The sequence below is a fragment of the Bactrocera oleae genome, chromosome 5 (genome assembly GCF_042242935.1).
Source record: "Bactrocera oleae isolate idBacOlea1 chromosome 5, idBacOlea1, whole genome shotgun sequence".
NCBI lineage: Eukaryota > Metazoa > Arthropoda > Insecta > Diptera > Tephritidae > Bactrocera > Bactrocera oleae.
Window position 1 is genome coordinate 49,381,386 of NC_091539.1, and position 144,179 is coordinate 49,525,564.

Genomic DNA, 144,179 nt, shown 5'->3' on the forward strand with positions numbered 1-144,179 from the left:
GACAGCCTGGCCTGGCGCGATTTTGTTGAGCGCTGGACAACCATCAGTTTTCCTAAATGTGGAGGTTCTAACTGCTCATTGCTTTATTGGTGTCTACGAAGTAAGGTTACAAATCTTACCAGATGCCAGTTGCAGAAGCTGCTTGGATGAAGGCGAGGTAGAAATATCTTCCAGCTGAGTTGGCGCGTATAAGGTGCTTAAAATTTAATTACTTTACTTTTTCTGACTTCACAAAAGACTAATAATAATAAGTCCAAGTGCGATCCACTCAACGGATCGGCCATATAACCTATTCTTTAGAAACACTCGTGTTCCAAGCTTTTCGCAATGTCGGCGAGAACAAAACTTGTAAAGTCAGTAGAGGAGGCTCTGGGAACAACACATAGTTTACAGAAATTTACTCTCTATAATCTTATTTTTGACTAATTCGTTTGTTCCATGTAGATAATTTCGAAAAAAATACTAAAATTCTTATTCCGTATTGTTTTACAGTGTAAACGCTCATATGCAGAAAAAAAAAACTACTTAAATAATAAAAAGGATTGTTTTTTGTTAGGACATTAATTTCTCAGTAACGGAATTGATTGTTATTAAATATCGTATAAGCACACCACTATGCGAAGACTATGCTAAGAAGTCTACTTCTAACCGTCATCGTGCTTACGGGTGCCTTCCTCTTCGCTTTCTTATTCCGGGTTGGGTGTGTGTCCTCATTCAAAAAGGCACAAAAAGCACAGAAGTGCTTCGAAATTTATTGGCATTTGATTGAATGGGGGTCCAATGAAAAAAAATATATAAATAAAAACAGCCAAGTTGGCACAAAATCCATTAAACGATATGTTGGTGGTGAAATGAATAATAATAATAACGGTAAAAGGATGCGGAAAGGATAATAAAAGTGTCATTTGATTATCGAAGCTCATTGTTTGCGTAGATAATAAATTATCTGGTTTTGTTGCAAAGCCGCCTATGTAAATCACAAAGGAGAAGAATACTCATCCACACGCAGACACAATGAAAACTGGAAAATTGCCAATGTCAAGAAAGAGCGGAGTTTTATGACGTAAACTTTTACTTTTGCCAACGCTGTGAATCTCATCAACAACGCTTCCGGTTGAAAAGTGAAAAGTGTAGGGTTATGAACTGCGATATCAAATATATTAAATCTCAACGACTTTACAGCGCAAGTTGTAAGCCCAAAAGGTTAAGAGCCGCATCAACTTGACAAAGCTTTGACGCATAAAGAATACTGCAGAAATAGGTGAAATAATTGTGCGCGGCGAAAACGACCCACCAAGCCAAGCCAGCAAAGATGTAAACAAAGCCAACCCTAAGGCAGTTTCAAGGTGATGAGAGTTCGCGTGCGCATTCATGATTTCAATGCCACACGAAATACCAACAAAAATATTATGCGCGTATGACTCTGTTTGTCGAGCGAAATGGCTAAAGCACTGGCAGCTTATAAAAATTTCCTCACATGATTTCATTTTATTGTTTTACGAGCCAAACGCGTACACACAACGCACGCACACACACTTATGCACTTAGCGAACCACACTGCCGGAGGGAAATATTGTATATACGCGTGCAACAACAAAAACAACGAAAGTAAGTATAATAGCATTGGCGAACAGCTGCTGCGTAACTGTCGACATGTTGTGGCAGCTACTTACTTGGCTTAAGTTTTGTAGTTTTTCAACGGGGCGCCAAATATACACATATTCCTACTCGTATAGGAGTTTTAATCCTTGTGCGCGTATATTGGTATGTCCAAGTGTGCGTTGCGTCGGAGTGCGCGCAAGTTATGAATATTTTAAAGCCACTCACTCGCACATAAAATATCACACACAAGCTGTTACGCGATTTCACTGACATTTTCAATTGCCAATTTTACAACTAATTTAACCGGTTTATTGGGTGGCAGTGGTGTTTTCTATATTCTGTATGGTGTTATACATTGTGACCAGAAAGTTTCCGGTAATTGTAGATAAAACGAAAAACTTTAAATCTTCATTAATATTTATTTTGTTGCCTTCAAAATATGCTTCTTCTGAAGCATACACATATGCCACCACTTTTTCCAATCACCGAAACATGTCCGGGATCGCCATCAGGTCCCTCTGCAAATTTTCTTTTACGGCCTCAATCGAGTCGAAACGGGTTACACGAAGTGGCAACTTGAGTTTTAAAAATAAAACATAGTCGCTTGGAGCCGAATTCGATGAATACGCGGGTAGATCGTTGGTATTGAACGAGTTTTTGGACTTAAAATCGTTCACAATTACAGCTCGGTGCGGTCTTTATGCAAAAGATTCAGCTCTTTTGAAACAAGCTAAGCATTGACGCGTCTCATGTCCAAATTATCGGTCAAAATCAAACTAGCTGATTCATGGTAGATGTTTAGCTTACGTGCTATCATTCTAACCCTCACATGATGATTTTCGAGCACGATTTCCTTCATTTTTTTGATGTTATCGTCAGTGGTAGACGTCGAAGGACGACCGGAACGAGGCATGCCTTTGCCGGTTTCTCGATCATCCTTAAAGGCTTTGTACCAGTCGTAGACTTCGGTTTTCGATTCACCATAAGCCTTTTCTAACATTCGCGGTGATTCCGCACACGAAATTTGGTTTGAAACACAAAATTTGAGCCGATTTCTCTGTTTGATAATTTTTTCATTGTAAAAATCGCAAAACACTACTGCGGTCGACTGATTTCAACAGCTGCAGCAAACAAACTGGTTGACAGATCGCGCTCATTTTTGACATAGTAGTTAAGGACAGTGCTACCAACTGAAAACAAAAAAAAAGCTGAAAAATATTCAGTTATTTTCTGGAAACTTTCTGTTCACAATGTATGTACGAGAAGGGATAAAGTTTTAAATCGAATTTCGATAATTTCCTACTTTTACGATTCTCGAATTAATTGCTATAGTAATAACTTATTTAGCAGACCAATTAATCTTTTACTGCTTTGAGTTTGTTTTTGAAATAAGAGAATTTCTACGAAGATTCTTTATGCGTTTTGATCTTCTGAAGAGGCACACCTCGTTTGGCGGCCTAAGAAATTGTCATTTGTGGGATTTTTTTTATAAAAAAATGTATAAATTAAATTACAAAAATATTTTACACAATAAGTGAATATGCATAGAGAATAAAAAGAAAATAAATAAACAAACAAATTTTAGCTAGTTATTCGCTATTTCCTCCACTTGTGCAGTGATTGCGCCCTTCACCGTGGCTCGAAGCAAAAAAAATACAAATGATTATTAATCAGTAAGATAAGAAAACCGTTAAAGCTAATTGAGCAGATTAAACTGAGCGGCTACACCTAAAAAGTTTGTAAGTCCAAAAAAATTTGAAATATAGTTTCAAATTTGAGTATGTAATTCTTATGAGTGTAAATTATCAAAACATGCAAGAAATAATAATAATAAAGTGTTTTAAATTTCATACTAGGTGTGCTCCTTAACTTTTGATTGTTTTGAGTTTGTCAATAAAGTAGGAGTGTTTCCACACATACTTTTAAGTATTTGAAACCTTTTAAGCCTCTTTCGTTTGAAAAGTTCTGCCTAAAGTTTTGAAGAGACGTGTCCTTTTGCTCCAAAAATTGATGTCATCAGCTGTGCAAAGTTTTTTTTTGAACCGTTAGTAAACAAACTCTAAATTCGTAAGTCTACTGCGCAGAGCTCTTTTATTACTTGAAACAGTTGCATGTTGCATAAAAGATTATTCTAGTTCCACTCAAAGTGTATCAGACATATTGGATAACAAGATATGCTCATTAAACGAATAGGTTCTATTATCTTTCCATAGTTATTAACCCGCACAAAAAGTGTGTGCACCATTTAGTCGGGGGAAAATATGCACTTGGCTATGATACTCCTCTATGCATTCAATGGACTTTAAAAATGTAGTGATGTATATCTTTCATTTTTTCAACACTCGGATGTTTCTCAAAACGTAATTTCAGTTCGTTTACTGATCTTGGCATAGGGACGTTAAACCTAAGATATTTCGACTAAATATTTCCATTTATGGAGTAGCAGTATCCACTTAGTTCACTAATTAATGCAATCAATAAAAAGAAATGTATTTCTTCTAAAATATTTCTTATCTGTATCTCGCGTTGTATAAATGCAAACCGGTTACGCTATATGCCAAAGAGATAAGATTTCGTATTAAAAAACCTTATCAGAAAGTTTCGTGATTCATTGACTCGGTGTTGTCTGATATGCGTCAAATATGGACACCCGCAAAGGGTATATTTTACAGTTTTTCTTCGATAAAGGAAACTAGCACATCTACTATAAGTCCCTTACTAAGGGCCAAATTATTAATAAAGACTTGTGTTGTCAACAAATGTCAGATTTGGCCAATAGGAGTGTAATTGTGTTCCATTAGGACAACATCGTTAGTGACTCACCAGAAGCTACGGGAGCTTGGTTGGGTGGTACTTATGTCTGAACCTTTTAGTCCGGATCTGGCACCAAGTGACTACTACCTGTTTCTGTCCATAGCTAATAATTTCTCTAAAATTTGTCTCAAGAGAGGCTTGTGAAAATCGACTGTCCTAGTTTATTTGCCAATAGGGGGATTGTTTCTATTAGAGTGATACTGTGAGGTTGCTATTAAAATGACAGCAAGTTTTCGAACAAAGTGGTGCATATTTGACCTAAAACTGACCATTCCAACTTTGCTAAATAAAACCTGCAATTTGATACAATAGAAAAATAATGGAATTATTTTGTTTTAAGATCTCACCTTACCGTAACCTTTCATCCCTAATCCTTTAGTGATTTTCGTCTCTTGATTTTAACCTTTATTGATCGATCTTAATAAAATAATTTCATAATGTCTACCTTCTGGTTATGTTCTCCTAGTTATCACATGAAGGTTGACTACAAAGTGCGTATGTGCTCAGAAGCTAAGTAAGAATAAGATATTTAGGACAAAAATTAATTTACTTGATATACCCTATTTCATCAAACCTATTGAGTCTTGCAATCAATATCCCAATAACTTGTTCTGTAAAGAATATATCTTGAAGCTTATTTCACTAGGATGAAAATTAAATATAGTATTCGTATTCCAGCGAAAATGTTAAATTTTTACCAAAGTTAGACACGCTTCTCTGGCATTCTCCGACAAACCACACAACGGCGTCCTTGCGATCCGTTGCGGCGATGCGAATGTCACAATTTAAAAGTTTTACGCCACACGGCGGCACCGGCGTCTATGTAGCGCAAGAGGAAACCAACATCAGCGCGGGGGCGCTATGGGCAGGAAATACCGAAAGCCCGAGAAAAAACTACAAACTTAAATAAAAAAAATAATGAATATGAATATGACACTTTTATGGCACTTTTATGTGCAAGAAGGCAAGCAGTAAGCGTAAAGCGCAGCCACTTAACTGCGTACGTATCTGAGCTTATACACTCTCACACACAATTATTGGTGGCAACACACGGGGCGTATGAGTAACTTTCACTATTGTTTGCCCTGCTCGTTATGGATAAGCTGTAAGGCAGCTGTTGAGGCAGAAAAGTGTTATGCCATTATTTTTTTCGCTTTATTTTGTTATTTTTTTTCCTTTACTTTGTTATTTTCATGTTGACACATTGCTGCGAAAAAACTATATAAACAGCTCGGAAGGATATGACGAGTCATATTTCATTATGATAATGCTTGGCAATGTAAATCCGTCATTTTGCCGAGCTCAGAAGCGTGGCGTGAATTTTCAAATATGAATATTGTAGTTCTTTTTGTGTAATTTTTAATATATTCATATCTTTTTTTTGTATACACTGCACTGGTTATATGAAGTTTGTAATGCGTAGAAAGAAACATCGGATACCTTATAATATACGCGAACTAGTCCCTCAGTTTTTGAGATATAGTTTTGAAATTTGGCATACATCCTTTTCCCCCTAAGAAGCTGCTTATTTGTCGGAACCTGCGGTATCGGACCATTATAACATATAGCTGACATACAAACTGAGCTATCAAAGTCAAGTTCTTGTATGAAAGCTTGTATATTTGTGAAGGGTATTATAGCTTCGGTAGTAGCGAAGTTACATTTTTTTCTTTTTTATTTGTCGTTGAAAATTCTATTTTATTTAGAAAATATGGCAGCATTTTAAGTTACAGATTATTAGTTCTCTTCTTTCTTTTGCGGAAGAACTTGGATTTAAGCTTGTGATTTGTTGTTTCTATGACAATCTGAATGCCTCTTCGTGACTTCCTCAACAGTGTCTCGAAATAAAGTAAAATCCTTCATAAGCTGTATTGCAATTGCAGCGTTAATCCGTGCTTTATACTTGTATTATATAATATAATATTTACATACACACACACAGCTACAATATAGTTTCCTATCAAATTTGCTGATTCTATGAAATTAACACAACACAACGGCGACCACAAACGAGTTGCAACTACAGAGTTGTCATGCAACAGACAGTGCTCACCACAAATCTTGGCCTTAATGCGGTTGCGGAAATGCATTGCTGAAGTCGTGAGCAAAGAAGAGGGGTTTCGCTAAGACAACTGCATGTCATAGTTGCGCATAACGACTGCCATAAACTCAAACAAAGCCAACACATACTAACTAATAGCTGTACTACATATGTATACTTGTGCTTAGTTTTGCTTTTGCTTACAACTGAATTAGTGTCGTATTTGTTATGTGGCAATAGCTGGCAATAAGTGAGGTTATGTGTGCAGGTGAGCTGTGCAGGCGGTTACATAGCACGCACGCTAACACATATTTACATATATTGTATAATTGCTCAGGTATTACAAGCTCAGCAATTTATTAGTGCAAAATTGATTTGCATTTCAACAATTAACATATTATTGCTATCATTATCTATATTATGGCGGTTAAGTGAGCGAGAACACACATACATTTATATATATTAACCTTTATATCTATATATTGCCATGTGCAGTCGGTTTAGTCGTATGCACTAATGCAAATCAGCAAACCTGCTGAACCCATAAACCTGCAAAGTTTGCATTTCCTTAGTCATTGGTATGCTGAATATTGCATTTCCGGTTTCCGCTGTCGTCATGCTTCGTGCAGCATAACAATTCACCCACACACAGGCACATGTTTTGTGATTGCACTGACAAGTGTCAAAATTACTAAAGTGTATATTGTGAGCGCTGTAAATAAGTCACTTAAGCGTTTACTTATACTCTAAAGGTCGCAGATTCGAATCCTTCAAATTTTTTAAATTAAAAATTTGTTTTAAATTTTTGAGCGCATTATGAAGGTTAAAAGATTTAATTGAAAATATATGAGGTAATTAAAATTTATCAAGTTCTTACTTAGCATTACATTTATTTTGGTATAGCAAAAAGGTCGAAAATTCGGCCAAAATCAGGCAGATGACTGAATCCAACTTTTATTATTTTAATGTGTGAATAAATATAGTACACTAGTGTATAGTTGATAATAAAGAATATATATTACAGTTCAACGTACTTCATCCACAACTTAGATCTGTGATCTGAAACTTCATTTGATCAATAACTATGTATGTGGTGCCGATAAGTTCTTAAAGTAAAAAAATTTATAATGTTAACTTCGGCTGCACCGAAGCTATAATAACTTTCACAGGTGCATTTAAAAAAAATATCTTTACTTGATTTTGATGTTTGAATGGTAGCTACATATATGCTACATTTGGTAGCGTGAAGATATCTTGGATAAAAAAGGTTTCCACACAAGGACTTCCGTTTGATCGGTCAGTTTATATAGTAGCTACATGCTATCCAATTGCGGCGGTTCCGAGAAATGAGCAGTTTCTTGGGGAGAAAAGGGCAGGTGCAAAATTTCAGAACGATATCATAAAAATTGAGAGACTAGTTTCCGTATATATAAACGGATAGATTGACGGATATGTCTAAATCGATTCAGCTCGTCACGCTGATAATTTATATGTGTATATACTTTAGAGACTCCGGCGTTTCTTCTTGCGTGTTTAAAATTTCGTAGATAATTTAACTTATTATAGGCAACCATGAAATTATCCTGAAATTCGATTTCTGTTTCTTGCAACATATTGCTACAGAGTATAATAGTTTTGCTCATCTAAAAATAATCGAGTTAGATATAGGGTTATTTATATATAAATAATCAAAATGATGAGAAAAATTGAAATCCGGGTCAGTCTGTCTGAATTAAAATAGAGAACTGTAATTTGGCACTGGGGATCGCAGTAGCAAGCGACACCTGTTGGCTCAACATTTTGAAAAAATGGGCGAGGCTACGCCCTCTAAAAGGTTTAATATACATATCTCCCAAACCATTCAAGCTAAAATAATCAAATTAGCTCAGGACAAATCCCTTAAGCACTTCTACCAACATAGATGATAGCGACTCCCCATATAACAGTGCCGTCAAAAACTACTTAAAGCGCGATAATTCAATAACTAAATACGCAGAGACATTAAATTTTACCACCAAGATGGTATGAGAGGACTTTATAAGAGCCGTTGTCAAAATTGGATGATGGGCGTGGCACCGCCCACTTTTAGGTGATATCACATATCTCAGGACCTGCTCGACCGATTTTAACTTAATTCAGTATATAACATTCAAGCTCCCCATATACCGAATATGTAGACCCCAGTTCTTATTGCGAACTTTTTATTGAAAATATCGGTCAATCTGTGAGATATACTTGTATTTTTGAAATCCGAATGGAATCCTTTGTTTGTCTGTATGTCGAAAATGTGCGGAATCGAGTCATTACTTCCCTTAGCCTCTATATATCTAATAAAAATATTTTCGAATTTCCGGTTGACTTTATACCGCTTAAGTCGAACAAAAATTTCAATGAAATTGGGAGAATTAATATCGCATACATGGGATATATGTAATTTGAAGGTGTTTTTAATATAATTTTTGCTGACACGAACTAAATTACAGCAACAAAATTAAGTCTTAATTAATGATATACAATATAAGTCAAGCCACCAAATGTTTATTTTAATTTTCGTGCGATTTGTGCGAATATGAATGCTTAATCCTTTCGCAACGTTTTTAATATAAAGTTTTACCAGCACCTGAAAACATTTGATTGTTGCAAGTTGCAAAAGTATAAAATGTTCGGTTACAGCCGCACTTAGTTCTTCCTTACTTGTTTAGTATGCAGTTTTGCTAATACCTGAAAATATTTTCCTGACTTTGATCTGTGAAAATTGTAAGAGTATAAAATGTTCCTTCCTTGTTATTTATGGATTTGAGATCTGATGAGTGGGGAAACAATTATCGCATTTGGTTGATCAGGGGCTGGATGCGATAAATTCGAGTGCTAACTCTGCTTAGAAACTTAACAAAAATTCATTCGGACTGCGATCGATCAAACATTATTCATATTCGTCACTTAGTGTTAGTTTATCAAATACTGTCTGTATTCAATACTTTCAAGCCAAAAAAACTGAGCTTTAAGCAACGTCGTACTAAAATAATAAAAAATAGAAGTAAATTTTATGTATTTCGGATTAAAATGGAAATTTTCATTAACCTCAAAAATTTAATTTCGATTTGCCGGCAGATTTTGCTTTGTAATTGCCAGCAAATGTAAATTGCCTAAATGAAAGTAAATATCTATAACTCAATAAAACACAATAAATTTTCAATTTTTTCAATCTCTGAGAAACAACAAATCTTTTACACATGCATACAGCTTTGCCTCAGACACACACACAGCATAAGCACTTTGTACTACTTGTATTGTGTACCTGCCGAAAATAGATGGGTAGACCAGCAAATTTAAAATCATTATGACTCGAGTACATTTGTACGTGCTTGGTAGGCATAAAATGCAGACAAATTGCCACATTTTTCACTATTAGGGGCAAGACAAATAAAAAGGAAATGAGTAAAAATAAATGAAGAGGAATGAAAGGGTGGGTGTGCAGGTGTATAGACAAATAAACAACAGTAACAAGCAAATAAAGAATCAGAAATGATTGTCTGAATAAATACAAATGAACATATACATATATTTTTTTGTATGCACGCACCCGCACACACACACACACACGCACACACATTACGTATTCATATCGGTCGTATATTCTAAACATGTGGCAAGCACGAGACGCAATAAAGCATAATATATATGTAAATATAGATTGCGAAATGTGGCTTAACGCACAGACAAAAGGTGTGTATGTGTGTGTAGGTAGGCTCATAAACAGACAAATCGTATTTGCTTTTATTTGCATTGCATATATTATATATACATACATATATTATAGCCACACTCACCGCTACATTTTTATAAGTGTGTCGATTTGTGCACAAAAGGCAGCAATTTCTCTATTGAGGTTATCGTTTGAATGTGTGTGTTTATTCCTTTTATTATTTTATTTATTTCATACAGACAGACGCTTGTTATCCTGCATGATTATGCTGATTATTGACATACACCTTTTGCAGAGATTTTTTTTCTATTTGTACACCGCATTATGTGTAATCACATTTATTTGCATTGGAAAATAGGCAATTCTTTAAGAATTAAAATTCAAATATGAAATTTGCAATTTCATTGAAATTTTAAGAATTTCCAAAGTGGAAAATGGAAAAATTAAATGGAAGTAGAATAAAGGTATATTATTAAAGAAACCACTAACATCATAAATGTAGCAAATATTTAAATTTTTTATGAACATTTTGTGATAATAGTTTGCAATAAAACAATATAAAAAATTTATAAATTTGAAATTATGATTATTTTTAGGTCGAAATAAATTCAGGGCACCCAATACATAGAAAATATAAATAATAAACAATTAGTAATGAATTAAATTAAATAAGTCAAGTAGGTCGAAACTTCGATATATGTGGTGAAAATCCAGTTATGGCACAATATTCGATATTATTATATACTAAAAATAAATATACAGCTTTAGTAATATGCATACCGCGTTGTATAGCTACGATCGAGTTACGCTATATAGCGTTAGAGAGATAAGATTCCGTACTTAAAAAAAATTTATATCATATAGTTTTGTGATTGCTTGACTAAGTATTGTTTAGCATGCTCAATGCTTAAACATGTCTACTAGGAAAATTAAATGCGCCATATTTTAGAGTTTTTCTTCCATAAAGGTGAAAATACAAGGTAGGCGGTTGAAAATTTGAATAATCAATGTTGCGCAATTTTAGTTTAGTCGATTCCGTTTCAGCTAAATCTCTTGTCAACGTTGCTTCACTGGCTCTGGAAGGCCAATTGTCAAAAAAATCTAAAAAATAATAGAAATTGTGTAGTCCAATCACTTTTTAGATTTCCCTAGAGTTAAGCATTGCACAAAAATCGTTTCGAACCATTTCAATAAGACTGAATACAAACAAATGTATAGGAACCACATGTGTGAACACAACAAAAAAAAAAAAAAAACTCATGGACCGAATTTTCTCTGCTAAATCGCAAGAAAATCTCTCTATTTCTTAAAATAATGGTTACTGGTGATGACAAGTGGGCCACTTGCGACAAGGTCAAATACAAACGGGCCTGGTTGACTCGTGGTGAACCGGTGGATACGGTGGATAAGCCAAGATAAGGATTGATCTGTTTGCTAAATATTAAATTTTATATACGTATTTGGATGTTGGATGTCAAAGCAACTCTATGTCATTAAAGAGCCCTTTTATAACGCTTTAAATTCAATTTTTATATTTATCTGCATGACCTTAGGCCATTGTCAAATCTTTTTCACTATAAGTTTACTTTTTGTTAAGAAATTAGATATAGTTACTATTTTTTAGATACAAATTTATTAAATTTTTATAAATTTTGTTTTGCAATAAATGTTTTAATGGCCTATTGCATATTTATAGAAGCTAAAGCTTAAGCTTGATTGGCTAGGCTTACTCAGTCCTTCTTTGCTGTTTGCAATAAAATGCAAATATGCGCTTCTTTCGAAGACAAAAGCATCTCAATGTATGCAAATTGTAGACTGCTATGATCGTAGTTAAAGACACAAACTAAGCAAACAAAGAAGCTAAAGCTGCAACAAGCATAGGGAGATGGCAAGGATATCGTGAATTAAAAGATGAAAGCATAGCCATTTACATTGGCCGGCGCATTAGCGCAAGCTTTAAGTTGATAAGGCGTTAATGAAGTGCTAATTCCGTTGGCTGGAGCAAAAAGGCGGCAAGCAAATTAAGAAAATAAACAGCAAATTTATAGTCGAGAAACTGAAATTGTGGCAGTTTGTTATTTTAAGCGTTTTCGCTTTTAAGACAGGCTTTTAGCATCTTAGAAGCTCTAATATTTTTTGAAAAATAAATTTGTTGAATATTCGTACAATTGGTTTTTTTTTATATTAAATATTTGTATAATAGTTTACTATCTTCTAAACTTTGAAGTTCAAGAAGCGAAATAGTTCCTTTTCGATACTTTTTTTTTAAATTCATTGAATCTTATATTTTCTATATCCGCTAATTCTACTCACTGCATATAAGGGATCGCCTCACGTAGTGTAGCCCTCAACCAGCTAATTAATTATCAGATTCTACTTGAGGTTAATATCCACTTGTGAATTTAAAAAAACCGATTATTATTTGCTTATATGTCGAATGTGGAAATAATTGAAAAAAATATCCGAAAATTTAAATTTGAACCGTTCCGTAGTTATATGTGTATTGTTACGAAATCTTTAGCTTAGTATATTCGGCTTCCAAAACTATAAATGCATTTTTCTCGAAACGATGTTTTTAGAGTCGGTGAGCAAAATTTCTCTGAAACGGTTGGACCGAACGAAATTTTAATAATTTCGAATCTTTAAGCCATGCTGAAGTGTAAATGTTGTCACAAAAAACGAATTTTTTTAGCCGCCATTTCGTTCAAATCTTGATTTATGCTTCTATCATTCCTATATTTTAAAGCAATAATACATTTTTTTGGTTTTTGAATTTGAGATAATTTTAAGCAGAAAAGTCTTCCTGGCAATGAAAATAAAAAATAAAATGCCACTTCAAAAAATAATAAAGTGCAAAAAAGCGCGTTTTTTCTGATTTGCAAGTGGATAATATACACATTATTTAAAAGAGTTTCACAATAATAAATATAGACTCCCAAATAATAAAAATAACATTCTTGTTTTCATTTCTTGCTAAAGCGATTTGTTACGTCAATTGTATTGCCAATAATTGAAAAAGTATTCAAATACATTCAAATCTCCCGTATACCTTAGAAATATTATAATTTTTTTTACCTTACGAATTTACTTGTATATTTAACATGGCGCTTGAGCGGTGTCTTCAATTTGAAAAATACACGTCTGTAAATATTTTGCGGCAAGAACGGCTATATTATTTCTTAAGTTGTTATACATTATCATCCTATATGTAGGCAACAGTTTAATCGCAATATCAGTGAGAGTAGTATGTTGCCTACAATTAGGCGTAATCTTTAATATAACACATTTTCTAGCGAAAAGAGAAACAAAATTAGGAACTTCATTGAAAAACTTTACAGATAAATTTAAAAATTTTGTATACGAAAAATTGCAAAGTTAAAACCACAACAAAAAATACCCCGTATAAGAGTGCAAGCGCATCCACATGTACATAAATGATAAAATCGCCGACATTATTCGATGTAATTATATTTATGAGTTGCTTGCCTGACTGACTGGAATGAAGCCGCACTTAAAAAGTAGCCTTTTTGCTTTTTAATAATAATTATTTTTAATGTTCATCAGCACCCGCACTTTCACACAATATGAAAGATGATTGTAAAATAAATACCATATTGTATTTACATACAATACATGCAAATATACACATACATATGTGTGTATGAGTATGTGCGTATTCGTGCGCTGCGCTTACACATTTTGCTCTTGGCTTCTTACAGTCTGCTTTGCGTGCTGCCTTCACACTTTTCTCTGCCAGTCGAAGGGATAATTTTTCACAAATTTAACCAACTGTAAACACTACAATAACAATTTTAAATCACAGTGACGGCGTGAAAATAACAACAGTTTGCGTGCAAATCATCATACATCTGTATGAGCTTACGCATATGCTCACAGCAAGCTAAATGTGTACATATACATATGTATCATATGTATGTATAAATTTTAACGAGCCGTAGAATAGCAGTAGCCGCTTGTCTGCTATTTGGTCGTGTATGGATATATATGTATATTAGGGTGCCCGTCATTTTCCAAGTTGGTTTTTTTTTTGTTAGCAGGCGCGCCCTGATGTTTCAGTTTTAGTCCTAAAGAAATTCTGCAACGTAAAAAAGCTCTTTATTTTCAATTTTAATCGTGCCATAAGGGGAACATCCTCTAGTTTAGACACATGAATTAAAGTGTTGTAAAAAAAGGCAATTCATATATTTGCTATCCATTTTTCTATTAGTTATTTATTAATTTAATGACTAGAATACAAAAAAAAAAAATAAAAATCAAAAAAGGCATCTTCGAGAAAAACGCGTATGTAGCTTCAGTTCCGGGTGAACCAGTTTGGATGCCGGGTCAGTAAAATACCGCTATCATTGAAAGTAATTTGAATTTTGGAAAAAACCTCTTGTAGACATATTCTTGAATAGTAAAACTTTGAAAATATAAACAAAAATTTTTGTTGTTTCTTTTTTAATCTCTAAACTTATACACCTCCTTAATCATTTTCCTTTTCCCATGTTTTTAACATGGTATTTTTTAGTCTTTTGTATTAAATTTTTTATGTCCAAAAAAAAATAAATCTTTCAAAACAGAATATTCTAATACAAAACTTAGCTCTTTACAAAAAAACAAAAAAGTTATTCGCAATTAAAGTAATCATTAATACAAGTGAATTATAAATGCTGTGTCGCTCATACGACGTGGTGTACTGTATGACACCAGTATATTTGAAGCTTAACTTTAGCTGCGTATAACTTTTAAAGGAATGGTTTTATAAACAAAAAAAAACATTTTTGTACTGGAATATAATTTTTTCAAAGTTGTACGATAACTTTATTTTTGCAAAATATCGAAAAAAAAAATTTTTTATTTCAAGGCAATTATTTTTTGTCTATGAATTTTATAACCCAAACTCAAAATTCAATCATAGGAGACCTTTTTTGTAGAGCATTCAGTTTTCAACAAAATTTACGAAACGAGTTTTTTTTTTCAAGTACTTGGAAGCAAGATTTAAATTTTTCTTTCTGATAATAAAAAAAAGTTGAAAACTGTAAGAAGGAGGACCTTCCCGTTACAACTAAGAGCACATACTTGGAGAGACTATCTTAGAGGTGTCTAAGAAAATATTTTTCAGAGTACCAAGCAAAAAAAAAGGCACATACTTGGAGAGACTATCTTAGAGGTGTCTAAGAAAATATTTTTCAGAGTACCAAGCAAAAAAAAAGGTGTTTTTGGACTCACCTTAATATATGCAAAATGATCTTTCTTACATATACACAAAGAAGCATACATATATAATTCCACTAATGAATGATTTCGTGGTCAGCTGACCGTGTTGACGTTGTCCTTCCTGTTGTTGACTTTCCGCCGTCTACTCTTTTTCCTCCCTCCAGCAGTTCCTTCGTTTCTTTTATGACTGCTAAAAATTTATTACGCTTTATTGTTATTAAAATTAACATGGCGTAAGCCGTTATATATATCCATTGTTTTATTTCCTTTTGTTTCAATTTCATTAAACCTTTTTTCACCGATATTTTTCCGCGAAACTTAATTCATTGCCTTATTTGAACGTGGGTGATTGTGATGTGAGGGTATGAAGACGTTATGTCCTGTATTCCTCACTCTTTGCTCTGCATTTTTGTAATACATTTATAAGTTATTCTTTTATAACGTGTCATTTTGTTTGGTGTTGGGCAGCTGTTATTCAAAGAGACCACTTCTCAAGCGTTTCGTTTAAGAGGCACGTGTCTTTGGCTAAATGCACGGTGGTAAGTAGAAGATATCCATCGTATATGTAGGTATATATATTTCTAAAACTCTTTTAATGTCTGCTACAGAGAAATATTTGTTAAATCGCGAATAAAAGTTAAATTTTTTATTTCGTAGATTTTATTTAGAGATTTCCCTCATATGCGCGAAAAGAATACAGGTATAGAATATTCTTGAACTTTAGCTCAAGTTGTAAATGTATATTTAAAATTTTTATATATCAAGCGAAGAATGACTATATATTACTGATAACAATGTACGACAATCGACTGTGTTTTTTTTCGAGATATTCAGTAAAAAGCAAAAAGTAATTCCTCCGTTTTTCAAAGTTAACATCCAATGTCGAAATATTTGACTTCGAATTTCGAAATTGACCATATTGAAATCATAATTATTAAATATGGTATGTAAGTTAGCAAAAAAGGGAAAAATATCGGCATTATCCATGTGTACCTTTTATTTCAATGGCGTATAACATATTTCGGCCAAGCTTATATGACAGATGTTACAAGGTTTCAAATTCGGGACAGTCTTTTCCAAATATAAAATTTTAATTTTTTTTTCGAAGACTCGTCTTGTCTTCTTTTCTGGAAAAAACTACTGATTCTTATTAGAGTTTTTGCTATAACCAGTAGAAAATGCATTCAAAAGCTTTATGATTTTATAACTTCGTTCATCATAAAATAAAAGTTTGCTGTATCCGGTATGTCGATAATGAGTAAATTTCTCAAAATCTTTCTCAAACAAGAAAAAACGTTAACTTCGGTTGCTCCGAAGCTATAATACCCTTCACAAATACACAAGGTTTCTTAAAAAACTTTATTTTGATCGGGCATTTTATATATAGTGATCCGATCTGAAATTTTTTTTGGAAGATTGTACTGTTGCCGTAATAATTTCTGCCAAATTTCGTCAATATATCTCGTTAAATAAAAAAAAGTTCTATACAAGGAAATTAATATGTAAGGTGTGTAGTAGTGGTCCGATATCGGCGGTTCCGACAAATGAGCAGCTTCTTGGGGAGAAAAAGAAGTGCGCAAAATTTCAGATCGATATATCGTAAACTGAGGGACTAGTTCGTATACAGACATACGGATGGACAGACAGATGGACATGGCTAAATCGACTCAGCTCGTAATGCTGAACATTTATATATATTTTTTATATTCCAACGTGTTCTTCTAGGTATTACAAACTTTTTTTTTGTTTTTGTTGCAAACTATTTGTTGCAAACTTAATAATATACCATGTTCAGTGTATAAAAACGTCCAGGATCCGTTCTATCTACACGTTGTTTGGGAAAAGTGACAAGGAAGTCTATATGACCTTAGAATATATTTATTTCGATACAAAAGTTCTTGTGCTGCATTAAAAGTTGTTTGTACGGAGTTTTACTTTGAAACTTGAACTATTTTCTCCAAATTTCTGGGAAAGAAATCTTGGGCTACAGGGTGTTTGTTCGCTCAATACATGTTAAGGCACCTGATCGCGAGAAATCACTTAAGCATTCAGTTAGTTGACTGTGTTGATCAGTAGATTCGCGTTAAGCACCAGTAACATATCGATGGATCTCGTCACAGTTCTGATTTTTTACCTTGGAACTTGGGTACTTTACACCTATATCATATTCCGCATATATCAAGTGACTACTCGAAGAGACCATTCTCTAATCTTTCTTCACTCGCATGCTATGATTTCTGAAAACTTCGCTTTGTTTTGCCATTAGCGGTGGACCTCAGTGGTATGACTTCTACAGTTATTCCTTCAAAAATAACGTTGAAATGCATTTTATTTTAATACCAGGGAAATTTTTTTTTTTTAATTTGTGTCTTCTAAGCATTTTTGTAAAAGCATTGAATCAGTTGCATATACTTGTATATATTATATATATATAAACGTTTATACGTGACTTTTTCAGTGTCGTAAGTTCTTCAAGTATTTTCGGGCGAATTTATTTTCACCTCAGTCAGCCGGTGTTCAATTCACCGTATTTTATAGCTTTCTTTAATGTAGAAATTTTGTTGTGAGTCAACACCAATGGAAGTATCTATTGCTGGCAGACTTGTGGATGAAGTATTCATGCCAACAACTAACAGTCAAAAGTGTTAAAAGAAGTTGAAAATTTCATTTTTATTCAAAAAGTTCGCCTGCGTCGTTGGGCGTTGCGTCAACCAAAAAATAAAATGCCTAGAAAACCATTCAATTGAAATGGCTGGCAAACAGGCTGAGACTCATTGCCAGCCAACAACATACTCTGCTATGAACTCAAAGCATTCGTGGCACAGGACAAACTAGAAAGGCATGCACAGTGGGCTTACAACAAAAACTGTATGTTTTTGTTGGCGCGAATACAAAATTTCAATAAAATGCTAAAACTCCACAAACTGGAAAAAAGTTGCATACGCAGAGCGCGACGCAGATACATACTTTCAGACATGTACTTATATGTATGTATGGATATATGTCCATACATATGCCCATACTCTTTTGCTGGCCGCATTTTTGCCCCTTTGAGCCTCAGTCAACTCTTTGCCGACAAAGTTAAGCTGACGTCCCAAGTTTTGTATCGCTGTCATGCGCTGCTGTTGGCTTGCTGTCGCTCGTTTTCAGCTCGTTGGTAAACAAATATATTTCACTCGCTTTTCTTATGACTGACTGTGTGTGTGTGACTTTGTTGGTGTGAATTTTGTTGCAAAGAAATCACATGCAAGAAATTCCTTGAAAACTATGCTGCCGCCACATTTCAGCTGCAATTGTTGCTCAAGACTTATATAAATGTGTACATGTATATTTGTATATGTGCTGATTTAATCATTGCAATTTTATGTTTATTTTGCAATTAAAGCATTTTCCATTAAGTTTTAGCTCAAAAATTCTTCCGGAGTTAATTTAGTCCTTGGTAGAGTTTGCAGGACCAACGAAAATGTGGGTAAGGTCCTAATTTTGACTAGCACGTTGAATTTATTTAAAGTTAAGATAATGTTAGGATATCAATACAATAGTGAGAGTAGTTGTAACATTAAATCAGTCTCTCATCAAGTACTCTCAACTCCAGCTTCTACAGAATATATTTAATAGAGCTCTTAGTTATTCAAGGCGGGGATTTCTTCCACACTATTCTGAAGTAAGCTTTGATAATTGTTCTACAAAATTTGGAGATATTTTGAGCTATATTGACTACTAATTACATAGTTGTGCAAGGTGGTATCAGTATGGGCTTCTTAAAGACCTAGGTCGTCGTTAGACAGCCACTCCACCTACCTACCTACCTAGTTTTGCAAGTTAGTAGTATTTCAGAATATAAAAAGATTAAGGGCATGACAAGACTATAACGTCCTTCAATAAAACTTAACGGCAATAATATTACTTTTCACCAAAAAAGTTTTCCCGGTGGGAAACCACCAGGCTTAAACTTCCCTCACGCAAATATGTCCTCTCTGAACCACCCTGTGTTCCTGATGAACTTCATTAGTTCAAAAAGTTTTATGTGTGCAACTTCCAAGACATCGCCAAGAAACCTTCGATCGATAGTTGCAATTATTTTTCCATACAAAGCTTTGCTCCATACAAAGCTTGGCAGCTTCTACAATAATTGTTGTATAATATCCCCAGTCTGCTGGCTCGTTTGTCTGTTAGCACTCCTACTACATATATTCGATATATTCCGTTCATGCCACATTTGTCGGCTTGTTGAGCAAGTCAACAATTGTCTCCACTGAGTATCAGCTATATCTATAATTTTTGCTGGTTAAATATCTAAAAGTATCCAGACGCATATACTTATCGGAGTCTAATTGTAGGGTGGTGTCAGTTTTGGCTAGTTATCTGCTTCACAGTTGTTGTTCTGGTGCTCATTGCAGGTTTATCTTGAAATAGGATTGATGCTCTTACCTTCCTGGAGCTAGGCTTTGATGCCGCTCCAATGCTAGTGCCAGCTATGTACCTAGATCCAGGTTAGCTCATGTCTTTGTGCTGGCTGACTTAGAGCTTGCTGAAAACGCTGCCTTCACAGAACCACTAGTTTTTTCCGGCTTTTTTTCAGGAGAGCCGGACTCCATTGGTATTTTATTAGTATTGGTTTGATTCATATTTTAGGCCCACGAGTGAAAGGTAGGTCCGTTTGAGGTAGGTCCGCATAGCCCCAGCTACGCTAGTAAAGCTATCTAATTAAGGGAGGGCGCTAGGTATCCGTAACCTCCGTGCGGGACTGGGCAATTTCAGGACATTAGCCTGGCTGATCCTCCCCACGGGTCCCATGACACCTTCATCCAGCCCTTTTTTTGTACTCTTTATCATGGTAAGACTTCGTACATGAATGCTGTGCTATTGAAGAGCAACGGACCCTCAACTATAAGTCGGACCTTAGCTATGTAGATACCTCCCAACACCAACAGTGCAAACTGTTTTCAGTCTGTTTCTGTCAAAGTTGTGATATTGTGGTATCGATTAGCAGTCGGCATACTCGGAGAGGGTTTATGGGGTTGATTTTGCCTACCTTTTCAAAACCTAAATTTTGAAATAAATTGTTATTGTTTATTGAAAATACAAGCTTTGGGCACTACACGAAATTAAGGATTACTAATATGTTATAATCTTTCAACCAAAAAGAGTAACGCAGCACTATTGCGCATATCGAAAATCTTCTGCACTCGAAACCATGCACTTCTACATATTTGATACAATTATGAAAATATTCAAATCAATATATTTATTAATCGGACGTGCACAATGACATTCATAATCATCATTATCATCATTCGTCTGTAATGACTTTTAGACAATCGAATGACTGCATGCTTGAATGATGGTGAAATCGTTAACACATGCAAGATTGGTTATGTGCTCGAGAAATGCAGAGAAGCCCAAACGCGCTGGGTAATAGGCTAACAGTCAGCCATAGGTTAGACAGAGTGTTGCACGTCAGCACAAATGCCACTCAATCAGCCTAAATTACTGCAATGGGCACTTGCAATCGATATTGAACGCATTGTGGTTAGAGTTGTAGTTGTAGTGCACATATTGCAACACTAAGCTAAGTGACCAGTCATGGTTCTGCCATACACCCGTTCATTCATCCGTGTCAATCAATGCTAAATGTTGGTGATCTGTAGTGTGGCGTTTGGTCATGCCGGCCTTGTTAATGTGTCTGCATTAAATGTGTCAATAAACGAGTGTGTTGCAACATGCACTTCGGTAAAAATAACTAAATGTAAGCAATAAATGTGAAATATGAATGAGCAGCGTAAACTGACACGTCTCATTAGTTAGTTGGTCACACATGAACGCATCGATAACGTTTTCCAACTAGGCGATCGGGTGTAACGGGGGAAACAAGAAATGTGCAGTGTTTTTGGTTGTAATTTATGTCAATTTCGTTGACTGTTATGTAACCGTAACGTTTTATTATTTGATTGTATTGATAAACAACGGTTTTAAACGGGCATCATTTTGTTACAGAGTAAAATAATATTGTTCATTTAACGATTAGTTGTAAAACAGTTAAAGCTAGTCGATACAGCTATAAAGTGTTATATATATATAAATGATCAGGGTAATGAAACTATGGAAATACTCCACCAATTTCAACCAAATACGGCACAGAACATAATAAAACTGTGCACAACCAACCCTCAAGGTATGACATCTCACGTCTAAAAATTGTCGAAATCGGATCATAACTTTTAAAGTCATTATATGATATATCTTAATCAAACTCAGATAGCATTATTTTCAGGTACTAATATCTCTTGATGCCTGAAATGAATAAAATCGGGTGAATAGTGTACCCTGTAGTCCCCATATACAATACCTAATACAAGAATTTCAAACTTTAAACCATATATATTGGTCAATGTATAAGATATCTTAGCAAAATTGAGTGAATGTATAATACTGGATATACTAGAGTTTAGTGCCTAAAATCTGTGAAATCGATCCACGAATTACCCCAGCTTCGATATTATACTACATATAAATTAATAACTATTGTTATTTTAGTAGACTTTATACCGATCATCATCTATACTGAATATGTGTGAGTTACTTCCTTAAATTGAAAGGAAATGTATTCTCGAGTAGACTTGAGTAAAGTCAAGACTTGAGAAAGTTAATGTCAGTTCCGACTTTCTCCTAGCTATAAAATGTTTAGAAATATTTCTGAACTCCGCTCTTCCTTACTTGTTTTGATTTGTTTTTACAAATTTTATAAAAGCAAAGCCTGGCAATATCGTTAGCACTACTATGTCGAATATTGACTCCAAAGGTCTTTATGTCCTGAGATGAACTATAAAAAATACGTGATCCTAAATGGAAAAGGGGCATAGGCAAGCATTCACCTAGAGTTTATACTAGTAGTGAATAAAGAGACTTTACAATTTTTTTAGTTTAGTTATGTAGATCTACTTCTGACTAAATCATTGTTAATGTCAGGAGTAGTATATCAAGCTCTAAGTAGCAATAAACACTGTATTTGCGGTCATAATTGCGTGTATCTGTTTCGATATTCGAAGCCTGTAATTGTTAAGACCTCTCTAGAGAGGCCGTCACCGTATTTGTTTAATAGAGATGATGTCAAATATCCTGTTATTCCATTTCATCTGGTGTCCGATATAAAGCTCTTTTACTACTTCTGGTGCCTGCTGATGACAGGAGGTTTTTTTTCTTGTCTCTGTTCACAATCATTTGAATCGATATTAAGTCCCTGGATTGTTTGCACGATGTCAACAATTCGGTTATGCTATTTTCAATCGAGATAACCGTGGTGGTGGAAACCGTTCGGCATATTTTGCTATGTATACTAGAGTTAATCGCCTAACGTTGCCAAAAATTCTTGACCGTCTTCGCTTCAAAAAACTCCGAAAATAATGTTAATATCCTGATGAAAACAGATTTCATGTTATAATATCTTAATTTGACGACATAAAGCTTAAAATCATACCATCCATCTGACTGCTTTTTTTTATGTAATGCGATCATCTGTTTTTACCTGGGTCAATCAGCCGATTATATGCAATCTACTCATTAAGGGATTTTATCATCATCAAGTCCAAGTCTAGTGCTCAACCTTCCATTGGAAGGACTATGTCTTTCGTCTGTTGGTTTGCTCCAAAAATGCCGACGTAAATCTTGTTAAAACTTGTTTATTTTGATAATTTAGACGAATAAATATTATAAACAGAAAATCCTATAGCTAATTAAATTTATGTTGTTTTTAAAAATTCGTTATTTTATAAATCTTCAATCTCTTAAGTTTTTGTTTTAAAATTTTGAGACTTACATGGAACCATTTAGAATAAAATTATTAAAATTACTTTAACCTTAATTTCACTCTCTGTACATTATAGTAATCAAAGATTTGTATCCTATTTAACCCTTGCTCGAAAATAATGTCTTCAGAAGATTAAAACGAAGAAGCAAAACCGAGTTCCGAAAGTGCATTTATTTTATTTGTATCTGTGTGTGTGTGTGTGTGAACCTACCAAATGCTATTATCGAAAAATAATAACATATCAGAATATTAAAATAAAATTCAATTCAAAAGCATGTTCCAGCACATTTGTTGTTGTTATTATGCATAAAATTTATTGCAGAGTGCATACTCTTTGTGAGCCAATTTCTTCGCCGTCACTGGTGTTATTGCCAAGTCGGCTATCGTTTTTGTTGTTGCATATGCAAACAAATTGATTATAAATATATACGAGAATGAGAATCAAATTTCATGCAGCACACTTTTGCAAACAGTTGCCTTGCAAGCGGCAGTAACTTAAGAGCGTGCTGATAGCGGAAGAAATTTTGAATGCGAGCAGGAGTATAAGTATGTTCTTTTGCTCATATGTACACATCTACTACATATATGTATAAATATGTTGATATGTTCGGTTTATCTGCTTCTTACAGCTGAAAAGTGATATGCTCGCTTGGAAGAATATAAGCGGGTAAACCGAAAAGGCAGCGGAGGCGGTACCAAAAAAAAAAAGTCTACAGAAAAGCTATCGAGTTGGATTTCTTTGCATTGGATAAGCAAATTTCTATGTGTACCTTTGTGTTAGGGTTTTCCAAATTTTTGATAAGCTGTCATTTAAAATGATTTTTCTTCGTATGAAAAATATTACAAAAACAATTAATAAAAAGTGGAAATGGTACCTATATTGTTGCTCAAATTCTCCTAAGGCGGAATTTCTAAAATATATACCATAAGTATTCAAAAATAATGCAATAAGTGCTCTGGAGCCTAACGATAACAAAATGTCTCTAATTTTGACTCGTTTCTACAATATCCTAAACAAACCTGGGTATTTACGCAAACAATAAGACGAACACCTGCAACCAGCATGCTGGATAATTCGATCCAGATTCTACCAAATATATGGTATATATATATATATAATAGGAAACTGTTTATTATCAAAATATCGAAGTGAAATGTTTTGTGGCATCACTTTGTTGTCTGGACTATAAAATCGTGGACTCTCTCAACAACCAGAAGTTAAGAGTTCCGCTTCATATTCTTTGGTTTCTACTTCCACATACAGTGTTACAAATTTTAAAGCCTTTACGAGGCTGATAGGTTTTATGAAAATTTTTCCATAGCAAACGCTATTAAAATTTTGTATGTTTTTATACCCTGATCCGTATATACGCAAACTAGTGCTTCAGATTTTAAGATATCGAGATGTGAAATTTCTCATATGTCCTTTTCTCTCCAAGAAGCTGCTCATTTTTCAGAACCGACGATAGCATATAGCTGTCACACAAACTAATCGATCAAAATCAATTCCTTGTATGGAAAACTCTTTTAATTGATGAGATATCTTCACTACATTTGGCATGGATGACTGTTCAAGGCAGCAAAACGATCTTCGAACAAACTGTTCATAGCGGACTACTATAGCATGCAGCTGCCATACAAACTGATTGATCCAAATCAAGCCCTTGTATTGAAAACTCTTTTATTTGCTGATATATCTTCATGAAATTACGCATAGATTTTTATCTAAGGCAACGGTACATTCTACGAACAAATTTTTTCGATCGAAGCACTATAGCATATAGCTGCCGATACTGCATCATAGTTTTATAAAAAAAAAAAAAATTAATAATTTATATAATAATCATCCGTCGTTGAAAATCTTCCTGACTAACGGTTGAAACCTTGTAGGAAACGGACAAAGAAAAACATTGGATCGAAATACTTTGTATTTTCACATATCACTGAGTGAAAAATTGCTTGCCTTGTGTTGGCTGTCAAACTACAACTTCGCAATTTTTAAATGACATTAAATCAAAAATATGTTTTTCTGGGTTCAAGCGGTCCTAATATTCGTGTTTCTGTATGAAACAAGAGACAAATGGTTAAGAACAAAGTCAGAGGCGTTCCTATGCTGAACGTAACACCTATAAAATATGGTAAATAAATACATATTCTAAGCCTATCGCATCCATTTGTGTTCTGGATCCTTTAAGCTCAATTCAACTGTAAAAAATTGAAACAATTTTTTTTTCGAACGCATATCCAATTGTGTTTAAAAAATACGAAATAATCAAATAGACTTCTGCAAAAGATTGGGTGCGATAAAGTTTCTGAAATCAACTGCCACGACAAAGGCATCATTTTTAATGCAATTGCAAAAGAGTTTTTCTTTGCCTCGTACGCTTTTTTAATATTGTTTTGTACGTTTGCGTTTTCTATTATGCCTTAACGCGATCGGCTAAAGAGTGCACCGATGTGTGCAGTGTGTTTAAGAAAATCCAGCTAACTCGATAGCTTATACGGTGATTACATCGATATGAACGTGTTTGCAGCACAGCCATTTTGCGTTGTTCCTTTTGCCTTCCTTGCGGCTTCTTTCGCACTTAGCCTTTTTGCCATTTTGAGCAACAAAAATCGCAAACTCGTTTTACTACGTGCCGCCTGTGCATGCTGATAGTTGAGCAGGAAGCCAGCATGCTGAGAGTTATTTCAATGCGCTTGCATACAAATCGCTCGCACACACACACATGAATATGCAAGAGTGTGTGTTTTGTGCTGCTGTTGCATATTTCATTTTATTGCCTTTTTACAGTGTAAAGACATTACCAAAATAGTTACTCATACGCCACCACATCCGCTGCTGCTTTGTCTGCGCATATATGGTAGATACACATATACACAAATGCATGTGTGTGTGTGGGTTACGCTTTTTGTTTTCTTTAAGCCAACCGCTGCTCAATCAATTTTTGCAAAATATGCAGCAAACACGTACTGCACGACACAGACTGCAGCAGACTATCAACATTCAAGTACGAATTGTATTAAAAATATAAACTGACATACATACATATGTGTGTATATGCAAGTTTGAGCATGCAACACCATTACCACACACACACACACATGCATAGCCATCTTCTTTCATCTTTTTCTGTAATTTTTGTTCATTTTATAGTTTTGTTTGCTCACAGCTGCTACAAGTCAGCGCTAGCGCGCACTCGCTTGTGCGACAAGCTGTTGTTGCAAGTGGCAGACAGCAAGCGGGTTAAGTTGAGTTAAATGAAATGACTGTGATTCAAGTGCAGCTCAATATGTGCACTTACTGGCATCACACTTTTATGTACATGCTCCCTATTTGCCTTTCATTGCACGCTGAATACTTGTGAAAATTTGATTAGCTGTGATTTATTAGGTATTTGATGAGCTTTGAGCTGTTTAATAAGCATTTATCGCTCATATGTAAGCTTTGTGTTGTGAAAGTGTGTATTGCAAATGCATGAAGATTTTTATGAATATATAGAGAATACTTCAGATAAGAAGTTAAAAAAATAATATGGTCCCCGAAAAGCTATTCGTTTATTTTCAGTATTGAGTTGCATAAATAAACACTCTCCACCAGATGAGCGATCAGTAATAATCAATAATAAATAGAATTTACAAAACACTATTATTTTTTGTCTTGTATTCGAATGTCATTAAGGTGGCTAGAGTCCATCCACTTTTGGTTATTAATAAGTATATATGCCTATCTCTTGTGACCTCTATTCTACATTTACCTAAATACTCAGACATGCATGGACCTAAAAAAACTAATATATAATATATTGAATATGTCAATCGCCTGAAAGCCTTTGGTATCACCCTAATAATAACTGAATGGCTTTCGAACACAATTTCTTTAAATTATGGAGAAGAATTGGCGACAATTTCTTTCAATACAATTTCTTTGGTTCTTATAGTCTTCACTTAATTTTTTTTGTTTTGACGACATTTTCAAAGTGTCCATAGCGCAAATTCAAACTAATTTCTCTAAACTCTTTCACATTTTACTTTTGTTTAAAATTGATTAACTATAAGTAGATAATAACACACACTTGCCTTGTTCAAGACCGACTTGTTCAATAGTTCTTTCTATTCACAAGTTGTTGTTTCATTGAGAAAGAAGAAAACATTTTGCGGCTGCCATATCATCGGCGAAGCAAAAGACATAGCCGAAACTGACATTAGCCGTCTCAAATAATTTATGATAGATTCAAAGAGCTTTGTCGATTTGTGAGGGTCTTATGATCAATTAGTTAATTAATTGTTAGGATCGACCTCTTAACCTAACCCAACTTAACCTGTATGTGGGTAATATGATTTAAATAAATAATTAGTATGATTATAGAATTATTAAAACTATCTTGCCCTCATATAGAATAATACTTTTGGCGATAAATACAAAAAACAAAATTTTATATTAAATAGTCCAAGACCTTGTTCATATATTGAATCTTTCGTAATAGCAGTCAAAGTCAAGGCGTTAGATTTATCTGAATGAAGAGTTACTGATGAGTTTCGTTTTTCAGATAGGAAAGTTAAAAGGTTAAATAATTTGTCACTGATTATTCAATTGAAATCTGTGCGTAACTCCTTTCTGACCTACTGACTTCTTTTAATAAATTGCTAGAAGAATTCTACAAGGATTTATAAAATTATTTAAAAAAAAATAATTTAAGAAAAGTAATTTCTAAATAAGAATATTGCATTAAATTATGTGTTGGCACATGTTCTATAAAACTTGCCGGCCGTGATTGCTCAACCAGTTTCCGCCGGCGCCAATAAGATCTCCCTTTTGGTTACACCAAACGAGACATGCGCTTGTACACAAATATTTACTTGAAGATACCCGAAAAATTGTCTGCAGACGCGGCGTGTGCTCTTCGCATACACTTAACAAATTTGCAGTAAATTTAAAAGGCAAATATTTTACTTGCAGCAAAATTGGATTTTCCCTTCTCGCTACAAATACTCAAATACAAAGTGTCTACGATACACGCTGCAACATGTGTCTGCTGGTAGTTGGCGCTCGTATTGTTTTACGTTACTCTTCACTGTTGTTGTTGCCTCTACGTGCCACAACTTTACAAACGAAATTCGACCGCAATGCAAACAGAAAATACGCGTACTCCACTCCTACAAAGTATTGTATATAAATATGTATGTATGTATATATGTATGTCATTTAAAGCACGCTCACTGAAAATTTTCTTGTACTTCCTCAACTTTGTTTCGTCCTCTTCTTCTTCGGCGTCATCTTTCGCACGGCTTATCGTGCTGTTGCTATTTTGTTTTTTTCATTACGCTTCGCTGTCATTGTTCGCTACATTTTCAGCTACCGAGAAAAACAAAAACAGCGCCACTATTGCCCCTTTATTCCCTCTTTTTAGTATTTTTGCCTTCCACTTTAGTATTTGATTTAATTTATGTTATATGTGGGGGCACTTGCCTAATTCGCCACCTAGTGGTTATTGTCTTGTTGGTTGATTTTCTTTTTACGTCTTCAAGCTTTCACTGTCCTATTCTACGGCTGACTATGTAACCGCTTACCTCTGACGGTGGCAGTGTCGTGGCCCTCATAAGCGCCAGTCAACCGGTGGTTCACTGCAATTTCTTTTCTTTATTGCCTCCATTAGCTCCTTCTTATTTGTTTGTGTTTGCCCTCTTTCCTGTTTCGTTTTTGTGCTATTTGTCAGTCTGCGGGCCTGGTGTTTGCTGAGCGTCCATTTGTGTTTCACACCTCGTTTTATAGTATTAAAAATTTAATTTTTGTCTTGTTGTTCACACCAACGATGCTTTCAAATACTTGGTTTGTTTCAGTAAGTGGCTATGGTTTCTCTTTTGTATCGTTATATCTTTAATTTTCGTTTTCATTTTCAATTGCCGCAATTTACTTTTACTTTTTTTAAGTTAGTTTTTTGTATAATTCCGATTTGGGTAGTGTTGTCTCAGGTCAGTACTTGAACCGAGTACCAGTTACAGTAATCCAAATTACTTAGTTTTTACCGGAAGTCATACATCTGTATATGTTAACATATGGCTTTGATGTTATTGAATTAATGACTAAACTGTACTCGGGCCAAGAGAGATCTGTGACTGTGAAAAGAAGTGAAAGAGTAAATTCGCCAAATTAACCTTAGATCGAGAAAAGAGATCAATACAACTCTAACTTGAACTTAGAACAGTTATATTTCTATTATTGCATTACTAACATCAAACTATTTCCGACGACTTTTTTGACTGCGGAACTATCGTTTAGCGGATTATAGGTTCATCTACTATCCAAATAAAATTTAAAGTAATCTATTAAAAATTGTTAACCAAAGTGCATTCGTCATTGCAATCGTGTTGGTTATCATCACTACCAAACATAACATTACCTTTAAAATTACTTTGAGATTTTAGAGTAAATTCTCAATATTCAATTACTATTGGCATTTCAATTTCTTAATTATAAATATATAACTTTCTACTGACGTCATTATCATTCTTACCATAATTATCATAATTACAATAAAATTATTATTTTCCACTTTTACTGATTACCATAATCAGTACTTGCTGCATTGCATTTTTCTTATTTGCATTACTAAACCCATGTCTACTTTGATTTTTACTCTTACTTGGGCTTCCATTTCGATCAGTATTACAATTTTTATTTTAATTACCACCATCATTGGTATTACCATTACCACCATATTTATTTTAATAGCACCGTTATTATTGTGACCATCAGTACCATTACCTATAGCATTACTATATGATTTTTATATATTAGACGATTAGAACTACTCTTTCCGTTTTTTTTGTTTACATATAGCTTTGCGAATACTGTTCCCGCTATCACTTCTGATTACCATTAGTTTTCCCACTCTTGCAACTTCTTTCTATAGCACTATTACTATTGCCGCTATCATTACCATTACCATTATTTTAAACATAAGCATATTATTTTTGTTATATGATTTTTATAACTGTGATTACCATTACCATTATCAGTACTATTACCATTACCATTATCAGTACCATTACCATTGCCATTACTTATAACATCACTACAAGGTTTTTATAATTGTCGCGATTGTCCTGGAAATTTTTATAGATAGCAGTACTAACGTTGTAATCTGCATTATTATGAGCTGTTACCTAGAACATAACGATTTCCATTCTCATTACAATTGCAAAGCCAGCAGATATTATTCATAAAGTCTATGTTTAGTTTAATATTTAATTTTAATTACATGCTATTCTAACGGTTTTTTGGAAAGTAAGCAAATCGCTTTGCCAGTCCACAGTTCTTTGCGATGAAGAATATTTTGGAAAGATGTTAAATTCCAAATTTACACTTTCGCTACTTTCGTAAGAAAACAGCGCAAATACTCTTCTAATGGGTATTCGGTTCCCTTATATCACAGTTTTTACTACTAATTTTCTTCCGACAGCGAAATTCAGTAGTCCACTTACAAGTTGAAATTGCTTTAATCTCGTAACTGTGTTTTACAATCCTGCTGCGCAAGCTGTTTATAATAAGACAGGTGTAATAATTGAGTTAAGGTAACACCATTACCTGCCGGTGGCAGCAAAAAGAGCAACAAAAATAACAACAGCTACAAACATTTCGCATAGAACCACAAAAGCAAAGAAAACAAAACAACAATATACCTCATATTCCGTTATTACCCCTAGAGTACAACAATGAAATGTTGCGCTTACAAATGAAAGCATACGCACAGGCGCTGAATATATTTTTTTCTCCCATACCTATGCTTATGCATACATATGTACATGTACATTAACGCACTTAAAACTGTTTTAATATGCGCGCTTATTATGCTTATTTACCATGTTTGCGTGTGTATATATATGTGTGTGTGTGTTTATGCGCTGAACGGGCGAGAAGTTCAAAGTTAAAAATAATCTCATCAAATTGCGCTTTCGCACATAACAAAAAGTTAGTTTCCAGGTCAAAGTGCGGATGTGGAGGCATAAAAAAGTATATGGTAACACTGTTGTGCCTGAGTGTGCGTCTTTATGTGCAAATAAGTGTGGCAATGCGAGCATATTTGAGCATGAAGTTATAAAGTGACAGGTTCGTCTTTGAAGTAGACTTTGAAGTATTATTATTTCCATCATGGCACATTGCTATTGCTGTTATTTTTTTAACGAAAATAAAAAAGTTTTAAATTACATAACATATTAAATTTGCAACTTAATTTAGCATTATGGTTTGTTAAGTACGAATTAGATATTTGAGGTTTTTTGATTTGCTTTTTCAAAAATTTGAAAACAACTTGAAACCCAATATGTTAAGTCAATTAAAGTAATGGGGGTATCAGAAGAATAAATGGCAATAATAAAAATTGTTTTAATGGTAAAATGTATTAAAAAAATTTTATATGTTATGTTTTAAAGCTTTGTTTGTAAGCAATAACCATTAGAAACATTTTTTCTTTATTAAAAAAAGCAATACGGATATAATAGAGATCCCTAAAATTATGGGGTTTTGTTGAGAATTTTTTGTTTTTGATAATACGTGCCATACATCTAGCTGCTCCTTCGTCTTCTTTCTATAATATCTTTTGAAAGTTTGGGTTGTCTAGATTTGTTTAAAACTAGGAATATTTACCGCAGTTTTTAAAACTAGTTCAACGCCTTATTGTCTATAACTGCGAACCAGCTGTGTAATAGGAGACCGCAAGAAGGTACAAAGAAACTTATACCTTTTCCAGTCGGTTCTAATGAGACTACGGGCTCTTCACCAAATACCAATATACGTCTTGTCGAGCTAACTGTAATTGAGAGTAGAGTTAAGCACATACCACTAACTAGTTCCCCCATTTGTAAGAGATAATACTTATCGCCTTGAAGATGCCGTTTCTCCCAAGTGGTAGGTCTATATCCTCCTGAATAGCAGCCCGCTCTGCTTGAAAAACTCTACAGTGTTCTAAAAAGAAGAAGCTCCCTGCTCGCCTTCTAAAGCAGCTTCGCTCAATCCGCATATCCCTCACCGATATAAGGACGGAGAAGAGAAAAGTGATTGGAATAATCAAAGTAGGGCTACTTACCATTGCAATGACCTGCAACATAGTACAGATTGTGCCCCGTAAATTCCCTTGCTAAGCTGCCTTATCCTGATCGGAATCAGGTGTGATATCTTTTCCAACGTTTTTTAAACACAAAAAAGAACTTGTTGTTGTTGAAAGTTCATAACTAAACGAAAGTAACCATACGGACCATAAAAATAGAATGAAGAGACTCTTCATTGTAGTAGTACATTATAATTAATTATATACATAAAGTCAATATCAATGCTGAAAAAAGCAAATATTTAATTGCATTCTACTAAACATAACCACAAATAAAATTCGACAAAAAAATAAAGAAATATTGCTTTAAAAAATAGGTGAAATAATCACTTAGCTATAGGCTTAAATATTAATTACGCTTGTTTGCAACTGCTAAAGCTAATACTCCACAATTAGCCACAATGTCCTTCAACACCCGCTAATTGACCCATATAAGGGTTAAAATGCCTATTTAATTATTTTTATTAAGCGTTTACTGTTGTTTTGTTTTGCATTTTTTGTTTTTGTTTTTGACATTTACTTTCAAATTTACACGCGAATTAGTAATAATTGCTAATAAATATTTAATTGCAAATGAAATATAAATAAGGCGTAATAGAAGGTAAATAGTTAAATGCCCTCAACAATGCTGTGCTGTGGTTCATGCCGAGTCGCTTGATAATTTGGTGGATTACAATATGTATGTGCGCGGATTAAAAACATACTTAGTTCTTGTTAAACAAAAAAAAAAATATTAATACAAAAATATTTAATGCCTATCTATATTTTCGCTCTCTTTAAATTATTTTTTAGTAAAAGTGGGAATGCGTCGCTGTTTTTTTAAATTAAAATTTGTAGTTTTTCAGGTTTTTTTGCATAATGTTTTTATTTAAATATATAAATATATGAGGGCAGGAGGAGGCCCTACGAACCAATGAGGGAAAGGAAATTATAACGGTGATGTAATTTTGTTTATTAATTTTTGTTTCCACATTTATATATTGTTATATTTATACAATCAAAGTGTGAAATTTTGAAAAAATAATTTTTTTTATTTTTTATTTTTGCATATATCGATAGCTTATGCCTTCAAGTATAATGATTACAGCCTTTCAAAGCGTAGCCGCTTCGTTCAGTCAGCCCCATCAGTTTATCTTTAAATGCGTTTTTTTCAAAACTACATTTTTCGAATTTGCTGAAGTGATTACTTGGAGATAAATAATCCGATCACTATTAAATTTTTCGGCATGTTCTGTATTTTGGCATGCTAAGTCCTAACAAAATTTTGGGTAAAATTCAATTTTTTTTAAACCGCCGCCATGTTGTCAATAATTGAGTTTCTTTCGAGCATAGACAATATCTTCTAGAGAAAAGTTTGTTTTATGTTTTATCCACGGGGATGGCCGGAATCATAGAAGAAGGATTCTTAGCGCCGACGTAGATTTTTTTTAACTCGAAAAATATTAAATTTAATCTTCAAAAATTTTACTGAGTATTCCTAAAATATGTATAAAATTATTTTATTCTTTTTTTAATCTCAAAAAACGCCGTTGTTAAGGCGGTCGCACTAGAAAGTCGCCATAAGGATTTGTATTATTGAGTTAGGTTATGATAGATGGCTGATCCCTCAGCATTACGGGAGACCACACTTAAATTGTTATGTACAATCCTTTTTGAAGCCAGATGAAGAACTCCTGTATTTGGATATCAGTTATCGACAAAGCGCCCTGAACCTATCACAAATCTGTTTAGGTGTTTTATTTCTATTTCTGCTATTTCACCTGGAAAAGTATGAGATCCGAGGTGTTTTAGCCTTGATCTGGCAAAGATGGCACATTCGTAAAGGACGTGTCGAGATTATTCTATATCTTCTAAAAAGCGGATGCAACTGCATGAATCTCGATCGGGACAATGTGCACTTAGAATGCTTACAACCATTGAAAGGTGGACTTTTCTTCACTAGACCTCTTACGATTTACAGTGGGCCAGAAGGACCTGCACAGGCGACTGCACAGCTGCTAGTGGTTCCTGCAATGCCAAGTACCCAAACCAGTCTAATCAAAATTCAATGTTTTCATTTATAAAAATATAATAAATATAACAAAAAAGTTAAAAAAAAGAAAGCATATTAACTTCGATTCATCGGAGAATACTTTTCACAAATAAAAAAGTTCCCATACAAAAACTTGATTTTGATCGTACAGTTTGTATGGCAGCTATATGCTATAGTGGTCCGATATCGGCGGTTCGGACAAATGAGATTAGATTTTTGCACACGTGGTGGTTCTGCCGACCACTATAAAATATCTGTACCTGCTATATTGATTAATCAAAATCAAGTTCTTGTATAGAAGCTTTTTTATTTGATAAAATACTCCTATCTTCATAGAATTTCGCATAGATTATTATTCAAGACAGAGCTACAATCTCCGAAATTTTTCAACTCGGACCACTATAACATATGGCTGCCGTGAAAACTGACTGATCAAAATCAAGATGAAAATCTTCATAAAAAAACTCTTTTCCTTATTAAGTAACACTAATTCGACTTGAATGTTTATTACAAGTATATCAAACAAGGTGTCTAGAATAAACTAGCCAAATGTAATCCGTTGGATGCAAAACTTTAGCCGGTTACGCTTTCAAAAATTAACCTCTTTATTTATGTTCGATACAAAAATGTACTTTAAACGCGACGAAATCTACTTTCTGTGTAATATATATTACTCGAAAGTTACGAATGTCGCTGTATATATGTAGATCCTTTTAAGGTGGAAGTGTAAAGTGTATGTGGTGTGTTGTGAATGTGTGATGTAATGTGAGGAGTTATGAGTATAATTGCGAGGTAATACCTCTTTAGACATCTACTAATGTATGGCGACTAACTTGAGGTTTCACAAAAAATGCTTACGGGAATAAAACTAGCATAAGTAGCTTATGTTAAATTGTTAAATATATATATATCTTTTAAAAATATTAAATTAGTCACGCTTTAAGAAAAATAACAGTTTTCGTTTTCTTTATAAAATATTCAAAATATTAATTTAGTATATTAACATCAATAAATTGATAAATACTAAGGACGATATATAGAGGCGTATTACTAAAAATTTCAAATGAATAAAGATTTGCATTTCTAAGTGCTTCAGTAATTATCTACACGCTTCCATTCATTAAATGTTACGTATACGCACTGTATGCCCTGGTGAAAAAATAAAAGCGTTGTGATTTAGTTAGAATTTCAGCAAGTTTACTTCATCAACAACAAAGCAGTGCTTTTTTGTCGGTTTCACTTATACCTTATACTTATACTTATACCTGTGTGAGTGTGGCCTTTTAAACTATTTTCTTGTTCTGGGCATGGCGTGTGCGAGTCCACTTGTAACTACTTAAGGGAATTTAACTTGCTCCTTTAGCAAGTACAAAGTGAAAACGGAAATGCCAAATGTTGTATCATTGTACCTGCCGCAAGTCATTTAAGGCTACAACTAGCGCCAAGTGCAATATGCGATGAAGGCCTGTACTTGCTTACAAGCGGAAGTCGAAAGAGTTAGTAATTCGTGCACATTACTCAAAGGCGTCGGGTAGCACCGAAAAGTGCAACACTACAGCCCATATACCTAAACAGCTTTTGCTGAGCAAAAAATTGCGGAAGCACCTTGCAATGCGCCAAACATCATTGAACTACAGACGGTGTGCTCGCCAGCCAACACTTCGCAAATATTTTGAGGTTTTCTTCTATTTTTCATACACAATAATAATACTTACTTTTTGTTGTTGTTGGCATTTCATTGCACACTACCGTGTGTTTGCATTTGTAGCTAGTTTCTGTTTTTTTCGCTTGCTATGGGTATGTGCATATGTGCTGGCAAATTGGCATGCAAGCACATTAAGATTAATAGCTGCACTCACAGATACGTTATTGGTGTACTCCTCGGATAAGTGCATTTGTATGTATGTAAGTTGATGTGTAGATGAAGCATGAAATTTAAGTAGGCAGCGGTAGGTGGCTTAAATGGCGCACGTTGTGTCGGCTGACGGCGGTGAGCACGTAAAAAGCGCATCAGTGGTTAAATGCAAAAAAATGGACAACAACAAAAACATGTACCTTTTTTTAAGAGATAGCAGAATGCAAAGCTGCTTAAATATAAATTCATACTAAGCGGTAGTCGAAGCAGACGACTTGATAGTAATGTAAGCATTTATTTATTGCTGATTTATTATAATGAACTCGAAGGCTTACTACTTAGACTTTAATATTACTAGATACTACTATGGTACATAAAGTAGTTTGTCTTGAATAAAGTGAGGGTCAGAATAATCGCTGGGCGCATGAAGAATAAATATACGCTAAACTTTACCATGTAAATGGAATTAAATAGTACTGTAGTTATACTTTGAGATTAACCAGCATTTTAATTAATTTTTTTGCATAATTAAAAATATTTTGCTAAGGCTTTCTATAGGAAAACTTCTTTAGAAAAACCTCTTGAGAAAAAATTCAGTTATCGGTATGTCATGATAATCAGCAAAGCGATCAAAATTCAATATTTCAAAGAAAATCTAGACTTTATGCAAACTTTTCATTGTACTAAGTTTAAAGCCTCTTAAAATTCAATCATCTAGTTCGTTCTAGACAATATGCCTTAATAATACTTTTCAAACTACGGTATCAATTACTTGACATTTTTAAGGTATATTTATAAATAATAATAAAGAATACACGGTTTAATTTTTGAATAAAACGATGCAATATTTTGCGAATAACACGCGATCTAACACGATCTTCGCTGCTGAAGTGATTCCGGCCTAAATGAAAATTAAAATTTTTTAACTAGTATTTGAATTTTACTTTGTGTCGATTTTAGCCTGCGGGAAATTTGATAGTGATCGAAACATTTGTCTCCGAGCTTAAAAAATATTTAAAGTTTTCATTCAACATTTTAGCATACGATTTTTTTATATTTTACACTAGGTGTGCCCTTAATACGTATACCTTCGTCCATTTAGAAAAGTGTATGCAGTATTTAAATACATATGCAATATTACAATTGTTTCCCCATTTTCTCTTATATATTTAAGAAATCCAATTTAGGCAAGCCGAGTATTCACTCATTGTGACCTTGGAAATAAGAGAAACTTGGACGGGATACGTGTCAGAGTGACAAGTCTTATACCCAATTACTTACCTGCAGTATCACCTTTTTTAAATGGTCACAAGATCGGTTAGAATATCATTTAGACGACCGTCTGCAGCCCTAACGCTCTTCTGCTGCTGTAAATTTTCTACAACGGTCGCTTTACGGGATTACTTTTGACTTTGTCTTTTCTTGCCTTAACTGATTTTACTGATCTTGAGCCAAAGCTTTTTGATTTTCTACTCCTTGAGGACAGCTAAGCAAATTTCGGCGTTATGGGATATATGACAATTTCTATGCTAAAGGTTAATTACGGCTACTAATAAATAATTTCAGATTTTTAAACAAATTTTTTAACCTTCTACTTGTTTTTTCAATAGTACAAATTAGAAATTCTCGTTTTGGTGGGTTCGTAAGATGGAGAGATATTTAAAAAACATTCATGCCTCAGTGTGAGTTCGTCCAACCTAATGAGAATTTGAGATATCATGACAATGTCATTGAAAAAAGTTGTTTCGAGAAAAACGCCTTTAAATTTGCCACATTACTAAAACGGCTATAACTGTGAAAATAAATACGGTATTGTTTTTGAATATCTACTCTATCGATATGTAATTTTTTCAAATTTATTTCCCGCTTAAGCTAATTAATGTATGGCCAATTATTCTTCAAGGGAGTCAAAGAGGAGTTAGAGTTTACATATAACATATATTTTGCTGACAAGTGGCCTTACGTTTCACTAGTCTGAAATCCATAAACAATCGACAAACACAGTGAATTGACTAAGACGAGTCAAACCACAAATGTTGTTCGTACACTGAAGCTAATGTTTCTTCTAATACTTGATTTTGGCTAATTTCAAAACGTATGGAACCATTTGTTTACCGCCTGCTACTTTAGAAACTTCGTTAAAACAGTAGACAAGCCAAAAGAATCCTTATTCTACAATAATATCGGAGCTTCCAGCCAGCGGTACTGGCAAAAGCGGCTATACCTTACTTTCCGATACGATATTTTCAAAAGTATGTTTCGGTTTTTTTTCATCACTTATTCTGAAGAATGTTTTTTGGAAACTGGTCGTCTATATTAATGTTGTCGTCTTTAAAATAGTCCCCATTCCAAATTATGCACTTATGCTAGCGCCTCTTCCAATCGTCAAAGCATTTCTCAAACTCGATTTTTATCTATTCTTTTAAAACGACCGCTTTTTAAGATTATTTTTATTTTTGGAAATAAAGTCACACTGAGCCATGTGTGACGAATATGTAGTCTGGGGCATCGTTAGAGTATTGTTTTTGGCCAAGAATTCACGAATAAATTCTTTGGTTTTATATTTTAAATTTTTTATCTTTTAACTAATGAAAATCGCCAAGCTTATAAAAACAAGTCTGACCTTATCGGTTGGTATAGACAAAGTAAGCAGTAAATATAGCTGAAAATTTTACTATGCGTAGGGGGTGGTATGTGTACCGACATAATAAATAAAAATTGATTCTCCAAACGAGCGAAATTTTAAATTTTGAAATTTCCGTTATTTGAACCCAAACAAATCAAATAAAGAAAATTTAGAAAAATTTGAATTTTTGGTTACTTATAATTTTATAAAAATTATGCGAAAATATGAAATGAAAGTCAAAGCTTATCGAATAAAATTAGACATTTTTAGCATTGTAAAGCCTAAAACGTGCTCGTATACATGGCATAAATGCCTCATAGTATAAATAAAAATAAAAAAACACATGCTAAATTATTTTCAATTAAGAAAATTACGGTAAAGATATTTAGACTTTCACAAAAAATGCCAGACAAATTTTATTTTGATTGAGATGACACAAATTAATGAAAGCAGTTTGCTTTACCTACACTATTAATGAACATTCGTATAGATTCGACAACGTTGCACAATACATGTACACATTTACCTTAATATGCATATATAGATACACATATATAGTCGTCTATAGAAATTTATGCATATTATTTGCTCTTGCTTAGACAGACATCCGACTAGAGCTGTTACAGTTAAGCGATACTGTCGAATGTTGCCACGTTATTTTTACATCTCTCTGTCATTTGTGGCCAAACGCAGATACTCATATACATACTGCTTAAGGTATATAATACCACACTTCCATGTATACATAGTATATATGAGTATAATGAAAAGTGGCGGAAGGCGAGGTTGAGCAGTTGCTTAAATCATTAACAGTGCATAAAGCGTGACGCGTTCGTTCTGCTTGCTTTGTCAGCACAATAAACACAAAACAAACGGCATGCAGGACATTTAAGTAGCTTCCTGTTGGCTTCGAGTTAACAGACTGGCAACTAACTTCTTCTGCTCATCCGAATGTTTTGTCATTTCGCTGTGTTTGTGTTTTTCTTTCTATTACATATCTGTTGGCGTATTGGGTGTAGTGGGTGTGTGTGCAGGCCTGTCAATGCAAACTTTAAACTATACTCTTTGTAATTTGATGTGAGTTTGTAGTTGAGATACGCTGTCTGCCTCTCTTTCTATAAATTTGCATAGTTTTTATTACATTTTGAAAGCAGACACAGTTTTTGTTAAGACTGCAGTAAAGAGCGGGCTTACTTTTATATATAATATTTATGTATATTTGTATGTATATAGATGTGTATATTATATCCATCTCTAAACTAACCATCTGCGCTTTCTCTGTATTGTTTTGTCAATGCAATCAACTGCCATCTGCTGTAGTCTTGTCGTTGGTTGCAGCAATGCATTGAAATGCCTTGTTGACTGCGCTTGTTTTTGTTTTTGCATTACTTGTCGCAATCACATAAAAAGTTGCTACTTAACTACATCCTCAAGTCCACTGTTATTTGTACGCTTGCATGTTCTTGTATTGTTTATCATTGTTCTTTTCTGTTGTTTTGGGCTCTAATCTCAAAGCAGTTATTTGTCTGCCGATTGTCTCTACTTTTAATGTTAAAGTTATCTCCTTTTTACAATCTCTCAAAAACAGTTTTTATGCAGAGTTCTAAGAATATAATATTCAGATCTATTTAATCTCCATATTTCCGAATACCCTGTCAATAATTACATATTTTTCGATGCTACGTCCTACTAACTAGTTTTAGTTTCTGTAAAAGTATATTTCAACTGAACCATTTACTTTTTCACTCATTAAAATTTTGTTAAAGCTAATAATAATCACAATCAATAATAATCAATAATAATCATAATAAAAACAATCAGGGCACAATAGACCATAGGTCGCGGTGCATACCTCAAAACTAATCTAATAATAATCACTGCGTGCCAAGTGCACGTGATTCCAAGGATCAATCTTCCACTGAAGTCTGAATTGATTATAGCAATGCTTGTGTCAAATATGTGCTTATCATTCTTGTTACTTCTAAAGCTTGGTTTTTTTGTGAGTAAAGGACGTGCGCAAAATTTCAGTTCGATATCTCGAAAACTGAGGAAGTATTTCGCGTATATGCAGACGGATAAACGGCAGACATACACTCCGTTGGTATTCAACAAGTAGAGACAATGTAATTGAGAAAATATATTTTGAAAGGACGAAACCTCTGCAAAATTCCGATTCTAAAGGCTGGAAGTAGCAATATCGAATAAGATACCAAAGGGATCTGGAAGGTAATTCTCTTCTTCAACTAGATTTCTTAATGAAAATAGTTGGAAAAATTGGAAAGAATGCCCGTAAGTGATATTCGATTTCGGTTTCGTATGAACTGGTGCTTATTTTCCGATATTAAAAAATGCGCAGGCTTAACCTGTTGAATGTGATCTTAAGGAATATTTAGTCCGAATTTCGAGAATTTTTTTGGAATCCATAAAAAATAAATCGATATATTTAGTATACATTTTTTATAATATTTTTATTCATATTTCAAGGGTATATAAAATAATTTCAGAAAAAAAATTATTTTCATATAGCTAGCTTAATTGCGCACTTGAAGAAATTTTCAGTTCTTATTGATTTATACAATATAGAGAAATATTTAGAGTCTATTTGTGCCAAAGTTTAAGTAAATCGATTGATTAGAACTTGATATATTGACGTAAAGTAGTTTGATACAGAAAAAGGCTTTTAAATATTCGTCGTGCACTCAAACTAGTTGCCACGACACTAAAACGCTCATAACATTTAAAATAATTTGAATTTTGAAAAATCCTTCCAGAGAGATATTTTAAATATCTAAACTATCGAAATATGAAAACAAAAAATTTTCGATTTTTTTTTCAAAATTCTTGTCGGGAGTACTCACCATAAGTTTTGCACCTCAGCGTATTCACTTTGTGTCTGTATTACTCTATACATTTTTTTCCTGTTTTTTAATACTTTCTAATTTTTTATTTTATCGCACTTGAATCAACTTTTTTAAGTTGTCTTACATATGCTTATTACATTCCAATTCCTTGTATTGCACGTACAGTTTCGGCGAAGGAGGTCTTTAGTATATATACTGCAGTCTATTTTGAAGATTCCCTTTTCCAGCATTATTACCTCTCAGTTCTAGAAAATATACCTTGAGAATCCTTATTCGTTATGGGTTATATGCATTTCATTTGTAAGAATATATTTTCCTGCCAACAGGCGTTCCATAATTTCTATTATTTGTATAGCAAAGCTTTTTCGAGTTTTCAATTTCCTTCTAAATTTAAATATATTTTCCCATCCGATTAGAATGATTTCAGTTCAAATTTAGAAAATTTTCTGCTAAAATTTCACTACGAAACTACTCTTCGCTATGAAGTTTGAAATAGAAACTTTTGAAAATACATTTTAATTTAACTTGTTATTTTTGAATAATATTTCCCATATAACTTCTACTCACCACTCTCACAGTTAGACCGCTGAAAGCAAATGCAATTTTTCATAATTTTTTATTTATTTTTATTTCATTTCAATTTTGCATATTTTTAGTTACTTTTTATATTTTGTTGTTTTATAAATTTTTTTCCACCGCATTTTTTCGCATTAATCTTTATATTGATAATACTTTGTCATACTTTACAAATACAAACATTATTTACAACAACTAAAACTAGGCATAAGTTATGACTATAACTATTTGATTTCAACATAAATACATACATATATAATATATGGTATATATATATATATATCTGATGCGCTTTTGAATATATGTGTGTATTTGGTTTGTGTTGCTCGTTTGGCATTTGCAATGACAGCGAGCCAAATGAACAGTTAACACAAATACTCATGTATGCATACTTATATAAGTATTTGTAGATGTTTGTGAGTTATTTACAGATAAATGCTTTCGTTTTGCTTTTTTTTATTGTTTGAACGATATAGCTTAGGCGTCCTTGGTATTTTTGTATTTCTCATTTAACTATGTCATAATCCCTGCAGTAAAAAATGTTGTGCTCTCGAAGTTGTGAGTGGTTCAATTCAAAAAGTGATGAAAGATTATTACAATTGCTGTACAGTTAGAGTGTTAGATATGTGTCAAACTTAACCTTATAATTAGTTGGCTTTAGTTAGACTGCAACTAGTTCACAACTAGTACCGATTAATTGCATTGCGTAGTAATCACTTAAATCCACAATATTATGTATGAAAAGTGAGTCTCTGGATACATTTGCACCGAATGAGCCTTAAGTCAACAATTTTTACTGCAAGGTTGCCATATATTGAATATTTGTATATTGTTTTATGCACTGCATGACTGGTTTTTAATGCCAAATTTTAAATTTTACTTTTTGTTTTTGTTTCTGCATCAGGGAAATGGAATACATTTCACTTTCGATGAGTTTCAGTCAACAACAAAATTTTCATAAATATTTTACGCAAATATTTTTTTATATTTATTTTATAAATTTTTTTCCTGCTTTTGCAAATTTTAAATGTAATAATACTTATCAGCCCTAAAAGCATTTAGCGCTGTTTGTTTTGCTTATTTGTCATATATATATTTATATATATTTTTTTTAGCATAGACACTTACTAATGTGGCTTTAATAATTTAGCGATTTTTTTCGCGTTAATTACATATGCTGTTTGCCGTGACCAATATTACAAGTTATTATTTTATTATCCATATTTTTTTTAGGTATTTCAATTTCATAATATTCAATAATTGATTTGTCTAACAAACATTTTAATTAAATATATTTTCCGCATTATTTCACACAAATCGTTTATGTGTGATTTCGAGCCGGCATATCCTTTTCCGTACACGTACGCTTCCGTGTGTGTGTCCTTGCATATATATGTATAATTTTGTATGTATGTATAATTTTTACTAAATTCCAATCTAATTTTAATTTTTTTGTTGAAATTTTGCATTCAGATTTGTATATTTGCTTGATTTCGAAAATAAAACTATATTTAATAAAAGTTTTTTAGTTTTGATATTATTGGCTAAATTGAATATTTTTGGACTCACGTATTATTAGTGTGATATGTTTAGGAATTTTAATGACCCAAAATGAATTAGAATATATTTAATGAAAATATAATATTTCAATGCAACTTTATCGAAATGTAATATTTTAAAATGTTTTAGTATAAGAGGACATGCCAACGTTTAATAAAGGATTTACTGTTTCAACTAATTATTGTGTGACTTTGAACTAACAAAGCAGACATCCGAAAAATGAATTTGTTGGAGCGCTCCTCCAATATTTCGATACCGGTTCGATGGCATAAAGCTTCGAAGCCTTTAAAATAGGCTTTATTTTCGCAAAAATAGCAGAGCTGGTGTCACTTTTAGATGAATAACATAACTTAAGAACGGTTGGATGAAATGTCATGAAACTTAGAGAGTATTCTACCTTTGTACTTTAAATATAGATGAGAAAGTTATTTTTGTAGCTTTTTCTTGGTCAGGCTAAGGACTTCAAAAACTTGATTGAGTTTTTTTTTCGGTTTGAAAGATATGACCTTAATAGTAGGCAATGGAAACTTTTACACTGAGTCCATGTGCTAGTTTGCAGCTAAGTGACAAAAATATACCGTTTCTATTATACCATATAAAGTCGTATTTGACGCTAGGTTTGTTAGAAATATTGTAAGTTGGACTGGTAAGGTAGCGTGAATGTATGGAGCCTAATATGACTGGTTCGGTATGTTTAGCTGTAAGTTTGACTCTATATTCCGCATTCTGCTTCACTTTATTTGCCAGTATTTTATTTTCGGCTAGTTTGTATATCCATTTAGATGTTAAAAATAGTAAAGTATGGAACTAATGCACCATTTGGCCGATTGCAGATCAGCATTTCTACATACTGCCAGTGGTTTGAAATAAAAACTTTCACATACATATGTATATTTTTTTTCGTAAAAAATTTTACTGCAAGAATGCTGCAAATAAAATTAAAATACATATATGTACGACTTTAGAATTTCTTGTTTATTTAACTGTTTATATGTATGTATGTATATATGATAATCCCATGGCCACATAACACACAGAAACACTAACGCTGGTCGAGAGTATTTGAGTTATCTCCTATAAGCTTTAACTTATTTTACTTATTTCGATTTGGCACATTTTGTAGCATTTTCGTTCTTTTTTATTATTATCTATAATTATTTACTTACTTATTGAATATTTACTATATGGATTTACAAATGTAGTTATTTGTTCCTAAATACTCTTAATACATTTACATATACATGTATGTATGCATATATGCGTCGTTGCGAAAGATTTTGGTTATGCTGCTGGCTTTTGCTTTAGCATTTAATATTTATAAATAAATGCATATTTATATAAATTTCTTAGATATACCATACAAGTTATGTAATGATTTTTATCCAACTGGAAATTTTGTGACTTGAGCTAAATTATTTTTTCATTTCTTAGAAAAAAATAAGTGTACTGAAATCAAAACAAGAATGGATTTGAAAATAAGTACTTTATTGTTCTAATTTATGATCTAAATTTCCTATATCTAGTATGCGCTTACGCATGAAAAGTGATTCAAGAGGAAAATATTCGAATCGCATAGGATGGTCCTCATAAAACAAGCGCTTGTAGATCTCTAGTATCTTTAGGCGTTCTACCTTGTGAACGTTTTCGGTAGAAAATTACATAGAAGTACTTATCGTAGAAGTAAAATTATTATTCAGAACATTATTCTTTTATCCAGCTTTATATAAAATTCATCTTAGATATCTAGGAGCCTCGCAGTTAAAGGGACTAGATGAATTATCAAAATTAGTTATCAAGTCTCTTTTAAAATTTTCAAAAAGCGCTGTCGTCCTGTATGATATTTTTGCACAAAATTAATGTATGGAATGACAACCGGCCAGTATAACTGAACCCAATAATCAGCGATTCCTTTTTAAATCTCTTGGATTCCTTGACCCTTAGCCGTTCGCTGGAGAAGCTTTTAAAAAAGGTTTCTGACGTTACGCAAGATTTTTCTGCTTAGCATCATCTCAAATCCAAAAACCAAAAAAAAAAAAAATATTCCTCCGATCATTACCAGACAAATATACAAAGTCATGAGAAAATTGCAGGGTGATAGGTCCAACCGTTTCGTTGAAATTTTTCTCACCGACTCTAAAAACACCGTTTCGAGACAGATGCGTTTAAAGTTTTGGGAGCCGATTATTCCCAATTATTATATTAGTTAAAAAAATTATTAATTATTTTAGTTAAAAAGATTCTTACATACACGCTCATTGCTCCGAAACTACTTGCCGGATCAATTTCAATAGAATATTTCATATACATATACCATATGAATATTCGCCATACATATAAACATGTCTATATGCAAAAGAGATAAAAATAAAATTTGATTCATAAGTGGATATAACCCAAAAAAGCGATTTTTTTTGGCTTTTTCAAGTCGATCCGAATAATAGTTTCGGAGATACAGCCTTTAGAAGGTGTGTGTTTCAAGTCAGGTATAGAAGGGTCAGCGTCTTTAAACGCGTTCTTCTCGGAACCGTATTTTCATAGTTTCATAGCACCTTTTTTCCAGGGGTCACCAGAAATGACGTTAAAATAACGGAGTTTTAATTTTTTGTTTTTTGATAATCTAGAAATTATGCTTTAAATGTGTATCTTTAACACAGAAAAAAGTTTGAATTAAATAAATAACTTTTTATATAGAAAAACAATTATTGAAAATAGATATTTTTTTAACCGACGAAACCCATGTAACCCCTTAACTAAGAATGTTCTTTGCCTAATGAAATTGTTGTTGCTTTCAAATCTTACGTTTTTGAGATACCTCAATTGGATTTTTCAACCATAAATAATACAATTTTTTTAATATTTTTGCTCATTGCAATAATTAGGGTATGGGCTGCAGGTGGGATAGTGATATTAATGACTGATCTTTAACTTAATTTCTCAGAGGATGTTCATATAATTTTTCCCTAACAAATCCTAAAATATTCTTATGAAGCAAGATAATTCCCAGCTGGATAAGCATCAACTATGTCTAATTTTTTGAAGTAAATATAGATTTTTTTCCTAATTTTCATTACTTAACCATTCAAAGAAACTTCGCAGTAGAAATTAAATTAACTTGCTTATTATACTCAATATGAACCTTCTTTGGATAACAGTGCAAACATATATACAGTGTATCTTGCCTAGACTTAAAGTATTTACAATATCAGAAGAGGCGTGTTGACTACTTTATAAGCATTTGTTCTTTACACCTAAATCATACATAAGTACATTATATATCTTATAGTTTTTTTTTTATTAACAAAACGCTCTTTAATACTGCTTTTGGCTGACGGTTATTTCATATTTAGCATTCATATATTTCTATATAATTGTTTTTAAATTTTCCACTGCAAAATTTATCTACACATTTATATATATATATGTATGTAAACTAATCCAATTATTTATGCAAAGCATTTATTTACTTTTCTTTTTTTTTCTATCCCGTAGCCTAAACTACAATATATTTCGCTTTAAAGTTTGCTGGGTTGTTTAACTTCAAAGGCCGCCAAGCAACTCTTCGCTAAATACATATGTATGTATGTACGTCAGCTGCTAAAAAATACAGTCAACAGTCATTGTCATAGAAACACATTTCGCTAGAGAGGTAACATTTAACTCAGTTATTTTTTGGTTTGCTTCACGCTAATACCGCTATAATTCAATTTTTCTTCTGCATATTTCATTAATTTAATTTTATTTAATTATTACATTTATTTATTGAGTCGTTATTTTAACTATATTTATGCTTGTTGTTCTGCTTATTCGTGTACTTTATATTACCTTGCTATGCATTGGTTTTTGGTTTCTTTCGTACGTATGTATGTATGTGTTTTGTTGTTCTTACTTTAAATTTTTGAGCTATAAATTACTTAGACTTCGTCTGCTTACCATTGTAACTGCTGTAGTGGTTATTGTTGCTGTCGTTGCACTCGTTGCAAGTGACACGAAGAGCGTTAGCACCAGCAAATACATTGTACTCCATCGCCGACTCAGCGTTTGACCGCCACTTTGCAGCTCCGCATCGCTGCCGCGCTCCTTGTAGAGGCGCCCATTTTGATTACGCGAACCATCCTCGTGACGATTATCTCTCAGTGTTGCGTCATTTTTCTGTGAATAAAATACATGATAAATAGTAAATATATGTATGTATGTCTCGAAACCCGACTGATATCTGTGAAAGGCGGACATTAGCACCTTTAATTTTCTTGTCAGTATAATATTTATAGTATAGTAAGGTATATCCTCTAAGTCTCCAGGTTTCCAGATTACTAAAACATTACCGTCTAGCGACGGAATCAATCTACTTCCTAGAGAAATAATGTTTTTTGCATTCTGTGGTCGAAGATACTTATTTGTGGTGAATCCTTCGTGTGTTTGGGATTTGTAAAGCATTTTGTGGTAAACCTTTACGTTTAATATGAAAAATTAGAGCAAATCCTCTATTTTGTTTTCTGAATGGCCCCTAAGAGAGGTCTGTGTGAAGTCAAAACGTTCCACATAATTTTTTTTTGGAAATTTAGCCATGGTCTTGCAATTAAATATAGCTCTATATAGAGGTACTAAGAGCTACTAGTAAGATCGCATACGACATAATTACTCTGTATTGTAAATGATCTCTTGATATTCTTATATTAGTTCTAATATTTATTTGAAGAACTGTTTAAATCCCATATAAGTTTTTCCTCTTTAAAAGACTTCAAGCAAGAGTACGATAAGATTTCTAAAATGATTTTTTACTTCCCAGATACCCATAAAGTTACATTGCTTAGTTCTAAAACTATGAATATATCTAAGAATTGTACTTACCGTGACCTCGTTATCATCTTCTCTTTGATTTTTCTTGCCTGGTCTTTCCATTTCTATTAAAATAAATACAGTTATATATATTATATTAGGGATTGCAGATCGATTACAGTATGTCCATTATAAATCTTAATTTTCAGATAGTTAAAATTGGTTTAGAAACCTTACAGGTATTGAAACCAGATGAAAGACAATATTTAGTTCATATTACTTTCTCGTAACAAGCACGTCGTTAGCTAAAAGGTGCGATATTAAATGAGCAAAATGGCGTTAGTTAAGCAGGGAGTAAGAATTAATCAAAAATCAGCAATAATCACTTTGATTATCCGAAGATTCCGACACAATTCCCAACGTCTACTACAATTTACTCTCATTTAAAAAAAAAAAACTAAAGGGACTAATAATTCGAATTCGAATACTTGATGAGCAGAATCTACCATATAAGTACAATCTAGGGATACAACTACCATTAAAAATTAAAGGTTGAAGAGCGACTATAAAGTTCAGGAAGCAATTGACTGATATTAGTTTGCAACTCTTTCTGACTCCTATAAAAATTCTGAGAGAGTAGAGAATCGTATAGTCATATTTAGGTTTTCATTTGTTCCTCATTCTTCACCCCACTTAGTGCATGAATATCCAAAGACAATTGCGGTTCAAAACCTTAAAATAAAGTATTTAAAGCCGGTCGAGGTTTTCAAAACCAGAGAAGATGTTAAAAATGTTCGAGTTGGTAGTTTTTTATAATTACAAAAACAAATACTTATTATTAAGCTCCTTTCCCGAAAGTGGACTTTGTCTACTTAGAATATTACTGGAGAAAAGCATACAAAGAGCTAGCTTTGGGTATTTTTTATTGGACAGCAATAAAAACGCAAACTATTCCTTCAGTTTTTGAAGACCGTTTTAAAATTTTACACAAGTCATTTTAAGGAGTTGCTCTTTTGTCGCAATCGCCGATATCAGACATCTTAAGGATATAGCTATCATACAATCTGATCAATCAGAATTCAATTCTTGCATGTACAACTTTTTTACTGAACAAATTATCTTCAAGAAATTTTTCATAGATTTTGGTCCAAAGCAACGCTACAATCTCCGAAGAAATTGTACGGCTCGAAGTACTATAGCGTGCAGCGCCTGTTAATGTAAATTTCCATTCCATACTAACCATATAATCGTATCGTTCCTTCCGTGTCGCCAATACTATTCTTCGAGATGCATTTGTAGCCGCCGAAATCACTGGTTTGCAAGCGTCTTATATGCAAAATCATCTCAATTGAGTACATATTATTTTCCTTCTCAGTGAGCACATACCGATCGCCGGCGATAATCATTTCACCTAAAACAAAAGAAGTGAAAAAACACAGAAAAAATATGTTGAATTCAGGAAAGTCTAATGCATGACAAATCAGCGAAAAAATGTTGACTCCATCAAAAGTCAAGTCAAGCGGTATAAAAAGAGTTTAAAGGCACATTCATTAGAGCAGTGAACGTAAAATGAAAAAAAAACAGATGAAAAAAACGCGGCACAACAATGTTGCACTTTCTCGGTAGATGGTTTTAGGTTTCGGTTTCGGTTTTTTGTGTGCGCAGCTTGTTTTAGGGTGACAATGAACTGTCACGTAGAAAATAACATGACATTCGCCAGCAGGGATCGCCCGGTCACTGTGGCAAGTTCATGAAAGCAGTTACTCATTCGTCGGAATTTTGTTGTTGTCGTAGTGCGAAACTAGCACGTTGCAACTTCATTTATTCAATGGCACGAAGTCAATAAGCTGCAAATTGTTTCTAGCGTCAAGTTGCTTGCAATCCAGCAACTTGCAATTTTTTCGCAATTCTCAAATTTATTTGGTGATTTTGATTTACGGTTTATCTTTTTTTACTGCTTGCTCATTTGGAGTTTTTGGTTGTAGAAAGTTTAAGCTTCACTGTTTTTTTTGCCATTTCTGATTTATTGTCGTTGTTGTTGCAGTTGCTATTCTTACCGTATTTTTGCTTACCGTTTTCTCTTTGCCAATAGTTGATTGCTTTCGGTGATGCTTCCACATTACAGACCAATGTGACATCGGTTAAAACGGGCGCACCGACCAGTTGATTGGGAACTTGTACCAATGGGTGAACTGGAAATAAAATATTTATTGTATAGTTAATACTTAGCATAAATTAAATAAACAAATATGTGAATCAATTAATTTCGAAAATATTCAAACCATAAGGAAAGACTCAATTCGGTATACTGTCGCATAACAAGAGAAGAACTCTTCGTATTCATGTTCTGACTCTGAAATACTTTAAACTTAAGGAAAATTGCCTCATGACATTCGATTTTAATAAATGCTACTAGTATGAATCGGGTCACCGCGAAGTTTGTGCCAAAATTGTTTAATTTCGACATCAACATCTTTTAGGGATTGACTCAACACATTTTGGTTAATGTTTTGGGTATGAAGCTCGGCAATGCTAGACTCGTACCAAAAAATCTGAACCTTTTGTAAAAACGACGTCGAGTAGAGGTCGCAAAAAAGATACTTCACAACGTAGCTGAGGACTGTACATTAATCAAATCCAGTAATGATGGTCAGTTTATGAATATGACGTCGAAACTGTACATTAATCTAACGTCAAAATTGGTTAAAAATCAATGGGATATATACCGTTTTCTTTGATTACCACTGTGTGATTTTCCATAAATTCGTTGCACAGAGTTTAACGGTCTAGAGCTATTACGACTTTGCCGTTGTGAGTCGTCCACGTAAACAACCGTATTGGTTGCAGAAAATTAATTGACGCGCCGTCATGTTCTAGCATAATTGTACCCGGCTTCTTGGCACGAAACGGTCAGTCTATGTATTCGCCAGATTAAGCACCATGTGACTTATTTGTTTTCGAAACTGAAAAATCCGCTTCGGGGATCGCTCCATAAGTCCACTGAAGCCTTTCGCTGAAGGCACTGAAGGATATCCCAGCCGAGGCTTATAACAAGTGTATGGCATAACGTTGACATGATTGTATTCGCTCAGGAGCCTATTTTGAAGGTGGTATTCAAAAGTTTTATTAAAATGGTTTTTTTTCTGTTCGTGTCAAATTTGATAAGATTTATATATTTTAAGAAAAATTTAAATTTCAGAAGGTGCACTTTGGTCTTGACCAATAGAGTAGGTGTGTTTATGTTTTGATTTTACACATTTTCTATGGGCTAATGTGTGGCTGCAAGTTTGGTTAGTAAAGCTTCTGTAACTTATGAACTATGTACATGAACCATGAGTTGCGTAACTGAATGCTTTTTCGAATAACGGCATTTTATTTATGAATATACGAGTGCATATAATTATTAAAATTTTATTAAATAAGTCAGGTTTTCTCTGCAAAATCATAAAAAAAAATTATTTGCATCAGCCCATCAAAAAATTATTATTTTAAATTTTGAAACAGGAGTCAACTAACTGCAAATTTTGATTTTAAATTCATACCACAAGTACATATGTATATACATCACGGTTGGTTACAGAGTCTTCACCGCTTTTGTGGCTGAACATAAATAAATCAAATATAATCGAAAAGGAAATAATAAAAATCCATAGACAATACAACACTAATTTTTGTTGTTAGCAGCACAACCATTAGTTGCCTATATTTCTATTAGCTTTTTCAACTTTTTCTACTTTATTCCGACAGAAAGTTTTGCGCCAACAGCCAACGCAAACCGAGTAATTCAGGCAACAGGCAACATATGGCCAATCAGGCTGATCAAGTGTTCAAGTGTGTTTACACGAAGCCTTACATAAATACATACATACATACAGCAAATAAGTAGTGTGTTTGCCTGCAAACTTCAAGCGCATACATACATAACTACATCAGGAGGTGTGGGTGTTCCATATGAGCTTGTTGCTGCCACTGCTGTGGTCTTCGGTCAACCGTAGCACTGATCATTGTTGTCTCTAACTGTTGTTGCCTTAACCACTTTTGTTGCTATTGTTAGCAATTTGACTTATTGACTTTTCGTTCAGTTGCCTGTCCGGATGATAGTGCATTCTTTATACATACCTACATACATACATACTTATTTTCTATATATGTGTGTGTGGCTGTGTGTGTTGCAGTTGCTTATACTTCTCTTTCTGCTGTTGTCCTGCCATTGTTTGTATTGTTGTATGAAAATGTTAGCACAGATTATAGCCGAAGAGCAGCAGTTGCTCGTAGATAATGCATGTGTATGTGTGTGTGAGTATCGATGTGCTTAGATGAATACACATGCGGGATATATACACACATGGATCAATGTGTTTGTTAACAAACAAGTTTTTATGTATTTTTAATGATTATACATAGTGCTACTGGTGTGGCTTTGTTTGTTGCTTCTGTTCAGGTTTGTTTACCGATGATTTTCGGCAGATAAAATAGCAACATCTGTTCGCTACGAGTATTTATTATTGACAATATTTTTATACATATACATATGTAGTAGTGCCCATGGACTCTTGACAGCAATCATTCGTGTTAGAAATAAAAAAATAATAGGCTTAGCTTCTTGCCAAGAATTTATTTCACTTATTCATTGTTAAATTTATTATGCTAGCAATTATGTTTTTAAAGGGGTTATTCAATACGAGTATTTTGCGCGTTTTTTGGTAATTAATAAAACAAAAAATATAAGCATCATTCATTTGTTAACAAGAAAAAACGTTGCACTGAAGCTATAATACCCTTTAGAAATACAAAAGATACCTTGCCAGGACTTTGGTCGTCCATTTTGTGTGGCAGCTATACGCTATAGTGAACCGATCTGAACAATTTCTTGCGTTGTTGCTTCAAACGATAACCCATGTCAAATTTCGTGAAGATATGTATCTTGTCAAATGAAAAAGTTGTCCATACAAGCACTTGATTCCGATCGTTCGGCTTGTATGGCTATGTGCTATAGTGATCCGATCTACACAATTTCTTTGGATATTGCATTGTTGCCTTAAAGATCCATGCTAAATTTCGTGCATACACCTCGTTTCCATGTTTTCCATGCAAGCACTTGATTCCGATTGTTCAGTTTGTATCACAACTGTATGCTGTAGTGATCCGATATCAGCCTCTCCTAGCGATATATACTATTTGAATATCAAAACTTTCAATATGGAAACAAAAAATTGCCGATTTTTTAAATTTATCTACTACGAGAGCCCTTTAAACCTAACGTGTAGCGATCAGAACGAATTTTGCTCCATACGTAGTGTGTTAAAAACATAACGGGAATTTTCGATTTTTGTAAAAAAAAATTTCCCTACAACTCCTCATTAATCATCCAGACTTCTCTCTTTTATTTGGCGTTCTACCAAAGCCTTCAGTTTTCCACAAAAGTATTTAATATTTCGCCAAATTTTTGTCATTAACTAAATACGATCAAAGGGCGAAAAGAGCTTGTGTTGAAGAAGAGCAAATTACAAACAAACAATAATATATATTTCACCAATGAGCAGTGTTGCCAAATATTGTAAACAGTATACTTTAAATGTGTTATCTGCGTTTTCAGGTATACCGGTGTCAGGAGCCTTCGGCAAATCAAACTCTTGTTATAGTATTCAGCGCAAGCATACCGGCAACTCTAAATCAGTAGCCTTTCGCAATAGTTGTGTAAGAAAAAAATAATAATAAATATTCCTTTTTGTTCACTTACAATGCACTTGCAGCTTCATGCGTTTGCTAACCGACGGCGGCACACCATTCGAGGCGATGCACATGTAGGCGCCCATTTCGCTGCGTGTGACTTTGGTTAGCGCCAGCATTTCACCCTCAACGGCCAAGGCTATAAAGATATTCAAAATCAAAATAAACAAAAGTATTTATAGTCTAATCATTGCTACATAAATGGAAATAACTCAAAATAAGTACAGTACTAAATTCTATATATGTATGTTTCTCTGATTACCTTTGGTCTTTTGATGTGCACCGTTACGTGCTATGATCTCTCGTCCATCTTCTCGCCGCCAAGTGATTTTAGGCTTCGGGTGACCACGCGCCCGACACACCAACTTCGCTGAACCACCTTCGGGCACCATCATGTCACCGGACGTCTCTTCATTGACAATATCTGGTGGTATCACCACTTCCAGTGTAGCTGTCTGTTAAAATCGATGTCGGATTTCATATAAAGATGTATATATTTTGAAAATTTTCAGACTTTTGTGCAAAACTCGGCTTGGGTTCTTTTAAATAATAAATCCATCAATCAATTGTCAAAACATAATGGACACATGTCGAGGAAATCATTTATTCTATATCCTCTGTAAACTGAGCGCCTTAGATAAGCTTAGTTCAGCGAAGCGCTCTCTTATCTCGTCTTTCAATTAATGTAGTAATGTATATAATTATATTGTGCTAAGCCTAATCGAGTGGTGAATCGAACAAACAACTGGTAAACCGGTGTCTTCGAATATAGACGAAAAAGAAGTGGTTATTCTACATGAGTGAGATAACCACATACTCAATTGTATTTAATACAGCTGGATAACTTTGTTACAGTCATTTGCCATCAGCTGTTATTGGATTTTGTTTTTCTTCGTCTATTAATTTCTCTTTCTTTTTTCTCTCTCTCGCTTTCCTTTTCCAGCTCCCTTATAACATTCTCTCTATCTTCTTTCTTTCCCTGTCTCTCTTCCTATATTTATATATAAATATCGTATATATTATATTGTATATATATATATATATTGTATATATTATATTGTATATATATATATATATATATATATATATATATAATACCCTTTATAAAATTAATATTACTTCTCTCGTATTGAATATGGTTTTTGCCAACCAATTTAAGCAGCTCATAAACTAACCTAAAAATCAATGCTCCAATGCTAATTATTTCCAAAGATCAAAATTTAACCACACTCTACAATTGAAATCACTCATGCGTATATCGAATGCGACAGCTGCGAATGTTAACCGTTGGAATGCATACAGCGAACAACTGACGCTGACCCTGCCTCTGAGTTGTCACTCATCGTGCTGATGACTGTTTTGTCAACACTCTTGTTGCCAGCAAATCGCTTTGTGCGGTTGCCAACAGCAGTCAATGCTTCTGGGTAAGAACGAGACCGGCTATGGTGCATAACGGTGCGGGACATACTGATATTTGTGTGTGTCTGCCTGGTGCACCACGCAAATAACGCATAAAAAATTGAAGTGTGCTCATATGTCGCCACAATTCAGCCTTAAACGCAGTGAGTCTAGTGTGATAAGTTCGCCACTGACCTCCTTCCACAGGCCCGCAGCGCCCTCGAAGCCACTCGCCACTTGTCATGACGTTACTTAAACTCTTTTCCCTTAACTGTTTCATAGCGCACTGTGCACTCTCTGTCATTGTTGGCTTAACACTTGAGGCAGTGCGCTGACAGCGCCGGTCCTGTGCCATCCATTGTACGCAATTCAGACCATATTTGCCAATACTTGTGTATATATAAACAAATATGTGTTTATTGTCGCATTTTATTTATTTTTTATGATTATTGTTTACTTTTATTATTTAAGCTTTTATTGTCATTGTCCTTGACGGCTCCTTTTCTGAGCACACCGTGGACTTGCATGTATAATATATTTGTAGACATGAATGTACGAATCTATAAATACCATATATATACGAATGGACGTCTGTTGATAAGTCTTGTCAGACTTTAGTACCTTCATATGTATGTCGTATTTATTTCTTTTTATGCACGTCATTCCGCTAGACCTTTGTGCTTTAAGTGTCTTTGTTTTCGAGTGTTTGCAGATTCAATTCAATTGTTTGAATATTCAAAAATACACTTGGGATGTGAAAGATATTTTTGTGCTTGTTTTTTGTTCGTGAGATCAGTTGTCATCCAAAGGTAAAGGCTTTATTTGCTGCCAACTGAGAGTTGATGACTTTAGCAATCTAAATCTCTCGTTGTATAAGTGTGGTCGGGTTACGAAATATGGCTTTCAAAACATAAAATTTCGTACTAAAAAAATTCCCAGACAGTTTTGTGATTGGTTGAACCAGTATTGTTTGAGCACGCGTCTCAGATGGTCACCAGCAAAGAGAAAATCAGTCACTTTTAACAGTAACAGTTCTAGAGTAGGAACCACTCAAATAAGGCTGGGTACAAAAATAAGCCCAATATATGAGTACCACACGAGTTAACGGAATTTCTATCTGCGAACTCTGAAGGAGGTAGTTATTGGTGATGGAAAGTAAGTCACTTACGACAACGTCAAGCGGATACGGACAAAGTTGAATGATGGAGACCCTGCGCAAACGTTGGCCAAGCCAGAACTGATGGTCTGGAAAGTTTTGTTCTACGTCTTGTAGGTTTGGCAAGGAATCATCTACTATGAGCTTTTCCCTTACTGCCAAACTTTTTAATAGGGACCTGTACTATAAACGATTGGACCGTCTGAAAAAAGCAATCGCCCAAAAGCACCGGAAGCTTGGTCGGGAGGATTTTATGCATTCATCTTGTAGTTCAGATCTGGCACCAAGTATTTACTACCTCATCCTGTCTATGGCCTTTATCAAATGTAATAAAACATAATGTATATACAAATTCTACGGCAGGTGACCCATGACGACTAACTGTTGAAGGTATATGCACCTTATATTTCTTATAAATTTTATACAAACTATGGAATTGGCTCAATTATATAACATTTATATGATTGGTGCTCCGACATAGACTTAAATTTGTCCATGTAAAAAAGGAAAAACACATATTTTTTTTACGTATAAAGGGGATTCTAATAAGAGTGATATGATTAAAAAAACACACACTAATTATTGAGGGCATTCAAATGTTTTTATTTGATGTGCAGTGCAATCGATAAAATTAAGTTCTAATTATAAAATCATTCGAATGGCCTCCAAGACTGCTTTTGCAGGAACGAATTCGATGGACCCAATTTTCAAGCACTTTTTCCACGAAATCAAGTCGTATGTCAAGCATAGCACGTACAATATTGACTTTTAAAGTTTGAAGAGAGTCTAGTTTATTGCTTAAGTTCAATGACTTCGAATAACCTCACAAGACATAGTCTAATGGTGTTAAATCACAACTTCTTGGGCACCGCTCAATGTTACAATTTCTTGAAATTATCGAATCTCCAAACTTTTTTCGCTATAATTCGGTCGTTGCACGTGCTGTGTGGCACGTAGCCCTGTTGTGTTGGAACTAGACTTTTATTCGAAAGTGCTGTTTTTAGTGGTATTTTATTGCCTAGAATTAATAAATTCCTTGTAAAAAGGTAAGCTTAAATTCTTTATATATATATATTTTCTTAATTTCGAGCGGGTATTTTCTTTTTATATTTATAAGTATGTTTATAAATGGTAATTCTGTTTCCTACGCAAATTGAGGTCGTATTGAAGTAACTTCATGGAATACTGCATTAATCGTAATTTCAATGGAAAAAAGAATTAGCTTCGTCAGCTTAACCTTGAGTTCATTTAATGCAGATTATAAGTGTCAACACCAACGCATTTACACACATACATATGTAATTTTATATACTTATATATTTAAACCTGAACAATATTTACTTATCCGTCATTGTCTTTATTTGCAAATGTCACGTATACGCCATGCGTGCCCAAGTGCTTTTAAGGCGAACAAATCGGCTTAGTATCTGCTTGTCGCAGTCGATGAGACTTGCAATGCTATTTTTGCTGAAATTATTACTTTTTTTTGGCACAAGGTGAGACACTCAATTAAGATTGTACAATGAGATAAGCGTTTTTTAATTTGTGCGACAGCACAATACACATACACGCATAGGTAAAAATACTCACACCTAATAGATATACACCTTGTCTGCCTAAAGGCTTTTTGTGCTCAAATTGTGGGACCGGAGCGGGTAATAACAAGTCACAAATCTCGTACAAGACAAGTGTTTTTCTACAAAATACCCACACACATGTGCCCATACAAATCGAAGTTCGTGTGGGAGTGTTGGAAGGTGTAGAAGGTTTGAAGAGCTTTTCATTGCTTTCGCCATTTGGCAATCGGCGCTCATAAGCAATTAATCATGACACAGCCGTTTGGCTCAAAACGTCTACACGATGCATAAAAATGGTAAATGCGCCGACACACTCGTCCAAATAAGTGGAAGGATAACAATGTGGACTCGCTCTCTGATTGAATATATTTGTAGGTGTGGATGTGTACTTTTGACAGTTGTTTTTTCATTGCTTCGTTAGACGGCACTTACTTGCATTTTCATGGGATCCGTATTCACTTGACACATGTACTTGCCGGAATCCTCCATTTTCACATTCCTTATGACCAGCGTCCACGTATTGAAGTCATTATGTGTGACTGACAATCGATCATTGTTCGTTATCACGTGCTCGTGTATGGCCAGAATCGCCTTCGCATCGGCCTTAATCCAAGCGACCTGTGTTGCGGTGCAGTGTGGTGTGTTGCGGCGTTGTTTATTCAAATTGCAATCGGAGACAGAAGGCGCAGACAATAGAAGGGGGCAGGCAGCGCAATAGCCATTGAGATGGGCGTTGAAGCGCAGATCGTTTATTGATATGCATAGTCATATGTGTGTGTGCCAGCGTGAGTGTATGCCGTTCGGTCGGTCGTGTTATGGTTGTAGTGGTGATTCGTAGTTTATTTGGTTGTACGATGGCAGTGGTGAGTGTGGTATGTGTGGTTATGTTTTGGGGTTAAGTAATGTGTTGGTTTTATTTTCACAAGCGTGCATGTGTGTATGAGTGTTTGTGTGGCCACAGCAGCGCACAGCCGTTGCGTTCAAATTGCAATTTGATGTGTGTGCGAGTTTTTTTATTTTTGAGTTTTTTTTTTGTTTTAGTTATTTGCGCGCATGTGTGTATTTATTTTTTTATTTCCATTTTATTTTTGCATATCCGTTTCCAATTGGTTTAGTAGTATTTGTAGTGGTTAGTTGTATTTTTTGCAATTTTTTTGTTTTTGTTGTTTGGTTATCAAAACCGGTCGTTATGCCGATGTTTCATTAGTTTCGTATAGACAGTCGTTATTGTTAGCGATATGTGAAAAAAACCAAGCAACAACAACGAAAACAGCATTGAGGCGCGCACAGTAAGCGGGATTAGCGTTCACGGGCGGAAGAAATCAGTGACCAAAAGGCAACAGCACAGCCATCACAGCAACAGCCATGTGGTCATAGTTGTTGTTGTTTTCCATATTGGTTGTTTTTGTTTTCGCACAATGGTTGTTGTTTTTATTCACAGTTGTTGTTGTTGTTTTTTATTAAGGTTAGTGTTATTGTTGTTTTTCGTAATGGGGTTTGTTGTTGTTTTTTTCATCGTGGTTGTTGTTGTTTTTTTATCGTAATGGTCGCAGTTTTTGTAGCGCGCCATTATCATTGTCATCCGCATCAGCGTTTATTCAACAATTTCCGGCATTTTCGCATTACGTTTTATTTTGTGTGCGTTGATTTGATTTTTATTTTCACAATTGTACATTAACGGATTTAACGTTTATACGATGGTTTTGTGATTTTTGTATCGTTTATGTTGTGAATGCATTTTGTGTGTTAGAAATTTAGATATGCATAGATTTTAATTATATTTGGAATGACAAAAATTGTAAAACAATTTAAATAATTTTTTTTTTAATTTTAAATAAAAAATTTATTTTTTAAAATTTTTTAAAAATTAATTTTGAATTTTTTTAAAATAAATTTTGATATTTTTTAAATTTAATTTTCATTTTTTTTTAAATTTTTATGTTGTTTTTATTATTAATTTATTTATATTATTTTTGTATAAGTAATATTTTGTAATTTTAAATAATTTTTTATAATTAGGAATAAAATAAATATTTTTTTGTATACAATTTGCATTTCATTGTTATTGTAAGTTTTTAATAATTTTTAATTTGTGAAATTCAGTTGATTTATATTTAATTGTTTTTAAATATGTTGGTTTCAATTTTATTTATTTTTTTTTGAAATGTACATTTTATATTTTATATTCAAGTATATAATTAAAAATTTTTTAATTTAATTTATTTTATTTAGAAATAAATAATAAAATTTTTTTAATTTTTATTTATATTTTCAAATAGAATTTATTGTTTTGGTTTCCCACAAGACCCATTTACACGCAAAATTTGTTATTCAAAAAAAAAAAAATCGATTTGTATGCAGAAGAACGCGTAGATGTCGGGGTCATTTACATACAAACCACCCATGCAATTGTCGTACCAGGCAGTCAGGCCGGCAGAGAGTTAGTCAACGCGGAATTTCGTAACCACAGTCCACCATTACGAATCGTTAGATTTTTTGTTGTTGTTATTTTTTTCGTTCGTTTGAAGGTAAAAGTACCGTTAGCCATCAACATTTCGATCATTTGTTATGTGGTTTGTTGTGAATGTTGTTGTAGTTGTTTTCGTTTCGGTAAGTCATCATTGTCGGCAGCGGTGACACGTTGGCGTTGGTACAATGTTCAATACATTGTTGCCAGATGTCAGCGCAATTTGACGCCGTTTTCAATTTAGAAGTTGCATTTTTTTATGTTTTCAAAGTCCAGTAGTTTTTTATTTATATTTTCAATATCCGTTTTGTTTTTTTGGTGTTTGGTTTGATTTGCATTTGGTTGCGATGGAGATCATTGTTGCAGTTGTTTTTTGTGCGGCATGGAAAAGGATATTTCAAGTGCAATTAGTGGATATTGGATTATTGTTAGCAGAGCATTTTCGTTTTTTGTTTTGATTTTGTAGTGTTGTATTTAGAGCCCACGGACATTGTCAGTAGATTAAGTTTTAGTGGTTTTTATTTTGTATTTATGTTAGAAGAGAATGGATTTTGATTTTGAATTAGTTTGGTTTTAAAGTTATTTTAATTGGTAAGAGTATATGTGATATTTTTGTTATATTGTCAAATATTTTGGTTGCGTATAATTTGTAATTTTGTTGTTTGTTTGTGTTGATTTTCAAAATTGCATTTATAGTGTTTTGATATGTAAAATATTCGGATGAGTTACATTAATTTGCAAAATTTTCCATCGACGCAAATGGAGTTTAGAAGAAAAATAAAAATTTTTCAGATTTAGCTTAGATCGTTAGAAAATTTTCAATTTATTTATACACCAAAAATTACATTATCGAAAATGGAATAAAAAAATTAGATAACAAAAACTCATATGGTGCAGTTGGTGCATGGTTAGAGTTATAATAATATGTTTCTTTTTTAAACATTCAGATTAAACATAAATATATTTGATTTGGTTTGGTGGTAACTTTATTTATAATGTTGGGTAATATTAGTCTATTGCATACATGTAGGTTTATATAGTTACATAAAGAATGTCAGCAAAAACGATAGTGATAGAGGTATGAAACCGTATATAAGTATTAGATATATTATACTATATACATAGAGTCAAACTGCTAAAAAAAAGTAATTATCTGAACATGCAAATACATATATTGTGTAATTGTAGACTATTTTGTCATTTGTAAAAGAGTCTTTAACTGAAACAATAGGTCGTTGGGCAGATCTTCTCTAACGCAATACTCTCTACAAAACAACAGTTTTCTTTTCAAAAGCATCGATTGTGATTTATATTGATTATGAGTACTGCTAAGTCTTGGAGACTGCTGCTAAATTTAACTAACTTTGCCTTAAAAGTTTACGAGAAATCTCACAAGGCAAGAAATAAGATTGTTCCTACTAAACACATTACACTCGCACTATGCCACTAGCATACAATTGTGTGTTTCAAGTGGATTCGCATGAAGTACTAATAAAGCATATAACGAAAAAACCCTAAATAACTGCATTCTTGTATAGAGAAATGACAGTACTTGAAGCTTTAATTCATGCTTAAAGCTTTTTTGACTTATCAATAATTCAACAAGTGCAAACGAAAATATCTGCCTATTTTATCGTATAAATTCTAAACCTTTGTATAGCTATAGAGCTCTTACATATATCGTAAGAAAAACAGCAAAATAATAGTAAGCTGCAAAATATGTTTTCTGATTCTTTAAGCATCTCTCCATTTCGGGAGATCCTAATTTCTCTTTGTGGCGTAACATTGACTAACTTGTAATGCTATAGTCTGTTGTGGTATTACTATATACACTCTTTAAAACAGAATTGCGTAATCTTCAGAGCAGCGCAAATGATTTTCAATTTCGGATAGGATATTTATATCGTGAAAAAGTTGCCCCAATTTCGTGTGTTTTGCAGGATTATTACATAGGTCAAGGTTCGGTTGTGTGCTAAGCCGTGCTTCAAACCTTTCTTGTATTCGTTGGGTTGTATGTTCAGAATCGCTTTAACTGATGACATATGTGCCTTTTGGTATAAAATTTATCAGAAATATAGTATATTTAGGTTATAGAAGTTTTTCTAATTTTATTAAGATATCTCACATGTCCGGTATACCATATTTATATGGTATAAAATCAACCGAAATATTTTATTTGTTCGATACATATAATTGAGCGACATATAGTAACCTTTTTCGACCGTTTAAGTATAAATTCACCCTACGTTAAGAAAAAGGATCTAATCTTATTTCATTCAAATATCTTAGGCTTTGAACATCACGTACAGGATAAGATGCATATAACATATGGATATCCTAATAATAGGAATTTGGGGCTAGGACCAATTTTCAGTTTCTTCTATCAAGGGCTTATATCCACTTGCAAATATTTACAAAATTTAGCGTATTTTCACAATCGGCGATTCATATTTAAAAACCTTGAATTCCCTTGATCACTTAGCCAATTTCCAGGAGGACCTCCGACAAAAGCTGCCTGGCAGTGAGAAAGATCTTTTTTGCTTAAAAGTAGCTCAAATCTTAAATACAAAAAAAAATTTTGTTACTGTAGATAAACATATGTAACGATGAAGAGCTAGTCAAAATTTTAATTTTTGACAAAGTGACAGTTTCCAAAAAAAATTCGTTTTTGGAAGTATTTACACATTATTAGAAAGGCTTAAGGGGATATTCCAGTGTAGAGGCATCCATTTCAGAAAATTTTTGAAGTATTGTAATAAAACTCAGTTTAAGTTTACTATCCATCTTTTTATTGTTATTTATTAATATTACAAGAACACTAGAAAAACGTCAAAAACAAAAAAGTTAAAATTAACAGCTGATGAATTGTTAAAAATATATATTTGGGGATATAGATAGTTCCAGACAAAGATAAACCTATAAATAAAACTCTTAAACTTTCAGGTAAATCGGTGCAGTAAAACCTAAGAAATCGTTTATCGTTTTCAAAAAGACAATTTCAAGAAAAACGCGTTCACCTGGTTAGCAAAATACTTACATCTCCGAAAATAATTTGAATTTTAAAAAACTTGTAAGCATATTCTTGGATAGTTAAACTTTGAAAATATATTTTATTTCTATACTGAAATACCCTCTTAAAAATCGAAAATATGTGTAAGATCGTGTGAAAATTTCAGGTTTATCAGTCTAGTCTTTTTGAAAAAATTCGTCACCGATTCTGAAACCAGCGTTTCGGGAATATCTCCGTAATTATTTGTTCGTTCAACTCTAAATTTTCGTAGAATATTCTCAAATATATTTTGAAATTCAAATTACCCTTAAGATATATTACATATTGACCGATATAAAAGATTTGCTGAAAATCAGAAAATCAAAATTCACATGATATGATTTTGCGCATTTTTTGTTGGACAACTGTCCTGAGTTTTGCTTCTATTTTGTTTCTAATTTCCCAAACCTGGATTTGATTCTCTTTCCGAAATTGTACTCAGAAATGTTGGCTTTAACACTTAAATTGCGTTGATTAAAATCTCAGCTATGACTAACACAATTTTTATTTTTTTTTTTCAATTCAATTCAATATGTTTTATGACTTTGTAAGAAGACATAATGATTTCTTAGAACTAAGAAAATTGAATAGCTAAAGTAAGTATCAAGCGGTAATAGAACTTTTATTCAGAAAAGTTCTCTTTTAATTATATATGAAGAGTGTATTATATTAAAAATATATTAATTTGTGATATGAGAAGAAAATACTATATTCGGAAAGCACATAGTTATAGATATTTAGATTGATGAATAACAACATAATAAAAGTGAAAATAGTAGAAGTTAAATAAATTTGTGTAAAGACATATTTTTAGGAGGTCAAGCATGCTAGAACACATAAAACATTGACATACATGATAATAAATTTACTTAAAAAATACAGTAGTGCCTATAAACACATACACATAATAATTAAAAAATACTCATAAGTTTCAAATATACCATTATACATACATACATATACCAAATGTATACACAAATAGATAAACACAAATAATTAATTGCAACAATTAAGTTGAATATTAAATGGTGCAAAGTTTGTTTCGGTTTTAAATTGGTGCGCTTAAAATTCGATATTAAGTTGTGAAAAACATAACAAATAGTCAAGTGAAAATAAACAGTAAATAAAAACAGTAAATGTCATGAATTGCCGGAATATATGCGGGCGCATATGTAAACTATGGCTGCCTGCTGAGTGATATTAAATAAAGTAAATGGTGGATAACGGTGTAAACGCTGTTAAAAATTTTAATAACAAAAAAGTAAATGTTAAACAACTAAAAGTATACATTTTGGTGTGGAGAAAAGTGAATGACAGATGAAAATATAAATATTAATTTTTCAACGCAGTTTTTCTTCAGCAATTTTAATGGCAGTGAGAGTGATTTATATGCATGTACTCGCATATTTTTGCATACATGTTTAACGGTATTCATATATGCACTGACACGATGAGCGTCGAAAGCTAAAAACTCGACGGCATAAAGTATTAAATTGAAAAGTTTAAATATTCCTCCCCATAAATGCATATTTTTATGTACAGAAGAATATATGAGTGAAGGAAGCTGTGTTTGGCGCATTAAATTGCTAAAGCAGAGCAATTAACGAAATGGGAGTTCAACATTTGATTAAATAGCTATTAAGCTTGTATGGACTAATTACTAAATTACACAATTTCTTTTTCAACCAAGCAAATATAAAAAAGTGCGTGGATGTTGATTGCAGCTACTCAGATTTGACATAAAAACACTAACGGCTTGATTAACGGTATCAGTGGGTATTAACTGCATGACTATTTCCGGTTAGTTTTCTTTTAACTACAAAACATACTTTGTACAAATGTGAAACGTATTTCACGTTAGAATCCTTATGAGATGGTAATTGATTTCAGTTCTTGGAACCTTGGATAAAAATGATGAAAAAACGGGCTATATATCTGTAAGCGCTATAAATACCGATAAACTAGAAAATAGTGAAGGTAGACTTCAAATTACATTTTTTTATGTTTTATTCTGTCACAGAGAAATAACCGAAAGTTGAAATCCTCTCTGTACGGCCACGTATAACCCCGACTTTTAACGATTAAGTAATTGTTCTTACGAAATGTAAAACAAAAGCAATTGTTTTTAGATCGTAAAACTCGAAACTCTTTCAGTGTTGGTAAGAAAAATTCTGCAGCTCTAAATATACCGCTTGAACTAGAAAGTAATTGGCTTCAGAAAAAATATTATCAAAATGTATACGATTTTTTTCTAATGTTTTCTTCATCATGATAAAAAACAAGAAAAAAAGGTTGCACTCAAGCTATGATACTCTTCGCAAAGAAAAAAGCTTGCATACACGAACTTGGCCTTGATCGATCAGTTTGTCTGACAGCTATATCTATAGTGGTCCGATCAGAACAATTTGTTCGGAGAATGTACCGTTTCTTTGGACAATAATCCATGCAAAATTTCGTAAAGATATATTGTCAAGTAATAAGGTTTCAATACACTAACTTGACTTTGATCGGTCAGTTTGTATGATAGCTATATGCTATAGTGGTGCGATCTGAATAATTTTTATATACTTGTACATTTTATAGGGTCTCTGATATTTCCTACTGGGTGTTATAAAAACTGAAATATGGACTTATACATTATTTCCAGAAAACATAAAAAATTAGCCACCTAAATTAAAAAAAAATTTTCAACAATTGAAACGCACTGTGTATGCCAAGATGCACTGATGTTAGCTCTACTGATTTTAACAACAAAGGCTTACAAAGAGAAAGAAACATTACTTTTAATGAATAAAAGAAACGTTGCCTACAATTGGGCGCATTGATGTCTTTACTGTATAATCTGATTTAATTGAAAGGGAAAGGAGTATTACTAGAAACCTTTACACGACTTTATTCATTATGTAACACAAAAAAAGATTACACAAAAAACCTGTTCCCTGCTAAGTATGTATACACCAGTTCTATATATTGCTGTAGTCCATCAACGTTTTGCTGTTGCTAGAATTTCGGTTGACAAGCACGCATTCGCCGTTTGTCTGCCTATTTAATAGTCCTAGATACATACACATACATACGGATTTTGTGGCATGCAGTCACGTACAACACATTTGTTGCACTTTTCATTTTTAGGCGTTGCATAGTTATAGGCGCCAAATGCAGGGACATCACAAAACTTGCTATGACAAACGTGTTTTTACTGTTAATTTTCGCACACAATCCAAAACGTCATTGAACTTTGATGTCAGCAGTAATCTAGCGCACTGGACTGTTTTGGGCTGCAGTTTCAAAATAAGGTCTTGTTTGCTTTTTTTACAAAGTGTTTCTGGAAATACAGTCACTGTTTACGTAACCTCGTGCAACGGTTGTGGGTCAAATACTCATTACTATACTGTATACTCGTATGTGTCTGCTATATGAGTTCATAAAAATATTTAGTGAAGCGGAATGACCTGGTTTTTGGAAAAATATAAATTTCATGAAGTGTTATTTTTAGTAGTTTAGTAGAATGCGTTCTTGCTGAAAAAATTTATGTTATTACAAGTACTATCGGGTGAAAAATTTTTTTTTGCTTTCATACATACCCTAGACAAGCCAATAATGAGAGGTATTATTCAACGTTGCCAGACAGGCGAAATTTATGTCTGTTTGCTATGAGTTGTTTAGTAGAGAAAGAATTTTTGCAGTCCAGTACAATTTACACAAGTTTCTAACAAGTGCGGTCGGATCATAACTTAGCATCGGTAACCGGTAGCGCCACTGTTGCTGAATCATATAGTCATTTCGTTTTGATCGCATGTAGAAAAGGTCGTGGCCGCGGATTTGAGAAAAGTACATAAAGAGTAATACGGGGTCGATGATTTGATCCTTGTTTTAGAAAGCAAATCCCGCAATGAACTCAAAAAATGCTTGGCTACCGTCAGAAATTGGTTTATCAAGCTCAGTTATTGACGAGTGATAACCAGGTGCCTCTAAAATGGCTAACATGCAGGATAACATGACATGTCTCCGTAATCTCTTTTTAACAGCTGCCGACTGAAGCTACGCAAGATATGTAAGGCTGTAGGCATCTTAAAAAAGCGCATGAAATATTCTTCATAAGAAAGTTTCAAATATTAAATGCAGTCATGGAACCACTTCACAGCAGTGTTTGACGCTCTTTTAGCGCAATGCAAAAGAGTACCCGCCTCATTTTGTGATCGTCGACGAAACATGTAACTTCTGGTATAGTTATCAGAGGCCAAGAAATAATCGAAACACTGGACTCTACTGCCAAACCAACGAAAGCGAAATTGTCCTATCAGCGCGAATGTTGATGGCCACCGTATTCCGGTATTCACAAGGTATAATCTACATCAATTATCAAGAAAAAGGGAAGAAACCGAACATCAGAGTTCTACTATGCTGAATTATTAGGCTGATTTGACGCCAAGTTGAAAAGAAGACCGACACATTTGGCATAAGAAAAAGTGCTTTTGATGGACCTTTTGATGGATCACACTTTCTGATAATACACCTCATATGGAAATTACAAAGTTTGGCAATGATTCGTCGTCATGTACGTGTCCGGGAATATTAGATATACATGCAGAGCTAAAGTTCACTGTCCTTTGGATTTTTGAGTCAGCGTTAAAGTAACTTGAATTTTTTCGACATATTCCATTTTAATAATCTCTGAACTTATTCTTATTTGGTATTTGAGGTATATTACCACGCAGTAGGGATGGTTGCATTTGCACAAATCCTTCAGATGGTATTTTGATACAAGTCAGCGTTGGGAACATTTAGTTAGAATTGGTTTGATTCCACTTTATCGTCAAACATGGCGTTTACTTTTCATACGACGAAGCGATATTACCGTACTAAATTTAAGTTACCATACAACTTGAAATACGCACCAGCAGGGTGTAAAAATTCTTACGTAACGTAAACTTAAAAATAAAACTTAAAATATTCCGTGTCGCTTGGAAACTTTTTTTTATAAATATGCTTGAGTGTTAGAGCGCGTCGCCTAAAGAAGAAACTTCGAACTAAACTAATATCGTGACCAAACTTTTTCTTATTATATTAGCATACAACCCTATATATTCCTTCAAGTGCAGAGAATTTCAGTTTCAACGCTCATCTGCCTTAAGAATAGTGGAATAGTTGATATAAAAAAAATTTAAAATTATAAATATTTCTTTATATGAAAATGAAAAAATATAACTAAATTTAAGTCGAAGCGAAATCGGCTTTTCTTAAAAGAAAAGATGCTCACTTTTGGAAAATAAATATATATAGTTATATTTTTAAAAATATTTTTATTTTACTAAATACATGTGTATTTTATATTGTAGTAGTTGTGGTTATTATCGTGAACTTGTGAAATTGAATCCAAAAGTAAATGTTAATTGTGCATTGGTGCGAATTTACGAACTGTGATTAACAGAAATCTAACAAGTGCTCAACACTTTCATCAATTTTGTGCGTTATTACCATAATTTAGTGCAATGGTGTGATTTTATTGTATTTGCATGTGAAAGTAAAAAGAGATTTCTATTCTCTCTTTGATATAATTATTCTTGTTATTGGCAACTACGTGATATCAAAGTAATTTGTATTTTATTTTGAAACTCTTTTTTTTTATAACTTTTTAAAGTTTACGAGTGCGCTGGTGCATTGAAACTTCTAATTGATTTATTTGTGCGTTTTTAAAAAAATAATAAAAAATATTTTTTAAAATATATCAAACAACGTAAATGGTGCTGTCAAAAACCAAATAAAAAAAATTAAAACGGATTTTTATACGCCGCTTCAAAACCGATACATACCCTGGCCGATGCGGAGTCGCCACTCACCCTGTGACCGCCAAGATTATTGACCACACACGTGAAGGTCGCATCGCGCCCCTGCGCTACGGTGACATTTTCCAGCGGGAAGACGAAATCCGGCTCGAATGCGCCCACTGTCGAGATTTGGTTGGAAATGGAAATATCTTCATTTCAATTGTTTGTTAGGTTGTTTGTGATTTTTAACGGTATTTTTTTTTTATTTATTTTTCGGTACAATTGCATTCGGTCGATTTTGCGTGAGTGTTGGAAGAGTGATGGAAAATGGTTGAAATGGTGTGGAGAGGGGAGGGGAGTTTGTTAAGTGAGTGCAATTTAGTTTCGTTTTTGTTTTGGTCAGTCGATTTGTGAATGGAAATGGGGCAAATCAATTTAAGCAGCATTTAAAAAATCGCGTAAAAAAGAAACAAATAGAACAAATTGAACAAAACGCACAATTATAATAATTCATTTCTGCAGTATTTTTCTTCAGTATATTTACATAATTATTATTAATTATAAATGAGATTATAATTCAATACATAAGTGAGTGCATAATTGAAATTGTTGTTGCAAATCAAATGTAGCAACATAAGAGAGACGCTAATGTTGTCAATCATCTGTTGTGCAACATAAAGACATATATAACATACATACACACATACACACAGAAAGCCACGCAGAGAGCATACAGGGTCTACAGGTTCCACAAGTTGCATAAAATATAACCAAAATATAACCCAATATTTCTTTGAAATATATATTTGAAATTGTTTCTGAAAACTATTTTCGACTCAATTTTGTTTCGCTTAAATGATAAGAATCAATTAGATTATAAAAAAAATATACTTGTATAAGCAATAAGATATTTATATTGATAGACGACCTAGCTATTCTAATATTATTAAAAAATCGTTTGCAACCTTATTGAAGATTTACATTTCCTTTTTTCTATATTTTTAGAGACATCATATAATTTTCATACAAATAATTTGGTCAACCATCATTGACACATCACATTACAAATATGGTGAGTGCTAATTATATTGTCTTATTTGATTATTGCAAGTGTCGAATAATATTTTCAAGTTGGGTAAATTACCAGACAATATTATTTTGTTTTTTCCTTCTCAAAGTACTAAAAAGGTTTCCAATTATAGAAAATAACCTCAACCTCAACATTATTGGATCAAAGTCGGATATTAGGTTTAGAATTTTTGATTAGCTGTCTGGTGTTCCCTTTATGGTTCTTAATAACCTGTGTTTATTAGAAATATTTCCATCTATACAACCTGTATAACATCTGATCAAATTTGAGTCGGACTGGTCCATTTAAACTGCACGTAAATTTGTATTTTTGATGTTCGTGTGAAGATCTCTGTCTGATGTCAATTAGTGTGTGTTTGGCAGCTGGTTGTTTACGACGTGAAAAATTTATCCAGCGATTTTTACTTTGGAAATAAATTGAAAATCGAGTTTGGCATGGCTTTTCTTGGTACTTCATATGAACTTGTGGAACGTTAAACGTTTCAGGCGAAAATTTGATAGTTATGAGTAAATATAAGTTAAAAGCTGGTAAAGTGTCAATTTTTCAAAGCTAGTCAATGTATGTGCTAAAATATTATCTTTATTAAGGTATTGGTTTTGAATAACCAACTATAATTAGACATAAAGTAATTAGCTCTCTATTTAATTAATTTCACTTCCTGTAGCTCCCCCATTTACACACAGGCACACACTTATACTATGAAATATATATATATTTATAACAGTTTGTAACAAAGAACCTACTCACCAATACAGTTGCAAATGAGAAAGGCAACCAACAGTTGCCACCGTACGGCTGCACATTGTTGCAGTGTTGTTGCTGTAATGACCAAATGCGCATTGAGTAGTCGCCGCATGCGGCGTCCAGTGGTGCACGTGGTTACTGAAGACGATGTGCGTTTGTGATAATAACGTTTTGTTGTTCTTGTCTGTGGCGTGCTTCTTGTGCACAAACTTTGCGGTCTAGCTCTTATCTCTGTAGGATTCCGGTGTGACTGTGTTCTTGTTGTAGCCGGTGGTGGGTTTGTTCGGTTTGATTTCGACAACTTTCCTATTAATGTTGTGACTGATGTGGACGCCACCTGGCGAGTGACAATTGTGGTTTCAATTGCGGTTGTCATCATGTTGATTTGCTTGACACTAATTCCATTGCTCGGTTAAATGTCTTTTAATTGTGTCACACGAATTAACTGAAGATAAGACCATTTTGTGTGTGAGACAGTGATGTGGGATTGATTTCGCTGGAAAGGGGAAGAAAAAGGTGAAATTTTATTCAATTTTGAGAAAACGATATTTAGACGTTCATATAGTATTTAACTTTCGATAACTCTCGATACAAGTGAGAATTGTAAGCAATAACATTTTGTTAAAAACCAATATTGTAAATAGGAAGAATTGATTGTGTGTTTGTATGAATTGAGTAGGCTTGACGGATTTGAAAAATTCGTTCACCGTTTAGAAGCTACATACACCATACTCAGCTATTATATTTACGTCACGATAAGTGTTCTTTTATTAAAAAAATAAAAAAATAATTTAAATACCGCTTCTGTAAAATCTATTTATTTATATTATATAGTATTAATCCTTATTAATCCTTATCAAAATAAATTACATTTCATATTCAAGCCTGATTCAATACCTTTCAATAACTTTTTTAATTAATCGATTCGGAAATTCCATTCTAAAGATATCAAGAATTTAAAAATTTAGGTATTAGGACTGGTTTGTATACATACATACAGATAATCAGACAAATGGAGACGGTTAAATCAACTCAGCTGATCATTTATGTATATATTTCATAGGGTTTCCGACGTTTCCTTCTGGGTGTTACAAACTTCGTGGCAAACTTGATATATCTTGTTCAGGGTATACAAATTAAAGCGTTCGTCTCCGAGTATTTACTCAAGCAAATTTGAAAAATATTTTTTTGAGAAAAGCTCGTTTAAAGATAAACTGATAGCGCTGATAGAACTTAGTGGCTACACTTTACAAGTCTGTAACTGCAAAAATATTTGAGATACTTGTCTTGTTCCTATAGTAATTTCCTTCATATATAGGACCTTAAGCTATAGTCATTTCGCTCACCCAGAACATGCAACATTTGCTGTGCTATTGAAGATATTAATTTGCCTCTAATTAAGGATTCTGGAGAAATTTCTTATTTAGTTCTTCCAATTTGTAACACTAGAAAACTCGTATAGCCCTTAAGAACATCAACTGTTTACCTGTTTTACATTAAAATGAAACCGGCAATCTTTGGATCATATTCTCAACAGTTTTACTGTCGGGCGGAACTCTGGACAAATAGCCGAACTCTTTCCAATTAGGAAACTCATTGCAAATGAGAACTGTTTCTTTTAGCTTAACATTACACTATCATAGGCAATGGCGAAAGCTCCCTCCCACTTATCTTATATATGCAACTAAGCAGGATTAACAAAAGTTAAAAAATGTTCCTGTTTTTTTCGTATTTGGGAAGAATTTTGAGCTTCCACGCTATTAAGATCTCCGAGTTATATTTACGAGTATATTGATACACTTAAGAAATTGTATCCTAAACTAAAACTTCTAGCTTTAAATACTGCTGATTCAGACGTCCTTCTTAGTTTATGTTGAAATGTGTGCACGTGTGTGTGAATATAAAGTTCCATTGAAAGTGCTGAAATGCAAACATATTTAACACCAGCACCGCTTATAAACTCAGCTGCATATATTCAATATACCTCAGGTAATTATGTGTGTGTGTACGCCGTTTGTGCAACACCGCGAATTTGATTAAAGCGTTGCACAAACCCGTCACCCCACGCAGAGCTTTTATGAGGTCTTTTATGTGCCACTGCAGCGTTTTGCGCTGAAAGGACACGCGCCGTATTTCTTCCGTAAATAGCAGTTACAAGTGTCTGCATATGTTCTCAAGCCCACACACACACACACACGCACATACGCTACTAAAGTGATACCAAACTGAATAAATGTATGTGTGTGAGAACACTCTTTTGCTTGCAGTCACATGACTTGGCGTGAAATCTACTGGCGAGCTGTGTACGTGCTCAAGGCACGTATATTTGTGTGTGTGGGCATACATGCATATCTTGCTACTTTTTATACTCTCGCAACCTGTTGCTACAGAGTATAATAGTTTTGTTCACCTAACGGTTGTTTGTATCACCTAAAACTAATCGAGTTAGATATAGGGTTATATATATATAAATGATCTGTGACTGTCTGTCCGTCCATCCGTCTGTCCGTCCGTCTGTCCGTCTGTCCGTCCGTCCGTGCAAGCTCTAACTTCAGTAAAAATTGAGATATCTTTATGAAACTTGGTAGACATGTTTCATGGTACCGTGAGACGGTTGGTATTGCAGAGGGGCGTAATCGGACCACTGCCACGCCCACAAAACGCCATTAATCAAAAACAAATAACTTGCCATAACTAAGCTCCGCAATAAGATACAAGACTGTTATTTGGTACACAGGATCACATTAGGGAGGGGCATCTGCAGTTAAAATTTTTTTTAAAAAAGTGGGCGTGGTCCCGCCTCTAATAGGTTTAATGTGCATATCTCCTAAACCGCTAATGCTATAATAACAAAATTCACTGGAAGCAAATATTTTTAGCACTTTTATTGACGGTGTGAAAATAGTTGAAATCGGGTGGCAACTCCGCCCACTCCCCATATAACGGTACTGTTAAAAACTACTAAAAGCGCGATAAATCAAGCACTAAACACGCCAGAGTCATTAAATTTTATCTCTGAGATGGTATGAGATGACTTTATAGGAACCGCGTTCAAAATTAGACAGTGGGCGTGGCACAGCCCACTTTTAGGTGAAAACCCATATCTTGAGATCTGCTTAACCGATTTCAACCAAATTCGGTGCATAACGTTCTTTTCATATTTCTATGTTATAGTGCGAAAATGGGCGAAAGCGGACTACAACCACGTCTACTTCCCATATAACACCATTTTCAATTCCATCTAATTCTTTCACTTTCCACTATGCATATCAAGCAACAATGATAATATCGGGGTAAAAGTTTGCGTGAATAATATGTTTAAAGTATGCCACCTTGTGGCCAAAAATTGTCTAAATCGAACCAAAACTGTTTAAGCCCCTAAGTACTAAATATGTGGACCCCAATGCCTATAGTTGACCTTCTACCGAAAATATCAGCCAATCCACAAAGAAATCTCAAACGAGTATACTATTTGACTTTGCGAGAGTATAAAATGTTCGGTTACATCCGAACTTAGCCCTTCCTTACTTGTTACTTTTAAGCTTGCAGCATTTTTGTTCGTTTCGTCCCGCATCCTCAAGCTCTCCGATTTTATTACGCCGCACATGTTCTGCCTGCCGCCTTTAACCAACCTGTCTGCTCCTGTTGTTTCCTGGCAACATGCCGCCTAGGTGGTCCATATACTAACCTACAACGAAGTATAAATGTTGTAGTGTGCACCTGTCGCATTCGCAGCACTCCATTGCCGGCACCTGACCGAGTTGTTGTTGTGGCCAGCTCTGTGTATTTGTATGCTCAGCGAAAAAGCCAGAACGCCTGTTCGTGTGTTGGATATAGCTATACATATGTATGTGTGTATATACATGTGGACATATGTGTATGCGTGTTGTTGGCTTTAGCAACTTTTTGCTCTGCTGGACTTGGCAACGCGGTTTTGCTTCTAATATATTGCACCTGCACAAAAGTTTAACCCACACTTCATCTCTCGCTCTCTCCCTTTCCCTCTGTTTTTCTCTATCACTAATGCATCAAGGTGCTGCAGGAATTTAATTATTAAATTGCAAAATATGCTTTCACGTTCGGCGAAGCACATCGACAGCGTCATTTAATAAAGTGAAAGCTTGGTATGCCAGTGCCAAATATTTCGATTTTATTTGATGCGACAAAGTTGAATGACATTTGCCTGGGCACATTTCTATATATCTGTAAACATATATGTATATGTTAGTTTGTTGGCATTGCAGCAATGTTGATGTATTACAGAGTTTCAAAAATGCATGAAAATCCTTATCTGTTTTATGTTATGTATTCACTCAATTTGCGGTTAAATCCTACTTTGTATGATTTGTTATTAATATACTCTTTAATATAACTTCGTCTGTTAAAGGAAGTATTTTATTCCAGCTGTTATACTCTTTACAAATAAAAACTATTCCTCACAGGAACTTTATTTTGATCGATCAGTTTGTATGGCAGCTAAATGTTATAGTGACTCGATCTTTTTTTTTTAGATATTGCACCTTTGCTGAGTCACGGTGTCGTAAGACAACTATTATACCTACCTACCGTTGCCTTAAAGAATAATACGTGCCAAATTTCGTGAAGATATCTCTTCAAATGAAAAAGTTTTCCATATTATTCCCATATCGGCGCTTCCGACAAATGAGCATTAGGTTCAATCGAGTTTTTGGAAATTATTACAAAAAAAAAAAAATTATTTAAAAAAATTCCTTTCCAAGTTTCAATTGACTTGAGATATCGTGATGATAGCATCGAAATGATACCATCGAAAAAAGTAGTTTTGAGAGAAACGCGTTTACAGTTTCGTTTTCCGCTCAAACCGGTTTAGTTGTCACGACACTAAAACGGCTATAATTTTGAAAATAATTCAAACTTTCCGAAATCCTTTTAAGGAAATATTTTTTAATATCTAAACTTATATAATTATAATTATATTAAATATATCGATTTTTCTTTTCAAATTTCCAGTTCCTTAAGTGGCAAATATTGCATATCGTGCTAAGTCATGAAGTAGAATACCAAACGGTTTTGCCGTGACCTTCTTGATTGTTAGACCGGGCATATCCTTCCAATTCATCCTGGTACGCCTTCTGACTTGACTGCTACTTCTTTTTTTTCAATTGTGATTGTAGTAAATAAGATATTGCGATATAGTGATCCTCTTCCTCTGCCTATAGATAGAGCAGTTCCCATCAGTTCAAAATTGGTTTTAAATGTCTTTATCGATTTATAAGAATATTGTTTGGTGGTCCACCTAAAATTTTAGAAATGCATGTTTAGTCAAAAAAGGATCCATATAAATAGAAAAAGCTGTAAAGACAAAAAATTATCGTTTCGTTTTTAGGAAGAGTAAGAAATTTTTGCTGTATTTGATTTTATCATTCGGCATCGATGGCAATACATCGATTTTAGCGATCTTACAACCTTTTCTTGGCTTCAAAAGGGCTTAGTATGGGAGAATATTTATTCATTGGGGCTAAATTTTTATCTAGCGAATATTTTCTTGAGGTCTGCGAATTGGAATAAGTCACTGAGGACCAATTCCGCCCAACCCAATGGATGCATAGTATTTAGTTCTAAGTTCAATATATGCAATTTTGGCTCGCTTCCATCTATTGAGACTCGATACAATGTTTGAATTGTGAGCTCGAGCTGCAACAACAATATTTTCAACATAATCCACACTTTGTGTTTAACCGTTATTCTACAAAAATATTTTCATTTATCTGCATAAATGAAAAACAAAATACTTGTTTCTGATTAAATCTAGAAGAATGCAATAGTTTAAATTGACAACATTTAAGAAAATACTGTATTTAATTATACGAATTACTGAGAGATATTAAAATTGTTGCCTACATTTTAGCGCGATAATAATGATGACAACTATGTCTTAACTGATAGTCAAACTTCACTGAAGTCAAACTTCACTGGACATTAACTTAGGGCTCTTAATAAACTCATATCGTTATAAACTTATTGCTGGTCGGTGGTGTTTTTGCATTTCGCAAAACGTAGAATTTTTTCATGTGATCAGGAAAAAATTTGCTCCTATTTGTATACTCATTATATTTGAAACTCTGCTAGCAAATTTGCTTGTAAGAAAAAAATGTAAGCTATTATCTATAGATATAATTGCTTCAGTGACTACGGTTCTCCATGTAATATAGAAACATTCAGTTGCATGAAAAGGCTACTTGGTACCACCATCCACATTCACTATCTCCTGTAAATTACAATTAACAAAAACTCACCGAAGCATTTCGTAAATGCATTTCTGCTGACTAGAGGTCCTATTAAGCCGAAAGGTATCTTGTTGCATTGAAGTAATGCTAGTGACTCTGCTTAGCTCTGCTTAGTCATAAACACAAAAAAAGTTGTATAAAGCAGAAGGATGATGTTTAAGAAGCACTAGACGTTATAGCCCAAAGCGATTTCTCATAAAACGTTGACGACCAGTAGGATAAACAAACTTACCGCTGACGCGAAATTTTCTTATTTTAGAGCATTTGTTATGCTCTCAATGTCAACAACACATACACATACGGATATATGGCGATGTCTGTGGACATTTATTTGTCGGTGTGTAAATATAAACAACATTAAAAATAGTCGCTGCCATATGAAAACCGTCAGCAATGAATGAGTGGAAGGAGGGACCACACAGCAAATAAACTCAATGGCATTTGCGCAAAGAGACTGCCTGCACACAAACCTTTGCACAAGGAGTAAATGCGGGTATAGTCGCGTTTTAAAGTGTTGTTTGCACTCTCGCATTGCATTGGCAGCGGTCTTACATTGCAAACGCTCTGGGAATGGAAATAAAAGCCAAAACAAAAAGGTTGACAGCAACGCAAGTAAACAATGCGATAGTTTTGTGGGGACAATACCATTATGCAATAACAAAAGTGGGGGAAACACTGTTGGAAGGTAGTTATTGTGTTGAAAAGTCGGAGCACAGTGGGCTCTTTAGACTAAAATTATTATAGACTTTGCTCCTTCGGAACTTGGAGAAATAGAAGCAAACGAGTTCTTATCAAAATACAAAGAAAAACATGTACAAAAAATAAAGTTTTTCCTTTGCGTGATCAATTCGCGGAAAACTGTCTTTTTTTCAAATTAATATGTATTCAATTGCGTTCATTGACGCGTACAATTTGGTCAGTTTTTTTCGATCTTCTTAATATGTCTCGTTGTGCCGTGAACTAAGAAAAATGAGTGCTCAGTATAAGAAACGTTGAAGCAGCCTTTCTAACGAGGCATCCTACAGATTCCAAATGGACCATTAAAACAAGTAAGGAAGGGCTAAGTTGGGATGTAACCGAAAATTTTTTACTCTTGACCGATATTTTCGGTACAAGGTCAACTATAGTCACTGGGGTTCACATATTCAGTACCTAGGGCTTGAACAGTTTTGGTTCAATTTAAACAATTTTTGGTCACAAGGTGGCATACTTTAAACGTATTATTCACGCAAGGTTTTAACCCGATATAATCATTGTTGCTTGATTTGCATACTGGAAAGTGAAAAAATCAAATACCGTTATATGGGGAGTGGGCGGAGTTGCCACCCGATTTCAACTATTTTTACACTGTAGGTAGAGGTTCTAAAAAAATTTGCTTCCAGTGAATTTTGTTATTATAGCTTTAGCGGTTTAGGAGATATGCACATTAAACCCATTAGGGGGCGGGACCATGCCCACTTTAAAAAAATTTAAACTGCAGATGCCCCTCCCTAATGTGATCCTGTCTACCAAATAACAATCTTGTATCTTGTTGTGGAGCTTAGTTATGGCAATTCGTTTTTGATTAATGGCGTTTTGTGGGCGTGGGAGTTGTCCGATTACATCCGTCTGCAATATCAACCGTCTTACGGCACCAAGAAACATATGTATCAAATTTCATAAAAATATCTCTATTTTTGCTCAAATTACAGCTTGCACAGACGGACGGACGGACAGACAGTCACTCGGATTTCAACTCGTCTCTTCATCCTGATCATTTATATATACATATATAACGCTATATCAAACTCGATTAGTTTTAGGTGATACAAACAACCGTTAGGTGAACAAAACTATTAAACTTGCATTGAGCAGAAGAAAACAACGACAGTGATTGGACCAATGTTGTATTTAAAGATGAGTCAACTCTGCTCTTGGAATTATGATTTTGAGCTGCTTCACCCCGAAAACTTGACAGCCGTTAGGATGACAAAAAAATTTAGTGAAGTCAGCTGAAATGTTTTACGGCAAAAATAGTCATGATTGGTACTATAAGAAGACAATGATCCGAAACATAGGCGCAGACTGTGTGCGGAGTGGAAGCAAGGAAACCATATTGTTTCTTTATATTGGCCATCAGAATCGCCAGACACCAATCCAGTAGAAAATGTTTGGGCTTTAATGAACGCCGATACTGAACATGCGAACTTTACTCTTTTAAATGTAAACTTTCCATTCTAAAATAAAATGGATGAGGCTAAATAGTATTAAAATTTTTTTTAGTCTACGAAAAGATGAAAGGAGGATTTTCATTTAAGAAAAACGTGAGTTTTTAAATAGGTTTCAATAGTTTCTGCAAGGCGGAGTACATTTCCGTTTGGATAGGTATTCTCATTATTCGGGGGTTCGTGCTCTTCTCAGATAGACTAATTTCACGAATGAACTTAACCATGTCTAAGGGCAATTATTATATTGATGTAGAGAAGAAGAGTAAATTGGCGCCAGTTTCGGCTTTTTAGGTGGGTGAATAAGAACCTCTCAACCAAGCTCCGTGAGTTTCTGGCGAGTCGCTATCGATGTGTGTGGCCTGGCGTAGTCTGTCTATTGGAAAAATAACTTATTTTTATTATACCTTATATATACATGATCTAGTTCATCTTGGATATGAATTTTCAATTCTACGACATTCCATTAAAATCGTTCCACTGCAAAACTGGGACTGCAAATATCGAAGGATGCACCGTCAGAAAGTAAACACACAAATGGAATTTCATCGCAATAAGTATGGAAAGAATAAAAAAAAAAGACAGCAGTCAGTGAAGAAAGTCAGCACTTGATCTTTTTTGCTTTTGTTTGTTTACCTACGAACCGTAGCATCGCGTCTCGTTGTACTTAAATGTCCCGTCGCGTGTTGCGTATTTTTGCGCTTTTCTTTGTTCTATGAATACGAACGGAATACTGTGCTGCATTTCTTTAATATTTATTATATAATACATACACGCACTTATTGTTGGCGCTGCCGCTATGTTAGCGTTATTGTCCGCTTGACAGCTGTGCATTTGTCTTCGAACGCAGAACGTGCCGCTATTTACATTTACACGTAATAAATTCCCAAACCGCACCCCGTGTCTTCTCGGAGTCATATCACTCGAAAGCAGGCAGAGTTGTGAGAGGCCAACAGGCAGCAATAACGGAATTTATTGAAGGAAGAGAGGGTAAATGTGAAGCTTGTTGTTGTTTTGCTTTTCGTCCACACAAGTTTTTGCAACACCATTTTCTTGGATATTTTTTTGAATGGTTGGACCATTACGATTATGCTTTCATAGAATCGACAAGTAGACGAGCCAAACTTGTCTGCCTGTCGCTGTGAGTAAGTCTGGCTCTTAAGGCTACATATGTGTCTTATAATTTTCGAAGTCAGCCAATACTTGTGTAGTCCGGTTCACCACTTCTCAACTAAATCTTCTTCTACCCACTGCTTCTCCATCGCTTCGCTTCTTCACTGCCAACAGACTGTGTAGTCTTCTTTCGGTGTCCTTGCCATTTTGGCTCTTATCTGATCCGCACAACGTGTTGCATTTTATTTATTTTATTGCCACGATTTTGTTCGTGTTTACACTGCTTCGTGCTCGGTTGCCATTTTCTTTCTGTTTGTCTTAGAATTCTTAGAAGCTCGCGCGCAATGTTTGTTGCACTGTGGCGGCTGGGTCGTTAGGTCGCTGTAGCCTTTCTGTAATTTTTTATATGCTTTGGGCGACCTCTCTCGTGCTTCCTTCACCACTCCACACTCCGTTCGCTTTGGTTCTTTTCGGTTTTGCAGTGAAATTGATTCTGCAGCACGTAACGTCGTTAGATATCAGCGAAGCGATAAGTTCGAAAATGAAATTGAGGTATTTATTTGCTCACTTATTGGCTGCGCACGCAGTTGCAGAATAGAAATGTGTGACTTCTTTGCACGCGACCGAGCTTGGCTTGTGCCACTTTACTGTGTCTTTTTTTACGGTTTTTTTTTCTGCTTTCGTTTATCAACTTTGCTTTGCTTGGCACGGAAATCACCGTTGATGTCGGTCAACTGGCTTGTAGACTCCACTAAAAGCGGAAAACTAATTTAAGAAAATCATTGTGGAATAAACATTGGCATTGAAAGCCTTTGGAACGTGCACTTAAAGGATAAGCTTTTAAGCTCAACTATCAACACTTTTTGTATTAGCCGTATTAAAGTGTTACGTAAACGGACTTAAGCAATTTAAGAATGAGTTGAATGTGAAGAATCATATCAGATTGAAGTTAAAAGAGTTGTCTATTAAATTTTAGTTACTATTTTCTTTAGGTAATATCGAGTATTAGTAGTCGAGCTAATAGTTTTAAATCAGCTCCTTTCTATGAATCAGCAGCGTCTTTAAATATCATAAAACTTTTGCTACAAATATCGGTTGTGTTTGTAAATAAATATCATTCAAGTAAAAGCCTTAGTAGCAATCGATAGATCTACTGTAATTTAGGACAAGAGTATCTTGGTTCAGCTAACTGTCTGTGTCCAAAGTATATCAGCTCGCGGAAGGTAGCTAAAGAACAGTGACTTAAAGAAAAGCCAACTCTTCTGACGTAAAATAGATTTAGCACAAAATTTAAATGCTTAAGTCGTATCTTAAGCTCTAACCATTTAAGCCTGTGTTTCAAACTACTGAAGGTGCAATAGATGATGTCAGTAATGTTAAGTTCGGTGGTTAAAATTATTTATAATGAATGTGTCACTGCACATTTTCAACGACCTTTCATATATCCTAAACTAACTTACAGATCGAAACTATTGTACTAAACATTTTTCAGCCCGGAAAATTGGTTTGTTTTGAGTATGAGTTGTTCTACTACCATATATGTGATGGGAAAGAACAACAAAAAAAATAGAGATACTGATAAAATTTATGCAACATTCCAAAAACTCAAAAGTGGTGCCTAAAAGGTTATTAACACAGAACCCTGTCTGTCAATGAGACATTAACCTGTTAGAACTCCTACTAGAGTTCTTATGTCATTCCTTCTGAATTTCAATCGCCGGCGTGTGCGGCCCTCATTCCATTTACGTCAATGCTTGCGTGTTGAACACGACGGGGACTATTTTACTATTTTCATCGGGGCTCAGCTATATCAACAAGTATAACATATTTGTTGATTAAATATCTACAAGTACACGATGTTTGCAACACCGAAAAGGAAAACGTCGGAGAACCTGTAAAATATATATATTAGGCAAAGTAAAAAGTTCGTTCGGTTTTTTATTGATTTTTTAAAAGATGATAACTTTGTGTACATTTGTCCAATTTAAGTCAAATATGCGCCGTTTTGTTCGTAAATTTGTTGCCAACGAGATGATAACTTCATTATACCCCTCTCGTAGAAGACTGCGTCCCTATTGCCCAAAAACTCGGAGAGCCAATTTGGCCTCTCTTGAGGCCAACTTCTCACAATTAAGCGCGTTCGCCATGCACAGGAAAAGATGGTAATCACTTGGTGCCAGGTCCGGACTATAAGGTGGGTGCATTAGAACCTCCCATCCGAGTTCCAGGAGCTTTTGGCGAGTCACTAAAGACGTGTGTGGCCTGGCGTTGTCCTGATGGAACACAATTCGGCCTCTGTTGATCAAAGATGGCCTCGTCTGGATGAGTGCTGCCTTCAAGAGGTCCAGTTGTTGGCAGTAGAGGGCCGAATTGAGCGTTTGGCTATAGGGGAGCAGCTCGTAGTAGATGATTCCTTGCCCATCCCGCCAAACACACAGCAAAACCTTCCTAGTCGTCAATCAGCTCTTGGCGACCATCTGGGCCGCTTCTCCGAGCTTTGACCACGACCGTTTGCGCTCGATGTTGTCATAAGTGACCCATTTTTCATCGCCAGTCACAATCCGCTTCAGAAACGGGTCGATTTTGTTGCGATTCTGCAGCGATTGCAGATGGAAATTCGGTACATCATGTTTTTTGCGTTAGTTCGTGTGACACCCAAAAATCGAGCTCCTTTTTGAATCCAAGGTCATGCAAATGGCTCCAAGCGGTTTTCTGGCTTATTTTTAGTTCCTCGGCAATTAAATAAGTGCTCACGTGACGGTCTGTTTCCACTATTTTAATGATTTTATCGCAATTTTCGACGACAGGCCCCCCGACGCGTGGTGCATCTTTGACATCGAAATTACCGGAACGGAACCTAGCAAATCACTTTTGTGCTACACGTTCGTTTACAGTATCGGGCCCATAAACTAAATTAATGTTTTCAGCCGCTTTGGCTGCTTTTTCGCTTTGATCGAAGAAAAATTGTAAAATATAGCGAATTTTCTCTTTGCTGGTGTCCATCTTTGACGAGCGCTCACAACGAACTGAGTAAATCAATCGAAAAACTGTCAAAGACAAACTTAGCGCGAATAAACACGTTTTCAGCGCCGTATGACATGATGCGACACGTAACACTAGTACTATGGACAATAACGCCATCTCTTAGATAAAAACCGAACGAATTTTTTACTTGACCTAATGTTTAAGTGATCAACATAAAGATCTGAGTCGATTAAGCTATTCTTAGTTTTTGAGATATCGATCTGAAACTTTGCATACGTCCTTTTCTCTCCAATAAGTTGCCCGCCGATATCGGACCACTACACTACACTACCGCTACGAAGATAGCTGTGATACAAACTGACTGTTTGAGAAGATATCTTTACGAAATGTGGCAAGGTTTTCTGTCAAAGACATCGCTATAATCTCCAAACATATTTTCGAGATCGGATCACTAAACTGACTAATCAAAATTAAGCCTTTGTATGGAAGCTTATTTATTTTTGAAATGTATTTTAACTTCGGTGCAGACGAAATTAACATTTTTTCTTTATTAATTATCTTCGGTGCAACCCTAAGACTCTATAGTGATTTCATTGCCGCTTCGCTATCTGTATATATAAATATATTTCTCGTTGTATGCACACTTTTATTAGAACAAGAAGGCTTTCTGTAATTGCTGTGATCCCGCTTGGTAGACGCTGTAGTGATCTGGTAGTTGGGCGGTGATTCTGGTATCTAAATTTGAGGAAAATATACCTACTTCCACTCGATTATTCTGTTTTTGGACCCTTACGTATAGATACTTTTGCTCTGTGTCTTTGTTCACCTTACTGCTCTCAGGAAGGAAAGGATATATAGGAGACCAAATTTAAGTTAAATTCTATTGGATAGAAACGGGAACTTGCTATATATCTTAGAACGTCGTTTATAACAGGTGAGGTTTCCCTCAGTCTAAGTGGCGATTTCGCTGTCAGTTGCTTACAAAACAAGTCTGTGGGCAGTAACTAGAAAAACCGTCCTGTATTTCTTGACTCGTTTGTTTGCAAGATTTTTATTGTTATAACGTAGGTCTCGCTGGAAAACAGAAATTGAAAGATCGGCGAAATGCTTGTAATTTATTTTTGGTAGCTAGGTTCTTAGCTTTTTGAATCTATCCTAGACTAAATTAAAAGTTTATCTGTTGGCTTTAATTTTAATTGTTATTGAGGTTGAAATTTGCTTTTTTTCCTTGGCTGAGAGTGCTATTAAGTGCATTTCACTGATATTTTTCATTTGCCAAGCTTTAAGCTCTCATTTCATTACTATTTTACTAAGTTGAGAATTTAAGATAATTTTCCTTAGAAATTTTTACTCAGACACTACAACAAAGTTATACACTTATAATTAATTGATATTTTCTGAAGAATGATGTTATCTATTTTCTAGTATTTACATTAAACTTCTTAGTACTGTTGGATATGAGAAGCTTGTTTAGCTTTGCTAATCCTATACACATTTCTCAACTTTGCACTTCATAAAATTAAATTCAGTATTTGATAAGCTTAAAATTATCTACATGCACCAGTGCATATTCCAATATAGGTGTGTGTCTAACACATGTACATATACATATAAGCAGCAATCGCTACAATAATAACAACAATGTGAAATTTATATTGGATAATGTGACTTGACGGCAAATAAAGCAAAAACCAAAACTATGTAAAAGCAGTCAACCCTTTTCTTGCAAAACTGCAAAAGGACAGTATGGACATTCTCGTACATACACACACACACACACACATTCTTATACATTTACATATACGCACGCCCACGCTTCAGTGTGGGCTTATCCCGGGCTAGGGCTTTGGGGCAAGTGGTGTGTTTTCAATGTAGTTGCTGTCGTTCGGGCTGTTGATCTTTTATCCTCTGACCTGCTGGAAATGGGAGCATGCAATTTTAAATATGATGCGACAACACCAAAGGGGAGGGGGATGCCCACACATACATACATACACTTGTAGCCCTAATATAAGCCAGTATGTATGCATGTGAGCTGTGCGAGCACATTTTGCGACTGTCAACAGCAAATACGCTCTTATATAAGCGTGGATGCTTCCTCGCTCCCGCTTGCGCTGTCACTAATGCCGTCAGCAAGCGAAATCGAACAATTCCGCCATTTGCCATATTAATTCGAAAAGGAATGCGGGCGAAATTGTTGCAGTAGTCCATGAATACTCCCATATACACTACTTTTGTACGAAAATATTTAAATATGCATATGCAAATGTATGTGTGCGTATGTGGCTTTGTATTTACATATGTACATACTTTTTTTGCATATCCCCTCCAGCCCAGCGACAAGCAAAAGGATTTTCGGATTATTTAAACAATATTTGCGCATCGGAGAGCGACTTTTAGTATATGAGAGTGTGTGTATGTGTGCGTGCTTCAAAATATGTTGTATGTCAACCGAAATTAAAATACAAAAGACATATATTGCTGTAGCGTAAAATTGAGCAGTAATTTCACATTGATTTTACACATGTTCTTTCGAATAATTTAATAGATATATGTATATGTTTTTACTGACAGTTGGAGGGAAGATATTTAAAATTGATATTAGAAATATTTCTGGGCTTCTATAACAATTTGTACTGACTTTACGGGGCATGCACCTAGTGTGAAAATTTTGCCTGCATTTCGTCAATATTATTATTTTTTTATTTTTATATTCAACCCTAGGTCAAGTTACATGCACGTAAAAGACCGGAATCAATGCAGGAGTGGAGAGAGGACCTTTTTTTAGCCTCATCAGAGATCGCTTGTAACTCGAAAAATATTTAATTTTTTCTTTAAAAATTTTACTACATGTTAAAATCTTTATAGCTATACTCTTAAATGTTTACGCAACTACCAACGTTTTCTGTTTTTTAATTTTCAAAAATTGCCATTTTTAGACTGTCACAATAGATGTGCGCCTTAATTAACTTATAAATTGTATTGTTAGTATGAATATTAATTTTTTAACTCTAAATGCCAGTACATTTGGTAGTTTTTTGTGGTAAAAATAGAAGAGTTAAAAGTAATCGATAAACAAAAAATTATTACTTTTTATACCCTGAACAAGTTCTATTAAGTTAGCCACGATACTTGTAAGATCTATAAGCAAATATCGGATACGATATAAACTATATTTGCATATAACTGATCAGCTTCACATGCTGAGTCGATTAAGTCATGTGCGTCTATATATATGCGCACATGAAATGTAGCACAGTCATTTTCTCTTCAAGAAGCTGCTCCTTTGTTGGAACCGCCGATGTTGGACCATTTTAGAGTCAAGTCCTTGTATGAAAATTTTTTTATTTCATTTATTAAATCGGAAAACTACAGCATATAGCTGCCATACAACTTATCGGTCAAACTAAAGTCCTTTTATAGAAAACTTGTTTATTTGACAATTTATTTTCACGAAATTTGGCTATTATCCAGGTATCGCTACAATCTCCGAAGACATTGTTCAGAGCGTACCACTTAAGCTTAACTTAGCATAGTGATCTTTACATCGTTCCAGGTGATATTTGCATCGGAAAATTTCTGCAATACTAACCTTCTCCATGTGAATTTTGGTTTTCCTCAACTACTTTTTCTATACTTGCTCTCTGAGACATCTACTGAACATCTTGTATTTGTGGTGTGGGTGAAATAAGTACAAGATTTCCACAACGTATTACTTTAGAACAGGTTTAAAAATGGCTCCAAGTGCGAATGCTGTTATAAAGAAATTTTTTTTTCGTTAGGCTGCCTAATTTTTCATTTCCAATTTCTGTCAAATGCTATATAAGCAATGAATGCAGCTGTACATTTTATCGTGCTTCAGGGACATGTATATCAACATAATAAAAAACATTTAGACTTGTACTCTTCAAACCCGAGAAATTTGAATTTTAATATTCTCGTTATTTTTTGAACATACCTTAAACATTTCCCGTTATCAGAGAAACATAGTGAAGTCAACAAAGGAGCGCATTTTTCAAAGAATTCGGTTAATGATCTCCTAATTTCAAATTTTGTATAAAAACCGTTGCTGTACTGAGTTTTAAAAAATATTTCGGGAGAAAACCGCCAGATTTTTGGAGCTTTGCCGTGAGCCAATTTTTTTATCAAACAATAATATTGTTTGGAGAAAAACTATAATAACCCTTTGAGTGGAAATGACGAGTGTCACCCGCAAACATTTTCTGTGCCAAATTGACGGCCAATGCCATATATTTAAATGCTTCAAAAGTGGTAGTAGTAAATTTATGGAACTTAAAAACAACTGTTATGATATTTTTACATTATCTTGGTTTTCTTTTTATCTCAAATTATTGCACTGTAGATAACGGTACTAGGCATTTTGTAAAAGAAAACAATTGTAATTTTTTCCTTTTTCAGTTATTTAGTGGGCTTAGAGTACTGTAGTTTCAAAGGAACCGCCTTTCCATATATATAAGGTTGGCCGTTATTTCCCTTCCGCTTTTTTGTCTTTTGAATTTCGCGGCTATGTACAAAGCGCTACAGAGCTCGTATCTGGCAACACTATACATAATTTGAAAGGTCTTGACATAACCTACAAAACAACGCTATGCATGATTAGTTTGGATATTGCGTTCAACAGTTATAGACGTGTAAACATGGAGTTCACTAACGCCGAAATTCGCGCTATTTTAAAGTTTTCCTTCGTTAAAGGCAAATCCGCTAGAGAAACGTTCCGTGAGATTAATGGTGTTTTGGGGGATGGTACTCTATCACTTCGAACCGCGGAGGAATGGTTTCGACGATTCAGAGCCGGTGAAAACGACACCATGGATAAGCCAGCAGGCGGAAGACCTGTGACGACAAATACCGATCAAATCATGGAATACATCGAGTTAGACCGGCATATGGCATCTCGTGATATCGCCCAGGAGATGGGAGTTAGTCACCAAACCATTTTGAACCATCTGCAGAAGGCTGGATACAAAAAAAAGTTTGATATTTGGGTGCCGCATAATTTGACGCAAAAAACCTTCTGGACCGAATCAACGCCTGCGATATGCTGCTGAAACGGAACGAACTCGTCCCATTCTTGAAGCGGATGGTGACTGGCGACGAAAAATGGATCACATACGACAATATCAAGCGAAAACGGTCGTGGTCGAAGGCCGGTGAATCGTCCCAAACAGTGGCCAAGCCGGGATTGACGGCCAGGAAGGTTTTGCTGTGTGTTTGGTGGTATTGGAAGGGAATCATCCACTATGAGCTGCTCCCATATGGCCAGACGCTTAATTCTACCATCTACTGCGAACAACTGGACCGCTTGAAGCAGGCGATCGACCAGAAGGGTCCAGAATTGGCCAACAGGAAGGGTGTAGTGTTCCACCAGAACAACGCCAGACTACACACTTCGTTGATGACTCGTCAGAAGCTACGGGAGCTCGGATGGGAGGTTTTATCGCATCCACCATATAGCCCGGACGTAGCGCCAAGTGATTACCACCTGTTCCTGTCCATGGCGAATGCCCTTGGTGGTGTGAAGTTGAACGCAAAAGAGGCTTGTGAAAAGTGGCTGTCCGAATTCTTCGCAAAAACGGCGCATATTTTAACTAAATCCGATCACTTTTTATAAAGCATTGAATAAAGAGCAAAAAAGCGGAAGGGAGATATATGACAACCTTATATTTTACTAAAAATGGAATAAGATCCATATTTTTAGAAATATATTCAATAAAATTTTAAATATTTTATATTTATATTCTGATAACCCCAGCACAGAGCTGCATTAAAATTAAATAGTCTCCTCACCCATGTTTCTTTGAAATTAAATCGTAAGGCAAGGGGTTAAGGATCACAGAAACTCGATGCTTAAGAATTAATACATTATTCTGATCGAAATTCTCCCCTGCCCGCGTGCTTTCTATTCACAAAGTCGCTTTATTTACAAACAACAAAAAATTATTATCTACCGAGCAGTAATTGAGTTCAATTACATTAATTTCCCATTCACAACAAACCAGCGTAAACACAAGAATACGCAAGTACGCAGTTATAGCGTATTTCACAGACATACATATGCCCTTGCTTATCCTCTATGTATTTGAATATCGTGTCAGCAACCCAGCACGTCATTACGATATTGACAGCTAATAACTCTTAATTGGAATAATATTCAATTGCCATTAGCTTGGAAAATACTCTTATTGTTATTGGATAACAACAATACATACTCTTCATCAAGATATTCAAATACATTTTTGCTAAATTTTCTATTTAACTGTTAGAATCGCTGACAGATGGCCACACATCCGGAAATCAATACTTTTCGATAGTCTGTTCATTTTGATATACGGTAATAGCCATATGTAACTATCTTAGTTAGCCTCACTTAAACGCCTCACAGATGTGTGAAAAAGTAATGTTCCTAGAGTAAAAATGAAAATTTTGCAAAGGAAAACCACTCCAACAACAATAAGGGGTGTCTCGAAGGTTTACTGAAACTTGCTGTGTGAACTTTTCCGGCATTATTGTTATCACCAGCTTAGCAGGTGAGCAAACAACATGCGGCTAGGCTAAATGTTGTCATAGCGTGGCATGCCGCAAATCATTTAGCTACACAGTGGGTTATTGCCGGCAAATCCTTGAACGTGCTGAGGATTGCGGGTAGAAGATTTTGATTTGCTTCAAAAGTGGCTTGATGTTAATGAAGGTAATCATGTTTGCTTTATTGTTGTTAGTGCGCCAAATATTGCTTCGTATCGGTGCGGGTGCTTGTTGTTGTGGCAAATAAAGTCTCTACTTTCAAGTGATTAAAGTCAAAAATTACAAGAAGTATGAAACGTGTATTTTTATTTGAAATGTAGACGATTCTTGAGATTTATATAGCTCTATGTATCCAAATTCTACGAGATATTTTTCTTTTCGGTTATAGATTCTTCCTCTAAATATCCTACAAATTAATGGTTTCATATTTTAGAACCCGGCATGTATAATTTTATATAAAGAAAATGCTCAAAAAATCGCAATTTATGCCAAGCTATTTCCCAGATTTTTATCACATTAATTTCAAATCAGCTCTAAGGCATACCGTATATATTGCGCTGAGGCTGAATATTTCTTGTCTAATGTGAATTAAAAATCTATACTTTAACTTGATACACAAAAATACTCTTTCGTACGGAGATGAAAATATACTTTAATAATCGGCGATTCATTTAAAAAGTTGATCCTGTCCCCGATCTTAATGATTAATTCCGAAAAAAGATGTCTGGCGATGAGATAGATATTTCTGCTTAAAATTGCATATAATTTATTGCTATAGATGAGTAATATAATGGTCGAGGGACTAGTCAAAATTTCGATGAAATTTTTTTTTGTTTGTAAAGAAATTTACTGTTCAGTGTGGCTTAGAAAATCTAAATGATCAATAATCGTATACTACCTTTTAATACGCTCGAGAAAAACGCGTTTAAAGTTCTGGGTGCCGAACTTCAAGTTTTCGGATAATATTATCAAATGTATGTAAATACATACACTCGTTATTGTATATACAAAAAATTAATTTTTTTGTATTCAAAAGCAGATAGAAAGCTGCAAAATGAACGAAATCAGAATAAATATACTCATAGAACGTTTTGTTATTATTCGGCTCTTGTTTGAAATGATTTGAAAGTTTCGCTCTTATCTGCATATTTTTACTGAAATGTATTATAAATACAATATATTAGCATCTACTGGATTTTATAGTTAGGATCCCATTTCTTAAATTTGAAAAATTCAGCAAAAGAATATCGTATATAATTTTGGATCGTTTATTCAAGCTTTTTGAATGTACACATCTAAAACACTATGTTACAAAATTTAGAGTATAGTTATGTTAGACATTCGTTTCGATATTAATTTTAAATTTTATATTTTTAGAGGTTTTATACTATGTATCATAATTTCAGAATTTTTATAATATCAAAAAAAATCTTACTACCGAAAGTACTTGTTTAAAATATGTATCGGCAACTCTTTTGCTATTTTCTACAGTAAATTCCTCATGGTTTTCGAAATATTCTATATATTTGGCATTATGTAAAGGAGATCCATTTGATCTTGTCCTATCCACCATTAATCCATTCAGCTAAAGTAATATATAAGCTTTGCTGATGTCGCACATTTATCAACTTTATTGATGAAATTGAATTTGTTGCAAAGTTAATGATGTGCCGGCAAATTGCTGTCATTGAGGCGTAGCAAATGAAAATGAGCCACAGACAGTGAAATCAAAAGCATTTATTTAACATTTATAATGCAGCGAAAGCAAAGACCGCGACCGTTAAATAATTAAATTTATTGCGGCTGGGCAGTCAAAGTCCCTTGCGTCTGCAAAGCACTCGCAGCCTAATGGTACCCCGTGGCTTATGTAGTAATCCCTGAAGCTAATGAAGACGCGCGCATAGGCAAACAAGTTAAAAGGATTTCACAAATGCTTATGAAGGGTAATTTGGGGGGAAACAGTAGAGCAACAACTTAAAAAGCTTTTTCAAAATATATATGTAAATATCTAAAAATGAATATATGTTTGTGAATATGTAAAATTGTGAAGATATTCATCATTCCAACTAAAATATTTATTCTAACGCTCTTAAAATTCCTGCATTTTTTACACAAACCCACACCTTCTATTGAGGCGCCTTCTTCGCCTTGAAAAGCCACAAGGACTTACACACACACACTGTTCCCATTTTTACAAAACAACTTGGTTATAATGCCGACATACCTCATTGCATTAAACACCGCCGCTAAAGATCAGCTCACTCACTTTCAAGGGTCTCACCACAGCGTTTAGCTTCAGTATACTTTATTTCTGCATTTTTCCTTTATGCCGCCACTTCTGTACTGATGGTAGCAGCAGCCAGACCGGCAATGTTGTTGCGTTGCAGTGAACTCTCGTGTAAGAAAATTGCACTTGATTCGCGTAAAACAAGTTAATTCCCAGCAGCACTTCACTTTCGTTGTCGGCAATGCAGCAGACGCAGTAAACACAGACAGACAGACGCGCCCGCCTTCGCTCGAGCCGCAGATGAGAAAGCGAAACGGCGATAGAGTTTGTTTTGACTACTTCAAAGGATTACAAAAGCCCACTTAGTTTGCATTACAATGCGGCAGGTTTATAGTCACGTAGGCGAGTTGCTGTTGCTGCTATGCTGCCGGTTGCTCTGTTGTTCTTTTGCGGTTTGAATGAGTAGCTTGCGCTGGTCTTTTACTCTGAGAGGGGGAATGGATAATACACTTTCGCCTTGGAACTCTGTAAAATTTGCATGAGTCGGTGATGTGCTTTTTAAACACAAGTGTAAATTTTAAAGAAAGATTTTTAGTTTAATACGACTTCTTTTTTATGGAAAGTTTTGTTAAATTTCTTATCCAGCTCATACTGAATAAATATGAATAAAAATATTTCTTAAAGTAAATAAACACTTTAACGTAGTTGTGGTTTGGTTAAACTTTTGCTGAAATCTTACAAAAGTAGTCTATTGAGACAACTAGATTCAGTTTATTAACAAGATGGGGATAGTTATGTATTCCTGTAGGTACGAAAAGGCAGCTCCGGCAATTAGCGCACACTGTAAACTTAATTTGCGGAAAACCACTTCACTAACAAATACAGGGAAGACAACAGTGAAATATATAGTAAAAAGAAATCCATTAATCCATCTATAATCTAAAATTAATTTAATTTTTTGTCACTTGCTGCCGTTTTGAAGATAATTTCATAATGTCACTCTCATGGAAACCCTCGTCTATATTGGTAAAAAAAAAACTAGTACAGTCGATTTTCACAAGCTTCTCCTGTGGCGAATTTTTCACCAGCTAAATAGTTCGCCATACGCAGAAATAGATAGTAATCACTTGATGCCAGGTCCAGGCTATAAATTAGTTGCATAAATTCCTTACAACCATGCTTCCGAAGCCTCTGGCGAGTCACTATCAATGTGTGTGGTCTGGCGTTGTCCCGATGAAACACAATGCCTTTTCGTTTGCCCTAAGTTTGCCGATAATGGGCGATTGCTTCCTTCAGATGGTCCAATTGTTGACAGTATAAGTCCGAGTTAAGAGTTTGAACGTAAAGGAACAGCTTATATTAGAAGATTTTTTGCCAGTCTAACTAGTTACACGGCAACCCCGATTGAAACAGTGTTTACATGACGGTCGGACTCGGAGATTTCCATTAAGTTTGGCCTTCCAGAGCGAGGTATCCAAATTATCGGAACATAATCAATGAAATCATAATATCGCACCATTGACTCTCACAGTATCAGGACCATAAACACTATGCACAATTTCAGCTACATTCGCTCCGTTTTCGTCTTTCTCAAAAAAAAAGGTATACCTGACTATGAAATAATTGGATTAAAATTTCGAAGTTTATAACTGAGCCTAATCTTAAATATGACTCTCAATAATGAAATCGATCAGAAAACACTTATCTACAATAATGTGTTTGTTACTAAACGAACATTCAGGTTTATTTAGACTAATGTTTGAGAAGATAGTGCGATCAGAGAAACTAAAACTCTGAGATAAAATCTGTTTTAAAGTATTAAACTGTAGAATTACGCTTTTCGTTATTGGAGAATATGCAAAACAAACGTCACCCTTTATGGTAGAAATTTCATGCATTATGAGCTAGTAGTGTCAGTTTGAAATTAATTTCTAATTAAGTGGTCACAATCGAAGTTCCCTCTCTACGAATACAATTTTTACCCAATAAGCAAGCGCGAACGCAATATCGAAAGAAGTAGTTCTTGGGGTGATCGAAGTGAGTTTTTTTCAAACATATTTCGGCTGCTGAAAATGCTTTTATCTGTGTTAGTTATTGAGAAGCAGTCTGATTATAGTCTTTGTGGGCAATGATAATAGCGAATTTGTCTGAAACTAGACAAACTTACCCTACGTTATGTAAACTTATGCTATACTTGGAGAATTTCGTGTCAGACTTCGGTATTTATTCAACGCAGGCAAATGTGGATTTAGAGTGTGAATTTATTTTTTGACCTAAAATTAACTCATGAAAGTTAAGCAATTTTTTTATGAATGTACTAGGATTTCAGTGATGTTTTGCCATTCATTTCAAAGAAGTATAAGAAGTCTGCTGAACCCTGCTGTCTTTCGAAAGATGTCTTCGCAAAATATCTGATGATAGCAATTTGAAGACGAAGCTATGGCAATACAGTGCAAGAAAAAGGATTCATATTCTCAGGTTGAGACATACCTATGATAATTGTTGTCAAGAATGGTGCATCTGATGATCTTTTGTAACGAACATGTTGGAAAGACATCTGAGTTCAAAGTAGCTACCAATCTATAAACATATACAGAGTCAGTCGCTTTAAGATGCGTTAGTTGTACCGCGATGAGATCATGGCAATGTATTTGTACAACAGTGTTTCCAAAAATTTTCAGAATTTTCTAAAATAAGTTGGATAAAAACTGCTGCAAACACCGATGCTTAGATTTATATTAGAAGGGTATGCCACAGAAAGATAGAATCATTGCCTTTTAGTAAAATCACAGTCTTTGCACAAGGAATTCGTAGTGAGGAAAGTATGGGTATGCCACATTAGGACTGAATTAGTATGTAGTACGTGTTGTATAGTGGAAAAAACTTAAAAATATTCCTGGAAAAGTTTATAGTTGATATCGTTAAAAATCCGAAAATGCAAGTTCAAAAGTCCTATCTAATTATTTCATAAGAAAACTTGAGTAATTTGGCTTCCATCCAGCATGGGACGATGTATTATATAAAGGATGTCCTTATTAATGAAATAGCTGAGTCGATTTAGCCCTCTGTTTGTCTGTATATAAGCGAGTCCCTCAGTTTTGAGATATCGATGGGAAATTTTGTACAAGTTATTTTCCCCACAAGAAGCTGCTCATCGATCGGAATCGCCGACATCGGACCACTATATCATATAGCTGTCATACAAACTGATCACTCAGTATAAAACCGTGTATGAAAAACTTTTTTATTTGACAAGATATTTTCTCGAAATTCGGTATTTTTTATTGCCCAAGACAACATTAAAATCTCCGAAGAAGTTGTTCAGATCGGACCACTATAGCATATAGCTGCCATATAAACTGACCGATCAAAATCACGATACAGATTTTTTTTACTCTTCTATGACATAAGAAATGTACCGGTGTAGGCTATTATAGCGTTTTTTGTTGTTTTATAACTATATTATTTAACTTTTTTTTATACATTATAACTAAATGCGGATTCCCATTTAAAGCATTTCTACAATTTTGTGCTTGTTTCCACCTAATGTCGAAAATCACACATAAAGTTTTCTTTATCTGCCGTAAATGCATACTTATTAAATTTATATACCTTTTATGGGCTTAAACACACTTTCTCCACCATGCATTAGCAGCTCAGTTCATGTTATGTAATAGTGTTTATTTGTTGATTGCCATTGTAGAACAATAGTTGTCTGCTTGTAGCAACATGCACTCCATTTCAGCTTGACTATATTGTTTTCTGAACGTGAATGCCGCGTACTCCCATTCATACCACACCATGCAACTCGGTGTGTGTTGCATTCATGGCTCGCATATATCAGTTGGAAACGAGCATAATAAATGAGGCTCAACAACGCGAACGGAAACTATGAAGTGCCTTCGTGTGTATGCCGAAAAAGCGCAAAAGTCAACAGCAACTACAACAATGGCAAACGCAGCAACGTTTATTTGCGTTAATCTATTGCCATTCACGTATGTTACGTATACGCCCCATGTGGTTTTGTTGAGTGTACTCATATCGCTTTTCCACTTTCGCAAGTACCTTTACGCGAGCGACATATTTCATTCGTATCCACTTCTTCTGCGGTGCTGGCACAACTCACACCTTTTTGTGCAATTTTCGTATTTATTTTTATATATTTTTATTGTTTTATTTTATTCTCTCCCGCTTTGCTTTGGAATAAAAAGCAAAAAGCTTGTTGCTGATGCGTTTTTAATTATATTTATTGTTTCGTTTTAGTTCAGTCTGCCTCGGTTCGCTACTTTGCTGTGTGCCCTGCATGACGCTGGTATTTATGTGCAGCAGAACTATATTGCTTGTTTTGTTGTTTTTGCTTTTGATATTATTTCTTTTTGTTCGCCTGCACCAACTAATGACAAATTTTGCAAAATTACTTTCCAGTGTCATCGTTGTTGCATGCATCCTTTTTTTCACTTTTTCCACGCTCTCATTAAATTACTAATTCTCAACTCATTTATCCAAAGTTAATGATTGCGTCGCCCTATTCGCTGGGGTTAAACGATGTGGAAAAACTATGTGTTCATAGCAAGAAATTCTTAAATATAATAATAAAACTATTCAGTATGAACTCCAACATATGTTCAAAGTTTATACGGCTGAGTCATTATATTATCAGTAAAAATAATAAAATATTGCATGAGTATGCAATAAAATTATAGCGGATGTCTCATATGGGATCGACAAAAGTTTTCAAATGCAAACATAGTTTTTAGTGTAAAATAAGTTCAGAAGGCTCGGGGAGTGTCTAATCTTTTAGTGCAAGACTAGCTTATTGGAAATTGCACATACAAGTGGTTGCTGAATACGAGGTGTTACAGCATTAAGTTTGGCTCACAATACGATCAAGAGGATCATATCAAAAAAGCTAAGCTAATATTTTCTCTATATCATTTTCAATCTAATTTCCTCTTTGTTTAGGTTTTATTTAACTTGTATTTGAGTGTATAAAAAATTAATATTTCGGCGGTGATTTATGCAACCAAAAATTCTAATCGGAGTTTATTCGTGGAAAACGGTTTTAAACTTTCTGGAATTTTGCACACGTCCTTCACTCATCAAGAAGCTACTCATTTGCCGGAACCGCCGATATCGGACTACTATGTTATAGCATATAGCTGCCGTACAAACTGAACGATCGGAATCAATTACTTGTATCGAAAACTCTTTGACGAGTTATCATCAAGAAATTGGCGACATCAAAATGAGAATAAGTATATTTTTATGCTATAAAAAATGTACCTGTGAAGGGTATTATAGCTTCGGTACAGTTAAGGTTGTTTCTTATTATCGATTCGGTTTACGCGTGCAGTTTCAATTGTCCAATCCTAGTCGAGTTTGGTATTGAGTGTCTACGTTTGAAACTACTTGGTTTTTTTTAGTACGTTCTGAGGTTGTGTTATCTTCAAAAAGCTTCGTATATATCTGGTGCTGCTTCAGAACCAATGAATGCTTATAAATGAGACAACCTTTTTAAAATTAAAAATTTGATTCGAAGTTCGAAAGAAGTTTTAGTAATTTCAACATCAATATTGATATACATATGAAATGAATATTAAAATCAAACAAATTTCGAAATTCGTGTAATCTCCCGGAATACATTTTAGACTCTACCGTCTTAAAGTAGTTTCAATATTCTTAGCATACTTAAGTTAGGATTTCTTAAATTTCTTTGACGTCGTAACACTTCAGTAACTTTATATCTCTATTCCTTCAGCACAACACAGTATATTTTTAACTACTTCACCCTTCTCTTGGGCGACCATAGAAAGGAAGCAGTACGAAAGCATTTCATGCAGCAAATATAAACTTGCAAACACGTTGAGTATTTATTTTGCTAACAGCTTCTGAGAAATCGACTTGCGGAGAGTAAAAAGTTCTTTTGGAGTATTGTATTGCAGCATACTTGTATAGTTCGATAAATAGAACGGAGATACTCAAATGCTCTAAACGGTGTGTTGCTCCGGTGCTGCCATAAAAAAATAATGTAATTGTTAAAACTGGTTGTTTCTGGTGATTCTGAACAAAATTGTCATGTGTTCTCATATTTTTTATTAAATATATTATTTTAGGGATCTATATCATCTGCTTTTTTAATTTAGAAATTTTGTATTAAAAATTAATTTTTTATTTTTTAATCCCGATGTTGGGATTAAAGGTAAAATTTTAATTTTTTTATTTCAAGATGTTTGAACTTGAAAATTGAAAATATTAATTTTTGATTTAAATGAAGTATGCAAACGCGAAAAAATCTTAGGTCTAAAACAAATTCAGTTTTAATTCTTAATATATGTTTGGGGTAACGCTTTTTTTTTTTGTTTTGCAATCCGGTAGTTGGGAGTAAAATATTTTCTTAATTTAAAAATTTATTTTTAATTTCGTTTTGGCATTAAAATTTTATTTATTTTTGGTTTTTTAATCCCGTATGTGGGATTAACATTTAATTTTTTATTTTTTTAATCCGGTATGTGGGTCTACATTTTTTTATTTTGTAATCCCAAATATGGGATTTAAAAAATTTAGTTCAAATGCTAATTCAATTATTTTTTTAATGAATTATTTGCAACCCTGGCATGGGTCATCCACCGAACAATTGGTTCGTATGTGTGCTATCAATAGCACAAACTTTGAATTAGTTGATTCCAGAAATCAAAGAATGCTCGATATAGAAATTTTAAGAATATTTCAATAAAGATGTGAAAGATTTGACAAAAAAAAAAAACAAAAAATAAAACGTTCATTCATGTATGTTGTTTGCTTTATACAAACGGTTTTTTGTCCTTAAGCTTAGTTTTAAAGCTTTAAAAAAGTTAAACCTCTACTTCTTGATATTAAATTTTGTTTATCTTTATCCAAATTTTTTATTGGTTGGACACATATTAAATTCATTTGTTTATTTTTAGAATTTTTCATTTTTACATGAATAAATTGTGTTCCGGAAAGAACTTTAAAACCACGCACAAGACCGTGAAATAATTGTCTAGTCAAAAACAATAATTTCATAAACTTTTTTCAAACTTGTGCACGCGACATTGAGGATCTCATGTATATATTTTCCCTTTGAAATTGTTTCCCATGGCATGTTGTCTTTTACGATATTTTAATATAAAATTATTTAATAGATTCTTTGTTCTTTTCAAAATTTAAGCAAATTATAATATTATTTGAAAGTAGTATAGACTTGCCACTGCCTCTTACATATCACCCTTTTAATGCACACAAATAAGCCAATATCAGAAAGAGCAAGCAAAACTTCGAGGTTATGGCGAGAATTTCCAAAATTTTGCAAATCGCTTTTGACTCACCTTTGCGTAAAGTTCAATGGCTGCAAATTCGGTTTATTTCCGGTAGTTAAATTTGCACTGGCAGACCAAATACAGAGAGGTTACTGGCTGCCCACAGCTGCTGCAACAAAACAACACAGAGTCCACAATGAAAGCGTGCACTTTTCAGTTGCAAGTCCTGACGAGCTGTTGTTCCTGTATATGTTGTTATGTATGTGTATGTGTGTGAGTGTAACTTGTTTGAGCTGATTACTCAGCTAGACTTGGCGCTTCCTGTGCACAACTGTGTCCTGCTGTGGCTATTGTCGCTCCTAAATTTATGCAACTACAACGCAGTGCTGCTGTTACGCCGCTTAGGGGCGCCAATTCAATTGTGGGCGTGTCTGCATGTATGTCTGTGTGTTTGTAAGTTTAGTTTTGTATGGGAAAAAACGTTTTTTTTGTGTGTGTTTCATCAAGTCTTTTGCCGCGTTTTTCGACTTTTGTGTTTGCAGCGAGTATTTGCTTTGTGTTGGCGCGCAAACTTACGGCACAGGCGGATAGCTCATTGCATAATTAAATACTTTCCGGTGTGGCGTTGTAGCGACTCTGCATACTAGGCAATGCAAGAACATATTTTAGAGCTTTAGGGTGGCAAGGCAAACGATAGCGAGCGAGCAGCAACAGCAACAACAACAAAGCTGGTACAACTTACGATGCTAATAAATCACTTTCCATACTTTGGAGGCGGCATTGCCATAGACGAATGTGCACGCGCGATAATGCATTGAAAGCGGGGAGAGACTATGAAAAACAAAAATTGCTAAAAAAAAATATATATAAAAATTTCTCCACGGAAGCCAAAGAATTAATTGTAGTTTGAACAGCGGAAGCTTGCTGCATATAGCCGGTTGAAATTTTAATAGGACAACTGCAGTGCGGCGCATGCAACACGCATAAAAAGTGTGCAAATTTTACGCGCGAAATATGCTTTTGTGCGAAAAATTAGCGGTAAAAAAATTTTATACCATATATAGCAACAATATCAAAATTAAAAGTGCAAAACAATTGCAGAAACAAATAGTGAAAAGAAAATCCGCAGTCAGCGGCGCGTCTGACAGCAACAGGAAAAGTTGCTGTTAAGGATATGAAACAGCAGCAGCATGCCGCATTTATTTATGGGCACATAATTATCCAAACATACATATACATGTGTATGTATGCATAAGGCGACGCGTATGAATGCAAAATCATATGCATAAAATTTCATATATTCACCCACACATATGTGAGCGTGTGTGCTGCTGTCAGGACAAGCTGCCTGCAGACAAGCAAAAAAGTGGCTGCGCGCCGAAAGGATGCCAATAAGTGAGTGCATACACACGCGCTCTGACATATTTTTATGTGCATATAAATAAACATGTCAATAATGCACGCTGCCATGCTTGCATGTGTGTGTGTTTTGTTGTTGTTGTTGTTATTTTATTATTGTTCTTTTTATTATTTCTATTACTGTTGTTGTTGTTTCTGCTATTATTATTATTTTTTTTGTTATTATGACTGCTTTTGTTGTTGTTTTTGCTATCGAACTGCAAGTAGCGGAAATTGCGTTAAAATTCACTATTTTCGCTATTTTATTATGACAAGAGTGTCACTCGCTGCCACTTGCTCGCTGCTGGTTCACCCGCATTTGCTTTGCCACTCATTCTACAATTTTGTATTTAATTCTATTTTATTTGCTTGCCACATTTCATTGCGCACTCACAACCCGCCTTGAGTAAGTTATAGAATTTCTTTTATTTTATTAAAAAAAATTTTTTTTTTATTACTTTTTTTTATAATATTTTTTATTAATTTTTAATGCCATTTAATGTAATTACCGATATTAGCATTCAACAAAACGCACTGTATAAAATTAGTTGCTCCTACTCACTGTTGCACCGTTGCTGCTGCAGCTGCATCTGCTGCCTGTTTAGTATGCAAGCAAATATTTTAATATCTCATTTCTTTTGCATGCACATTTTACACGCTTTTATTATTAATTTTTAACTGCATTTCTGCTTGTTATAGATTTCGAAAAACACGATTTTTCCTTTGTGCACACTGACACATATTCAATTATTTTTTTATTTAAGTTCACTCCATTCACTCTGCCCCGCAGCTGCTAACTGCTTGCTTGTTATTTATATTTTTTCTGCTAATATTTATTTATTATTTAGTGTTTTAGTTTGGTATTTTTACACGCGCTGACGCGAAACAACGCCGTTACGTTAAATGGTTGCACGAAGACTAAATTGTATCGTTCACTAAGCAACACTCAGTAGCGGCAGGCAGCAGCAATCAGCAAGCTGCTTGTGTCGAGCAAACAGCCAACGATATCCTGCGCTGCTGCTACGCATCGTTCGTGTGCAACTGGTCGAAAGTGCCGAAGTCTTTGCCTCGTTTTGGCATCGTTTCGTCGTTGTCTGTCGTTGGCAGTGTCCCAGTTTTAGTTACAGCGGCGGCTATTGACGGCAACAGCTGACTGTTCTGTTATGTTCCTAAAATGTTGCGCAACATATGTTGCTAAACTTTGTGTTTGTTACATTAGATTACAGTAACAGATTTTGCTTGCTGTAAGCAAAAAATGTTAAGTAGTTTTAGGGCGCGAAGTTAATCTTTCGTTTTTCTCTAACTTCAGATTCAGATTTCGGAATTTATTGTACAAATTGTTCGATTTCAATTTCAGATTAGCTATGGCCGAGTGGACTTATGTATATAATATATGATAATAATTAGAGTTTAAGAGTCTGCAGGAAAACGGATGTATAAATGATAAGTTAGAATTAGACGTTGTGGTTGAAAAGCTGGGAAAAAAGAGTACACTGAAATGTACTTTGCGCTTAAATTAAAGAAATGCAATTTTTTCGAGATGTCCCGCCTGTGTAGATTTGTGAAAATTCTAATAACTAAATAATATTTTTAGTGCTTTAGTTGTTAGTTGTGAATCTACAAAATGCACAAAAATGGAGTTTAAACCTAAATCTAAGAATCAGCCATTTTTTCGAAGTATCTTTGAATATGAACCTTTCATACAAATGTTAATTGTGAATATAGAATTTACAAATTTCTGGAAAAAATTAATCAAAATAGCTACATTTCTAAACGTCAGTCCTCAGAAGTTTAATTATCTATTCTTCTGATGGTAGAAAAATTAAAATGTATTTTACTGACAAATCCATCTTAACTATTATTTCCTGCTTCATGCCTTCTTCTTGTATTTGCTAAAATATTTTTTAATTGGTTCTCGACAATATTATTTAGTATTTTATATTATTCAAAAAAATAATATTGTGAGAAAAATTAATTTGGGTAATAATTACAATTCCTGAACAGGATAGCTTCGTTTGAGCTCGGGCTTCCTTTCTTTTGGAATGCTAGTTTGTATTTAACGAAGGTATTGATAATATTTTACAACTTATAATTTTATATATGACACATACCGCTTTTGAAAAGAAAACAATTAACCAACTGCTTGTTGCAAGAAGTAGTCTAATCCCATAGTAAATGAAATATATAATAATAAGGCGTGGCTTGTTAGTTTTTTCTAATAATCATCGTGTGATGAAAATATATCTACAAGGCTCAAGTAGCTTTACTGCAATGTTTGATTTGATGAAAGTAGATATATTGATATTTTGCCAGTTCAAATACGTAAATACTTCACTTACACAGATTATAGACAAAATAATTCAATTGAATGATAATCAATTTAAGATACTGTCTATTACTTGTATTGCGAGAAAGTAATTTTATTTATGTTTAGCTTAATGTCTTTTTTACAACAGTAAGTCCGTACAATAATTTCAGAGCTCGTTACCTCCGAGATAGCACTGCCGAAATTTATCGTTATGAGAGTAAAATCTATCCCTCATGAAACACCATAAATTTTTTTGTGTTCGATATGTGAAAGTAGTCAAAATATCATATTGAAATATACCAATATTAAGGAGCGAACCTAGCGTGAAGTTATAGATTAAACTTTTAAAAATTCGATACAAAAACTTCAAAATAATATTTCAAATATTTTTAAGTTACATGTTTTTAATGCGTAGTCTCCCAGTTCAATCAACTCTATGAGTTCATCTTAAAACGTGTTTTTCTAACTCAAACTTCTTCTGCATGTTATTTATTCAGTTTTCCGAATTAGAGAAATATATATGCGGTTCTTACCAGATTATTGATTTATACAAAGGTCGAAGTTTCACAAGCCAAAACCGACTAAAATTTTGAAATAAATTCAATTTGTTTTTAAAAACGTCGCCTTAATGTCAATTATTGGGTTTTTCGACCAAAGATCTTTTGCCGATTTTAGAGAGGGCCGGATTTACTGCAGCGCGAAAATTATTTAATTTGTATCATCAAATTATTTACTGTGTTTTGTTAAATTAGATTCATCACCGCCAAATTAAGGTATCATGAACTTTTGATTTGTTCTTGTGAAATGTGGGACCAGGTGTGCCTTCGCTCCCAAATGTAGGCAACGTTAATTGCAAGTATAAAGCTTCAGCGTTGATGTGAATTGAGGAAATATACCAATATTAAGCAAAATTTATTCAAACCTAAAAGCATAGTATGAAAATAATAATGCCATACTTTCTCATACTAACTATCGATATCGTTCAAAACAAACATACTCATATATATGTATGTATAGCAAGCGTTTTGAAATCTGCAGAAGTGTCGACTTTTCAAACAAACTTTAATGCTACTAGAAAATATAATTTATCGGCAAAATATTCGATGTAAACAAAAAACCACTTATCAGTTTTGCAGTTAATTTTCAAAGTAATTCTACCGCACCACTTAAGAGAGCTGATTATTCAAAAATTTTCCCAAAACAGAATTACGTAACTATGGCTAATAAATTTCGAGCAAACAACAAAATCAGCAAAAAAACATAAACTGCAAATAATTATAAAATCAAAGGGAAACTCAGCAAAGCCGCTCACGATAGCATAATAACATTAACAATACACACACACACACACGTTTGCAGAGACAAAAGATAATTTGTATATGTGTGTGTGTAAATAATGTAAAAGTTATCAGGAATTAATGACTCAACATTAACACGAGAAGTTACACAAACAAAACCAACACTATTATTTATCTTTTTATAGGTATGTGTATACAGTGTGCCATTATTGGGTGACTGGGTTAATAATTGCTTTTGTATGCGTGTTTGTGTGGCTGATTTGTTTTATTGGGCTGTCGAAGTGCGGTCGGCTCGTTCGTTCATTGCACATTTCGCCTATTCATTTGTGCGGATAAACAAACTCGTGTAATCACTTTTAAAGTAGAAGACAATTTACGAGAGGATCTGGTTGGGGTTTTTGTAATCAACGACAAAACAACAATACCCACGACCTTAGTTTATAAGCAATCTACGAGTATATAATATTATAAATACATGTGTGTGTGAACTTGCATATGCCTTGAGCCTAAACGATTTTAGCTATTTCGACGTCATGCCACGGTTGCTTATTTTAAGAAATTGTTTTCACCAGCAAATTGTCGAAGGGCAACACACCATTAGCATCGAGTGAACTATCACTCCTGTGAGTGTGTTTGTGCCGTTCGGCTTTGCGTTGATTGCTGATTGAAGCGTCCGCAATAAACACCTTAAAACTTGATGATGTCATTCTATTAAAAACCGTTTGCCACATAAGCCTTCATGCCCTTGCAACATTTGATGAGGCCCAACTTTGGATTTGGGTACATTTTTGCCGCACTTGAGTGAAGTGAAAATGTGGTGTGATTGAAAACCACTAAACTACTGCTCGTCTTTTGTCGCAAACTCTAAGCGGCAATTTGGTGGCAGTGATAGCGCAACATATACTCAATGGTTAAATGTGTAGGTGCGTCTGAATTGTTGTTACGCATTACTTTGGTTGAGTGGTTTTCGAGAAACCCTTTTCATGCCACCGCAATTTATTTGCTACGCTTCCCTTTGTGCTGGTTATCTTTATTGAATCTTGTGAAAATTTTGATGATATTTGTTAAAATTTATGAATCGTTTTATGAATATCTAGTTTTGAGAGTTTATTATGCAAGCAAAACTGAAAATTTATCAGAAATGTGTAGGATCTTAGTTTAAAAAAAATTCTATAAGTAATAGTATTACACTTGTAGTAACCAAAATAGCTGCATCCATTATATTATTTGATCCAGCATCAACACTATAGCATACGAAATTTCTGCAAATCCACTTTCTCCAAGTATATCCAACAACTCAGTTCTAATAAATTAATAATATTCATTGTAAGCCTTAATTGTTATATAAATTTCCAAAATATTCGCTGTCTTGAATTAGTATAAATACCATTCAATAAAAATTTCCCAACTACAAGTTTACTTAAAGTTACATCAAAACTTTTCTAACACCCAGAACGAAACCTTCGAGACCCTATAAAACATATATTTTATATAAATGATCATAGATTTAGCCATATCCATATATCTATTTGCTTGTATATACGAGAACTAGTCCCTCAGTTTTTGAGATATCGATATGAAATTTTGCAAACGCCCTATTCGCCTCAAGAAGCTGCTCATTTGTTGGTACCGCCGATATCGACTTATATAGCTGCCATACAAGCAGCTATCAAAGTCAAGTTCTTGTATGAAAAACTTTTTTATTTTAAAAGATATCTTCATGATATTTGGCACAGCTTATTGTTTACGTCAACGGTACAATATTTTAATCAAAATCAAGTTCTTGTATGTAGAAGTTCACAATAGACCGTAGATCGCGGTGCATACCTCAAAAATTAATCTAATGTAGACGTTTTTGTTTGTGAATGTTATTAAGTATGTAATTAAGTTAATGTTCTTTTCTTTTTTTTTTTTTATAAGAAAAATTGCGACCATAAGAAAGAAGCCTTTATATTTGGATGGATGTGTGTAGATGATAGTGCAAATCTATATCTGATAAATATCTGAGTCAGTTTTTGTTTAACTTACTACTTTCACTTTTGGGAGTAACTATTGTGATTTTGCTATTTGAGACGTAATCCTCAATACGCTAATTATTGTTGAAACGTAGGTTGCCTTTAATATTGCGGGATTTGGCAACCCTATTGTTGCAATCTGGCAACTCCCAACTTTATTGTAAAGTTTGATATTTTTAATGTCTTACATGATCAGAACGTTGTGACATACGAGCGCTATTTGTGTTGTTTACAGTAACTTAAAATATTCAAATCGGCCAGAAAGTTAAATTAAATCGCGAACATTTTCGCGCCATTATTAGACGTGGATAAACTCAGCAACAGTGCATCGATGAACTTAATTCAGAAGAAATGTTAAGAAAATACGATAGTGGTGCTTCGAAATAAGTCTAGGAAATAATGAAAGGTGGTGAGGTATTTCCAGATGAGCCGAATCAGATGATCACACATGAAGCACTTTCAAGCAAAAAGCATAAAACTAAAACAACGCAGTTCAGCAAATTCTGATATTTGTTTGCCAGTTGTCTTTTAAGAAATCAGGAAAACCAGCCGCCGAAGACGGATTACTTTTCACCATAGTCTTTGCAAAGGAAGAAGAAAAGTGTATCTGCCAAACCTAGTGGATGAAGCTTCACAAAAAGCTTTAGTACAACCTCAGCAATAAAAATTTGGTAATCCTTCTTTATATGGTAGAATCTTATATGATCTTTGAAACCGAGTTCACAAGTGTTGAATATTAGAAAGTTTTGAAATCGATGGTTCAAGTTTCAAGTTCTAGGTTTTTTTGTTTGCGAGTTCTTATTTTTATTGTTTTGAACCTAACCTGTGATTTAATGCTGTCATATTAAATTCGAAATGACAGGACTAAACTTTACTGCGGTGAAAGTAAGATTAAAAGCTCAACGCTCTTCCGCATGTATATCGCGCTGTATATTTAGAAACCACATTTGTAATATTAAAAATAATAAAAACAATAAAAAGGAATATGGAATACATTAAAATGTGTCATCAACAATAGATTTTATATGCCAAGCAGACGACAGTGACAGGTCGCAGCAATTACTTACTTCACCGGATGATGGCCTATGAAATGGAGAAATTATAAAACGGAAGCGTATAGAAAATGATAAGAGATGCAAAAACAATAAAAAGAAATAAATTGTTACGGGAAGTGAAACAGCAAAAACAATAACAACTGCTGTACTATGCAGCAATAATAACCGACGGAAAGCAATTATGCAACAAATGTGAAGTCAACTGTTAGAACAAAACAAGCGAACGAAACAAAAACAATAAGAAAAACTGAAAACAGAATTGAAAGCGAGTAAAAGCAACAACTACACTAAAAAAAATATGTACTGACAATACGGGTTTAGAAATGCTGAGCGGAGAGCATGGAAAATCAGAAAAATTCAACGGCGAAAGCAGAAGCTCAAGCTGAGGCAAAGCGGTGAAGGATAATATGTGTAAAGTCAAAAGGATTTGTTTGCTGAAACCGAAACAAAAGCCACAACAAACACATGAAAACGAGAAACAAAAGAATATAGAGAAAATTAACAACAATAAAACCATGCACGACGACACAAAAGACTGCGGCAAAGTGGATGAGAAATCCAGCAACCAGTTAACGGATTGGTTGCATATGTATGTGGAAAGCTTTGGTAGCTACAACAATAACAAAAATAATAATAAACTCGTAATAGAATAAGCGTAACAATAGTTTAAGCAATAACATCGGTGGCAACAATAACAAGAGCTGGCAACAACAATATCACTATTTAACAACAACAAGCAAAAAACGCTATGTTAGCGGCAAGGCAAATGCCGCAAACCAAAACTTAAAAAAAAACGTTAACTTGAGTTGCACCGAAGCTATAATACCCTTCACAAGTACAAAAATTTCCATACAAGAACGTGATTTAAATCACTCAGTTTGTATGTCTGTTATATGCTATAAAGTTCCGATCTTAACAATATAGTTGCAGATTATACCGTTGCTTTGAACAATAATCTCTGCCAAATTTAGTGAAGATATCCCGTCAAATGAAAATTTTTCTCATACAAGGACTTGCTTTTGATCGATCACTTGGTATGGCATACATATGCCATAGTGGTCCGATATCAGCGGTTACAACAAATCAGTAGGTTAATGGGAAGAAAATGACGTGTGCAAAATTTCAAAGCGATAGCTCAAAACTTAGGAAACGGAGGTACAGAGGGATATAGCTAAATCGACTCTGCTCGTTATGCTGATCCTTTATGTATATATTATATAGGATCTCCAACGTTTCCGGGTGTGTGGCAAACTTAATATAACCTGTTCAGGGTATAAAAGGAAGAGCTGAGACAAAAAAGTGAATAACGCTGCGAAACATTTTAAAGAAGAATTTTCATAAAACTGCTGTAAAGGAAGCAGCGGATGCCGAAAGCGGAGCGATGAGTCAAGGCAACACTTACGCCATTCACTTGTATGTGGTGCGTCCGTCCTATGCATGCCAGGGCAATGTATAGAAAACATACATACATATGTATAACAACAACCAATAGCGCATGAGCTTTGTCAACAACAACAAAACCAACAATTTTCTCAACAGCATCCACATCAAATGCGACGCGTTTCATATGAATTGCGGCGGGTTGTGAATATGCCTGAGGTTTCCGCTTGCGTTGCAACGCATTTTTTTTTATTGCTTTCATCTTATAGCGGCAAGCACGCAAGTGTTATTGTTATATGCGGGTTTTGCTTTTCTGCTTTCAGCATAGCAAACCGCTGCCGCACCCGTTTTTAAATCGTTGCTTTTGCTCCCATTTCAGCATTAATGTTGCTGTTGTTCTTGTTGTTTTTATTTTTCCACAACATAGTTATTTTGTTTGTGAACCTTACCGGCAGCGCCACGCAAGGCTGGTGGACCTTTACAGCACATGTATGTATGTATCTATGTTTGTTTGTATGTATGTGCGCATGTTTGTACGCAGATAACACATTTTTGAACCCTTTCTTTGTTTTTTCATCACACTTACTCACACTTTTGATCTCGCTGCTGCTGTATCCATGTTATTCATTTCTTTTGCATATCCCTCAGCTTGTCGGTTGCTTGCCGTTGCTGCTGTTGCTTGTGAAGATTGGATTGCGTTCTACAATTTTTGCCAGCAATGTTGGGAATGTTGATAAATTGCATTCCGAAATGCAAAAACAATAACAATAGCTTTTGTTTATGCTAAAAGCAACAACAACAACTGTGGTAACGGAAGCTAGCGATGTTAAAAGTATTTGCTGTTTGATTTTTAATTTTGAAAGCCTGTATTTCTTGTATTTGTTTGTTTTTTTAGTTGGGTTATGGTTGAAAGATCCAGTAAAAATCTTAAGACATTCGCTTTACATAATTTTTTTTTCTTGAAATAACTGACGTGCTTTTAAATATTTTTTCTTAGATTTAAAAAATCCTTCTTTTCTTATTAACATTCTGTAAATACCGCATTAGGTACTTTACTTATTAACCAAAATTTGTCGACGAAGACCCTTTTCCCATGCGACATGCTATTGAAATATGAAATGTAACGGATATTAAAAAAAACTCCGATGACATGGGCTAAATTTCCTCGCCTGGTTTACTGTTCTGTTTAGTATACTTCTGTGTAGTAGTGTGAGTCTAGCAAATGGGGTGGATTTTTCTAAAGTAATGGTAGTCCTCTCAGCTCGTAAACTTTCAAAAAGTGATCATTGAAATCCTGTAAATAAAAGTATGTATATATCAATTATTTATCACTACCTCTAGTGTAAACTTTTAGTCTATTAATTTAAAAGGTTTTTCGCAAGACGCTTTTCATAAAACCTTCAAATCTTTGGTTATTTTGGGTATCCAAAACAAAAATAAAACAAAAATTCAAAATTCCAATTGGCCTTATTCCATCTGTTTGTGCGAACTAGTGCTTCAGTTTTTGAAATATTTATCCGAAATTTCGCAAACGTCCTATTCTCCTCAAGAAGCTGCCCGTTTATCGAAACCGCCATTATCGGACCAAAATAAGATATAGCTGTTATACAGAGTGATTGATCAAAATCAAGTTATTGTAAAGCAAAATTTTTTATTTGCCAAGATGTCTTCACGAAATTTGGCGTATTTTCCGAACAAATGGTTCAGATCGGACCATTATAGCATATAACCGCCATTCAAACTAAGCCATCATATTAAAAATATAGATTATTTACTGCTTAAGTAACTTGAGTGCGATTTAAAGATTGTATATACTTGTATCAATCAAATCGACTGGTGAGAACTGGCAAAATGTTTTCAATTGGATTGGAAATCGTTCAGATTTAGTTATACGTAGTCCTGCCATAAGTTCTGTTACAAGTTCATTACGTTATAAAAAAGAAACTTTAATATTTTTCTTAATACAGAGAATATAATTTAAAAATGCATATATTAGATAAACGATTTACGAAATTTTATTCGAAATGCCAAACTTTTGCCATATTCTATCAATAAGGAATATTGCTTTTTAGCTATTGCTGGGTGGTTTTTGCCTTGTGTGTTGGTGCAGAATCTTGCTGGAAGATCCAATGCTCTCCATCGACGAGAAGAGATTTGCCACGCCTTCTTAAACATCTTGATGACACACTTTTGCCCCAGTTTTAACTAATTTTTAATAGAAGAGACTCTCTATCAAATTACTACAGCAGCTAAATGGCGGTCACGTTGAAGCTTTGGAATACCATTTTCTCAGCCTTTGGAAGGAAGGAAAATTTTTTCATCTGTATAAAGGATACTTTAATAGCTGTTGACCATGTGGCACTGAAGGAGCTGCTGGGATCTGTTAAGCCTAATTTGCTTCAAGCACCCTGTCAGATAATGACCAGTTACCCGAGGGTAGGCTTTCATGTGGAGATTATCTTTATTGTATATTTTATTCTGTATAAGGCTTGCTGGTAAAATATTCGGAAAGATGGAAAGATTAAGTCAGAAGTTTGAAGAAAGAGATATTCTTTATTGATATATATGTTTTTGAACAATCATAGGCTACCTTTAGAATCTCATTACCTTTCGTCAAAAAAAAAAAAAATATATATATATATTTAGTTTCCAATTCATCATGGGTGCCAGTCAAAATTACATTAACAATTCAGTAGCGATCTACTTCGGTATTACTGATAATGTCCTCATGAAATCACACAAAATCGAGTCCATACTCTTACCTCCAGCTTTACTCGCCCCCGCCCAGAAGCGATGTAATCCTTCGCCCATAAATGTACATCCCACACTTCACTGCTCTCATCCTGCCCTGCATGATTCTCCAATTGTAAAACTGTCATCAGTGATTTATGTTTCATCAGCACATCATTTCGCCTGACACACAATTCTCTGGCCACACAATTATAGTGTGACTGTCATTCTTCTGTCATTTGCTATGCCTCACAATCATTGTTGTTTGTATTGTTGTTGCACTATTAATGCAACAGTCGGACAAGCAAACAGCAAAAAGCAACACTTCCTTTGCCATACTAGGCTCGTCATCGCCAACAACTAATACACCACACCACCTCCCTCCCCTATAATGCAAATAACACACTTTGCAGAAGCAATAAAAACAACAACAATAACAAAAGCTGCAGCAATCGGCCGAAGACATGATTTGCTTTCTAATAAATTTGCATATTCATTCCCTTGAGGTGATTGTGTTGAGAAAATGAAAAATGCGACTCTGAATGAATGAATGCATGAATGAGCGAATGAATGAATGCAAGAAAGGAAGGAAGAAAGGGGAAATTGCATTTTTTATGCAATATGCAGTTGTTGGCAACAACAGACCAACCGAACGACCGGCAGCCGAGTAACAAATAAAACAATAAACAACGGTAAACATATAGTAGTTTATGTGTATGTTTGTATATGTATGCAGAGTAACAGTATGTCCATAATGACTGGGTAGTTATTTTGTAAAGGCATCGCTGCACTTTATTAATTTTTTGAGAAAGCACACACATACTCACTCACACAAAACAAATTGAAAATATGACAAAGAAAATGTGTGTCATCGTTGCAAAATTTCTATACTCACCCCTTTGTGTTGTGTACCCGCACTGGTATATATACTCACACCGCGTGCAGAGCGTGTTGATTGTGCTGTCACAAAATTATAGTGGCCTAGTTTGAGGCGTTCAAAATGTGTCTCTGTTGTGTGGCGCATAATTACTTCGGTGTGATTGAGTATTTTTAATTAATTCCCATACTCAGTTAAGCATGGTGAGCACCACACAAAGATGAAGACGGGGCACATCGGTTTTGCGAGTTCAATTTTATTGGTTTTGCTTTTAGAAATGTGTCATTTATTTGGTATTGGACAGGCTTTGAAAATAAACCTATGACGAAGATTAAAACAAAAATCAATCGGTTGCTCGCCTAGGCTTCTTTTAGCTTTTTGGCTTGAAAGCCTAGCAAAGAAACAACGAAAATAATGCTGCATTTTATAATCAAAAGACAAATTAATTTTTTATCTTTCAGCGATAGAAACATTAAAATTAATTGACTTTTAAACAAATGTTTTATTTAGTAACTAAGAATCAATCTGCCGATTTTTGTTGGTTCTAATATTCAAAAGTACAAAATTCTTCTATATCAAGAAACTTAATAGCTCTTCCACTAACTAAAGATGAAAAAGTCGTAAAGGTTTTGAAGACTGTTAAGAAATAAAAGTTATGCTGGCAGATTCAATTTAGAGTCTTGAGTAAAATTTTGTTTTGGTTTAGAAAAACTAACTAACTTTCACAATTTCTTCTCCGAGCAAGGAAAACGGACTCGAATTTCTCTTTTTCAGGCTTTATTAAACATTTATTATAATATTAATATTTCAATACCATAAGGGTCAATCTTCAGGTTCACATGAACCCACAGAGGTTAGGTGGGTTTCAAAGGTTCAAAAAAAGGGTATTTTTCATTTATCGAATATATATAGATCGAATATATATATCTAAGCATTATTTTTTGAATTTTTTTTTTTAATTCCGAAAATTTAGACTTTGGTACGTATCTCCTGACGTTTCAAAAACAATAAAATGTTTTTGTCGTGGATTGCATAACTTTGGTTCATCAAATAAAAAAACACAAAAAATATTTTCTTAGCACGTGGATAAATCTCGTTATTGGACGAAGGGAAAAAAAATTTAAATTAGAATTTTTGATAGAATTTGAACAAAAAAAATTCATATTTTGCTAAAATTTTCGCCATGTATTGGCTCGAAAAAGAAGTTAGTTGTATTGAAATAAAAATCCTTTGTTCATACATACGGTTATAGATTTACATACATTTCTCACAAAGAAGATGGACTTTTAAGAAAAGTTTAAATTTTAAACACGGAAGCGTAGTTTTTTTAACAATCCTATGACTGACCTAACCCCCTAGAAATATTATAGCGGCCTGATGCTGCTATATTCCAAAATTAAGCGCAGTGTTGATAAAAATATGCTACGGCTTCTACTAGTAAACTCTAAACGGTATGTTTATCCAAATTTACCTTTATTTATGAGTTGATTAGGAATACATCTATTTCTTCTCTTGCTTCGGTGATTTTTTATTTTATCCGTAATGTAAGTTATTCGATTTTGCTTTGCGAGATTCTGTCGGACACTACGCCGCAAGGAAGGCTCTGTCAAAATTTGTGTCGCAAAGATGGCCTTTATCAGTGCCTGTTAGGTTCTAATCAAATTAATATAAAATATTAGAGTTTGGTAAAATAAATTAGTGTGTGGAAGCTTCTAAGTCTTTCAAATAGAATTCTTGCTTCGACAGCCTGAAGTATACTATAACCCTTTTTTAAATTGCTATGAACGATGAATATTTTTGGATGATTTGTAATAGGTCAGAACCTGTTTAGCCTTTACTTACATTTTCCCTCTATAATATTTATTTAACTATTTTCTGCTTTGTGCGATAAAAGAGGTCTTATGCTTTGAAAGACTAGACTGACAAGTTCCGTACTTTTCAACGTATATTTCAACGTGCTTTAATTTACCAACATTCATACCAATAACTGCTATCAACTAATATTTTCTCTAACACATATTCAAGTAACATAGTTGCAATCGCCCTCCATTATAATGACATTAAATAAGTTTTTAATAACAATGTACAAATATGTCGACACTCTGCAATGCTCCCTTCCCCGCCGCCTGGCTGCCTATTATGAATTTTCGCTTTCACAACTCATAACTTATTTCCTCTAAATTGCCTTATCACTGTAGTCGCTCATTATTGCATTACAACAAATCCTCCCTCGTCGCATGCAAACTTGACTTGCCATGTTTTATTATGGAAATGTGCGCTCTACATAAACGCAGACAAAGTTGTCATTGCATTATGACAAATTTGCTTAAATTTTCATTATACTTGTGCGCACAAAAGTATGCAACAATTTGAATGTGTTTGTCAAGTGTTTAAAATGCAGTTGCCTCGTTGGCGTGCGCTACGAGTGTAAGGATAAATGTCCGTTGGTTGCTTCAACTTTTTTTTCATAATTCCATATTTTTTAATGTTTTTTTAGCCAGGCTTCACTTAATTAGCTGCGTTGAACTAAAAGTGAACTACGAACAACAATGAAGCAAAAAACTTGACGGCAACCCAGTTGAATGTGGGTGAAGCCACTGAGCGGTAACTGAGATAAAAAATTATGAGATGGAAAGTAGGAAGCACGTATGAAATGAAAAAAGTTGGATCCACATACGGAAAATGTTGAATAGTTGTAATGAAGTGTTATACACGACACGACAGTTGATTTAACCGGGAGAAAACTGTATGCTTAGCAATATATTCCTTACTCTCTAGAAACTTCTGTGAAGAAACGCAGTTGCTTGAATTAGTTCTTGGGGCAGGTCGCCACAAAACGTAGACTATAAACTTTTAGTGCTCAGTTAAATAGCTTGTCATAAAAAGTTTTTGGATCTAACTCACCTACTCAGTACGGACTGGATCCGTATTTTGATTCCGATTTAATTACAAGAAGACTGATTAGTGTTAGGAACTTTTATGTCATTCTCTTCTCAGTGTGTCAGACTTCAGATCTGCAAATTCATTGCGAAAGGCACTTATTGGAACTTCGATTGTCCCATTATATATGTATACTAGTATTGTGGTGAGACAGTAGATCTGCACTGTTCCATAGTATAGCGGGAAATAATGTATGGGACTATATGATTTAGTGTTGTGGGAGAATCACCACTTGCTCGGGTACCACCAGGACTATTAATCCCGTTGTCACCTTCGTTCATTTGATTTGTGCATTTTTACCTTACTCTAATGGTGGATGTGTATGTCAGAGGGTATTGTTCGCTTTTTCTTGTTACTTCTCGAGACGCTTACTACAACCGAAACGGGCTGCCTCATCCATTTCTCCACCTTTTACAGTGCGGACTTGGCGTGCTTTCGGAGTAGGTCTTGAACCCCAATCATAAATTTATTCATTTAAAATTGTATATTATATCTGAAGGTCTCAGTAAGAAATCATTTGAGCTATTTGCTTTTAGCAAAGCTCATCTCGCCGCAATGGTGGGTCTTCTTTCTTGCTATTGTTCAATAGGCTCACATAACTTGTTGAATGCAAATTGCAAAAGCTGGATGGAGGAAGGTGAGCTTTAGCCAGACTGAGGTTGAAACATCTCGGTAGAAAAATCTTCAACGAACATAATGCAGTGGCTGCGATTGATACTAGCCGCCTTTACAAATTTGTGATAAACTGAAAGCAGTTCGTCGATGTAAAAGTGTCATATCTAGGAGTTTTGGGTATCATAAAGGACAGCGCTCACAGCCGTCCAAGCGGAAACCTATCTTATTTTTGGTGCGATCATCAGGCTTACAACCTAACCAACTGTAATATCAATACAAATTTATAACAAAAATATATAAAACTTTTTTACAATTTTTTTTTTTTTAGTTTATTAGCAAATAATATTATCACTATGTCCAATTAGTCGAACTCTCCAATTTTCTTATTTAATTGAATTTTCTGGGAATTTCTGGAATTAGTAAATTCTTCCAGTAAGTCTAAAAAGGAATCACAAATATCAAAGTAATTATTGCGTTTATTTGACTATGAAATAACACATTTCGCATAAAAACCACAAACGCAGCCAGTATTAGTTGAAGTTATAATAATTTTTCGTAGAATTTTGGTTTAACTTTAGTTAGACTTTTAATTACTTTTACTACATATTTGACCACGCAGTGTAATGCTCTTGTGGTTTCAGCATTAATTAAAGCCTTTACGCAATCAATGTCTTATTTATGGTTATAAAAATGTATATTTTGTTTGATTTATACCATATGTATATCTATTTATCTTATCATCAATTTAGCGTACATCCACTATTATGCCAACAATTATAAATAAAACGCTCGGTTCTGTTGTCTGCTTTGTCGAAAAGTCTATTTAATTTATCCTGTATATTAATATATTACAAATCAAATACTCGCAAGCAGAAAAGTAGAGAAATTTTCGCTTTGAATTTAATTCCAATCCACTTGTGGGTAGTTTTAACTAGCTTAAAGCTTTATTAAAGCATTAGTCAGTAATGAATAAAAAATATTTAGCACAAAAATGAAAGAAAACCGAGAAAGTAAGAATAACCTATTATTTTTTTTTAATTTATCATATATAGGTATCAAAAATACGCTTTTAAAGTACTCATGATATAAAGAATTGCGGCGAAGAGTTGCAACCTCATTTCTAAACGTACTTCATGTTCATGATTCCAACCTAAAACACTGATTATTAATTTTCTTAAAAACAAAAAAAAAAAAAAAAATTAAAAAATATCAATAGCAAAACAACCCTTTCTTGCGAACTCGAAATAGTTAAGGTTTCACTCAAATATCCATTAAAACGCCGGCGTACCGCAAAATGAAAGCAGCACACTTCCACTTGCTGCTAAATGAATGTTTAATGGAGCACATGCCACAGTAACAAATAAGCTGTCCACACTGCCGGCTGTTTCACAAAAAAAATTCAAAATGCAAAGAGGAAACTCTAAAAATTCACATTTAAAACGGGTCGTTGAAAAGGTCTTTGGCCTTGCCATCTTCAATATTCGGAAAATATTTGAAAAAAAAAAAATTGATTTTTTATAAACCGACTAACAAATGCGATGATGGGATTAGAAACGCCAGTGCTGACAGCTTGCAGACGCCGGCAAATGTTCTGAGCCAACAGCCGAAAAGCGAGTAAATGGCTTGAGAACTTTCAACTTTGCACTTACTTACATACATGCTCGCATATATCTACAAATATACATACACTAATATATTTCTGCCTGCACTCTGCCTGCCTGTATGTGTGTGTTGGCTTGTGCTCTTATAGTCGACAGCTGACAGCAGCTAAGTGCCGGCTTGTCTACTTTATGGCCCAGTGTCGCTCTGCAGTGCTATACTATTTTCGTTGTAGTTGTTGCTGTTGTATGTAAAATTTATTAACATGTTGGCATTTTAATTTCATAGGCAAATGAAACGCTCGTATATTTTATTATAATATCCTTTTAGTAAAAGCAAGCTGAGAACTGCTGTACGTTGCGTATACGCACTGGCGGCTTTAATGAGATATTAAAGTGACTTCAACTTGTGGCATTCGTATTGCGGCAAAGTATTCGTTCAATATGATTTTCAACGTTTTAGTAGTTTTTTCTTGTTTTAAGTCTAGAATTTGGGCCATTTGAATTACGTCATCTGACTGCTTTGCAAAAAAAACGCTTCAAATTAACCTTTTATATATTTTTTAAAGCCCCAACTACCCTGGTACTCATTTTTATTCATAAGTGGCAGTTTAAAGTAACTTTTGAGTGGATAAAATCGATTTATATAAAATAATAGTACATATAAATATAATAAATTTGGGTATTATTAGGTCTGACTGGGAACTAAATTAACTCAAAAGTGATGTGGCTTTTTTCGCGGTATCATTATTTTATTGCTTCCTTTATCTTTGCTGTAATTAGAATATATGTATATAATTATTATAGAAACTTTTAATTTATAAATATTTTGGTCTATGCTTCTCTTATAAAACTTATTAGACTAGTGAAGAAGCCTTTAAAAATTATAAAAAAAAATAAAGAAAGTCATAGTAGGTTGAAACCCATCTGAAACGAAAGGTAAAATATGTGTGCATATGAATTTCTTTTTTACGGCTGATCTGAAATCGGGAAAGGGAAGGGGAGGGGCGTAGATGAATTTTTAAGAGTTATCTCGATTTCCGACAAAACTATAGGACTCGTAGAAAAAATTTATATAGCAATGTTGTAGGTGATGAAAATATCTATAACTTTTGTGTATAGACTTTGCACATACCCTTAAAATTTATGTGAAAAAATTCATTTTTGGGTTTTTTATTTGCATCTTGTACATAAATTTGTTTTCCTTACGAAATTTCTTGTAAACTTACAGTCTTATGTCCCAAACACACTGCATTCTTTTTATTTAGAATATTTAATTTTTCTCCTCAACTGTACGTACCTGTTAAAAACTATGGTGCATTACGTTAAACCAAATGTCGACGGTCGTCATCGAAGGACAAGAGTCACATTATACAGCATACAATGGTTTTTTGATTTCATTGCGCGATTTGACTTCGAGAAAAAAATCAGGTCAAGGTTTGATATTCCTCTTTTTCCATTTTTCCAAAATCCGCGGACATGCTAGCTTCAACACGAGTCGAAACAAATATACGAGCCCCATTCGCATGAATTCACTGTAATAAATTTCCCTTACGATAGTAGCGCCATGACGATTTGTGACATAGTACTGGCTAATATAATATGTATTCTTCACTCTTTTAATAAATGAGAGGCCTGGTAAAATGTATGCGGTAACCTAGTTTGTTCTGAAGACATGTTACCGCTACTCTGTTTCTCTCATTATGAATATTTCCCGGCATTATGATGAATGTACACGACTTTGTCATATAACTGGTTTCTATACGACTCGTAGACTTGCCGGAAATCGAGAAAAACTGTTTTTAAAATTAAAATTCAACCTCGCTCCTTCTTTTTCATTAGGTTCATTAAATTTTTGTTGTTTTATCTCAGATTTTCAAAAGGTTCCATTCCACTACGACTTTTTTAGAATCATCATCTTGAAGAAACTCTTCTAGCCTCTCTAGCCTTCAGCAATTAGCGCCTCTGCCAAATAATTACAGATTTTTTGATTCAAAATATCAGCGGATGGTCTTCGTAAGATGCAGTCCAGGTGGCAATATGCAAGAAATACGGCTCAATCATAATTTTGTTTGAAATAAAAGTGGTATTCCTCTAGAAGCCAAACATCCTTTACGTTTATTAAGCTGCTATTTACTACCAAGTTTTACGCATTTTCTTAATTCAATTCTCAACGCTTCCGCATAAGCCTTAATAGTTTTGTGTGGTTTGCTTACGCCATCGACGGTGACATCGAGAATAATTTACTGTTTATGCAAACATTTACATATGCTGTTAAAAAAATACGCCGCTAAAACAGACTTTCATACATGTTTGATATACGTGTGCTATTGCGTAATATTTATCCATACGCATAATTAAGTTTTGCCAAGCGCATTGAAAAGTGGCGCTTCATTTCGCTAAAATACTTTTGGTAAGCCACAATGCTACTGTGCCCAGCTGGCACAATGCTACAGAAGCATAGAAGCACATATTCATATATACACACACATACTATATATTCACAGACATGGCCTTACGCTGGAATAGTGCACATGGGACCATTTGAGCTACGCTCTCTAAGCGCCGGCAGCCTTTTATGCCTTTTCGGCATATACAAGTGTTCACACAATTATGCGTGCGACTGTATGTGTAAGGATGTGTGTATGTAGTGTATATGTGTGCGAGCGCGCGCAAATTTTAGCGGTTTAACGCATTCAACAACACTTTCGATTACAATGGCCGACTCATTTATTCACCGCTGGCAAAAATAAAAACAACAACCATACACATTGTTGTTACTCTCACATGCAATTAGTTCTTGTTTTATTCAGTATTTAGTGGTTGTAGTTGTTACAGTTATTGTTGTTGTTGGCAGTTTTGCTTTGTCGTTTTTGCCATGTGCTCGCAGTCATAAATATTTGCTGACATAATGTATTGTAGAATCACTATAGTTGATTTTGCTATTGTTTTTGTTTTTCAATTTTCTATTCAGCAATTCTGTTGGCTCATTTCATCATTTGCACATATATGTACATGTAAATATGTATGTATATGTTGGTGTGTGTTGGCATTTACAAATGCACATTTATTATGCATGTGCGGCAAATCCGCCTGGGCAGGGCAATAAAATTTTACAAGCGATTTTATTTGAAAATTAAATGAAAATTCCTATCAGCGCGCGTTTCAACGCAATTTATGTCGCTCTCAAAGATAAATAATTCACACTTTTTGGGCAAAGCAATGTATCGCATTTAATGCCACGTTAAGTTATGTATGTGTACCTTTGCATATTCCATAAATATAAATACATGTTTATTATTTATATATTATACAATATTTACATACATACATACATGCATTACGCTAACGTGAATATTGTGAAAAGTACCACATTTCAAATGTTGCTCATACCACATGTTGGCCAATTAACTTAGGACTAGACATTAGAGCTCTAAAGCTTTTAAATATACAAATTTTTTAGTTGAAAAAAATACAATGAAGTAAAATTGTTTGATGAAAATTTCTATAATGCAAAAATTTTTAGTTCAAAAGCTATGTTATTTTTACAATAATATAAACATATTTTTTTTACTTGTTATTTAAATAGGAAACATTGATTGCTCACCAAAAGCTGTTAAAGGTATATAGTATAAATTCATTTGAACATGCGTTTTGAACGCATCAACCGATTCTTTAGGGGGCCTCTTAGTTTATTTTTTACGTACGGGAGTTTATTTTTACAAGTTAGGACTATATGGTGGATGACTCATCAAATCGATGTTTTGAGTACACAAAAATGCAGTTGTTTTAGACGAGCTTGAGCGAGGTTGGTTTTCCTGATTTCTTGAAAGAACTGGCAAACAAATGGTTGTGCACCGCTCAGAACTTACTGCTCTTAATTGTTCTGATGTGTATGATTGCAACATATCTAGTTTTTCCAAAAAAAGGCAACCATTTGCTTGGAAGTGCTTTGTGCGCGAACAACATTTGTTGGATTCGGCTCATCTGGAAACACCCATGCAGTCGACTGCTGTTTACTTCCGGTCTAAAAAATTGAAATACGTTCATCGATGCACTGTTGCTGAGTGAATCCACATCAAAAGTTGTAAAAAATAATCTCTCGAAAGTGTTTGCGATATAATACCATTTTTTGGCTGAGATGAATATTTTAAGCTACTGTAAACAACACATATAGCACTCGCATGTCAAAATGTTCTGAGTTTGTATAATCAAAGGTGTCAAACTTTACGAAAAAATTAGGATTGCCAAATCCCGAAATATAAAAGAAACCTACTATACCTATACCTATACTAAAAAAATTACAAACGTTTGACAGGTAGATCTTGCATATCATATAATAAAGTCGCTCAGTCGCCATATATAAGTCAAGTCAAAAGAAACTATACTACTGGCCCGCCATTACTTTTGTATTATGAACGTTAGTTTAAAATTCGTAAAATAAAAATCCAGAAACACCAAAAGTGCCAAATCTTGTAAAATCGATGTCAAGACTTAATGCAATCTCTGTTTGAAATAAAGAAATTTCTATTTAATATTGAATTGTATTGCTTTGTGTGTATTTGTGTATATTTCACTTTCAAAGACCAGGCAACACCCTTTTCAAAAAATATTTTTAGCTCAGGTGTCCCTTGCTGCTTTGATCCCTTGCACCAAGTTTTAGTTTTGTATCTTAATTTACGGCTTAGTTATGGCACATTATGTGCTTTCGCTTAAAAGCTCTTTTAGGTGATACAAACAACCGTTAGGTGAACAAAACTATTATACTCTATAGCAACATGTTGCGGAAGTATAACAATTATTTTGAATTAAGATTTTCGGGATTACCAAACAAAATATATTTATTTAATTTAAACGAATTGTTTTTCTGAGCTAAAGTTCAATGGAAAATGAGCTAAATAGTCAAATTTTTTTCCTACATAAATATTAATTATATTTCTTTTAATCGAGTATTTCCAACTCTGTTGATGATTTTAGTCTTACCAACATATTTTTATATAATATTTAAATTTATGAAATTGCATCAATTTATTCGATAAGCTTAAACTAAATTCATCAAAGCAGTAATAATATTTTTTTATTTCCGTCTACAATTATGAACTACTAAATTCCCCAAGCACCTATGACTATGGAGCGGGGTGATGAACGCACGTATGCACACATTTATGAATACAAATTTGCCACTTGACAATCAGAAGTGTCAAGCTTTCACATACTCACCGCTCATAATTAGGCCATTATGACAGTCGCATAAGGAGACAAACACACACCGACAAATCATGAACGCATTTACATTTGCAACGATAATCATAATTAACTGGCAGACAGTTGTCGCCTTGTGCAACGACTGTATAATGAACTGGAGAGGACGTGTGAAGAGAAATTGCTCATACGCCCTGTACCCTACTCAGTTAGCACTCCAATTAGGTGTGCTGTGTGTGTGTGGGTAATGCCAGCATTTGAGTGTAAATTCCCTTTGACAGTTGGCATGGGAGGGAATAAGTCGAGTGTTGAACTGTGTCAGTTTTGTCTACGTTTCAAGTGCGTATGTGTGTGTATGCCTGTGTATATTCATATTAATGCACTGAGGAGTTAAAGCACAAAGAGCTGCGTACAATAAGCGGGTATTGTTGTCAGATAGTTAAAAAGCGCAAGCATTCTAATTCAGATATATGTGGCTTATAATGTGTCGTGGTGTAAAGTGAGGTGTCATCCTGTTGATGGTGACTAGTAAATATTTACAAGTCGTGGACTTTCACAAAACGCGCTGCATGGCGTCAAGTAGTCTTCAAAAACCCTAGGGACTCATAATATTAAGGCTTTTTATTAAATAATGCTGAAATTTTATTTAGAAAAAATTTACATAACTGTGTTTTGAATGAAATTTTTTATTATTTAAAGATACATCAAAAGCGACAATTCTAAGCAAAACACAGAAATTATGTTTCTCTAAGGTAAAGTACGATAGTAAATGGATTGACTAGTTAATTTTTGCCTAAGAAATTACGCAAGTTCATTCGAAAGTACATAAAACATCAATTCGCTTACCTTTTATAAGTGCGGCTTTGAAAATTTCTGGGTTATAAGCATAGACACTTCAATACTCGGTATAATAGTCGGAAAAAAAGTTAGAAGGTTAGAAATCAATTCATCATTTTTCTGTTAAAAAATACTAATCTTAATAAGGCAGAAGTTGCAAAGATTATATCAGGTTACACTGACTGCCTGTCACACTATACATAGACCTAAAGGTCCTTGGTAATGCCAGGTGGACTTCGCTTTTTTTTTGGAGTTTAATAGAAACTTGATATATAATACTGTTACTTCATACAATCCCTTGAATTGCGAAGCTCCCAGATATCTAAGCCGAGTTTTAGATAAGGCCAGACATAAACAGAGGACGTGTTCCTGCAGTCTTTCGAGACAGTGTTAGTAGAAAGCTTGCGTGTTTTCCTTCCGCTACCTTACACATGATCTTGGCGATCCTGCATCCCTCTAAGCCATTATATTTCACCCTGCTTCGTCCGTCAGTACTTTTGGAAATTTGATTTAGTATCGTTTTTAGCGACTTGTGTATTTCTTTAACTAGTTCGGCAATCAAGCGGTTGCAACTTTCGCCAGTCACATCAGTTATTTCGTTTCCTGAAACGCCCTTTTGGCCTGGAACCCAGTATATATAGGCGCTTTCCGGCATCCCTTATATTTCTGCCTCCCAAGGATGTAAAAGACGGAAAAGTATTTTAAGAGGGTGGCCATAGTTTTTAATTCAGCACAAAAAGTTTTTAAAGTGTTGCTGCCGAAAATACATTCATATATATGAAGAGGGTTGCCATCTTTTTAATATATTTATTATATAAAATTTTTAGCTTAAAAAAAATAATATGTATTTAAACAGTTTTTAATATAATCCAAAAAATATGCGTCAAACTAAACAAGACAAATTCGGTCAAACTTATATTGGAAATAAGGCTGCCAGCTGTTTTAAAAAGTTTCTTCTTGCAAATTGATTGAATATATTTTCAGAATGTGAAATAAAATTATGTCAAAGAATATAGTAAATATAATTTTATTTTGAGGTAAAATCATCTCTACAAAATCTACTGCACAGGATTTGGGAGATTTCATGCTACAAATACTATGAAAGACCATTCCGTATAATTTTTAACTAAGAGACGGTGGAGACCCAACTTTATAGCCTATATATATAATATATTCGCAGGGAACCGAACCCTTCACAAAAACTTAATTTCGATCGGACTGTTTGTATGCCAGCTATATGATATAGCCATCCGATATAAACAATTTCTTTGGAGATTACACCACTGCCTTAGAAAATTACCATGCCGAATTTCGTGAAGAATTTCTTGTCAAATAAAAAAGTTTTTCTTATAAGAACTTGCTTTTGATCGAACAGTTAGGCAGCTATATGACATAGTGAATGAGCAGCTTCTTAATATGAAAATTATGAAGATATATATACATATGTATAAAGTTTTTGTGAAGGGTGTTGCAGCTTCTGTTTCATCGAACTAAATTTTACTCTGCTCTGCACTTTTTTCTATTTTATCTTTGTAAATCATATTCACAAGTAATAATATCGTAAATATTTAGTATTTAAAGCTGGTAGGTTAAGGCTTATTAATTGGATAACCTTTTTTATAACTAAAATTTCCATATTCCTCACTACTACAGATTTTGGTTTATGTTCAAAAACCTTCGAAAACCGTTAGATTCTTGAAAAATTTCCGCATTTGAAAAATAGGAACTGAACACATCTATATCCCTAAGTTTTGCCCTAGTGCATAATGCACTACACATAAATACACAAGAATTATAAGACAATTAATTTTTTCTTTGCATATTGTCTTTTTACGAAATGTTGAATAAATAAAAAATTCTAATTTTAAACAGAGGAATTTTTCAATTTCACGGCAAAATAAGTTTTGCAATGTCAGTAAATTTTATGCGTTGACCAAGAGCAATGTGGCGTACAATGAGTGGCAACTGGCGAGCGGCAAATGGCGAGTGGTGAGTGGCGAGTGGCATGCATCAAGCGACCACACCCGGCGCTCTGACGATTGATGATAGCGCTTAACTCACTCTGGCTGCGAAGCGCTACATAGCGTAATTCAGCGATTTTTTTATTCTAGATTTTCGGCGTGGTTTGGCTGTTAGGCTCCATTTTAGTTACAATTCGAGCAGCAGCCACATTTGTTACTCCAACTTGCCCAGTTTTCCGAGTTGCGGAGCATTTTGGTCACTGCATTCGGTGGTGAAGAAATTCCATCCAGCATTTGATGCATTGCAATGCGTTGCAGCTATTATTTGGGTTTTGGTGCATGTTTTTATAAACTTTTTTTTGTACTGCTCTGTTTCTATAAAAATGTATATAGTATGTGTGTATCTCACATTTTTTTTATTTCAATTTCAGCTATCATACTTTTGTGGCTGTTGTTTGCAAATTTGGATGCCCCGATTGTACGAAGATTGGTGTTAGTGATGAAGATGTGGGTGAGTAACTGAATTATTTGATGCTTAATATTATAGATTTTGTATCGAAATGTATGAGATGTCTTCCGGCTATTGAAAAACAAATTGTCTTATTTATAGTTTTAATACTTAAAAAAATTAATATTCCAAACTAAATCCATGCAACAGCATTTTGCACAGAGTGTAACAGTTTTGTTCACCTAGCGGTTGTTTGTATCACCTAAAACTAATCGTTTCCCCAACAAAGAGCCTTAAAGCGAGAGCACATACAAAACTGTAACTTGGTATAGGGGATCACAGTAGCGTGAGACACCTGAGATCTAAAAAAATTTTAAAAGTGGGCGTTTCCTTCCCTTTTTAAGTCAAATCTACTTATATTTTAAACCTCAACCAAAGTTTCTGAGAACAAGTCCCCTAAGCACATCTTCATATACCTGAAAATCTGTGAAACCAGATCATAACCACTTCCACACCCTATATAACGGTTATGTTATAAACTCATAAAAGAACGATAAATCACTGAATAAATGCGCCACAAGCGTTGACCAAGAGCATTAGGTTTCAGAACCAAGTTGGTATGGAAGGACTCTTTAGGAGCAGGTATAAAAATTGGACAATGAGCGGGATACCGTTATTTCAATAACTACTTGACTAGTTGCAACCAAATGTAATGTGTGAAGTAACCAAAACTTTCCTATCATACACTGTAAAGATGAATAAAATCGGATGACAACCACGCTTACCGCCCATACAAAAATCTTTTAAGATCCATCTGATTATTTTACTTTACAGTATCCAGATCAAATATCAATGAGAATCAGAATAAAACTTTGCACAATAGTGACCTCAACAGTTCAACCAAAAATTGTTGAAATCAGACTATAACTTTTCAGGGACCCAGACACCAAATATGTTCAACCCCAGTGCAAATGGCTAATTATTAACAAACATATCGGTCAATGTGGGTTCTAGTATTGAAATTCATGGATAATATTTTTGCCATGACAACATGAGCTTGTGCCAAAAATGCGTAAAATTGGGTCAATACTTCCCTTAGCTCCCATACACCTAATATAAATATTTTCGGAGCAATGCTTCCTCTGATCCCCCATATATTAAATAAATCTACGGATTTTCAAACATCTGCTTTCCTTTATACCTTATTCGACAGAATTCGACTTTATAAATATATTAGTAGTCATAATGGAGGTTTAGTTTTAGTTTACCAAGATTGAGATTTTGATTGAAAAGTCACTTGACATTTGACACTTTGACAAGAACTGTAAAGTTCACTGTTTTCTTGTTAGGACTTATACTCTGCAAGACGTCGAGTCACAAATAACTGGCGTAAAATCTGTTGATTTTTGTATCTAGTATTGGACTTGTAATTTAAAACGGACTTTCGGAAGCCATTGCACATATAGTAGAACTGTCATTTGCGGCCTTTTTTAAGGTATTCACCCTTTCAATTAATTGACACATGCGAATTACTTATGATAGTACGCACTGTAGATAGGCTGTCGTTTTTATTTTGATCGACTGTGATGACTCTAACTCACCCGATTTAATGGTACTCGCTGCTTTTAAATCATATGGCATGTTGAGGTCTTCAATGAACGAAATAAGTCGTTCTTTATTTCGTTATTATAAGTCACTTCATTATCTATGATTTCAAATCCTGACCTAGAACTATGCAAATGAAAATCTATATCAAATCCACTCTATATTGTCCGCGTATCGTTAGCGCCTGTAGAGAATAAATATATTTGAACAACTGCCACAATATCCATCAACAAAAAAAAAAAACAACAACAAAGTAGACGAAAACATTATTTTGCAAGTAATTGAAAAAGAAAAAGAAGATACGAAAAATCTGTGAAAAATCTATCAACAAAATTTAATTATAAACTAAATCACACCGGAAAGTAACGGGAAAGCCACAAAAAAAGGATTAAAAAACTGATTGCTTCCGCAAGCGTTTAAATCGTTCACGAAAAATTACAAAAACAACGCAACGAAGCAAAACTCTGCAGGCGTTTGGCACAGCAAGCGCAAGGCGGAACCAATTTCTTCAAGCTGAAACTAAAGAAAAGCGATTTTTTGTTACCCGCAAAGGAGAAAAAGTTCAAAAAGCCACATTAGCCGAGTGAAGAAGCGCACATTCTTGGCGCTGACGAATAAAAAAAACATACAAAGTATTGAAAAGTAGCTGCCGGTACTTAGGAAGGGTGGAGAGAGGTGGTGAAAGGCCTCACTAGACAAGGCAAAGTTTCGAAAGAACAACAAAAGCTCTGCCTAAGTAAAAAGCGTTAAAAGAGCGTTAAGAGGACGTGTAAAAAGTCTAAAATCTTTATTGATTTCCTAGGCGTTTGAAATCTTTAATACACATCTACACTTACACATATACATACTTATATACTCAGACATTGTTTAGCGACTGGCAACATGTGCAGTCTTTTGGTTGCAGTTATTGAACAAAAGTTTATTATTAAACCCGTTTTGGCGATTTTTTCTCGCAATTTTGGTTGGCATCGAATTGAAAGTGTGTCAACTTTTTTGGAGAAAATTTATTAAAAAAATTATTGATTTGTTTTCTTTAGAATCAATTACGTGATTAATAGACATTACCGAGATCTTACTATGGCCAAAAGTATTTAAGAATATTAATTCTCAGCCAAAAGCTGGAAAGAAATATTATATAAATATTCATTGTTGTTATTCGTCATTAAGTACAAGAGACGTTTTTGGGATTTTTATTAGGTCTAATTTGTGTCGCATTTTTTGTTGTCGATTTTAGTAAGAGTAACCTCTGCATCTCGGCGTTTTATGTAGCACCTACAGATACCTAATTCAAATACTACTATATACTTTCCCTGATACCATTGGGATATCCTCAAAGTTCACCCAAAAGCCCTTTGTACATATTTCCTATGAGTTTGGAACACTTTGAACTTGGAGGTGAATTGAAGAACCATATACATATTTTGGTTTTCGAAGAAATATGCTTGGTATTCAATGCCTTGCCTGTTGACTTGACGTTCTGATCTTTTTCACTCAATTAACCAATCCCCTGCTATGGTAATTGTATATAAATTCGATTAAAAAACTTCAAAGGGTAATCCAATGTAAGTTTTTTTTCTAGATGCCAACCAGTTTTTACTTTTTCGACTAAATGAGCAGATCTCAGATTATTGAATTTATGCTACATCTTATGCCCGGAGAGTACGAGGATCCCACAGTTGTAAGACCGAACCTTTGTGACTCCAAAATCTCTTAGATATGAACTAAAAGACCATCTTATATAGACAAAAGGTTTATAACCTCATCACAACTTTATTGAGATGGCTAAAATCGGTTCCAGGCAAAACGCCGGCTTACCGAAGGTATGACGTTCAAAATGTTTTGACCTCTGTCTAGAAATTGAAATAAAGTAAAGTTAGCACAGTGACCTAAGGTCTATAGTGTCCTTCCCTTTTTTACACGGAGTCACATTGTCGCAGAACTCTGATGAATTCCAACATCGTGCTACGCGCCATGTGTTCCCTATTCGGACATATAGATCCAAGAGCCTTATTTCTGCTTCTACAGATTGCGACACAACCTAGAAGCAGGTACCCGGAGTTTCTGGCTACGTGTTTGCACTGGAGGCTATATCCATAGTAAAAAGATGGTTCTTTAGCCTACAATGACCAATTGAAAATGCCACTAGTATCCGGGTTTTGTCTCTGGAGAGGTTTCTAATTTTCTTAAAGCATGTGTGGTTGTAACCTCCTATTTGTAGCATCAACTTCAGTCGCGCGAAAGCTGGACTATTGAAGAATGTTGAGATGTTTCCAGCTCGCTTGACAATTTTGGAAATTTGCGTCCGTCAATAGGGATAAGTCGAATTTTGCTGCAAGCATGTTCGACTCTTTGCTAGAAGGTTCTTGCAATGAAGTCCAGCCAGCAGTCTAGTGCTAGACCGGTAAGAGACAGGGGTACGATTAGTTTTCAGTGTGATAATACTAAGGCGATATTTTCCTTACTTGCAATTTCTTGGCAGCCATACAAATCGTATTATATAGGAGCTAGATGCATTTAATAATGTGGTCAAAGTATTCTTGAGCAGCTTTGAGCACACAGTTATGGAGATCGAGGCCAGTATTGTCGCTCTGCTTTCGAAGTGATTACTTACCTCTCTGTAGTAGACTGCACTGAACTAGATTGCACCTTGATGATAACTAGAAGTGCTTGGAAGACATTGCAGTTGTTTAGAAGCTTGAAACTAGAATAGAGTTGACGGAGAGGTACCGACAGAAGACTACTCCGCCAATATTTGCTTGTGTGGTCACTATTTAAATCTGTATCTGTATCATCTGTAGCTCCATACACTTCTATAGCAGTCACCTGTAATGAGGAGGAGAAGTGGCGTCACTCGGTTCAGGCAGTGTGTTTTAAGTGACCACTTGCATTATTGTGCCTCCTATAAATTAAAATACTTACTACCAAAATTCTTTTATATCGCAACTATAATTTTTTTTTCTAAGGACCTAGCGCTAGCATACCCACGCCATTGCCTAGATGAATCGTGTGTTTGAGCGCATAGCAACGCGTATGTTCTGTCCACTTCAATTATGTGCCTATATATATATGTATAAGTATTATATATGCTCGTGTATGCGCATAATGTTACTCAATGAATAATTTGATAAAACGTTGCCAATATTAAAAGCTTTTATCCTGTTGAGTGCTTTTTGCAAATTGCATTTATTTAAACCACAAACGCAGTGGTCAAAAAAGCAACCAAAAGTCACAGTAAAGCAACCGAGAGGCGCATACTACATATGTGTGTCTGTGTAGGTGTGTGTGATATTATGTATTAAATATGGTTGTGTGTACCTGGTGGAGTGAGTCGAGCAATTAATGCCGACTATTTTGAGTAATGGAAGTGCAAATATGAGGCAGCAGTGGCGCCTATGCCAGAGCATAGAGTATGATTTTATGCAACAGCTACAACAACAATAGCGCTGACGACCATTAAAAGTCTTGCGTTGCGACAGGTGGCTACCGCAGCATAAACCGCACTGTCAATTTTTGGCATTTACGCTTTTTTTGCTTCACATTCTTTGCTGTATGTGCTCGCGTGTGTCAGCGGTGCACATGTGCGTAATTGTTCATGACCACAATGTAATCAATTCAATTAATAAAATAATTTGAAGTCTATGTAGAAAGCGCAAGAGATATCTTTGAAAAATCTATATGTATGCATGAAGCTAATGGCACATTAAAAGCTGTCAAATTACATAATTGGAACATGAAAGCGGGAACGAGATACTAGGAAGTAAAGAGAGAGGAATTTACAGCGCAGAAGACCAAAATTTGAAAATTCTTTGATTTTATTAATTAATGTCTTATGTATATTGCAAGCCGCAATTACGATAAGTACTACTTCTTGTGCTCGATTCAATAATGCACAGTAACATTGACAGAAGTGATATGGAGATATCGATCTGAAGCTGCAAGAAGCTACGCATTTGTCGGAACTGCCGATATCGAAGTACTGTAGAATATAAGAGTCTTAAAAACGTTTTTGTTCAACTTGCCATTTTCACATAATAAACTCAGATTATTGTCCAAAGCAACGCTACAAATTATTCATATCGCATCATTATGACACATGCATAACAGAATAGAAACTTAGTATGATATATTATTAGATATCACATGGTCACAAATTATCATTTTTCTTTATTAAAAAACCTTAATTAATTTATTAAATCAGTCCATTGCCACGCCCACAAAATGTTGTTAAGCGAAAATATATTTAGGACTATAGCAAAGCTCCAAATTAAGCTACAAAACTGTTACGTGATATAAAGTAACGTGGTGGGAAGTGTCATCAGTGGGCTGAAAATTTGTAAAAAGTAGGCGTGGTCCCACTTCTAATAGGTTTAACGAGCATACTCACAAACCACTATAGCTATGTCCACCAAACTTGCTGAAATGAAATCATTTGGCTATTTCTTTATGTACTGTGCAAATGGGTTTAATCAGATGAGAACCACGCCCACTCACCATATACTAATGTGGTGATAACTTAATAAGTGAGTGCGTCAGAAATAAGAAATTTTCTGCACTGGCACTGCCCATTTTCGGGTGAAATTCTATATCTCAGAAACTATTTAACCGATTTTAACGAAATTTTAAACATGATATTACTTTGACTTATTTATGTTATGTCGTGGAAGTGGGCGTAATAGGGCTACACAAATTAACATAAATTCCATATGATTCCTTCATTTTACATTATATAAATCGAAAGCCAATGACGTTATCGAAATAAAACTTTGCATACAAAGTGTGTTTAAGGTATGCGATCTCACGTCCAAGTCAAAATCGGTCCATAACTTTTTAAGTTCCCAGATACCGAATATGCAGACCTTAGGGTCTATAATTTATCTTATTACCGAAAAAATCGGTCATTCTTCAAGGTACCTTAATGAAAATCAAAGAGCATCGTTATTTGAAAAATATATTTTATAAAACCAAAATACACCCGGTATATTGATTTCCGACTTTCTAGCTGACTTGAAACCGTTTATGTTGGTCAATATATGTGATATTTCATTGTATATGCTATATTGGTTCAATCTGAACAATTTCTTTGGAGATTGCACTGCTGCTTTGGACCAAAATTCATGCCAAATTTCTTGAAGATATTTCGGTTAATAAAAAAGTTTTCTTACAGACATTTGATTCCAATGATTCAGTTTGTAAGGCAGCTATATGCTATAGTGATCCGATATTGGCGTTTCCAACAAATGAAGGTGAGAAAAATATTAGAGTGATATTTAAAACTGGGGGACTAGTTCGCGTATATACAGACAGAGGGAGATGGCTAAATCGACTCAGCTCGTCACACTGATAATTTATATATACACTTTATAGGGTCTTCGACACTTCCTTTAGGTGTTGCAAACTTAATATACCCTGTTCAGGGTATAAAAAAGCAGTAATCGTTTTGACTATTGCAGAGATAAAAGTCGTGAATATCCGCCGAGAAGAAATATTATTAGAATTACTGCTTCTAGACTGCCTCGATTTATGACAAAATAGTCTTTCATTATAATCCTTAGAATTGCCTGTGAACTATTTTCGATTGATGTGGCTTTCAGTGTAAGCTCAATTTTCTAACATACGATGAATACTTTTACACTAATTTCTTAAGTAAAAAGATCATTGTAGAGAAACAGATTACTGGGTTAATCGCATCATTAGAATAAGAAAAAGTTTAATACCACTTTTTGTAATGTGTTTTAAAAAATTTGCTCCGAAAGAAGCTATAGTTAATAGTCATTGAAATTAGCTTCGCCGGATTCTCTATAATTTTATATAAATAATTTCATTATAAAGCTTAATAGGATCTCGTAGCAGCTAGTAGAGAGCCTAGTTCCGTGTAATTAAATGATGAAAGAGAGATGCCAAACAGCGAAAAATGAGAGTGTAATAGAAAATATGAGGTAAAAAATAGCAGTTTAAGCAAGTCTTCCGTAGAGTACTCACTAGAGTTGCACCTCCTTTACCACCATCTCCGAAAATACCTTTCTGAATACAGTATATACAAACCGTATAGCTTTTTAGGTAGGTAACACTGGCTTACGTAAAGCAACCCTTTTTCGTATTATTAATTTTTCTCTTCTCCTGTTTTTTTTTAGTCTAAGTAGTTGTGCCTCTCAACTAGTAAAGCCAGTCTTTTCAACATAACGCATCTTTCTCATATATTTTATTTATTTAAAGCGTGCCATTTTCTTGTGCTCACAATTGTCAATTACCCGCTGGCATAAACTTATTACTCGACATACCAGTGCAAACGCTTTGCAAGTAGCAATAATTTCCAATATCTTTTTGGTCGCGTGCTTTGTGCTGTCATTGCTAGCATTTGTTGCTCCACTTCTTCTCTCTGGTGTGCCACCCCTTGTTTCCCTTGGGTGTGGCGCGTGTCCTGACATTTATTGCCTCAAGTCCTATTTGACACTTCGACGACTATTAATCATTGTATTTTAGTTCAACTTGCTATCAGCTACTGTCAAATAGAAGATAAACACATTTATTTATGTCCTGTGCGTGTGCAAATTATTACAAGCGTTTTCTTGTTGCTATTATTGTTATACATAAATTAAATTTAATTGTTTAAAAATAATTATAACTTTGAATGCTAAACATTTTTGGCTGTAACTCAAATATAGGGTGAAATCTACCATAGGCGTAATGTCGTTATTACTTGTACAAGGATATTATTTTTATATAACCCTTTAAGACACATTTTGTTTGTAAAAAATATAGCTGACCTAGTAAATACGTTAGTGAGACTGTAAATTTAAGCCATTTTTAAGCAGTGTTTTTAATATGAAGTCCATTAAACGAATTTGCTGTTTTAAGAATTGCTCCTATTCAGTCATATTCTCTTAAATATGCCAAAAATGCTATAAGGGAACCTTGAATCCGGTAAATATCGCTGAAAATATCAAACAACTGCTCCACTAATAGCTGCCATTGTTACATTTCTATCATTCTGTGCCCTCGTACCGAGAATGTCTTATAGAACCGTGGTAGATTTGGTATCGGCTAAGAAGGAAATGGTTTATAGACAATTATTATACAATACCTAATATTAAAGACATAAAAGACTGCCGCGCGTGAAGTGTCTCAACTTCTGTGACTACATCCGTATTTAAGGGGGCGATAAGTACGTATCCTCACAGCCCAATAGCGCGGTTAGCGAGTTTCAACGTGGGCTCATGTTGATTTTTTTCTAACCACTCCCTGTTGCTCAGATCTCGTATTGAAGGACTGTCTGTTGAACATGCGTGATATAGCTGAGTCTTAAAGGACTGTGTGGGATATATTCTGCATGAAATATTGGGTATGACAAAGGTTTAAGTTTATCAAGCGCAAAATGTAAACGTTTCTGCGCCGTTTCATGGCCATCAGCGAAACATGGATTTTCACGTACACACTAGAAACCAACGAGCAATCGTAGACATTTTTCTCACCGACTCTGAAAACAGCGTTTCAATTACACTTAAAGTTAAGCTAAACAACTCTCAGAATACGCTCATAGCTTCGAAACTATTCGGATTCGGATTATATTAAAATTTTTGGAGAATATTGTCATGAGATATATATGCAAAAAATCGATATCTTATATCAAAAAAAAAAAAAAATTAATAAGAAATTAAAGTCATAAACGTCTCGTAAGCATAGTGGTTTCAGACACCTCATATACACCACTGTTAACATTGTACAATAACACTATTGTTATTAATTCAATACCATTTGCCTAAGTTTATGTGTCATTACATTTACTGTGGCGCATTATCGATTTAAAGTTTAACAACGCAATAACTGTACCACATTTGGTGACACAGGCCACATATTATCTTCTAAAAACTCCTGCATATACACTATGCACATGTGTTATGATAATGTTTGTCCTCATCGCATAGCAAACATTAAACATCACATGAATGGGTGGATCAACAGCAGCAGCATAAGCAAAGAAATAACTTTTTCGATTACAACATCGTAAAAGTTTTCGGTCAGTGACGCCTACCTTGGCACCAACGTAGCGAAGAACAAAGCTAATATAAGCACAAGTAGACAAACAAAGTTCTATCTTCTACATTTCCAAAAAAATACTTTTATTTTTGTTGTTTTTTTGTATTTTTTGTATAAGTAAATATAATTTCGAAACAAAAACAAAAACAGTTTGCTGGCAAAAATTGCTAAGGCGAGAGGATGAAAACAAATTATAGATGATTTTACAGAATGTTACGTATACGCCAGGGCGATCGATGAGGACACTACTGCATTCGAAGGACAACCGCTTGTTGTGAGGTTAAGTGTTGTTAGCTTGTGAATACAGTTTTCATGCATATGCATACAAACTTACATACTTTGTTGTTTGTGTTGTTTTGTGCCAAACCGTTACAGTCATCAGCGACCAACTGACGGCCGTAGAACACTTTGTCTTTCACTATCGTTAGGCCGCCTTTTTGCGGTTTTGCGTAAATGTCGCAGCCATGCCGAAAGATTTATTACTCACTTGTGGCGGCCATGCATCGCGCAGCTAACGGTTAACAACTAGAATTGATGGAATTTCAATGGCGGGCCATTTTCGGGTTTGGTCCCCCATAACATTATGCTACGAAGTGCTTTGTGTGGTTTTGGTTACAGAAAATAACCTAATCGATAACTCTGGAATTCACGCCCACATATGTGAGCAATTTTCATTAAACTTTATACATCAGTAGAATTTTGCAGCCATATTAAGCAAATATCTGGAAAATTACTCACAACCTAGACTCTGCGTGTGGCAAATTGGTTTGGTCTTTTGAATGCTTTCTTCGAAAGGGAAAGTTTTGTTAAAATATAAGAATTCTTGTTTTTGGCAGACCGGGTGAAAATTAACTATTCGAGTTTTCGAAAGTTTCAAGTTCAATAGCGTTAGAATGACTTGAGTTTTAACAAATCCGATGTCCTAGTTTTCACTATTTCACGAAAATTTCATGTACTTTCATTTCATTTTCATGAATTTTTCTTGTATGCCTCTTTTATATAATTTTAACATGTGTTTTTGTTATGGAAAGCTGACACTTACATAATTTTAGTGACCACTGTACCTGAATTGCATAAAAAGTAGTACTTACTAGTGCAGTTGTAGTGTAGCTTTTACTAGCCATTTGTCAACCTGTAGTAAATAAATAAGGAAATGGTAGTGAAGTGAAGGCAGTTCCTGGCTTTGAATATCGTTGAAGTTTTTTCGAGAAAAAAAGATTTCTGGATATTCAACCAAGTTTTATAAAAATGAAATGTTGGCTATCGGCAGTTTAAGTTACTGATCATTTTTTCTGTTTAACCTGTTAATGGAAATCATAAACGGTACTAGTATTCAAGGCGTCAGATGTCATAACAAATATATCCCGCATGTTCCTGTGTAAGTTAAAACGATCCATAATCTGATCAAATTTGACCCGGATGGCTACAAAAAATACATTTTTACGTATTTTAACTCAGATATTTACTATCGCCTTCAAAATAATCTACTTTTGAGCCAATACAACCATGCCAACTATTAATCTAATTTTTTTATACCTCGGCTGGGATGACCATCTGTGTATTCAGCGAATTTGGCTAATTTTTTGGAGCGCTATTCGCTAGATTGTTGGACAATTTCGATGTCATATTAATAGACCCACCTCTCGTCAACAGTAATGATGCCTTTGATGCATGTAGGGTCCCACAGCTACGTTGTCAGGCATCTCGTTTGCGATCTTCACTCGACATCGTTTTGCAAAAGATTCAAGTCAAAGATTCATTGAACATTTCAATCAATTTTTTTCATGGTAAAAATTGCCACACACTTTGCGCGTCGTAAATAAGCAGCACCAACACACACTAATTGACATATAGAGATTAAACTTCACACCAGCATTGAAAAAAATGTAACAATCTAAGAAAATTTGTTTATCGATTAGGTTAGCGCGTGTAGTTTAAATTGATCAAGTCAAATTTATCGTAATCAGATTGTATATGCTAAAATGCCCCAAGCGATATGTTAGGTTAGGTTAGGTCGTAGGATTGATCGATAGATCTCACTTGAACTGATATTTGTACTTTGTGTTACCCAAAAATTCTTTAAAGTACATCATCTCATAGATCGACGAAGCGTTTTTAACTTACTATGAATTTATTGATAGAGTTTCCTCGAGTAAAACACGAAATATTTTCTTTTTTTTTCGTATAAAAAAATTTAAATCTTTTTTTCAAACTTTTTATTATTCCAAAAATACATATTTTACAAAAATTTTTAAAGTATATCTAGAAGACCTGTGTAAGATGTTATTAAAAGCTTTGAGTAGTTTGCGAAAAATCTGGATAACCAACTTTGAAAACACAGTTTCGTGTAAAAAGCGTTTCAAGTTTTAAATGACAATGTAGCGGGGTTCGAGCGCCCAAATTTTTAAGGCTGTATCTTCAAAATTATAACTCGGAGCAACTTGAAAATTTAAGACAATATTCTAGAGGTATTATAGAATAAAATGAAATAATAAAATCTTTTTTTAAGCCCATGAAACCCATGTAACTTCTAAAAGCGGATAATATTAATCTTAGTAACTTCGCTAGGGTAATCAAAGGTGTGTCTACCGAGATATTTCAATCTCAGTGTGGCAAAAGCCGGGCAATAGCAGAGAAAGTGACAAGCTAATTCCACCTCGCCTTTTTCCATACAGCTTTGCATTCGACAAAATATTTAGTCGCACTACGTGTGCACCTATTGGACGGTGTCCAGTCAGACACCAACAGTATCAACAAGATTGACTTTGCTAAGTGTAGGTAGTTCGAAGGACCTCTTACGGTTCTTTTTGGGCCAGAAGGATCTCGCAGTGGCACAAGTCCATTCGGCATAGCTTTTAGAATATTTTAGTCTTTAAAAAGTGAATGTGTACTAAAATACTAGACGTTTTTGGACTTGTTTCGAGTGAAAACCTTTCAAGATAGGTTAGTTGAATTAAATTGTCTAGTGTTCTGTAAACTGCTCTCAAATTTCCTCGTTAGAAAAAACATCTGAAAAAAAAAGTAAAAGCACGCAATATTATAACAGACTGACTTAAAGAATGTGTTTTAAGAAAGTGTTTGGTGTGCAAATATACTTTAAAGGGTAGAATCTTTAATAAAGGTCTTTACCTAAATACGATTTTTGACCTTAGATTTTAAGACTACTGTTAAAAGTACATCAATGTCAAACTTTCAGTAACGCTACTTACACCGAATTTATTGCACATTTCATTAATTTTTCTCAAAACACCTTTTTATCTCACAGTCCTCTCTTATTATTGATTAACTAGCAGTATAAAAAAATTAAGGACTTCTTTTATGAATGTAAACATATTCACTATCATACTAATATACCTTACCCTCTCTGCAAGCATTCGCCACAAAAGAGGACAGTAAATATAAAAAAATATAAATAAAAGCGCACTGACCTCGCGCCAATGGGATTGCAAAGGTCTCAAGGTCCCAATGCACATGTGTCAATTTTCAGGAAATATGATTTCGCCGGAAATGAGTTTAGTCGCTCCACCTACAGACAAGCATAAATACATGTATTCACATACAAATTATTTTATATTCACACTCCTACCAAATATTTCCCTTTAGTCTGTTGGAGCTCCGTGCGCCTTAACGCCAGCCAGTTTCCTCAAGGAAGTCGCTTCTTTTTGCACACATTTGCCTTCATTTTATTGTATGTCTACGTTTACCATACACCCTCCACCCCTGCACGTCGGCTTATATTATTTGTGGAAAACTAATTACAATTCCAGGCATGTTGCACTCTTGAGTTACGTTTCTTAGTCTATTGACATGGAGCACAGCGTTTTTGCTATTGTCTTTGTTGGTATTTAAGACTATTTTGTTTTTGTTTTCTTCGAAGTTTACAATGTTGCCATTTGTCTCCTCGTAGTGTTCAAAAGTTTTGTTGCCTCGGAATTTTCACCCAATTTCCAAATGCACCTCTCTACTCTCTTCATTTCCACTCTACAGGCATTCCAATGCCAGAGAATGCACAGCACAGTAATTAAATCATACGCCAAATAAGTAACCAAGCACGAACAATGAATGTCTTATGCTCGTACTCTGCTTCTCACTCGCTTTGTTCTGAGAGCATATGAATGTCAGTGTATGGCTAGAGCATGAGAGAAGTAGCGCTGAGCATTTGCTTGCTTTCGTTAACTTAAATCTAGAATTACTTTCAACAAATTGCCGTTTGAGTTAGTTTAAATAGTCTTTGTTTCAATTAGCCAGAAAATATAATAAATTATATTTCTTAAGACCTAATTTCCAAGTATGTACCAATTTACTGAGATGAAGGACACGTGATAGTGAAATGAAGAGATGGGACAAATCTCGCTATCGTGGCTCTCATCTTTACCAACTATTACCACTAGATACAACATAAAAACTTTTTCCCCTCTGAATAACGTATCTACTTTTAAATTTCCTAAAATCCGAAATGCCGTAGAGTTTTTAAGTTGACGAAACTGTGTTGGAATTCAAAGTTATGAAGCAGCACAATCAAATTTTGAACTCTCTGACTAATTGTATGGCAAAAAAGATGACACTAGGAGAGTATAAGATGAGTTTTAAAACAGAATTTAGACTATAAAAGACGAGATTTATGTGGTAAGGTCAAAACTATTTTAAAAACTCACAGTTGTCATTTTTTTGGTATTTTATGTTAGTCGTTGTGATATTTTCTAGTTTCTTAAGTTTGTAAGGGCTCTTGCCCGTTGCGGTCATATCAAAAACTTATTAATGCTTAGTAGTTTTTTCTATTAGACGAAAATTGATAGAACTCTTTCTGTTTGTCCGATTTTGCTCCCAATTCTGGGGAGATTGATCCGAGCTCAGATCCGAGTGATGGAATAGAAATCCGTACAAAAAACCGGCTACAATGATAAAACTTAATAACGAGTATTAAGCTTAAGTAAACTTTAGGCTATATATGCACTGTTCCACTAAAACTTTTAGAAGTAAGAGCCTACTTCCGGAACCTTCTTAACTACTCTTTAGAAAGGTTAAATCCCGTATAGGGCTAGGAAGGAGAAACTACTCGGTACGTTGGACTTCTGAGCGGTAGACGGTGGAGAGAATTCAGACTTATATTTTTGACGAGCTGTGTCAATTTACTCATATTCGTCTGTCTTTATATACGCAAACTAGTCCCTCAGTTTTTGAGGTATCGATCTATTATTGCCCAAGCCAACGTTACAATCATCGATTAGTACGGGTCGGTCCTTTATAGCATGTAGCTGTTATACAAACTGACCGATCGAAATCAAGTTCTTGTATGAAAATTTTTGTTTATTTGCAAGGCAACGATATCCTCTCCAAATTGCTTAGATCGGATTTAGCTATCATATAAACTGAGCGATTAAATCTAGTATTACATTTGTTTTTTCATATGTGAAGGATATTATAGCTTAAAAAGATAAATATTTTATTTAAAAAGGCTTCAAGTCATGCATAAACCTACAAAGTCCTTAAACTCACATCCTTTACCAACTCACCTGTGAGCTAGTCAGCCTATAATAATTCTTCTTATGTCTGACATAAATTCTCGGATTTAAACAACTTTAAGTGACTATTATAATTCACTTGATTATGCAGCGTTGTGCTTACACACTTAAGGTACATAAGTACTCTTAGGATATATTCGAGGTCACATGAAAGCTCCAATTCACAACCTTCAGCCGAAAGAAGCCGCAAAAAAATTTACCTCGTCTCAAATATGACAAAGCATAATACTAAAAAGATTTACCTAAGGAAAATGGAATACAAAAACGATTTATATATATTGCATGTCCCAGTGTGACAGTGTGACAGAGCGATGCCATTTGCCAGTCAGCAACCACACACAGAGCTATCAAAATACTCACTGCTATTTATTTATGTAAAAACTTAGTGCTTTTCGCTTGCGTTTCGTGTTATTTTTTGTCAGCTTTTATATTTATTTTAACTTTTTCTAAGCTCAATGATCAAAAGCTATTTAACATAAACTGCGCCTGGGGATTGGCGTAAACGGCAATAGAAGAGTTGCCAGCTGAGGAGGTAGCTGTCATGGTGAGAGCGGGAGAATATCATTGACAAGTAATGCAAAAACACATCACACACACCACTTTCAAATAACAATAACAAAAAACCAGCAGCAATCCCCGCACTATAACGACAAAGGGAATTGACTTTAGTCGGTTACAAATGTCGTGACATGGCAAGTGCCATGACATGTCAACTTTGTTGCCATTTTTTTTTTTATCATTTCAACACACACAAACGTGGTTACTTGTGATTTGACATTTACACAGCGGGATATGCTATTTGTGGGTGTATGAGTGTGTGTATGGATGTGTGAGTGTGTTGTAAATGACTTTATTGTCTGTCTTAGATGGAGCTTTTGGGGTTTTTACACAGCTTTAAGCGTTAGTTTTGAGAGTTTCGAAAATCCTTTTTCATAGCCAATTCGTACTGATGCATAAAAATTTATGCTTTTATTCGAGTTGGTAGCATATACTCAACTTGCGAACTAGTTTAATGTGTAAGCATGCGTGCGAGGTCAGTATGCTTTAGCCTTTCAATTGGTTTTCGAGCCACTCACATGTCCGTACTTGTGTGCATTTATATTCTAAGTCGAATCATGAGCGTAAATTTTTTATTATTATGCCACTTGGCGACCTTTCGCTTATACCAATATTTCTCAATATCTACTTTTACTGCAAAGTGAATTTTTATTTTTATTATTGCACTATCAAAACTTGGGGTTCAATTAAATACTGGTTTGAAATTGCATATTCAGAGTAGTCTAAAGCTGGTATGCCATGTACGAGCATGTCAGGTACAAAACTTAGTTTCAAGTAGAAATGAAAGAGTTTAAGCTCCTATAGTATTTTGCCTCGACATCATATAAATTTGAACATGTACAATATATGACTAACGGAATTATAAACCGAAGGGAAAAATGTTTAGTTTTTATTAATTTATTAGCTATTACTGAGGCGTAGGATTTTTGTGCTTTTATTTGAACTTTTTTTTTAGGAAGATGTAACTTTATTAAAGCTAAAATTTAAAGTTTTTGCAGGCGTTAATTTTCTATCCTATCCGCCTGAAAATTGTACGGGTTTTGGCAATTGAAATTTTTATTATCATTATTTTTTATAATTGTTCATTCATATTTCAAGTGTATTCAAAAAAAAATTTGGAAAAAATAATAATAAATTTTCATAAAGTTATACTAGAAATTAAATTATATTTTTTGATATATACTTTCGTGCTACAGGGTTCGTATAATGGAGTACTTAACATATAATAAATTTTTTTCTATGTCAAGAATATATCGAGGTTCTGATATGAATATTTTATAAAGCAAATTGGCTAACAATTACATACACTTAACCCGGATAATTCATTCGAAATTCTATGGAGACATAAACCCGGTAAACCAAATGATTTTTGAAAGAAAAAATATCTCGATACAAACCAGACCGCAGTAGAAACCACCGATATCAGAAAACTATGACATTTTTGTAAGGAAATCTCTTTTATTTGACAAAGTAACTTCACGAAATATGGCACGGATTATTAACTATAATACATTCTGCGGAGAAATTGTTCAGATCGGAAAACTATAGCAAATGTCATCGCTTGATGTGGAGGGTGTTTTGATATGTTTGACACTTGTTGATTAGACTTATTCCAAAGCAA

At 34.3% G+C, this 144,179-nt stretch overlaps 1 protein-coding gene across 1 annotated transcript; it reads right to left on the reverse strand.

Moving 5' to 3' along the window:
- Window positions 1–42,349: 42,349 nt before the first annotated feature.
- DIP-beta (Dpr-interacting protein beta) lies at window positions 42,350–102,474 on the reverse strand. Its single transcript, XM_036365813.2, has 10 exons — window positions 100,247–102,474; window positions 71,566–72,058; window positions 69,774–69,937; window positions 58,877–59,062; window positions 54,576–54,768; window positions 54,324–54,452; window positions 50,656–50,775; window positions 49,824–49,994; window positions 48,656–48,708; window positions 42,350–47,956 (listed from the first exon to the last, which is right to left on the reverse strand). The coding sequence occupies exons 2-10, from the start codon at window positions 71,939–71,941 to the stop codon at window positions 47,708–47,710; spliced, it is 1,641 nt and encodes a 546-aa protein (XP_036221706.2). The 5' UTR covers window positions 71,942–72,058; window positions 100,247–102,474; the 3' UTR covers window positions 42,350–47,707.
- Between the last annotated feature and the right edge of the window lie 41,705 nt (window positions 102,475–144,179).

Bases quoted from the DNA above. Each gene is read 5' to 3' on its own strand.
- DIP-beta (XM_036365813.2), bottom strand. From the start codon at position 71,941: ATGATGACAACCGCAATTGAAACCACAATTGTCACTCGCCAGGTGGCG. The intron at 54,769-58,876 runs GTAAGTGCCGTC...CGATTTTAACAG, and splicing joins CGGATCCCATGAAAATGCAA to ACAGCTACACTGGAAGTGGT. The intron at 47,957-48,655 runs GTAAGTACAATT...TTTTATTCACAG, and splicing joins AAGATGATAACGAGGTCACG to AAAAATGACGCAACACTGAG.